The sequence below is a fragment of the Nymphaea colorata genome, chromosome 12, assembly GCF_008831285.2.
Source record: "Nymphaea colorata isolate Beijing-Zhang1983 chromosome 12, ASM883128v2, whole genome shotgun sequence".
NCBI lineage: Eukaryota > Viridiplantae > Streptophyta > Magnoliopsida > Nymphaeales > Nymphaeaceae > Nymphaea > Nymphaea colorata.
In genome coordinates this window covers 8,737,851-8,882,029 of record NC_045149.1, presented here as the reverse complement: position 1 = coordinate 8,882,029, position 144,179 = coordinate 8,737,851, and the positions used below count along the sequence as shown (strand labels likewise).

Genomic DNA, 144,179 nt, shown 5'->3' with positions numbered 1-144,179 from the left:
TATATGCCACAGCTCTGATCTTCTCTAATACCTCAAACAGTCCAATAAACCTCGGACTCAACTTTCCCTTAGTACCAAATCGAAAATTAGTAGGTGAAATCTTCAAAAACATATGAACACCAACCTCAAAAGCTAAAAAGCCAATTCTCTACATCGAACGTCGACATAGCTTTTCTATCTACTCTGAGCAGTCAACAACTTTTTCCTTATCAATTGCACTTGGTTGGTGTAATGTTGCAATACTAAAGGGTTCTCGATCTTGCCATCACCCAATTCATTCCAACAAGCTGGCGATCTGCATGACCTCCCATACAAGGCCTCAAAAGATGTCATCCCAATAATAGAATGGTAACTGTTATTATATGTAAATTTTGTCAATCTCACATCTTTCCCATTTAAGACACATGCATGCAACATGTCCTCCAAGGTCTGAATGGTCCCCTCAGATTGCCCATCAGTTTGGGGGTGGAACGTTGTGCTCAGCTTAAGCTTAATACCCTATGCCTTTTGTAATTGCCCCCAAAACTTAGAGGTAAAACATGGATCTCAATCCGCAATAATAGACTTTGGTACTCTATGCAATCTCACTATCTCGTCAATATATAACTCTGCGAGACTTTCCAAGGATTGACTGATCCTGATCGGCTGGAAATGAGCGGACTTCGTAAGTCTATCAACAATCACCCATATGGAATCATGTTGTCTTTTGGTGTGAGGCAACCCAACTATGAAATCTATCATAATGTCCTCCCATTTCCACACTGGAATATCAATTCTTTGCAACAAGCCTCCTGGCCATTGATGCTCTGCTTTGACCCGCTGGCAAACAAAATACTATGCTACATATTCTGCAATTTCACGCTTCATTCCAAGTCACCAAAAATTTCTTTTCATATATGAAACATCTTTGTACTGCCAGGATGTATGGAAAACTTAGATTTGAGAGCTTCATAAAGCAACTGACGCTTCACCTCTTTATCTCTAGGGACCTACAATCTTTGTCGAAACCACAATAAACCATCTTCCTTTTGATACCAAGAAGAATCTGTCTTCCTACTTTCTTCCATGTTCTTAGCAATATCGGGATCTTGTTTTTGTTTCAATATAAGTTCTTCCATCAAAGGATGTCGTATCACGGCAGTCATCGTTGCTTTGTTCTCATCACAAAGGTGAGGCTGTCATGCTATCACATCTTGCAACAATGTCCAAGAATGAGTCAACATACTGCACATTGTTGCCTTAGCATGTATGCTCAAAGCATCAGCCAACACATTCGTCTTGCCTAGATGATATGATATTGTGAAATCATAATCCTTTAAGTTTTCAATCCATCTTCTTTGTCTCAAATTGAGATCTTTTTTGGGAGAATATGTACTTCAATGACTTGTGGTCTGTAAACACCTCAAAAATTGCACTAGTGTCTCCATATATTCAGTGCAAACATGCCTGCTCCCAACTCCAAATCATGAGTATGATAGTGTTGCTCATGTGCGTTCAACTATATTGATGCATAAGCCACTACACGGCCATGTTGCATCAATACACGACCATAATCGATTTCCGATGCATCGGTGTACACCACAAATCCAGAATGACCCGATGTGAGCGTCAAAATAGGGGCGGTGGTAGGTTTGTCCTTCAAAGATTGGAAACTCTTTTCGCACTCTTCATTCCAAACAAACTTTACTAATTTTCTTAATAGCTTAGTTATGGGAGTAGCAATTTTCGAAAAGACTTGTATAAACCTGCGATAATATCTAGCCAATCTCCAAAAGCTTCTAACCTCAGTTGCATTGCATAGCTTCTTGTAGTCCTGTACAGCCGACACCTTAGCCGGATCAACGAAAATTCCATCCTTCGAGATCACATGACCAAGGAAGTTTACTCTCTTTAGCCAAAATTCACATTTTGAGTACTTGACATATAACTTATGCTTGTGCAAAATACCCAACATACTCCTTAAGTGATCTCTGTGTTCTGCCTCATTATCTGAGTACACCAAAATGTCATCAACAAAACAATAACAAATCGATCCAAGTAGTCTTGGAAAACCCGATTCATGATGTCCATAAACGTTGCGGGAGCATTGGTCAACCCAAAAGGCATGACCCTGAATTCATAGTGTCCATATCTAGTTTGGAAGTCTTAACAACGTCTTCCTCCCGTATCAAAAGTTGATGATAACATGTCCTCAGATCGATCTTGGAGAATACCTTTGCATTCTTGAGTTGATCAAACAAGTCTTCAATCCTAGGAAGCAGATACTTATTGTAGATTGTGACTTGATTCAACATGCGGTCATCTATACTCAAGCGCATGGTTCCAGCTTTCTTTTTAACAAACAATACTGGTGTTCCCCACGGTGACACACTAGGTCGAATGAAGCCTTTATCTAAGAGTTCCTGCAATTGCTTCTTCAGTTCTTCCAACTTTGCCAGTGTCATACGGTATAATGCCTTAGAAATAAGAGTTGTCTCTGGTAACAACTCTATCTTGAATTCAACTTCTTGTGTTGGAAGCAAACTCGATAGCTCTTCCAAGAACACATCGGGATACTCACTCACAATGGCAACATCTTGTAACTTCACCGGCTCAGTCTCATTGGTCAACACGTTGACCAAGAATGCAACATTCTCATTTTCTAACAATCGTTTAGCCTTTAGTGCAGACACCAATATATTATCAGTGTGATTGGCAACCCATGCTTAGAATTCCATTGATTTCATCTTATTAGTCCACAATGGTATCTGTTTCTTTCTACAATCCATGTTGGCATAATGCGTGCATAGTCAATCCATACCCAAAATGACATCAAACCTACTAAAACTTACGAATTACCAACTGTGCACGTAAGTGAAATGGGTGGGTCTCCACGTCCACCGTTTGGCATCACCTTTTAACAAAATACGAACTATAGTTAACTTTGTCACATTCTGAAATCTTAAGGAGCTCAAAGATGCGTTCACCCTCTTCAATCCATTCCTCTGTCTTGATAGGGTTTTGGCGCTCACACTAGTCTGAGCGTACTGTTGCCCTGACGTACTATCATCCAATGAGGTATGCCCATCATAATGGGTTGAACTTATCTCTTTCTGCCTTCGTAGTCGACCCAGCTCGCTTCTTAACCCTACATTGGTACTTCATCTTTACAAAAAAAACCTTCATTATCAAACAAGGTCCATGACTAATCTCTCAAGTAAAATCGCAGAAGTGCATCAGCACAAAATCTCAACACATCAATCACATTATGTATGTATAATTTACCATAAATTAAAACTACAATAACAATTCAATCAAGTATCGCGCACCTGGGCAACACAGCTTCACAAATAGTCTTTAACTCACATTCATAGTGAGATTTTGCCATAGCTCTAATACCAAAGCTGTCACACCCCAACATTTTGACCCTCGAACAATTTTTTTTTTAAACTTAAAGCATTGAAGTTCAACTACACAACAATTCAAGAAGGAGGGAACTATGTCATTCGAAACAATGAGGCAAAATCACTTAGGTAGGACTCAAATATGAGATAATACAATCATAAAAAAACTCATCATCATGTTGTGTCATGGCATAATCACATCCTTTGCCAAGAAGACCCCTCACATAGACCACGACATGTAAAGACCATTCAATGGCCAAGATAACACAATTTCGATTAACATGTACATCAATCACATACACTTCATTCATGTACTTTCTTTTTCATTAGCTTTAGTGAATTAATAGTTCTTGTGCGTGCAAACACAGACACGTGCACACCTTGGGCAGCCTACAACTGAGAGACAACACTCGTGGTGGCCCATAATAATATGGATCCATTCACCCGCTGCAGCAGTAGAGCACTCATTTACGAGTGTTTGAATTCCAAAGAGAGATACTCAGCCTTCCTTAAGACACCCAGGTTGGGAAAGCGGGGGCTCAACGCTCCAAGCACATTACACAACAATATCCTGGGGCCTTGCACCGCCTGCGCTCCGAACAGGTGAGACCAGTGGCGAAGGCAGGACAACTCCCAAACACATAGCCACATAACACTGACCTCTCATCTCTTATTCATTCATTATTACCATTATATTAGCACATTCACAAAATGACTGGCTAGCTCATGAGGTTGGTACACTTCACGAGTGCACCGACACCTCCAATTGCCTCCACACGAGGGCCACACAGATCATTACATTCTTAACTAGCCGTCATACAGTACGAGTACAACTACCCTCCAATTCATTCATTTGCATCATTGCCCACGACTATGCATATGCAACAAATCACAACATTCACATTTATAAAGACTCACATCTTATCAAACACATCTTTCAAAACTTTGCCAAATCCCGAAGAGTAATATCGATCTGTGATAGCTCGTAGTAGTCCTACGCAATTATCATTCTATGGTGCTCTCTAATGCACAATCGGGATCGAGGAGACATTCTACTCGATACCCCAAATCAACTGTCCTAAACAGTTATCAATTCTAGCATGTACATGAAAATGCGTAGCAATTTTCAAAACGAGCTTCTAATACTTTTCCAAAACAAATCTTGTTACATGACAAATCATTCACAAAATGACTAGCTAACTCATGAGGTTGGTTCACTTCACAAGTGGACCCACACCTCTAATTGCCTCCACAAAAGGGCTACACATAACATTAGCAGTCTTAGCTACCCTTCATAACAATATGGGTACAACTACCCTTCAATTTATTCAATTGCATCAATGCCCATTGCAATGCATATGCAACAAATCACAACATTCAATTTCACACACATTAGTCACATCTTTCCGAACCACGAAGAGTAGTCTCGATCCGTTACTGGCTCGTAGTTGTCATAGGAAATTATCTTTTTATAATACTTTCTAATGCATGATTGGGGTCGAGGAGACACTCAACTCGATGCCCCCACCTCATCTGTCCTAAGCAGTTATCAATTCTAGCATGCACATGCAATGCGTAACATTTTCAAAACAAGTTTCTAATAGCTTTTGAAAACAAATCTTATCATATATCAAATCATTTGCATGCATACATACATTCACTCACAAAACAATCATTCAATCACATCACAATCCTAGGATCCCACGATCATAAGAACACACATAAACACAATGGCCCCAGGCAGGGATTTACTTGGAATGCCGCCATACCTGTCGCATGTCCATAAAACGCTCCAAAGTGCCTCGAGCTTCACGTCTAGTTGCTCAAGGTCTACTGAACGTACCCGGTGTACCTGCAAACATACACAATTGGTAAATGACTAAATTCTCTACTGGTTTAGTTCGCAATGCATACTAATATAAAACAAAATCATTGATGCACATGTTATCGCCTCAAGAGGGTGTCGACGGGTAGAGTCGACCTACAAGCCCTCCAATAAGCCTATTCCAAACTTTTTGACATTGCCACCAAACATCAAAACTCAGCAATCAATCCACTGCTAACACATTTCTCATTAGCTTTCTTTAGTTGAGGCGTCTTCCCCGCAATTAAAATTATCAACATACAACGCATATGTACATCAATAGAAGCCTATTTCCCAAGCTTGTTAAAACTGTTCTAAACCTTCTCCACAACAATACAATCTCTACGGTGCTCCCTAAATGCTTCGAAAATCAACTCATCATGCCTATAAGATCATTGTAGACATGGATCATTGTCCCTCCACATGATTCCTAAACCTTCTTCAAAATAGTAACGTCGTTAACAAACATCTTAATTCATCAAATCTTAAATCTAGCATGCTCCATTAATAATTATCCATGCTCCAACAACAAACATACAACAATCTAGGCTCGATTAGGCCTTGATCACCCCAATTTAAGAATCCAAACTGCTATAATGCTTCTGGCAGCCACCTCAAGCGTTCAAACGATCCCCAAACAGCAAAAATCATGCAATGCCACCACCACCAACGCCGTCTAGTCGTTGTTATGAGGGAGAAGAACACGTCTCCAAGCTGACATCCGATCAAACAACGATAATATAGTGAAATAATCAGTGAGGAAGAGTGCTCAGTTGCGGAAAAGGGGAAAGACAATCAGAAAATGGGGAGCGAGCGTGTGGCCAGGAGGAGGGTGCAGGTAGTGTGAGAGGAAGAGGGGCACAATACGGGAGAGGGAGGAAACAGAAAGACCGAGAGTGTGCTCTAATAGATAGATCGTGGGTAAGGAAGTGAGACAACACGAGAGGGAGCGGCTTCTGTTGATGTGTTCAGTGGAGGGAGAGGGAGAGCATGCGGGTAGATTGAACGCTGCAGAGAGGGGAGAGACAGACAGAGAGGGCGATAGCGCGTGAGAGTGGCAAAGGAGAAGAAGGAAGAAAGAAGGGATAGGGAGAGAGAGACCGACGACTTACCTGTGCAACGCTGTTGCCGCCGCCGCCACACTTCCGCCTTCCTCTCCTCACACGGTCGAGCCAAAGGAAAAAGATGAAGTGGAAGACAAGGCGGAAAAAGCCCCCGCGTCGGGCTCCTCATGTAAGTGGATTTGGGTCCGGGTCTGGGCCCGATCCGACCCACCTGAAAATGTCGAACGTTACAACTAATGTTTTACATGTGTCGACAAAAGAGACATTGAGCGACGCGAGCATGACCACATGTCAATAAAACTTTTTTTTTATCGATATTTACAAAATAAACGTCGGTAAAAAAAATTATCACAACAAAATGTTAGTAATAGTGACATGTTTAGCGACGTTTTCAAGTTGGATGTTGGTAAAAACTCAACTTCAAATGACATCATAGGTACATGCATCGGGAAATACTACCTTTCACCAATGTTTTTTTCTAACCGTTGATAGCAGTAATATGTTCATCAATGCTTTTGAACTGAATGTCAATAAAAGATCAATTTCAATGACATGTTGGCAATAAGAGCGAATGAAGGTTACTTTCACCAACGTTTGTTTTGGATGTCGGTAAAAATTAATTTTCATCGACATTTAAAGCCGAATGTCAAGTAGTCTCACTGATGTTTAGCTTTCATAGGTGAATCCATTTTTTTTTTGGTAATGTAATAGCCTAGTAAGTAAAAAATCAGCCAGAGCATTTAAATTGAAATTAGAAATGAAACGGCGGATGAAAAACGAACTATCTTTGGCTTTATTATTTAATTCATGAGCAGGGGAAGGAGGGGAACGACGCCGCGTGTGACCGAGGGAGGAAAGGGAGAGGGAGAGTGATACATGCCTAATTTTGGCACCGTCGAGGACTGCCGAGGGCATGGCCAAGAGCCATGGAGTGGAGCCGACCAGCGGTGTAGGGTATAGCTGGGCACGATGATGATTACCACCTGACAAGCCTACACCCTCTTTATCTTGTGAGGTTAACCTTGGCATGGTTCAGGGTTCGACACTTGTAGACCCCACGAGCATTACTTATGTGGCTGCAGTGGGAGGAGCGGGCGGAGCAGCTAAGGTCAAAAAGGGTGAAGCATGGCTTAGACTGAGTTCAGAGATTGACAGGGACCAGGGCAGTGGACCAGGGCCCAGTTTAGGCCAAACCAAAGCAGAGCGTCGAGACATCAACCAAGCTACGGATCAGCCTAGGGTGAACCTTGGTAAGTTATACTCGGACCCACAAGTCAGGGACACAATGGAGCGGGCAAAACGAGTTTGGATCCATGCCCATTTGCTTTATAGTACTCTTGTCTTAGTGCTTTTTGTATTGTCTCGTTTTGAGACATTTTTAGAATTGATTTGCTTAAGTTCTTGTACCATATTGTGTTAGGAGTAAGTGAACCGAGACGCTCTCTCTTGTATATATTCTCTAGGGCATGAAACCCTAGGGAGACTTTTTGATAATGAAGAATTGAAATTCCATTTTCTCTCTCCTCTCCCCTCGTGGGACTTCTCCTTCTCCTCTTATGTCGTTCACTGAAGGAAACTCGCTCTTGGTCGCGCACGCTCAAGCAGAGACCAGAAATACTTGACTGTTCAAACAGCCATATCTGAAGATCTACCGAGAGTTAGAGGACGAGCCATATTGGAATCGTCTCGACGTCCTCTATAACATACCCAAATTTGTTGGCGTTTGGAGTTCATTTGGGCGGTCAAATCGTACAAGAAACAGAACATCCGCCGCCACCACGTTTCGATCGTTTTCAGCGGCAGGTTCCTGTTCTTTGATCTGGATCTGGTGATTCCCTGAGAGTTTCAGCATGTATAATACGCCGTTGGAATCGTCTTGAGGTCAGCTATCACCTATTCAAATTTCATTAAGATTGGAATCCATTTTGGTATGCAAATCTGCAGCCAAACAGAACTGTATCGTCGCCATCGTTCTGCCGCGACCAGCGGCAGACCTGTCTAATTAATGGTCGTTTTTCGGCGATCCGTCGGCAGTCTGAAAGAGTTCTTGGTACCGTTGGATTTGTCTCGTCCTCGTCTACGACATATTAGATTGGATACCATTTGGCTGATGAAACATTGATGGAAATATGACTGTCTGCAGACCAACCTTGGAGAAGTAGGGCCAATTGCACCAGCGTGGCCAACCGGTGAAAGCAACACCCATTCCGGCAATGAATTAGGTTTTCCAGTGATCTGGTGAAGTTTCCTAAATTGCCCTTGCATAAATGATTATTCATTTTATTTGGATTTGAACGTTTGGCCGATTTTGGTCATTTGTTTGAATTGAGGATGAGCGGGAATCCACTCCAAATCCTAGCTGCCACACTTGCCTCATCTTCACACGGAGCTCAATTTGGAAGGAGCTAAGGTAGCCTTAGCCAATTCCTCATGCCCTTCATCTAGGCCCGACACGTGTCAATCATCATTGGCGTGATCAAAGATGGCAACCAGCAGCTAGTGAATCTGGATGCGTGGGTGTCCAAGTACGTAGAGCTGAATTAGGCAACATCCTAGTGACAATCTAGGAAGGATCGGGTGGAAGGATTAGCCATTCTACAAAGGCAATCCCACCCGCCATCTTTGGAGGAAATAATCTTGGAAAGGAGCCAGCATGGCACATCCTCCCTTGTCATCTCGCCTCTCTCCCAATAAAGTAACCCCTTATCCACGAGATCCCCTCCTAGCCTTTCCTAGAATCTAGTCCATCACCCGCCATAGTAGGAAACCACCTCACCCTCACGTGTTTCCATCTTTGCCACACGGTTCCACCTCCCTTATCCAGCCACACGCTTCACCTTCCATAACCGCTTGACCTCCACGCACTTACCATCTTCCTCGCATGAACCTAACCCAGCTAGACCCACTTGACCTAGCCCACCTAAGGTCAACTTGACCTAGACTTAGCCCCCCTCTTAGACCTTGACCGAACCCACCAACCTAGCCTCACCCGAACCTATTTCACCCGAATCCATTCCAATCCAATCCGACCTAACCTACCTTACCTACCCAACTTAGCCTACCCTCCACCCAAGGTGGACCACCTCTTCTACGAGGCCGAGCAAAGAGTGCATCTAAGTGGGCGCCTTCTTCACAAGGAGCCAACTTCACCTCCTCCATAGCGGCAAGGCGTGCCGCTTATCAAGGTAGATCTCAGCCCCCGAGCAACAGCCATCTTCGGCGGGAGTCTACCTCTTCCTCGGCCAGGAGGGCCGAGCCTCTTCATTGCCCGTTGCTGCAATACCCGAGGTCTGGTTTTCACCTCTGGGTCATCTTGCGGACCAAGGCAATGGCCGTAGCCAGGCTAAAAACAAAGCATGTAATAAAACACCAAATCCACGTAGCTATAGGGGGTTGAGAAGATCACCGGCCAAGCTTAGCCTTGGCCGGTGATCTTCTCAACCCCCTATAGCTACGTGGATTTGGTGTTTTATTACATGCTTTGTTTTTAGCCTGGCTATGGCCATTGCCTTGATCAGCAGTACCTCTAAGGCTCAAGAGCCGAGGACACGGCCGTAGGGGCAGCAGCCTACCTATTAAGATTGGGTGTGGTTTGCACGTTCATTAGGCATGTATGACAGGATGGTTTGGTTGTATGGTTTGTGAATGAGGATTGAGAGTTTCATTTGTATCGCTCGCGCTTTGTACAGCCTTCAAACCCATTCTTTGTAGTAGGGAGTAAACCTCACGGGTTGGGATACACTAGACTTGTACCGCTACCTGGGAGATTTTGCATCGGGGTCCTGTCCAGCCGGGTTTTGAAATTATAAATAATTTGTTTTTGGTTTTGTCTGACGGGCTCTTCCGAGAGATCTTGGGAGAGAATCGACATTCGGCAGAGGGCTTGGACGACGCCGGGTCTTGGTCCTAACAGAGAGGGAGAGGGCGAGATTACAGAAGAGCGCGTGGGTTTATAGCCACGAAACTTGAGGCCATTTGCTATGGAGAGCGCTTTAGAGTTGAAGAAACAACCTCATCTCCACCTAAGACCTGAAAAAAATTAAAGAATGCCTATCATAAGAAAAGATTGCACAACCACTGTGATATAACACCTAATAACAATATATACACATGAAAGTGGCAGATTCCAATGCAAAATGAAGGTTATGCATAAACATGTGAAGCTATTAGCGGATATTTTCTGTTTGGCAGAAGGCGAGATGGCCTCCCATGGATATTTAAGGGGAAAAATTGTCCTCTCTTAGGGGCCGTTTGATGAAAAGTTTCCAAAAACTTATTTCAAGAATTGAAGAAATTGGAACAAAATCCAGATTTCCAAAATCCATTTGTGTTTGCTGGACTTGTTTATGTTCCAAAAAATAAAGTTCTCAGTTTGAGAAGAACAAAAGATGAAAAAAGAGAAACTTTGGACAGCCCAACAATTACTTTTTTTTTTTCATCCCAAGTTTGATGGGCAAGAATTTTTTTTAAAAAAATTTGAACATTATTTCCAATGCTCCAAAAATATCTGGCCGTCAAACTGGCCCTTACAGAAATTCCTTTTTCCATTTCTGGTAGCAACAATTTTGCAAATATGGATAAAGCATAGGCCTGCAGCGACCTACATACAAATTAAGGTGAACCACTTAAGATTCAAAAGTGAACGTCCCAAGTCCTTAAATGATGTACGCAACTCATAGAGTCGATAGGAAGCATAGAATCCATAAATAGTAAACATGCTAATTTGTAGAAATAAAAGGAGAAGCATATCAAAAGCAAAATGAACACATTTAAACAAACATGATCAAGAAGGAGGGTCAACAACAAAAATATAGAATCATATCAAGCATCATCACTCCTCAACAAGCTACGCCCAATTAGGCATGATCGTCATTCAGACATTCACCAATTATAACGTACACCGGAGAACACGGCCCCTTGCTAAAACAAAGTAAGCCAAGTAAAAAACGATCATCGAGCATAAATTTTACATAGCATAATCTTATTTTAGTACAATGCACGAGAAGGGCAAAGTAAGAGAAACCCAAATGATTTATCGATTCACATAACAAGAAGTACATATCACAGAAAGCGAACAACCTAAAGAAAAAGGGGCACGGTGACAAAGAACGAAGCAGCCATCCATGGTAAGAAAAGGCCATCTTCCGCCGATCAAGACTATCAGATCTTTGTAATCTCAAGTTTTAGCCATTCGTCAAGCACAAGCGGAAAAAGAATTTCTGCATGCACCAGAATAGGCAATCCAGGCTTGACCCTGCTCGGTCCATGAAAGACGGCCCAGAGAAAGAGAGAGATTTAGGGTTTTATTTCCTTACCTGGTCTTCCCCCAGGCTTTAGAAGCCACGGACTGTATAAGTTCTGCTGGAGCTTATATAAAGACAACATGCAGTGTCAGCCAAACCGCTACGGCCGGACGCCGAAACTCGTCCGATCAAAGGCTGAAACCGTAATGCAGTTGCAGCCGGCGTATCGTGCCTTCACACGGCAGAGAACAGAGAACGAACAAGCAGTCGGTGCAGGACACCAGCAGTGGCATATGGCTAGTTGCCTACACCAGCTTCCTAAAAGTTTTTTATTTTTAAATAAAAATTTTAAATCTTTACTCTTTTACATATATATATATATATATATATATATATATATATATATATATTAATCAGATTTGAGTTTGTTTAAACAAGTCTAGTAAATTTTTTTGGCTCCACTGAACACCAGAAAGGGTTAAAAATGTTCAAGGGTTTGTATACGTATCTATAAGATTGACGTATCACAAGCAGCAAACGTATCTATAAGATTGACGTATCACAAGCAGCAAGTCATAGCCTCAAATCAATTAAGCGGTAGGTTGAGATCTGCCATATTACGCACAAGAGTTAGTCATTACGGTAAGATCAAGTCATGTTCAACACTCAGCCATGATGCTCAATAGGAAATCATGCTTGTTCCTTAACGGGCTGTATTTTAACCCCCCAACAGTGACTCAAGAGAATAATCCTATATAAAAAATTATCAAAAATTTTATGTGCCTATATGTTATAAAACCAGTTGTTCTGGTTGGTGCCTTTCTTGGAAAGTGAAGTCAGCTCTAAACCAGGTTGGATTCACCTACTGCTCCACGTGTACGACATATGAGGAATATATATATATATATATATATATATATATATATATGGCATCTTGGGAGCCCAGGAGATTTGGGGACACTTATTGGTTGTCTTGTTTTTCTATTTCTAATAAGTTGCTTAATAGTTGACATGCTGAATAGTATATAGAATCGGTTGGTTCTTTCATTTGAGTTGAAAACTCCGTTTCAAACCATGTTTCAAATGAATCGTGATTCAAAGTAGAATTACCCGGTTTACACAAAATCAAGATGAACAATAACATGAGCTTGGACAAGATCAACAATGACATGCGTTTGGACTAATGTGTGTGTATACATATATATATATATATATATATAAAGAGAGAGAGGGAGAGGGGGGGATTGATTTGATGACAGGCAGAAGTCGATTCGCAGCAACAAACCAATCTGCAATGGGGAAGGAAGGTCATGCACTTTAAATTAAACCCTGAATTCATTATTTAAACCCTGAATTCATTAAAGCTTCCATTCATCGGAGAACAAGCAAAGATTATTCAATTGGGCAGCAGAACCCCAATGATCACAAGCTTAAACAACTTAAAACTCTCTTCTCTCTCTCTCAAATGGCGGCCATGAATACAAAGAATATACCAATAACGAGGGTGCCCAATCCAGTACGGTTCGGTGGAGGTTAATTTCTTCTTTAGTTCCCTGTTGGAGCTAGTTTCGGTTGCCATCCTTCTTGCTACACTGCTCCGAGTAGTTTTTGTGGCTTTTGCGTTTCGGAGATGGGGAGTACTTTCTTTCCCTTTCTTATCTCTCTCTCTTTCCATGTATAGTGATTTCATGATTTTTGTGTGCATTTTAGTAACAGTAATTAACTGGAAAGGTAAGGGGGTTGGTGTGATGGTCAAACTACCTTGCCGCTGGTAGACAACAGTTTAAGTTTTGAATGCTCAGGGCATCAACCCCTTGTGTTGAAAAAGAAGGTTGGTTGAAGCGTAGCAAGAACAATACCTCGAGATATCAAAAACAGATCATGTATCATATAAAGACAAGGGGTTGAGTGAGATGGTAAGATGAAATGCTTCTCTTGTTCACCCAAAATTGATTGGAAAGACAAAAAAAACCTTTTGAATTAAGTAATAGTTTAATTGAAAAATGTCCAACCATTCTTCCGTTACATACCATATTATTTTAAAAAATTTGTTCCTCAACCTCTGATCTTATTGTTAATGTTCAACCTATAAGCCAACATTTAATTTTCATGAGAAATGGATACCATCAATTATTTCCTTCTATATGAATGGTAACAGGGCAATTTTTTTAAGTTTTATTCAGCCCGCGTGGTGCCGAGGGTTTCCACAAGCTTTTGGCAGCCTTTGTTCAACCTTAATGTAGCGGAAGCATTCATCAATCTTTTAGAACAACAGACTAACTGAAGAGTACTAAGCACTCGGTACACCATCACCCAGGATTATCCCACAGTAATCCATCAGCAACCCGTGGTAATGAAGTTATATAAGAACCTTGTTATTCTTCCAAGTACCTATCTACCTCCATACGAAATCTAGGTGGGGGAAGACTTCCCTTTGGAGAAAGTCCTCAACTGAAGCCAATTGCTGATTAGATATAATTAAACAAGGCAGCTGACCATTGCCCTACTCTATGGTGAACTTTCACTTGCTCGCCCCCTACATAACTCTACCTGGTTGTGGACGTGACATATGCATACATAAGGAGAATTAGCCCTAACCCACGCGCACCCCCGTACGCAACCGAACACTATGCGTGGGAAACTTACCGACAAACTTGCACATTTCAAAGGGACTGACGACTATGATGCACTTATACGCTTCGTCTTTGCACCGCAGCACTGCGCATTCTAAGTGTATTGTTTTTTGTTTGACTCAATGTACGATTAGATCTCACTTGCTTTCCGAGCAATGCCCAAGCAGCATCTTATCAGGCCAGACATAGTCGGTCCGCAACATGAACAAAAGTTTTCATTTGTTTAATATGCTCTATGTTGTGATACTAATTTCTCATGTACATGAGCAAGAAGCAAAAGTGAACAACTTCAATGATGCCAAGCAATGGGGCTACGGTTGGGTGCGGCCTGGCTGGGGAGGACACTGCCGATACCGCTGTTACCAAGGAAGGTGCTGCTCTGCTGCTGAGTTTGTGCAAGCCACGGCATTCCTCAGAACTGAAAGCTAGTGATGATCTAATTTTCAGTTCTTGATGAGATGAGTTTACGCTTTAAATAAAATTAGTATTAGGCGTGCATGGCCTTGTGCTTCTACTCTGTCACAAAAGTAGGTGCATTTCCTCATTACATATATGATGAAAGGTTTTTCATGATTTTGTTGCTCAATGGTGTGTGTATATATATATATATATATATACACACACACGCACTAACTACCAGGGTTTCTGTGGTGATGTAAACCATCAGTCTTTTATTTTGTCTAAGAAGCAAAAGCAAAGAGTTCTAGTTAGCTTCAAGGGTGTAGTGCAACTGTGGTTTGTATAAGGGCGTATGGTTTATACAATGTAATATATAGATATAACTAATTATCATAAAAATATAATTATGTATACAATATTAAAAATATAAATTATCGGACCAACTCAAGCTGGCACCAAGTTCAGGGTTTGGGCGAGAGTAGAGTCAAGTACTGGGTACCCAGCTCAAGTTTGATGGAGGCTTCAGTTTTTTGGCCATAAAATCAAATACTCTTAGATTCCATAGTGCATGTCTGATTGATATACAGAACTGCCTACTTTATCTGATTTTAAATTTGTAGATATTATAAAAATCTGGGAAAGACTCGAGAAACAAATTTAATATCCCGTATTCTATGAAATAAGATTGAGCCATACTATCCTGGGGTCAAGAGCTGGTTCGAGACATTTTGGTACGTCTTTCTTGTCCTTTTGAACGGTCTGGCAAAGAAAGCAGGAACTTGATACTTATGGATCCAAGTTATTTTAATATTCAGACTCGAATTTAGGTTTAGAAGACCAGCATAGGACAAAACTGGATCCAGTCGTAGCATATCCCACTAGTCCGACCCGTTTATATTCCTAACGGTCGACTGGTTATGCGTCCATTGTCCACCACCAAACCCTCTTTTGGAAATCTCTAAATTCATTCGTAATTTGTAGTTCTCACAATCAACAGACCCACCAAACCAGTTCAATTATAATCGACCTGATTCAGCTGATTTGAGTCCATGGCCTATTCAAGAGTTTAGAGATGTCAATATATCTGATTTGAGTCGGATATCTGGTTGAGACATTCTAAAAAAACCAGATATAGACAGAAATTCAATGTTTAATTTAGCAATCAAATCGGATTTGGATTATGTATATAGATTCAGATTGTGATTGGATATGGTTCTAAACAAATATCATATGTCCAACACCCTTATATTTTGAAAATCAAGCAGATTCAGTTCAAAGATCGGATGCGGATGTCAATTTTAAAAACAGATTCAGATTCAGATTCTGATTCTGATACGACTTTTCTTTGTTTGTTAGTATTCAAATATTCATAAAAAAAACATATAAGTTTAAAAATATATCATACTAGATTTGAATTAGATCCGTCATCGTCCTACAAGTAGGGATGTCAAAGGATCAGATTCGGATCGGATACATCTTCAATCATATCCGCTTTTTCGGATATTCATATATTCGGACTCGGATTCGAATTCAAATTCGAATAAAACAAAGTCATATCCGAATCCGAATTTTGAACCGAATTTTGCAATTTTTCAAGTATTAGATAGAGGATATTTATCTAAAAATGAATCCGACCCGAATCCGTATCTAAATTCGATCCGATATTCATGTATATCAGAATCTGAATCCGAATCCGATCGGATGTCATTTATTAAATCCGAATCCGATCTGATTTTTTAATCAGATATTAAATTTTTATCCATATCTGATTTTTCGGATTGGATCGGTCGGATATCCGATTCAAATCGGATATATTAACATCCCTACTTACAAGACTCACACATACTTTTACAGTGAATCCATAAACCGATTTTTACAACACCGCTCCAACGAGAGTAATGGGACATCAGTATTTCGTTTTGGTTTCACTCAAATCCGAACCGCTTGGGACTAAAGGTGCACGTGTATGGGGCCCACGTCATACAGCCATCCCACACAAAAAGATGCTGCAGGTTTCTTTTCATGCCAATGATTGCTTCCTGTACAACCAAGGGAACATGCTCCAGCTACTTCCACATCAAAGCGAGAAAAGGAATTGGCTGTCAGATTAAAAAGAAATCCAAATCTGATTGCTAATCAGATTCCCGTCTGGCATCCATGTTTAATTGATGATTGGATATGTATATGACTCCGATTTTCAATTGCAATTTTCTAAAGATCAACAAAAGTTTGTGCTAGTCTAAACATAGTCATAAAAAAATGCGTTCTTTTTGAAAAAAAGACGTAAAAAAAACCTGAGAAAATTAAATGTCGTATACACAAAACACGTTTTTTTTTCTGGAAAAAACATTAAAAACGAAAAAAACTCGTTTCTAACACGTGCTTTTTTCGTTATTTTTATTTTTTTCAATTTTCTATTTTTTTTAATGCCAAACAGTTTTTTTTATTTTCTATTGTTTATTTGTTGCAAGTCTACTTATTTTTCATGTTTGTATTATTAGTTCTCACTAATTTTATTTTTACTCATTTTTAGTTTTTTTAATTTTTTAAACATTTACCCTTTTTTTATATATTTTTTGTTTTTATTTCAAGATCACCGTATTGTTTCCGAAAAAAACCTCATCATTTAAAACTACGAAACGTTATTTGTGACTATACTAGTTACTCAATTCATAGTTTTGCTTTAAAAAATTGGGGGTTGAATATGAACATAGATATGATTTTGGTTACGTAAAACCCAATTTAAGTGAATTGGGTAAAGCCTGGATTCGGCCCCGATCAGGACCGTTTACAACCCTCAATTTGGCCTGCACATTCTCACACTAATCTATGGATTTGGATTTAAGAGTGCGTTTGATAGTTTCGGAATTCAAATATGAAATTGATCTGAAATCCCTTTTATGTGGAGTTCATAGAGTAAACAAACACTGGACTTCAGGTATATGTGAAAGTGAGAATTTGAGATCCTCAGGAAAATTGAGGGTGAATGGAGGAGGTCAGGCCTTAAATCTTTAGGTTTGAGAACCTAAGATCATATTGGGTGGGTTTCAGGTCTTAATCTTAAGTTGACAAATGCCTTTTAAAGGAATTCGATTTGGGTTCTTATTGTAATCAAATCTCAACCATTGTGGGTTGGAGGCTTGACACTTGGATTGGGATTAGAGTCCAAACTTAAAAACTCAATTGAAATTTATGTTTTTCCACACATTCAAATTCATATTACATGACAGATTTGGTACGAAAATCTACTGCCAAATTCGAATTTGAAAGCAAATAGAGCAATCAGGTTTCAACAAATTTCAAGTCCAATCAAATTTTGCACACACACACACACGATATGCTTGATTGCCAGATGGAAGTTTATATTTTTTCTATCGCAAAAAGTACATTAATATAGTTTTTGTTTGCCATGGTCTTCAAAGGTATTTAGCAACAGTTTTTGACATTTTTAACTATGAAAAAATTGACAAAAAATCCATCTTGCAATAGAGGAAGCTGACAGATTTTAATCTCTTTTCCTTCCCTATATATATATATATATAAACCACTTAGGTAAGAGTCAAACTCAACCCATTACAATTAATTATTTCAATATAATTTTGCTATCTAACCTTATAAATATGATTGTGATTTGGTGAAAAATATATACTAAGTTAATCATTTTTCATTTTAACAATAATAATAATAATAAACTCATACAACATCAAAATTTTCGTAGTAGAAAGATCATTCTTTTACAAAAATAACTTGAAATTAAACTTTTATTATATTAAATTAGTGTTTTACAGTTTTAAAGTTGACATTATGTTTAAAACATTTTTTAACACATAATATATATATATATATATATATATATAGATATATATATATATATATATCCGAACATGCATTTTCATCGTATTGCCAGAAATGAGGTGGCGATCAGTTACCCCTTCAAATGGATGTGTCAAAGAGAGGAGCTCGTGGGACCCCAACAACCCACCTGATGAAGAAAAAAAAAAAAAGGAGACTTCTTCCCCAGTAGTTTATGGCAAGGACAACCTGTAGTCTGTAATTTCTTAATCTGCAAATTGCAAGGAACCCATACCTACCCACCTAATACCCTTTCTCCCCGACAACCTCTTCATTCATAACCAGACCTCGCCGTCGCCCCAACAAATTCGATCATCAATTTCACAACATTGTGTGAGCGTAGTAAGAATTTCTCTTCCATGATACGAAATCTTAGTTGAATTCGCAACCATATTCTACATTGCTGTTAGAGAATACTGCGTATAAGACTCTGCCGATCTCCAGTAGATGCTGTTATTGCATAATTTTGCTGTTACTGCAAATGGGCGCCGATGGTTGCTGTTCTTCGCTCTAATGCGGTTGCCCTCGTGATGCATCTGTGAGTTGCCGGAAAAATAAAAGGGACTTCTCTTTGCCGGTAAGTTGACTTGCATTGCCTGCCGTCCGGCCGTTTACTCCGGGAATGGTTTCTTTGGAGAATTTATATATGTCTTAGTGGCGTTTTCAAATGGGTAGGAATAGAGTCGGTGTCTCCTTCGACGCTTGCCTTTGGGAGAATCTCATTCCTTTCTTTCCTTCATCTGATTGAATCTTTTGTTTCCTGTTTCTTTTTTATACATAAAGGGAAGAGAAGGGGAGAGGCAGAGAGAGGGATGATGCTACCGCCATGGCTGGAGTCATTGCTATCGACGACATTCTTCACGGGGTGTTCCATCCACGGGGCTTCGGCGAGGAGCGAGTGCAACATGTATTGCCTGGACTGCGCGGGAACAGGGGCCTTCTGCATCTACTGCAGGGAAACGATGCATCCGCACCACAACGTCATTCAGGTCGCCATTTTTAACCTGAAACTCAATTTGGGGAAATAAAGGGAAAACTCTTGGATTAACAGAGTTGGAGGGTACTGGGATGCGTGAAATTCGCAGATCAGGAGGTCTTCGTACCACGACGTGGTGAGGGTGGGGGAGATCCAGCGGTTTCTGGACGTCGGCGGGGTGCAGACGTACGTGATCAACAGCGCGCGGGTGCTCTTCCTCAACGAGAGGCCGCAGCCGAGGGGCGGCGCCGCGGCGGCGGGAAAGGCCGCCGGCGGCCGCGCCTGTGAGGTGTGTGGCAGGAGCCTCCTCGATTCCTCCCGTTTCTGCTCATTAGGTTGCAAGGTACCGACTCCTCTTCCCCCTTTCCCTGATTTGACAGGCTGGCTTACCGGGTCACACTGGCGGTCACGTCATAAGTTAAGTGTTGCGAAAAAAACGGAAATTTTAAAATATATAAAAACATTCAAACTAAAATGAACGTTAAATGTATTTAAAAACAATAGAAAATGTATGGTCTATGACACATGACAACTTTTGTATCAATAATCAAATCAATTTGCACTATCTTATTGGAACAACGGAGAGAAATGGGGAAAAAGGAACAAAGTCCTTTTTATTTGGATGGCTAATTAGTGGGGAAGAGAAATGGAAAGAAAGTTAAGAACCATAATATTTGGGTGTAAAAGAAAGGAAAGGAAAGGAAAAAAAGAATGAAAAAAAAATGATTTTTTAATATAATTTCAAATTCATCAAAGCAAGTGTAAGCTTATTTAAGATCGAAAAATTTAGGCCAATTTTTGTGTCCCTGGCTTAACTTAAACACTAAATGCAAATATCACAATCTTATAAGTCCAATTGTTATAGTTTTTCGTGTTCCTACATGTGACCAAGTTGGATTTTAGACGCCATTGTGAGTTGTTTTCGTTCTGCACATAATCTGATCATATTCTATTTAAAAAAGATGCACCCACTTGTTTTTTGATCTTAATGTACAAGTCTGAATTTTAGCAATTTGAAGACCATTCTTCACCAAACGGAGGATGATCGATGAGTATATCTTACCTGAGACGACACACAAACATGAGTGGTTTTCAAAAGATTTATAAGGAGAGGGATCCTTCTTCAAATCATGTTAATGTTCAATTTTATTTACTGCAAAAGGAGATTCTCTTTTTGAAAAGAAAATTGATGGAAGGGCAACTCAGCAGCCACCATCTAGAGGCCCCTTCTCTCTCTCTCTCTCTCTCTCTCTCTCTCCATATGTTAAAGAGTATTTCACAAGAAAAAACAAAAGAAAGGATATAACAGTTTCAAGATGTTGCAAGGAAACCATTTAAATAAAAATGCAATAAACTGATAACATACAGCTAGTCGGAGAGAAAGAATAGTCTTTTTTAGTCACATTTCCTTTTCAATAAGGGCTTCACTTTATTTTGGCAATTATTATTGTTTTATAACTGGATTTAAAGCTGAATTACATTTAAGGGAATGACAGTAATGCATTTGCTTCATATGAAACTAGAAATAGATCATTGTTAGAGCAGGTTTTGTATTATGAGATTCCTTATATTTAATTGATAACATATGACAAATGATAAGTGACAATGGTTGGCATCTGCTGTTAGTTGATTATGACATTCTGCGGTTGTGCAAAAATTTTTCATATCCAAATTCATGTACAAGATTTTAACTTAATTAGGTCTCTATTTGAAAATTGTTAATCAAATTTCAGCCAGCATGAAAAAAAAAATTGAGTGAGAGTTCTATACCCACAAAATTCATAAAAATTTTACAAAAACGCACTCTCTCTCTCTCTCTCTCTCTCACACACACACACACACACACACACAGAGAGAGAGAGAGAGAGAGAGAGAGAGAGAGAGAGAGAGAGAGCAAGCAACACACACACGCAGGCACATGCAAGCATGCAAGCGCGCATGCAGGTAAAAATAAAGCAAGTGGTCCGCATAGTTGGTGGGTCTGATGAGCCGTCAACCACCACATGAGATCCTGCCCATGCTCGATCGTCATCATCCTCATCACTCTCCCCCTCATCAACCTGAGCAAACAACTCCCCATAAAATTTTGTTCTTCCTGCCAACCTGTGGCTTTCCTGCCGCCTGATTCTTTTTTTTTTTTTCATTTCTTTATTGTCATGTTAGCTAAGAGCCTAAGACAAATCATGAATTTGTTCAGGTTGCTGCCATTAAAAACAACAGAAACCTGCACCTAATTCATGGAGCGGCAGCAGCAGCAGCAGTTGTTGTGGAGAAGGAAGAAGAGAAGAGGCACCTAAAGATGTACAGATCGACCTCGCCTCCTCCAAGAACTACTTCAAATGCAAGGAGAAGGAAAGGCATCCCTCAAAGAGCTCCGATGGGTACTTGAATTTGAAATGAAATTAAGAGACATGTAATTATGATTGCCTTCCTGTGGATATATATTCACTTTGTGCATGTATTCTTTCACATTCAATTGCACATTCAATTGCCTTAAATGAAGTATTATTGGCCCTACGCTATTGTTAATAGTGTGTATGTGGCAAAAATTTGTGTATCCATAGTCAATAGCGGGAGCTTTTCATATGAAGTCTTTAGATTTGGCGCACCTGCCAAAAGACGGCAGATGCCAAAGCTAGCTGACACAGGCAACGGGCGGGAGAATAGCTCTGGGGTTCTACGTCCACTGAGACCGACAAAGTCCCTGCAGCATTTGCCCGAGGGGTTTTCCTCAAATGAACTTGAAAAAAATAAAAAGAAAATAGCTTCACTTGAAATTAGCCCTTCCTCTAGTTGAAGAAAGTTAAGCTCTAGCTCGATACTCAGGTGCATCAATTGGCATTAAGCCCTCTCGCCAATCAAAGAAAGAAGATTCTCTCACACACTACATATATATAAAGAGTTTTTATTATTTTCATTTTTCTTCATTAAAACACCAAACATCATTGTTAAATGCCTTAAATAAACCGTGACCAAACAAAAACCATGGTTAATGCACTTTTTTTGTGATGGGTTTTTCAACAAATAACAAAAATTCATCCCACGTGTAGAGGTAGCCGATTGATTTTAACTTTCTCCCACTCTCTCTCTCTCTCTCTCTCTCTCTCTCTCTCTCTCTATATATATATATATATATATATATATATATATATATATATATATAACGCTGAGTGATTTTGAAAAGACTCATCATTCAATTTGCAACGGCAAATTATTGCCGGATAAATTTAATATTTGTGCTGTTAAAAAAAGTTGTCGTAAATGGTGCATTCACAATGGCAAATTAATGGCCACAGTTTTCAGTGATAAAATCACGACTTTTGACAGGTTTTAGCATCACAAAATTGAAAATCCATCCAGCAATTTATGTTGACTAGCATATTCACACTATATATATATATATTTGCTCTTTTATGTTCCATGTATGTCTGACTACTGGATATTGCTTAATTGGACCAAGAATTGGATTCAGATCTGAATATAAAAAGCACATGTGATCCATATATAAATGTATTCATATGACATTGGAATAAGACATTGATCTAGGCGACATTCAGTAAGTAACCCCATACAATTTTGGTATATCTTATTAGATCTTTTTTTTCCCCAAACCTGTCTGCTTGATTGGAATCAGATTTGGACGAAACCATTTACAATCTTAGAAGGTTTAGTACAAGATCTTTCAAGTCAAAAGGCACAAGTATATTGTACTTTCATTTTGTCTCTTTCGAGAATCTAGCAGAGACTTTCATAATGTCAACTTGCTCAAAAAAAGGAAATCAACAGGTGTACTTACATCAGCCGCCATGAATATTAGTATTTTATTTACAAGCAACTACTTAACTATATCCACAATTCAATCAAATATTGTCAAACAGATGTGATGATTCTAAAAAAAATGTTGTTAAATGTGTTTAAAGCTCTTCTAATTGATCAGATAGACAGATTGCAGTTATCTAACCCAGACTGAATCCAACTGTTGGATATGAATGAAGGCAATGATCAAATGGTAAGTATATTTACTATGGCTTCAGATATTAGCTTTGAGTGTATATATGTGATCTAAACTTTTGTTTGTGTCTTATAATATAACCAAACTATCAAATTCATATAGGAGAACCTTCTTTTTTTGTGGAAATAAGCTATAGCGTGAAAGTAGTCATCGATACAGTTATCACTCCAGCGCCCTCCCCATACCTGGCGAAGGACCGAGCCGTTGGGAAAACTTTTACCGACGGCGTATGATCCATTGGCACGGTTTGAGGGGGTTTCTACCGAAGGTTCAAGCCGTCGGCGGCACCCAAGAATGTTGTAGTGTTTGTTTGAGATAATTTTGTAGTAATAATAATAACAACAACAATTAACTCCAATTAACATGGTTCAGTTTAAGTATTTTTTCTTGACACATGCTTATTTCCAGTCCCAACTTTTCAGTAAAGCTGTCAACACTAGTGCATGGTTCAAACCGTTTCACTATTAGGGCTTAGTGTCACTCCTTCGGTCTGTGCGGCACGGCAAGAACCTAATTGTTATCAAGCAAAGCAAAGAACTGTACAAACTCTAGATACAGGGGAACAGTTAGAGTCCTTTTTTTTAGTGGTTTCATACTTAGTGTATGTTGTTTCATTTCTGCAATATCAAGCAAAATGTAGGATGACCAGTGTAGAGGTAGAAGGACCATGAATGCACAAATTATAATTTGACATACATATCTATCAAAATAATCATAATCCTACAAGTTCCCAATTCAAACTAATAAAATGTTGAAACATCTCCCAATATACCCGTTTTCTCTTTGTACCATTGGTTGCTACAATAGCAATATCATCAACAATTATCAACTTTTGTAGCACTAGACTTTATTCTCACCACACCAAACGTATCAAGGCACTCCAGATTTAGTCTTTTCTGACGAAAATATTGCAAGTCAAATTACTGCCTGTTGAATATGATCTACAATTGGCCGTTGTTTTATAAGCAATGAGCAAAATCTTGACCGACACATGCACATTTTACAACATTGCTATCAACTCAACTGATTTGTGAGAGAGTTTTTCAAATATAATTCGGCCAATTTTTTGTTGTCTAATATATAATTCTGTCATTTTCCCCACCAAAACTCAGCACATCACGTGTTCTCGAGAAGGGCCTTTTGGAGAAAAGGATTAGTAATTAAAGAAAAAGGTCAGATACATCTCTAGTCAACGTAGGTTGAGTTTCCCGGGCCCGGCCCCTTAGCGGGCTGGTCCGGGTGGTCCCGACTAAGCCCGCTGCCCATGCATAAACTCGGGCCAGTTCGGTGCTTAGACTTAAATAAATTAATTTATATATATAATTTTATATTTTAATATTTTATATTAAAATATATATTTTTAAATTTTAACCAGCTTGAGCTTGGGCTCAGGTTTCGAGTACCAAATCGGACCTGGAGGCCCAAGCCCAACTCCTTACTAGGCCAGGCCGATGCTCAGGCCTGTTTAGTAGGGGTGAACAACGAATCGAGCTCGACCAGCTCGACTCCTAAGGAGTTGCACCATTGGTCTTGGTAGTACATCCATGCAGGAAATTAGCGTGCCCCAAGATCCAATTTGTTGCGTTACTATAGCAGTTAAAAATACATTTCTTTTGTGATGGTTTTTTCAACAAATAATAATAATTCATCCCACATCTAGAGATAGCCGGTAGATTTTAATTCTCTCTCTCTCTCTCTCTCTCTCTCTCTCTATATATATATATATATATATATATATATATAGTGTGTGTGTGTGTGTTAAGAGTGGATAAAGGGCGTCAAGTGCATTTGCTCTTTTATGTCCACATATATCTGACTATGGATATTGTTTAATTTGACTAAGAATTGGATTCAAATCTGAAAAGCGCATATGGTCCATATCTAAGCGTATTCATATGACAGTGAAATAAGACATTGATCTACGCGATATTCAGTAAGTAACCCTATACAATTTTGGTATTATCTTATTAGATTTTTTTTTTTTTCAAAACCTGTCTGCTTAATTGGATTCAGATTTGAACGGACTCTGGAGTTGTATCCCAACCATTTATAATCTTAGAAGGTTTAGTACAAAATCTTTCAAGTCAAAAGTCACAAGTATATCGTACTTTCATTTTGTCTCTTTAGAGAATCTAGCAGAGACTTTCGCAATGTCAACTTGCTCAGAAAATGGAAATCGACAGGCGTACTTGCATCAGCCGCCATGAATATTAGTATTTTATTTACAAGCAACTACTTAACTATATCAACAATTCGATCAAATCTTGTCAAACAGATGTGATGATTCTAAAAAAATTGTTTGTATTACTTGCTTCTCTACGTACTTTTGGTACCAATTTTTGTAAATAAAAAAAAAAGAAAAAAAGAAAGGTAAGGCATAATGAGATTTGTAAAAAAAAAAAATCTATTCTAAAACTATGGGTGTTTGGGTGACTTTCTCCTATGATATTTGTTTTGTTTTGTTTTTCAAGATATGTTGTCCCTTCAGTTTAGCCTAATTTATTGCAGGAAATAATCTGATTTGGCGTAGTGGTTGCAACATTTATGTTCAAAATAGAGAATTTTTGCAATAACTTTTTCAAAAAATTACAATATGTGAGAAATTAGATTACTTGCAAGGTCCATCTTTTACCTGAATTGATTAGTCTATCAATTAAGATTGATCTGAGTACTCCTAGTGTATGCATTAGACAGCTTAAGTCAGAGTCATGTAGCCGTCTTTCACGGTCTTTCAAATTTTTTCATATTCAGGTCCACTTAGTTTAGAGAATACAGATTTCAAAGTCGGTATTATGTTGGTTATTTTATGTTTCATTTATATTGCTTAGAGGAAAATTAAAGTGTTTATTAGTCTATTGTAGAGTTCTTGCTCGTGTTGTGGGTTTAAGCTCTAGGTTAGTGCCCTTTGTTTTTGTTCTCATTTTTTGGTGATCGCAGGAGTAGGTGCTTGTTTAGAAATTAAAGGGTGGATGCATCTGGACTTGCCACTTATTGGATTTTGGTTATGAATTGAAAATTTGGTGCATGGTGTTCATTGGTTTTTATCAAAAATATCAATTTAACGAGATTTGACATTAATTCTTGAAGTTAGTAAGCATAGGGTTCAACTTAGTAAATATTGGTTCACTTCTTCATTTCTTGGTGTATTTCCTTTCCTACTTTTTTGGAATTAATTCTTGAATTATTGAGCTTAAAGTGCAAGGAGGGAGAGATTGGACAGGTGGGGGTAGTGTAAAATAGTCTACTTGTTTGATTTTTTGGGTTTGATTGAGTGTTTATTTTTCTTTTTTAGAGCTAGTTTTTTCTTGGGGAATCGTAGCTGATGCTGTCTGTTTTTGATAGAAATTTCACCACATAAAAAAACCATTTTAAAATATAAGACCACCATCAAAATTCTGTTTTCTTGTCTAGAACTTCTTCGATAATTATAAATTTGCCATGCAGTTGATAGCAACAGCTTCCCTTTTCTTAGCTGCAAAATCAGAATTGACTCCTCATCTTCTACACACTATGTTGAAGGCTGCTTTTGAAACTAGCCATAAGCACCACCTTCCATTTTCCTCTTATTTTCTGCATGCTGTGAGCATCTTTGTCCTTTTGGGGCTTTGGCCCTATTGAACTTTACTGGTATAGTATGTCATCACTGCCATCATGATCAGTGACCACGTTAACGATGCTGCAACAGAGATATAGTACGTTGATAAAGGTTTAGGAAAGGGATATAGTGCAGTCAAGAAATGATGCTTGTATGTTGATAAAGGTTTAGCAGAAGGAATAAGTAGTGCAGTTCTCCACCCAATCAGTGACTGCTTGTTGATTTCTGCGTGCTTGTCTTCCACTCATCTGAAGTTAGAATTCAGTAAGAGGAGGTTCCTGCTACTGCAGGGGCGTCTGTTCATCCATGCATATTTTACGATGCATGCTGTTATCTTTTATTATTTCTGTTGTTCCTACACAACTAAGGCTTCTTTGAGAATGTCGTGGAAAACTTGTTTTCAGATTTGTTAAATTATGGCTTATTTCAATCTTATTTGCAGATTTGTTATTGGTCTTGAAATTTTTTATGTTCTTATCGAAATGTTGAATGTTGTTGCTGCAGGTAAGGCCTAGCAGGATCATGAGCTAGAAGATGAACAGTAATATATATATATATATTCCCGAGAATAAGTGCTGAGACTTGATATAGCAATGGTTTTATGTAGAGGTCATATTTTTGTGTAAATCATTTTTCTTGATATCTATGTACTTTAATTAATTCCAGTTGGGATTAGGTGGAAATCAAAGTTGGTGAAATGCGTGACTGCAAAATTGCTCGCCGTGTTCCACTACTTGTTGGATGATCCACAGGAGAAGTTATGGCCGTGGTGACTTCAACAATAGAATTTAAGGATCATCTTTACTTGGGCATTAGCTGACTGGGGTAAAGGGTGCATTTACACACCCTCGTTCGAATCCAGTGGATGATGGGGCACGGTACTTAGTTGACAGTACACCGTTGCCACCACCGACTCCCCTGATCATGAGATGTTATCCAAATTCATATAGTTTAATATGACTCCATGGATTTGATCCAAATTCATATAGTTGGATTCATATAGTTTAATACGAACAATGCTTTCGTATCCTTTCATGTCCTTCTTCATCAGTGAAACCATGATGCTAAGAATAAGTGTTAGTGATATATTTTTATTTCAGAAACCTCCTTTTCAAGGAACGGAAAAGGAGAAAAAGGAAGACAGCTCTTTATGCCTCTAAAATGGCAGATAAATGAAAACGCTCAGAGGCGAGGCCAAGAAACTTCTGATGGTCTTGGCCGCGTCTTCCTACTTTCACCGTATCTTCTCATTTAAGATATCTAAGACACCAACAGGCAGTGCCATCAAGCAACGAAGGATTTTCCTCAATTCATCAAAGGGCATGAAAAAAATTTCATTAGTTTACGGAGAGTCATTAACTCTGGATAGGAACATAGGAAAATGATGCGAGTTCTGTGGCCACTTTCTCAATGAAAACCACTGTTATGGCAGACAAATCAGTAAAAGCTTGTACTTCCAGAACACGATGAAATCCTTCAGTGACGGTATCTTTCAGTTTGCAGAACGAGTGTCCTCCATGAATCTCTTTTAGGCTCAGCCGAGAAAGCACCATCTTTGTGATTTACGTAAAATCTATCCTTTAAACCTTCTTTTGCACATCCTGACTCCTAACTGTAGATTTGTAGTTCCGTCAAGCCTGTAACCTGTTAATGTCTCACATTGCTTAAAAAGCCTTCATAAATATCTGAAATGAGTTTGACATGATGCATGTAGGTGAACTTTGAGCACAAGGAGATTTCAGTACATATATAATTATAAATACATGCATGCATGTACGTCACACAGCAGAGAGCACACGTCTGATACCTTAGTTGCATTAGCATACAAGGTTTGAGGAAAATCCTATAGTCTGCCGTTGACAGTTCTGCACACTAAGGAGCTCGACATCGAGTAGCTAACTGTTTAGAACTGAAGAATGTATAAGGCCCAACCTGAGACCAGCAAAGGCACAAGTCTTAGGCGACTATAGGACAAAGCCTTCTAGAAATGAAAATAGAAGACCAGACCTCTTGATTGAAGGATCACTTAAATACATGTTAAATAGCAGCAATGTCTGGCATTTTCACCATGACGCTTGGAACAGGTTCTATAAGAGGACAAAAACAAGTTCAAATCATTTTGCAGTTTCACAAGACAGGTTTAGGTAGTAAAATCTGACGAGTTTCAGAAAAAGCATGACCTGGAAATGATAGGCAGATTTTGATTACGTTGTGAAATTTCACGAACCATACAGATTTATATATCACACCAGACAAAGCAAATCTGAAAAATGTGTTGGTAAACAATGGGTTGCACGTCCAGAAATGATTCACACGCATCAAAGAAATGGACAGGTGTGGTTGATGGTTATGAATGGATCATATTCAAATTTGGGTCAGATTCATAATTCTTGGAAATGGGCAATGACATATAACAAAAGAATATCAAGCGAAATTAACACTAACACCAAATAAAGACAACAAATTGTTAATGTAGACAGGATATCTGCTGTCAGTCGCCCTCAATCTCAAGCAATTGAAGAAAGTTAAATTGACAGGCAAAATGGAAGCAGAAATCGGGAGTACAGCTTATTGCCTCTTTTCACAAATTCCAGAAGAATATAGCCTTTTAAGGAATGTGGCCCACTGTTTACATACAATAATGTGTGTAACGAAAATAAAGACATTTGAGATGCTTAATGCTGGAGTATGGCACTATGGTGGAACAGATGTAAATTCATGAAAACCAGTGGGAGAAGAAAAGCGTAACTAGAAACATTAAAAAAAAATGTCAAAATTCAAAGAAAACAAGAATCACTGTAGGAGCGAGCTCTTTAGGAATGATTAACCTTCGCTTACCACCAGGCCTCATCTCTTTCAGACCTTCCTCACACCCTGAAATTCATATTTTTATCCACAAAATGACCAAATCAAAGTCATAAGTTACTAATACAAGCATGACGCAGTCACCAACTTAAAGACTCTGGTTTCATCTAACCTGGAACAAGGCATTAGTGCTTAACCGGATCCTGGCAGGAGACCCCTGGGCATAAGTGCTATCAATCCGTCGACCTGATTCATTATAGCCAATGTAATGAAATATCACCTGCCATGTAGAAAATGTTATGATACATTTGTCTCAGCCATCGATCACTGTGATTTGTCCCGCAGATGTTGCAAACTGCAAAGATGAGAATGCATTTATCCTCTACACTACACCAACAAAAATTTACAAAAGCCAAACCAAACAGGGACAAGTTACAATTATTACTGTTGCCATGTCCTAGCCATGGTAGGACATTATTTCTGCACTTGAGTAATAACTCGTCCTCTTTGAACAATATTTCTGAGTCAAGTACAGAATAAATTGGAATCATAGAAATGGACAGCGCTTCCACAAAACTTGACATCAGGCATCACAGGCTCTCCAATAATGGATATGATGGAGAAAAGCACTTTAGTGGCATCTACATGCATATTTGGACATAAACACCCTAGAAAATGAAAATACAGATATGAGATTCATGAAACCATGAAAAAAAGGGAGCTTCATCTCCTCTTACTTTCTTTTGTGTGAAAAATGACATGCATTTGAAATGTGCGGCTATGTTTTTTACCACAAGAGGGATGTAATGTAAATCTTGAAATGAATTCCTCAGCAGGAAAAAGGCACATCTGATCAAATGCAATTTTCAACTCTACTTTAGGAGTAGGAAATCTAGCTTGCTTGCTTCTTTGAGCGTATTCTTCTGTTTGTACGTTCATAACTCATACAAGAATCTTTTCAAGTGTTCTATTGCCTTTCTCTGAATATGTTGTCAAGTGCACTTCATCTTGTGACTTAAATTTCAGCTAATTTTTGCCAAATTTGCTATTTCTGGTTGCCATTAACATGTTTTTGCATTTTATCCATCATGCAAGAGTTACCAAAACCAGGGCGATCAATAATCAACTTCCATTTCTATCAATGCTCAGGCTTATTTCCCTGCCATGTCTTATATAACAAGAAATGCAGTAAATAGGGGAATCACCTTTGGGCAATCACCTTTTCCAGCCACAATGTCCACCCTGAGTCAGTCGTTACATATTGCTCAGGGGTCACAACTTTCACCTGAAATCCTGAACAATCGAACACTTGCAATTGATCAAACAGGTGAGGCATAAAAATGTATAATTACATTTTTAAATAAATTAATATTAAAAGTAAGTTAGTGGGCTGACTGGGACCTACCCAGCACCCAATTTTAGGGCTTGGGCCTGGGCCTGGGACCAAGTCATGGCAGTTGGCCGGGGATGCACCCCTAAATGTCAATCCTATGGTCATTGTTCACTGTGGAAGAAGTAGAAATGCCATCTTCACTCCAAGTAGGGATGTCAATATATCCAATTTGAATTGGATATCCGACTGAACAGATCTGAAAAAATTAGATATGAAAAAAAAAATTATATCAGGTTAAGAAATCGGATCACATTCAGATTTAGGAAATGAGATCCGATAAGATTCGGATATGGATTTAGATCAGATTTTTTTTTAGACAAATATCTTATATCTAATGCCTTTATATTTTGAAAAATTGGCAAAATTCGGTTCAAAATTCAGATTTGGATTCAGATATGAATGTAAAAATTGAATTCTATTGTGAAATCAGATTTTGGGTTCAGATTCGAATAGGACTTTTCTTTATTCTTTATTCGCATTCAAATCCGAATATGTAAATATATATAAAAAAAAAAACAGATATGGTTAGGAGTATATCCGATTCGAATCCAATTCATTCACACCACTAATCCCAAACATAAAAAATACTCTTATCACGAACTTTTCAAGTTGTCGGTTGCCTGGAAGAAGCTTTAATTTCTTAGTTTGGAGGATGAAAGATGTTCAAAGAAGGGGCCTGTAAACGGGCTTTACCGGTGGAAGGTAGCGCTACGTCTGACTGAAGCATCCATAAGAAAAGTATCATAAGCGTCCATACGAGGATGTGGAATTAGAGGGATGAATCAATAACTTGTTGCCTTTCTTAAGCAGTTTCCAAAGTTAACTAGAAATCATCGCCATTTCAGAATGTTTGTGAAAGGACCCAGGTCTTTGAGGGAATAATTTCATCAAAAACTACTTGGACACATCATGCAAACAAGTTTGATTGTGAGGATGGTAGAATCCATATCCTTTATAATGAAGGTTGTCTCCGGTAAAAGCACACGAAGAGGGACTTAGAATCAAATTTGAGTATGGGAAACTGCGACTTTCTAATATCCCGCACTCGAATAATCCAGATATTGTTGACAAAGTTGGAAATATGGGAAATCCAAATTCTATTTATCTACAAGAAAATTTGCATAGGAAAAGCTTCAACCAAAAATATTTTGGAAGATTTGCATGAAGCATGACAGTTAAGCCCAATTTGGTTATGTTCCATGCATGTTAATTACCCTTTGCTTTGTCCATTTTCTGCTGGTGACTTTGAACAAGATGATTGGGGGTCTTATGAGGTGTTCAGCCAAATGTGAAACGAATTGTCCATTAATCGACTCACACCCTCATCACTTTCAAAGAAATTTGAATCTTCTATTAAATTGTAGTTTAACAAATATTTGAAAATATAAAAATTATATAAAAAGTCAGACTTTTTCCTAAGGGGCCGTTTGATGGCTGGAAATATGGAAATGGAAAAAAATTTTCAGAAATAAATTTCTGGAATTGATGAATAGGAAATAAAATTTCATATTTCCAAAACCACCTTGTGTTTGTTATATAGGAATTGTTTTTCTGGAAAAAAAATTCTTGTTTGATGAAAAAAAATTGGAATCGGTGGAAACGAAGGGAAAAGAGGAAGAAGGAAGGGGCAAGAGGTGCTGTGCGTGAAATTGGAATGGAGATGAAAAAAAAATTGGAATCGGTGGAATCTTCCTCTTTCTCATTTCTTCCCTTCTTCCTCTTTCCCCTTCGTTCTTCCTCTTTCCCCTTTCTTCCCTTCTTCCTCTTTCCCCTTCGTTCCGCTCTTCCTCTTTTCCCTTTCTTCCCTTCTTCTTCTTTCCCCTTTCTTCCCTTCTTCTTTCCTCCCTCCTCCTCCTTCCTTCCCTTCTTCCTCCTCCCTCCTTCCCTTCTTCTTTCCTCCCTCCTCCTCCTTCCTTCCCTTCCTTTCTTCTTGTCCTTCCCTTCTTCCTCCCTGTCCATTCTTCCTCCCTGTTCATTCTTCCTCCTTCCTTCAACGATCAAAAAAAAATTTCTGGAAAATTTTTTCCACCCCTCTGTTTGGAAAAATTTTTCCGAAAATATATTTTCGAAATCACCTCCAACAGTCCAAAATTTTTTTCCATGTTTGATGGATTGGAAAAATGTTTAAAAATTTAAAATAAATTCCCTTTGCTACAGTAGATTTCCTGCCCATCAAACGGGCCCTAAAGGATAGAGCTATGTAAAGTCAAATTGTGCAATACACAGCAATATTTCTTTGTAGATTACTTTTATGAACTTCCAAAGATTTATTGTTACCATCAATGAAAGGCAATTTGCATCTTTTTCCCGCTTAAACAAAAACTCAAAAACAATTAATTACAAGAACTAATAGAATCAACATCCTTAAGCATCAATGAACTTATACCCATGGCCACACATTCCACTTATGCTTGGGAACAAAACTGGAACAAGAAGAGAAATTATTCGCGTAATGTCGCCCATTGATGTTCATGGTGTAATAAAGTTATGCTTAATCACTGCCCCTTGCCATGTTCTTCCTGCCCTACTATCCTTTAAAACAAAACCAGCCCAGGTGTATTCAAAAATATATGGCAAATCATGTGTGAGTTGGCTCACAGAGAAGAGATTCTTTCTGAGTTGAGGGACACAAAACACAGGTTTCAAAGAAATTGCTGGGGGACAGTGGCATCTGCAATGGCTGTTATGAGAATAATATTTCTACTTCCAAGGATTACTGAATGATGAATAAGGAATTATGTAGTGTTTGGATGGCACATTGAAAAAAAGGATTTTTTGGTTTTGTAAAAATGATTTTCTTAATGAGTTTTGAAAAACATCATCTTTATGTTTCGGCGTTTAAAAGATTCGGCGGGCAGGCAAAAATTGGTTTTGAGTGAATAACCTTGGGGGCGGCAGCTTTTTCAGTTTCTCATGAAAATAAACCAATTTTTCTAAAACCCTGTTTGCATGGCACCCAAGCAGGTTAAAAAAGCGTTCCCACCAAAACACATTTTTGGGTGTGCACCCAAACACCCCTTAACAAGAGCATGAGGTGCATCTCCATCCCCGATGGGTTTGGTTCATCGGACGAGGCAAGAGCTGGTAGGCAGTCTGCTTCTGTTTCGAGCTCTTGTAACATCAACTCTATGTATTCCACCAAGATGGAAATTGAAGCATAGTAAATGTGCCACCCAGAGACACCAACAGCAGACATATTAGCTTGAAAAGATAGGGGAAATGGTGAAAGCTTTGGCTTTTAAACAAGCTGTAGGATGAAATATTCATCTTGCTCACCTGAAACAGCATGACTTGCATTTTCAAGTTGAGAAACATGATTGAATTGACTGAAGCATTTGCTAGCATCATGATTCTCCTTTATGGAAATATGACAATGATCACCTCATTTAATTTTTTTTTTTCTTTTGATTCTAGAATTGCCATAGTTGTTTTGAGTTTTTGACAACTGCCACATCCATACGAGGCAAAACCACACCCTCTAGATTGAGAGCCATACTCCCATGTTAGGGCCATGGTAATAGTGATAAGCTGACCTGGAGATTGAGTATGGAAGTCATGAATCTTCACTCAACTTCTAAGCTTCAAAGAAGTGAAACAATGTATTGGGGTGAAGCAGTGGCGGAGCCACATATAAGCAGGTGAGGGCAATTGCTCACACCAACTTCACAAAAAATCTTTATTTTCATATTGGTGCTTTAAAAAAAATCGATCATTTATATATAGTGGTAAATCTTAGGATCTAAGGTTTTTTTAATTAGTGTCCCATCAGCCCAAAATTCCTTGCTCCGCCACTGATAAGAAGGTACATTAGGGGTTTGAAAATGAACATGACAACTGGTTCTTAACTTGCATCAAGACCAACTGGTTCCAAATCATCACAGATGGCTTTGAAGTTGTGGACATAATCATTTCTTTTATGCTTTCATAATAGGGGTTAGATGAAAATCCCTATTCATGAGATTCTTCGGCAAAGTTGTTTTTGACGGAGAAGAACGGAAGAATTTCTTCAAATTTCAAAACAATTGGTCTTTCAACAAGGAAAAGAAAGGTGGCCAAACTCTTAGAAATACAATGCAGAAAATGTGGGAAAAAAATTTGTAACTAAAAGCTGCCAAAACGCGAAAGAAAAATGTGAAAAATATGAAAAAAAGGAAAAAAGGAGAAAAAGTTAAGAAAATGTGTGTTTTTTTTTTCATTTTTGAAGTTTAAAAAAATGTGTTTTTTTCCCACATTTTGTTAGGCTAACTAGTTTTTAACATTTTAAATGCATTTTTTTTTTAGTAATACGCATTTTCTGTGGCTATGCTTCGAACAAACAAGAAAACCACTCTCAAATTGGGTGCCAATTATCCAGCTCTGGAGCAGCTGATCAAATCGATGCCAACAAAATTAGTTAGGATACAGAGCTTTCTTAGTCGAGACACAACCAACTCTGCATCTTTCTATGGCTACATTAGTGAGGTGCCTCTTGTATAGTTGCTTCAGTGGTATGTTGAACCAAGTCAAATTTTCCTCCATGTAACTTATCTACCTTCCAAAACCTAATCTCTAAGAACCCAAGGTGGGCTACTGTCATTGCCAATGCTCATCAGTCACGCCTCCACATGACATATACTCTTATGATCATTCACTAATTTCAGCAATGTTATTTTAGTCAAGAAAAATTTGAGAAAATCTCGATAAATTTTTCAAAAATGAAAAAAAACTTAAAAATGAGATAAAATCTAATGAGTGAGAAAGTAATAAGAAGCCATTAGAAAAGATAGATAAACTGACAAAAATAACGTCTTAATGATGATCAGAATGATAATCAATAATTTAATTTAAGTTTAAAGATGAATTCGTGAGGTCACTAACCTTAAAAAGGAAAAACAAAAAAGGAATACAGATGAAAAAAAAAACATGATAAATGTATGTTTCACTTTTTAAGATACATTTTTTTGGGGTTGTTTCCGTTTGTCTTTTTTTCATTAATATCGCGATATTTTTTAAAAAAAATTGTGATACTTGTCGCCAAGATTCTTATTTCAGTATCATAAGTGATGCCTTTGCATCCATGCCCTGCATCAATGCTCCTACTCATAAGCATGACTTTTGCTTGGCCACATGTGTTAATTTGCAGCCACTGTGTCATTAACAATCTATCATGGCCTCTCAATTTGTTTTGAAATTTACATGTAAATTTAAAAAAAAATATTTATTTTATATAAAAATTTTGAAAAATTATATTTGAACTACTATGAAGATTTTGAAACTATAATTCTGCCCCTTTTATAAAATATTTTTGGCTCTGCCCCTTCTAATCAATGGTCGAGCATGACTAGCCACCATTTGGCCAAGGACCATGTTGCCTGGTCTTGTCACATGTGTCTGTCCAATCTTTAGTCCATAATTCGCTTCACCACCTCACCTCCCTCTAACGAGTCTCCGAGTCACTATGGCCCCCTCGGCACAAGGTCTGGCAATGCTTCTTACATAATTGAATGTATGCTGGAACAACAACCTCCTTGTCTTCTTCAATGGAGAGGAATATATTTGAACAATATGGGATGCACCCATCTACGTAGCTCATTAATTCATCTGTTTGGTATTGTGTACCACGCATTAATGTCTTCTCTTATCCTCACTGGCACACACCGTAGTCTGGCACCATCTTGTTGGACCCGGATGTCTTAAACTGTAGTTTTTGTTCGATCCTAATTGTCTTTATAGGATCCAATTCAAACATGTCTTACCGGCTGTCCCAACGCAAATCCATTTGCATTCAAGTCTCAAATCGTCTTAACTGGAGCTTAGCCGGGGTGAACAACAAGCAAGTTCGACTCGTTAAAGCTTGGCTTGTGAACGAGTTTGAGCTTAGTCATTTGCTTAACAAGTCGATCTCGAGTTCATGAGTCGACTCGTTCAAATAATCGAGCTGAGTTCGATCTCAACACGTAACTGCTGAGTCGAACTCAAGCCTTAATCGAGTCGAGCTCGAGCTCAACACTTAACGATAAATATCAATTCTATTCAAGCGAGTTTGTCGAGCCTTAATTGAGTCGCGGTCAAGCTCAACAAGTAACGATGAATATCAATTCTATTCAAACAAACTATTCAAACGAGTTTGTTGAACCTTAATCGAGTCGCGCTCGAGCTCAATAAGTAACAATGAATATCAATTCTATTCAAATGAGTTTGTTAATCGATTCGAGCTCGAGCTACATCCGTCGAGCTATTCTCAAGCTGAGTCGAGCTCGATATTTCATTAGTCGAACTGAGTTCGAGCTGGCGGAACTCAGACTCAACTCGGCTGGTGTTCACTCCTAACCACATGCGAGCATGTGTGAGCAGTTGCCCTCGCAGTCTCAAAAAAACTGCTTATTTGCACAATAGTAGGACCGACCTATGCTAGTGCCTACGTTAATGATTTGTCAACGCTTCGAAGGCTTGTCTAACTAGACCCTTATTTGACAATTTACTTGGAACGAGTGGACCGTTTGTGAGGAAAATTGCAAAAGGTGATACCATTTGTGAAATTTTAACCAAAAGGAAGGTCCAAAAATGATATTTTCCATATCTAAGACGCTGGAAATTTTATCACGTAGTCCAACTCTTCCTAGATATACAGAGAGGGAGAGAGAGAGAGAGAGTGTGTGTGTGAGTGTTTGCAGATCCATGACTTTCGGGATTCGTTTGATGAACGAACCCTTTGCGTAGCTGCCGCTCATGCCTGTACTTAATCTGCTTGTTTAAAATTACATGTGGTACATAATTTGCGTGCTTCTTACTCATTGTCAAGGCAAATATTTCTTGGTAGATAAAATTATTGTTTCAACCAACCAGGGTTTCACGCGGTCATGCTCGAACCGAACCATTTTTGTGTTTTTCAATTTTGAAATAAGTAGACTTTCCAAGTTCTCAATATCAATTATATTGTAATATCCATAAACAATTGTTTCTAAAACATTTGTACTAATATTTTCACTTGGTTACTTTTGGACATTCTAGGCATGTTATTCCTTGTCCAATTGAAATTATGGATGCCATGTGTGAACTTAATTACAAAGTAGCCTTAATTTGTCAATGTATTACAAAACCTATTTTTTCGTCCAATTTCATCATCAAATAGTTCATTAAATTTCCTTCCTTTCTCCTAATATCCTACATATATATGAGATCATATTAGTCATATTGTGGCAATGCCATACAATATTCCTCTCTGGCACCTCTTCTTGTTCATAACTTCGGCCCACATTTATTTGTTAGTAGGGATACAAATGGGTTGGATCGACGCTATCCAACGTTTAAATGAGCTGAATCCGGGTTTGGATTCACTTATCAACATGCTTCGAGGCAGTTGAAGTTTTGGAGCGCAGAACTGATTTGCATTATGCTGTTGAATGGTCGATTCCATGAGAGAATTACGGATGCATATTCTTTGTATATTCTTTTAATTCTTTTGAATATATTGAGGGAGCGATCCTCCCAGCCCATGTGCACCGGATCTCTAAAGGGATGTTCGTTAACAGGAACACTGCATTAGTGTTCGACGAATGTCTCAAGTATTGTGGTAAGTTTATGAAATACTCCAATATTTCTGTGGATTCATCGAATATAGGAGTCCTTAGTGAAGAATTTTTTTTTTCATAAATCATGCCCACGATTTAACAAAAACATGCCCAAATTTGGATTTTTTTAATTGCTTGTTAAAGAGTTTAAAAAGGTGCTTTTGTCCAGCGTCGCAGTAACCTGCATCAATTAAAAATGCTTGTTCGTTCCGGACAACGACTGCGTAGGGGTTAGACCCCCATACTCTTATTTCAACAAAATGGAGTAATATGTACATCAAAAATGGGTCCGCTCAAGACCTCAACTCGTAGTATTCTTCCTTTTAAAGGATCCCACAAGTTGTCATGGTGAATCCATTTCCTATACAATTTGTTGACTCGAATAATTGACAAAAGGTTAGTTGCTTTAGAAAAAGGTCATCCCTTCCAAATAAAAAGCCTATTAAGAAAGCTACTGCTCATCAAAATGTTGCTTGTGATTTCTGTACAACGATCAATGTTGCTGCGTAGGTGATGCTTTCAATCTCCATCATCGGTCAGAAGGTAAATGCGGTATGAGTTATCCTCAATGTTCACTAAGTGCCTGATGCATTCCATTAGAATCTCTGTCTCCCACCATCTAATATGATTCTCAAACCAATGGGTCAAACCAAAATAGAATCATCCAGATGTGTCTTTAATGAGACCAACTACTTTTCTCATGCCACCCTTGCTCCATGAACTAATTCTGATTTCTACTTATCTATCACAATGTGTAACTCCATTGCTCCATAGAATTTCAGAATAGAGCCAATTACGAATTTTAACTATATGAGTCACTTTCCATTGAAAATTCCACAAGTAGTCGCTGTAGTGGGTAGAAGTTGCCAATTAGTAGTTCACCCATGTGCTTGGTGTGGTTGCGAGTCTTACAGATAAACTATATTGCCATATGGAAGCTGTCTTTCGAGCATTTGTCAAGGAGTTTGTCTTTAAAACCATTTCGTCAAGTTGTCAAAATGCTTGTTGTTTTTTTCAAAACCTAAGCATGTTTTATAAAATTTTAGCTATTAATTCTACATAAAGTTGTGGTCCTTCAGGATATCTTTCTCCAAACATTTGATAAAAAGAAAACTGAGAAATACTTAACATTTTTTTTTTCTTTTGGTTTTTTAAATGTATTCGGAGAGCAAAACTAAAGAAGGATACTTAAAGAAGTATTCGATTAAGATTCAGCCTGTTTGTTTAAAGTTTTCGTCCCAGTCGATCTCAATCAAAAGGCCTTTCTATCGTATTCAAGTTGCTTTCTAAGGTACTTCGATGGGTTGTAGCACATTGGGTGGCAAAGTGGTCTACTTCAAAAGGGTTTGAAGATCAAATCTCATGGTCCAATGCACTCATCTTTTTAGGTCCCGACACAAACTTTATGAACCCCAAATATGATGGGGCGATTGCCAATAAAGCTGTAAAGGCAACATTCAAACGATAAAGTACGATAAAGTGGGAAGTTGAGTTAGAGAAAATTAGTTAAAGACGTAAGATAAGTATATCAAAAAAATCATGTGACAAATTTATCTTCAAAGCTTAATAACGGCCAAATAAATAAACATCATTTTATTAATTCCAAACCAAATTGACGGGATTAAACATACGCCCCACGGCAACATTTGGTGAAATTATTATTTTAAATTCACGATATTTTTAAATATCGGCACAATTATTTATGCGTATATATGCATGAGGAAGACATACTTTAGCTAGAGACGTACAACTAAAAACAATAAGAAGCAAACAAATACAAAAGGCCTCGTGGCATGAGGACCCACAAATCCCATTATTCAAAATGACAGATGATCACGACGGTTCATTACTTTTTTTTCTTTCTCAGAATTATTTTTATTAATAAAAATGAATTAATTGATTTTAGATCAAAAACTTTCTCAAACAACTGATCTTTTAGATATTATTAAAAAACGTGTCCTTTATAAAATAATTTAAAATCTCTTTCAGAGTAATAAATAATGCAAAAATAATATTATATCCCATTCTCATCTCATAGGAATCTAGTATAGATAGACATATTGGTGGATTGATAAAAGTTTCCAATTAATCGGTATCCAATTATTTAATAAGTTTTGAAACAACCTTATTCCCTCATATTGTGAGGGGAAAGAAGGAAGGACTTGGCCTTCTACGAGGCAAGCGATATACAAAGTCAAAATATCGTGTCCCTGTGACGTACCTCACGGAACGTCGCTGCGCGAGGCCCGCACATTATGAGGCCTCTAGTTTTATTATTATTATTTTTTTTTTTTGGGGCCCTTCGCCAGGTAGACCGGTAGACAGAAGGCCCATGGCGGACAGAAGCCGGTTGTCCACCGCCCCCGGCTTTTGGGCGGCGGAAGGGAGGCGAAAGAACTGAACAAACATTCTTACCTCCAACGTCCAAAGGCTCCGACCTGCTTCCGCCTCTCCGATTCACATGGCTTCCTCCTCTGCCGGAGATCATGCCGTCAACACCAAAGGTTTGGAAACAGGGTCTGCGTCTCTCCGTTCACCGTCTTCCGATACTTGCCGTCGTTAGATTACCTTCGTATTTCTTTTCCTTGTTTCAGATGCCGTCGAGGTGCTCATTCACTCGCTGGATGACGAATCATCGGTCGTGAGGGAAGCATCCATGGCTGCGCTTTACGAAATTGCCCCTCTGTAAGTTCTTGTCCCCCCCGCCATTCGCGAAGTCTCCGACTTCTGATTTGCTGATAAGGTTCGTGCTTGATTGGGACGTCGCTGTCTCCTTTTCGTTGGTTCGTGGTTGCAGAAACCCCATGCTCGTGCTGGATTGCTGCTCCGTGATTTCCAGAGGAGGGAGAAAAGTAAGTCGCCGCAATGCAAATTCCCGATGGGACGCCCATGCTTAGGAGACTCGGTTTTCTTTCTTTCCTTGTCTCATCATCTTTTTGGCTGTTCTGTTTTTCAGCGTTTCGGAAACATAGCTGGCGTCTTCACTGTAATGGCGCATGCAGTGCGTGCCATCGACAGCAAGGATGTCGATCCCTTTTTCATGTCGAAATTGGTCAAGATCACCTTGGCAGAGATGATCTCTTCTAAGGTGTGACTTTTTTGTTTCTTATCAACTTTTTTTGAATGCTTCTTTACAGGCCTTATGGTTTCTTTCACTTCACCGAAGTCTTGAACTGGTGCATGAATATGGCTGGAAGGACAATGGCAGATCAACAGAATTATTCTTTATTAAATGAATTGGACTGGTTTGTGTTTCTATATATAGTGTACACTCGAACCTAGTACGTTCGTACATGCTGAGAACGAACATCAAGCCTCATTCTCTTAGTATCTGGGATGCACTAACGGACAAAAGTTTCTCAAGGAGTTCAGCAGATCATTCATTTGACCATATACCAAATCTGAGGGAACATTGTTAAGTATGCGTGGGTGACATATTTATCCCGAAGGGGCTCATAATGGTTGATATGAGAGAACATGGGCTTCATTCAGGTTTAGTTTAGAATGAGGGATCTCAAAGCATTGAGAACTTTTTGTAGCACATTAAGATGAAGCTATATTATCCCAGCAAAATTATCACTACATGCAAACCAGTGGATTTACTTTGTGTTATGAGTCTTATGAACAAATTAAAGAAAAACATAGTATCATATGTCGTAGCATGGGAGACGCATTTTCTTGCAAAATAAGCTAACTTGATGTGGACTGCTTGTTTCTTTATGAGATAAATAAGGAATGGGTAAGAAGAACCTAAAAGAAAGGTTGCTGGATCCGAAACTCCAAATGTCAATAGGTATATCTCGATAAGGGAGATTTAGTGACAAAGGCATCAATTAGTTTCTACTTTCCAAATAGCTAGACTTTATGTCTCTACATCAAGGATGATGAAGGACAAAATTTGTAATTTGTCCCTCAAGGGCAAACTATTACTAGATCTTGTCCTCAAATCTCATCCCAGTATTCTCAATATCGTTTCATATTGGTCTGTTGCTGAATTGATATTGTGGGCCTTGTCAGAAAGGTTTTTTATTTCTTATATCGTTTTTAATTGTTTCTTAAATAAGAAACAGGAAATAGTGATATCAACTGACAGCATTGCCCGATATGCCATATTGGTGAACAAACCGATATGCCGAAAGAGAGCAAACCTTAAAAGGGAAACAATGTTGGTTACTGTTTTGTTGTACTCATCTTCTCCTCCCACCCTCAATTACAACATGGAAAAGGATGTGTACACCACCCTTTGGATTCAAATTTACCATAGCATGCCTTCTTTCCCTTCGGGAATCCTTCACAACTTGTATCTGCCCTCTTGCATTGCCTCCTTATCATCTAGGTTTGGGTGACATTAACTGACCAAGTACAGTAATAGTCCTTATAGGCTTATACAACATAAGGATATGTAGTGAGTGCTATTTTCCAGATTAACAGTGATTCTGCTATAGAAATGGGTGTGCGAGGAGCTTCAAAAGATAATTGTTCAACATGCTCATTGTTTAAACTTGAAAGTGAACGCCTATTTCAGGCATTAAAAGAAGCTTAAACTGAAGTTTGGTCCTGAATTGATTGACCTTGAGAACATGACAGGAGATTGAATTCTTCCATATCCATAGAATTTTGTTTGGTGCATGCTCGTAATTTTATTTGTGGATCATCAACTTATTCTGTTTCTGGAAAAACCTATTTACTACTAAATCGTGATACATCTTGATCTTAGCAGGATGTGAATGCTGATTGGCAAAGGGCAGCATCAGGACTGGTTGTTGCTATAGGAATGCATATGCCTGACCTGGTGAGTATTCTTTTACCATTTCTCCATATGTGTTTGTCAATGCTAATAAAATAGTGATCCTTCTCATCAACATATTTCTTTTAAGAAAACTATTCAATGAAATTTCATCATTACCCAATTGGTTGGGTACATTTTTAATTTTCATTCAGCTCAGATGGATAAAGCAAAACCCATCTCATAAGGCAACAACACCGATGCCCTTCTGTAATTTGGTTATTTTTTTGTGTTTAGTATGTGCCTAGCTTTGCTACTGCTAGAATTCTAGCTGTTGGACCTAGCCAACACAGTTATTGGCTGAGAAAATACGACAACGGGAAAGATATATACATACTAAATGCATATACGTGTGTGTGTGTGTGTATACAAAAAAAAAACCATGGCCAAACAACTGACTATCGCCAAATGCACATTTTGTGATGGTTATTTGCGACACAAAATAAAAAAACCATCTGGCCATAAAGGTAGCTGGCTGATTCTAATTCCTCTCTCTCTCTCTCTCTCTCTCTCTCTTTCTCTCGATATATATATATATATATATATATATATATATATATATATATATATATATACACTCCAATTACAAATCTGTCCTGGGTCTTTGGATTTCCAAAAAAAAGAACTTTCTTTGTTTGTAAGGGCCATAATGGGATTCCTTTGACTTTGATATCCTTGGATAATAACACACGTAACTATGTTATATTCGTTTGCCTTAAAGAGCAAGCCAAAGGAAGTGACTTTGCTTTTTCAAAGTCAAATAATGCCATTCAAGTCAAAGTTGCAAGTGCTTTGTACATTGACATGATGAGCTAATGCCATTCAATTCAAATTGATCCATTGGAGTAAGAGAGAAACATCTAGGGAATGAGCAAAGCCCACAAAGCACTCGCAAAGCGTAGGGCTTATATATATATATATATATATATATATATATATATATATATATATATATATATATATATATATATATATATATATATATATCGACATGGGCACACACACACACATAGACTCATAATTTAGCAATTGTTACTTCAAGTAGACTTGGAGAAGTACAATGTCATGGCTGTCTCCTTATGTGATCTTGTTCTCTCTGCTAGATGATGGAAGAAATTTCTGTTCACCTCTCTGGACCGCATTCATCATTGCCTGCAATGGTTCAAACACTCGCAGATTTTGCTTCAACAGGAGGTTACACAATTTCTCTTTTTTAAACATTTCATTGACTTAAGCTTGTTTGAGGATCAAAGCTTTATTCTGAAATTCATGTTGTGCCTTATTGCTTCCACTCAAGCATCACTGTTCATTCCGAGGCTAAAGGGTGTTCTGCTGCGAGTGTTACCTATTCTTGGCAATGTGAAAGACTCCCAAAGGCCGATCTTTGCAAATGGTGTGTACTTATACCTTCTGTTTTGTACAAGTTAGTGAATTATTTAAATTTCAAATAAATCTTGATGTACTATCACTGAACTATCCTTGTTATTGCATTTCCACCTTCCTCTTTTCGAATGTATCTGCATATATGCCATCCTTAGCACATGCTTATGTACATGGACACTCATGAATATGAATGAGCTTGACTTCATTGTATGTCTGTGATATTTTGGAAATATCCTGCTATTATTGCCACTTTCAACCCATCCAATAATACCAGCAAAATATCTTGATATTTTCAAAATATTGCCAAAAAGAAAACACAACATTGTTGTGATGTTATCCCAAACATATTCTCAATATTTTCTCAAGGCTTCAGGCAAATCTCTTTTCCATATTTTTAAGCTTGTTACTTTTTGTTTCTTTATCTTTCAAACCATTATTTTACTTTTTTTTATATTTATGTGAAAAAATTGGAAAAATATTATGTCACACCCCGACCTTTTTAACCCTCAAACTATATATATATATTTTTTTCTAAACATAAGGCATCGAGGTGTGACTACCCAATAATTCAAAAAGACGATGAGCCAAGCAATTCAAAACAATGGGGCGAACTTTCATTGATATAACCATTTTGTTTCATACAAATTCACATCTATGTGCATAACCAAAATGCCCCAAAATCACTAACATTGATGCCTAACAAAAAGAAGACATCAATAAAACCAAAACATGACGCGCCGGCACTACAAACGACAATCCCAAAACCACCCCAGTAGGACGTGAGTGAAGCCATCTGCTCAACCTGTTGCCCCGGGTCCGTCAAAACCTGAAAAGGAAAACAACTGAAGGCTCAGCCTTCGCAGTATGGCAACAAGCCAGGAAAATGCCAAACCCTCTCAAGTAAGGCTCAAATATACAAGCAAACATCAGAACGATCTATCATTATGTCGTGTCAGGACACGACATGCAGAGGCCACTCAATGGCTACAATAACATAATTTCAATCACATGCAAGGCATCATCAACATGTCACTTGCATTCATAAGCACAACAGTCACATGTACAATAATCCTATACATTTCAATCACATACATTTCAGTTTCATTACTATCAGTGAATTTACAGTTCCTGTGGGTGCAAACACAGGCACGTGCACACCGCGGGCGGCCCACAGCCGATAGACAACCCCCGTGGTGGCCCAGAACAGTATGGATCCATCTATCCGCTGCAGCGGTAGAGCACTCATCCATGGATGTGTGAATTCCAAGGAGAGATACTCAGCTTTCCCTAGGACACCCAGGTTGGGAAGGCGGGAGCCTACGCTCCAAGCACATCACACAACAGTACCCTGGGGCCTTGCACTGCCTGCGCTCCGAACAGGCGAGACCAGTGGCGAAAGCGGGACAACTCCCATACACATAGTCACATCCCACTGGCCTCTCATCTCTTATTCTTTCATTCTTATATTTATACTTGCACAAACACATTTAACTGGCTAGCTCCTGAGGTTGGTTCACTTCACGAGTGAACCCACACCTCCAATTGCCTCCACACGAGGGTTACACGTAACCACAACAGTTTTGGCTAGCCGTCATAACAATATGGGTACAACTACCCACTGTGCAAACATTTGCATCATTGCCCGCGGCAATGGGTATTCAATAAACATAACATTTACATTCATCATCATAACAATCACATCTTTGAAAACTTAGCCAAACCACAGAGAGTAGTCTCAATCTGTGGTGGGCTCGTAGCTGTCCTATGCAGTTATCATTCTAGGATGCTTTCTAATGCACAATTGGGGTCGAGGAGACACTCGACTCGATACCCCGCCTCATCTGTCCTAAACAGTTATCAATTCTAGCATGCACATGCAAATGCGTAACATTATCAAAACAATTACTATAAGCCTTTCAAAACAATTCATATTATATATCAATTTATGTACATGCATACCCACATTCATCCACGGAACACTCAATCAATTCACATCACAAATCCTAGGATCCCATGATCCTAGGAACACACATTCATTCACTTGCCCAGGCAGGGATTTGCCTGGAGTGTCGCCATACCTGTGGCGCGTTCACAAGAATCTTCAAAATGCCTCGAGCTTCGAATCCGGTAGCTCAAGGTCGACGGGACGTACCCGGTGTACCTGCAGACACAAACACAAGATAAGATTCCTACTTCATACCTCAACAATTCAAACAAAAACAAAACAAAGTCATTGAGGCACGTGTCATCGCCTCAAGAGGGTGTCGACGGGTAGTGTCGACCCACAAGTTCTCCAAAAGGGTCACTTCTCACTTCTAGCCGTGCCAATAGATGCCAAAACTCAAAGCCATCAATCCGTCTATTACTAACGCCTTTCTCAAAACTCCCTTTTTCTTAAATCAAGGCGTCTACCCCAAAGATACATCCAACTTATGTACGTTATCCCTATTTAACTCCAAGATGCACCCGTTCACAAAAACGCGTGCTACAAGCTCACTAAAACGGTCCTAAATCTTCCCCACAACCTCACAAACTCTACCATGTTTCCCCTAATGCTTCGAAAATTAATCTATAATGCTTAAATGATCATCCAATATGTGAATCTTCGCTTCCCAACATAATCGCAAGCTTTCCCCCAAAAACGAAATCACTAACATGTGTTCCAAATAATCAATTCTAAGCTCTAGCATGCTCAAACAATAATTATACGCGTTCCAAAGAGAAATATATCATAAAATAGGTTCCATTTCGCCTTGCTCACCCCGATTGAAGGTCTAAACTGCTGTAATCCTCCCGGCAGCCACCTCACGCGTCCAAGTGGTCCCCAAACGGCTAAAATCCTCCAATGCCGCCACTACCAAGGCCTTCTCTAAATTGTTGTTACGAGGGGGAGGACAAATCCCCAAGCTGAAAACGGATCCAACAGTGATAGCATAGTGAAAATCAGTGAGAGAAAGTGCTTGATTGGAGAAAATAGAAAACGAGCAGAAAATGGGGAGAGAGCGTGAAGCGTGGACAAAGAGGGAGGTCGAATAGAGGGAGAAAGAGGGAAAAACGGAGGGGGACTGATAGGGGAGAGGGTTCGGTCAAAAGGGGAAAAGAAGGCAGTGAGGGGAGAGGACGGGAGAGAAGAGAGAGACGGTGGAGAGTGAGGGGAGTCGTTCGGTGGAGAGGGGAGACGAGAGACAGTGGGAGAGGGAGGAGGGAAAAGAAAACGGGAAGGAGAAGAAAAGAGAAGAGAGGAAGAGGCAGGGGACGACAGGGTTCACCTCAATGCCGCCGTCGTCGCCGCCGCCGTCGTCGCCGTCGCCCTGAGCACCGGTCGTGGGTAAGGAAGAGACGGTAAGAGGAAAGCGAGGGAGGAGGGACAGCGTCGGGCTCCTCTCGCGTGGGGCTAGGGTCCGGGTCTGGACCCTGACCCGACCCGCTCCGCCCAAACGCCGCGCTTTACATATTATCTCATAAAATTTTCATATTTTCATATTTGTCGAGTTTCAAAGTTTTTGAGGTTCTTTGATGTTTTCCATAGAAAACTTGAAAATAAATCCCAAGGAAAAAATTTCTTGAGAAAAATTTGGTAACCAATGGTTTTCATGTGTTCATGTTAATGAATTCTCCTTCAATTTTCAGTTTGTGAGTTTTAATATCCTGAAACTATCTACTAGTTCTATTTGGAGCATGTGGTAACTTTATCTCTTGTGATTGTAGCATTCAAATGTTGGTGTCAAGCTGCATTGCAGCATGATCATGATTCTTCCTTCGAAGCCTTCCTTGATGCTGATGTTCTGTGAGTGAGAAAGTTCAAAATTGTGTGTTTGACCGAACCTCTTAATCTTCTCCTGTTATCAACCATAATGCTGCTTATTATGTGTTGCAGATCGTTCTTAAATTCCGTGTTTGAGCTCCTTTTGAAGGTTTGGGTTAATTCTCGTGATTTGAAGGTATTCAATAAGGCTTCATATTGTTCTTGGTTATGCTGGCAGTCTGTTTGTACATGTGAGAGAAGTGTTTGTGGTGTTTTATATTCTTGGTGTCAAGGTACACATAAATGATAAAAGTGCCCATTTTTTTTTTTTGGAATATTGACGAGATGAATCTTTAGCATCTAGAAATAAAATAAACTTATAGAATGACAGTGTGACACTATTTGATGATTTGGACAAGCCATGTGGTCATCTATCTAAAGAAGTAGCGAAGATGCACCATATGCCATTTGCTCATGTCTATGTCTTTTATGAGATGACCAGGTAAACACACCTACGATACGATGGATTTGAGGAGATCAATCATGCCTACATTGCTTCTATTTTCTTGGTTGCTGATTTTTTTTTGTTCCTTCCAAATTCTTCTGGGAAATATTCATTTGCACAGTCCTTTTTCTTTCGAGAAGAAGCTTAACTACAAGCTTTGCAAGCTTTATACCTTGGTCATGCCAACTTCTGTGCTGGTATGAGGCATTTCTTTGTATGGATCAATTGGGTGATTCTACAAAGCTTCTTGTCCTATCATTTAAGATTCAGTTACATAGGAAATTTTTTAACTCATGAATTTGATTCAGATTGCCTGATGCTTGACTTGCCAGATGGTTGATTCAGTAAACTGTAAGTGAAACCGAGGTGGGAACTTGAAATGTATAGTGTTATCAAAAGAGAATTGAAATATAAAAATTTTAGAAGTTTTAAAATCACTAAAAGAAGCACACAAGGTTGACAATGAAGCTATTCAAATAACACAAGTGCATATGATATGAGTGCCCATTTTTATAATTAACATGATTTAATTCTTTACAACAAGTATAGTTTAGGTGGATACTCCATTGATGTCATAAAATGCATAACAGAGAAGGCATATCTGCATAAGAGCATACAACAATGTTTAGTTTTCATATTGTTGAAGGCATGTTGTTCTCACATACATGGGCAAATATTTCAGACTAGTGTTCAGAAACTCCTTGTCGCCTGCCAGGCTGGTGTTAGGCAGGACATGTCGTCCCCAGCAGTGAGCTGCCGGAGGCCTTCCACTTCTGCAATTGAGCTGGCTGAGAGAAGGAGCCATGGCCAAGCAGTTGGGGATGGTCGCAGGGCTTCAGAGCACATGGTCGAGGGCTCACAGCATGCATAGTTGATGCAGGCTCAGCAATGGTTGGGGCTGCCGGATGGATCTGGCCGAGAGGGCATTGGCAACGGGGTCAAGGGTGGCTGAGGGCTCCACAGCCTTGGGGTGCAGCCAAGGGGCAATCGTCATTGTGGCCCAACAAGGCTAGTGCTGCAGTGCACCTGGCTCTTCCACATGTGTTAGCTGGTGTAGGGCTGTCAGCCATGGCTGGAAATAATGTTACAAGGTATATTGAGGGTCTGTGGTAGTTAAGGGCTTTGGCAGCAGCTGCAGCCGAGGGTCCTAGTGCAGCTGCCAAAAGATGGGATGCAGCCAGCCAATTGGAAACCTGTGTGTGCTCTAGAGGCTGTGGACAAATATCTTGACTCACCTGAACTCAAGGAAGATAAACTTTTCACAATAAAAAATATAAAAATAAAATCAATAATGAGCTATGTAACTTTGAAATTTGAATTATGCTGTTATTGGCTACTCTGAAATGCGCTGCAAAAATCAATGAAGATCATCACATTTGATTGGTCATTGGTCGATTTGCTCTTGGCAGCTAAACTAGGAACCTTCCTAGTTTGAACACAGCCTGCTTTTGGGTGCAAGATCTGGGGGCGTGCCAGATGGAAGGATGGGTCCTACTATCTGCTGAGATGGCAATAGGGCAGTCCACTCTAGTTGGCTGCTGGGACCCACTGCAACCGTGTCTTCCATATGGCTGCCATGTATGGGCTTAGTGCGTCTGGCGCGAGCTGGCGTGTGGTCTGCAAGAGGATGCATGTGCTGGTGCTTGCTGGACTGCTTTCAGCATGTGCTGGAGTGCACGGAATGGGTGCTGAGCTGAGTGGGGTGCAGGTTGCACTGTTCCAAGAGTCTGCATGGCCAGGCCCAAATGCAAAGTGGGCTCTGCTAAGGGCTGGCCAGAGTTGGGCTCAGGCTCCTGCTGGCTTTGTGCATCCTCCTTTTGCAGGTTGGTTATGGGTTGGACAGTGGTGATCCAGACAAGGTGCCTTGAAGGGCTTGGGCCCTTACTGGAGCCTGCAGCATTGGATCCCTGGTGTAAAGCCTTGTTTAGCACGTCTAGTGCTCAAAAATCATGTGGTTCAGTAATTCAGAATCAATTGCTTATTTAGGCTTGTAACTTGCATGACTTTTTGATGTAGCTGAAGGGTTCACCAGTCATCTATTAGGTCATTAGGGTTGTTTTTTATAATGTTCTTTTGCATTTAAAAGATTTGGGAAAACCTGGATTCTTGGAAAACTATGTACTTGTATTGAATCTGGATTCTTTTACAGGCAGGACTTATCCTCGCAAATTCTTAATGTTGTTGGAATTTAACAGGTCAGGTTAACATCCGTGGAGGCTCTAGGACAGATGGTTGGTCTTGTTAGTCGTAGCCAACTAAAGGCTGGACTGCCCAGGCTAATCCCAACAATATTGGATTTGTAAGAACTAACTTAATTGTACTGTTTATATTGTTTCAGATAGATGATACATTGTGAATTTGTCCTTTTATTCTCCTAAGGTACAAAAAGAATCAAGAAGTTGCTTTCTTAGCTACTTGCAGTCTCCATAATCTTCTGAATGCCACGTTGTTATCAGAAAGTGGTCCTCCTTTACTTGACTTTGAGGTAAGAGCCCTGAATTTTGCCATTCTTCTCTTTATCTGCTGTATAAAGATAAAAAGGATGTGAGCTGTCCGTAGAAATTGCAGAATTGCATTTTGGGCGATCAAGAGGATTTACAACTCATTTTGAAGAATACATCTTTATCTTGACATTCTATGACAAGTCTGTTTACTTACAGTCCTTATGATCTTTGAATGAGAAGTTCACTCTTGGAAGCTGTCTCAAAAGCTGGAAGATAAACACTTTTGTGGCTTGGCTGTTTTTATTGAGAAGCATACAAAGACCTAATAATTATTAATGAGCATTAGCATTTTTAGTAAATAAAATGCACTTTCATACTAAGCATTGGTCCCTATATAGCAAAACATGGTTCACTTATTTTGGTAGATTGAATATTAACTGAAACTTCGATCCATTTTCATGGCCTAGGAAAATGTTCAATGTTTGTGTTTAGGGCATTATTTTAGACAAAGTGAACGTGTAAATACTTTGGTTTCTTGTCATTTTAAGCGGATCTACTATTAGGTAGTTCTTTTATATGGTTACTAGATAACAGCTTTGAATTTGGTATCTTCAGTCTAGGTTTTGGTTTTTCTTTCTATTACCTATAGTAAACCAATCCAGTCCTTAAGAAATCTATATTTATAGTACATTTAGGTAAATAAGTTTTGTATAATTACTCCTGGTGGGCGATAATCTCTGCATAAGGTGACTTCAGGTATATATTGCAATATGTTTTTTTGTTAGTTTAGGATTGAATCAGGTTGATCAGAGTAAATCTTTAATTGTCTATTATAATATACATGCCTGATTCTGGATTAAACAATCCTGATGGACCTTTAAGCACTTTATTGAACCTACATGGAATACACTGAATGATAAGCTAGAGACCTTTTGGCACTGAAAGAAACCCTTATGCAAAAGGAAGAAAAGAAAGCCTAACCAGTTCTTTTGGCACTCTATAAGTGAAAGAAAAATGTGTGAGGGACCTTTTCGTTTTTCTAGAGAGTTATGTGATAAAAAACAATCAGGTGGTGACCATGTAGTTTTTTATTTCTTTTTTTTTTACATAGTAAAGAATGGTGGGGTGGCCCTCTGTTATCCCAAGAATAAAAATAAATCATACAAAAGTATGCAAAGTCTACAACCAAGACTCAAAAAATGGACCCCACTCTCAGATATCCCAATCCAGGGATAAATGTGGCTTCAATCCTGGCTACCTGCTTCTGGCTGCAGAACCTCTCAATCTCTAATTTTACCACTTAATGACACTATTAATGCATATAATGTGGAAAGTTGATAGTTAGTACTGATATTTGGATGTTGGGCTGTCAAAAGCTGATAGACCGAACAAGGAGGTCAATGGAACAGGGAATTAAGGATTTTGCAGGAAAATATTTAAATTGGGATCCTAAGAACCAGGTGATGCTCTCTTGGTTATGATTTTAGACTGAGACTATCAGAATTTGGGTGTTTAAAATTGCCTGATGGGCCGCAAGCAATAATCAGCTTTGACCTTCTAAGAGAAACCTGATTCTTCCATACCCTGTAAAGGAGGTAAAAGTTGGGTATGATGATGTGATAGTCTCAGAAATGAGAGATCAATGAACTGTATATGTAAATCAAACTATGAGGTTTCTCATTCGCTAATAATTTTGTATGCTACGTCTAGCCAAATCCAGATGTATGTAAAAATTTACATGTTAAGATATGGAACTTGATAAGTGATTCTAACTTCTGACAGAAGGGAAGGACGCCATTTGTGAGCTTCCATCCAACTATGAGAACCAATTCCTATTGGCTATTCCATTGCTAACTCTTGGGTTGTTATACTGATAATCACCAAGTGTTTTATTTCATAATGTTCTGACAGCCTAACGGATGTATATGTATCTATTATGATATATGGAAAATATCTGCAGGAACTTATCACTATTTTGCGGACACTTCTTCCTGTTATTTGCATAAACAGCAGGGATGGCTCTGATTTTGCTACCGGTCTGAAGGTATATTTTACTGAAGCACTTCTTCCAATATGGGCTATTTTGTGTTGTCTGTGGAACCAAAACTTGGACATGTTATATATGTGTGATTTGTATGTGTGAGCTGCTATGCCAACCTGTGCTAGAAAACTAGCTAATGTAGAACGTCCTAGGCAGTAGGCATCTTCCACCTCAGGCAGCTTGCTGATTTGGCTTATGAAAAGGGGCCATTGTTTGTGGGTTTCAATGACTAGACATGGTAATATTTCGTCTTCACACGTATTCAGTCGTCTAGTCAGTGCACTCCATATAATCTTCCTTTGATGATTATTAGCTAGCACACATTCTGTATGATTATTTTCTATGTTTTCTTTGTTAGTTAATTTGTTTCAACAATTCCAGACGTCCATGCGTTCATTGTTTCGGCTGTGGATAATGAATTTCACGTGCCTATGTCGTTGTCCTTTCACTTATTTTTTTGCTTCCATTTACATTGCTACATTTGCTTAGTAGGCTATTTGCATCTTTTTGTGTTCCAAGTAATAAAGGTCGTATCAACCCTTGCGCTCTTTTCATCTTTTTGTATTCCAGGCTTGCTCTCTTTTTTTGTTGATAGCATCTATTCTCTCACCTTTCGTTAGTTTCTCTTGCTTTATACCTAATTCAAAATAGCGCTTGTATCAGAGTTATCAGGACTAACGAGGGAGAGCTTTAAGAGTTGTCACAAATCACCATTGAGAGAACTAAATAGTGGTCTGTGTTATATTGTATGTCAGATGCATATGAGGGCAGTTATAAGCTACAATAGGGGTGTAAAGGGTATGGTGCGGGATCTTCTAAAAGGATAAATATGGGGTTTGTGTCTCAATGGATAGACACAAATATAAATAAAGAAGAAAATTATAGTATAATATATGCGTATATCGACATGTGTATGTGTGCCTCTTTCTGCAGCTAATGTGCTTAAAAGCATGTCAAAGATGTTCGATAGCTAACAAAAACATAATACTTGACAAGTATATAGTTATCAGACTTGATGTGGTGAAGAGACTGTACTGTTGGATCATAAGGTCAGTAGTGCAAATTTCAAGTTGAGAGCCAACTAATCTGTACCTAGGAGTGCCACGGTTAGTGTTAGTACATTAAGGGATGGGGTTGTGTCCCTTCCAATAACTCTACTTCGCCAAGTGCCCCTCTCTCTCTCTTACTAAAGCAGCTGAGTCAACAAGTTGACTCAGCGATGACTCAATGAGTTTTTAAATGCTGATGGTGACAACTACTATGGAGATTTTTTGGCTTAGGCAATTGCTAAGGTCATATGGGAGTACATGCAAAGAGCCTGTCTTCTATATTGCTCACAAATCACACATTCATGAGTTCATAGAAAGTATAGAAATGAACTTTGCATGTGCGTCACATGTTTTGGCTTAGGCAATTGCTAGGTCATATGGGAGTACATGCAAAGAGCCTGTCATCTATGTTGCTCACAAGTCACACATTCATGAGTTCGTAGAAAGTATAGAAATGAACTTTGCATGTGTGTGCACGTATATGTATAAACTCAATGCTGCCGTGTGCTAAATAGTTGCTGGATGGTCAAAATCTGAAAATTCGTCGCTAAAGCCACAATAACAAGACTGTCCCACACACATAGTCTGTGGCTAATGCTAATTTGGTGACATTTTTTAGCAACAAATTTTTAAGTTTTAGCCATCCAGGAGTCCGGCACACAGCAGCATTGAACCTCCTATCTCTCTCTCTCTCTCGCTCTCTCTCTCTCTCTCTCTCTCTATATATATATATATATATATATATATGTATATAATTTTCTTCTTGTATTATTCGTTTTTATATCTTTGTATTTATACTCAGTTTTGGTCAAGAATAATCTTTGACCAAGATTAAGCCAGCCATTGGCTAGCCCCAACAACTAGTTTATGAATCAATGTTTCCCTTTTCCTGCATTGGAGCCATTATAATTGCATCTGCACCTGTACATGAAAGCTGAATATCATAGATGAAGATGAAAATGATTTCCGTGAATAATATGCTTGTATTTTTAACTCTTTCTATGCATAGGTTCAAATTAAAATGGTGTTCTAACCATTAAATTGAAACATGATCTACTATGCAGACTTACAATCAAATCCAACATTGCTTTCTGACCGTGGGTCTCGTCTACCCTAATGACCTGTTTGTGTTCCTTCTTAATGTAAGCATTTCTGTTTTGCTAGCAGTGATTTACTTCTTTTCATAATCACTTATTATCACAATTTTCTATAGTTTTATACAGTCTTACTAGTGCATTTCATATAGGTTTGCAAACTGAAGGATGAAGGGCTGATGATAGGGACACTTTGTGTTTTAAAGCATCTCTTGCCCAGGTTCCATTTGATGTCTCTGTGAAAGTTAGGAGGAATTCATTGACTTCTCTTATGATTCTTCATGTTTCATTCTTTCAGGTTGTCTGAGTCATGGCAGGTCAAAAGTCCATCTCTTGTTGAAGCTGTGAAATCGCTTCTAGATGAACAAAGCCTAGGAGTTAGAAAAGCACTTGCTGAGGTTGTAACTGTTTTTTTTTAAAAGCAAATTTTATAATACCTTTTTGTCATACTTGCTGCAATTTGTCTGCAGGGTATGTTGTTAAGTTGTGCAATAAATTTGTAGAACTAAATGAGGTCGTGAACAGTTTGACCACAGATTTACATTTCTTCCTTGTAGTTTCTTGAAACTTCTTCCAAGATAGCCTGTACTCAGTGTACTGATTATCATTCTCTCCAATATTCGTAGTTAATTGTTGTCATGGCTTCACACTGCTATGTTGATGGATCGTGTGGGGAGCTGTTCGTTGAATTTCTTGTACGCCATTCTGCAATAACAGACGAGGAGATAAAGCATTATGACAGCTCTAGGGTGGTCCAGAAGACTGTGCCCTTCCAATACAAAACCCTGGAGGTTGTGCACGAGTTCTAGGCTGTAACTGTGAATCATGAAGTTGGCATTAGACAACTTATCAGAAAATACGTTGCTTAAGCATGTAAACTAAATTTGAACGTTTTATCTCAGGTTAACATTGGAATTGTGAGCCCATCTGAATTGCGAAGTGTCTGTGAAAAGGGGCTACTTTTGTTCGCCATTACTATTCCTGAGATGGAGGTAATATGGAAATGCATTGTCGTCTAAATCTTAATGTGAAGTAGAAAATTTGCCTTTCATGATTGTCCTTTTTGATAATGAAAATTTTCTGGGCAGCCCATCCTTTGGCCTTTCATGTTGAAGCTTATCATTCCAAGGAGGTACTCAGGTGCAGTTGCTACGGTAGGGGAGTTCTTTTTGTAAATGTGCATTTCTTTGACTATATAAAATCTTATAATTGCCTGCTCAAAACAAAATGAATTTTGAGTGTGAGAAAATGGAAATTGAGCGATATCATTTAATTTTGTATGCAATTTCTGCTGTCTCACAGGTATGCAGATGTATAGCTGAATTATGTAGATACAGGTTGTCATATTCTAGTTCACTTTTGCCTGAAAGTCGGCTGTTCGTTGATATTCCAAGTCCTGAGGTAGAAATCTTGCATTGTTTTAATTTTTCAAATTTGTTGCTCATTTGTTCTTTGTGCTTGGTGAGAGGTGTCTACCTTCTTTCTACAAAATGCAGGAACTTTTTGCACGTCTGGTGGTTCTCTTGCATGATCCTCTGGCTAGGGAGCAATTATCTACTCGAATTTTAACGGTTCTACTCTCAACTAAATGCCTGATCTATTGCTGCACACTTCAGTAATAATTGTTTATTATCCTTAGAGGTTTCATTGAGTAAGAAGATTGTGCCCATGCCTTTATAGCATAGCCACAAATATCGTGATATTAACGAGAAAAATAAAGAAAATGATAAAAACTGGAAAATATCGTGATATATTTGAAAACGCTAAAAATGAATTTATCACGATTTTAACGCTATTTTGTCACGACTTTTCCCAATTTATTTATTTATTTTTTTATTTCATTTTCTGTTTTTATTTTTTTCAACCTTTGTTTCATTGTTTTATTTCCTCTTGTTTTAAGTATTTAACATAACCTCCTAAATGCAATACAATACTTATTAATTTTTCATTTTTTGTATTTTTACCTAACATTTTGGTTTTTTATGGTTTTAAAAAACTTTGAGATTTTTCTGAGATTTAAAAAAAAACATACTTTGCCGATAAATACCCGAGAAAACCCTCGCCGATAAAAACCCGAGAACGATATTTGTACCTATGCTTTATAGTCAGAACGGCATTTTGGTCAGTCAAGGCCTAAAAGGAGTAGTTGGTCCAAGTTGATATGATGATTCAAATGTACTGAATACCGGATAATTAAAAATTACAAACCCATTGCTGAAAGCAGCATAAGCTGTTGCTAAAAGTACCATGAGCCCTTGCTACACTACAAATTTCATCATGCTCCTATGATGACTGTTTTTCAACAAGAAATTTTTTAGTCATCCAGGAACATCTGACATCTGGTAGAGTTGAACTCCTATACACGTACACACGTTATTATATAATGTGGACACATACATACATACATATATATATATATATATATATATATATATATATAGAGAGAGAGAGAGAGAGAGAGAGAGAGAGAGAGAGAGAGAGGTGTATAGATTCAACATTACAAAGCCAACCAGAAGTTTGCAAAGTACAGCACCAATACATTACAACCACCAAAACAGGCAGGGCCAGTAGCACTATAAAGAAACATTTGAGGACCGACCCCTAGAAACCCTGCTGCTGTAGACAACAGAAACATCAAGGATGACATCCCAGCACAGCCTATTAACGTTGAGTGAAGCTCCCTGGAATAGAATGTCATTCCTAGTTAGCCAGACTGTCCTCCAAGCTGTAAGAAGCCAACACCTCCATAGGAGACGTGCAGTCTTGCAGCGGCATACCACCTCAGGCCCTATAACAACGTCCCTAATAACTGAATCATTTATGACCACCAACCCCCATGACCCCCAAGTACTTTGGAACAGTTCCTGCATGACTGGGGACTCCCAAAATAAGTGGTTGACATCCTCCTCCGCTAGACGACGCAGCTGACATCGACTAGGGAACTGTAAACCAGTCTGTTTTAGATTATTTTCAGTCTGGATGCTATTCTGAACCCGGTCCCTACAGAACTCCACTGGGGAAAACTTGGACCCCTGGTGGCAGCAAAGATCTATTTATTTGGCGTGTGAAAAACACTAGAGGATATCATCCATTGGAATGTTTATTATGATTCGCGGTTACCAAATGTATCATCCCTATCACTGAACATTCTAAACGCCCTGAGCCATGAGGTCCAAATGTTAGACTTCTCCCCTAACAATTGTATCAGTACCACTGGAGTAGGGCCGATCCAGAAGACGACGGTGCAAAGGACGAGGGCAAGGAGCAGGGCGCGACGTCAGGGAGCAGGTCGACGGCACGGCAGCAAGGGCGACGGCGCGGCAGCAAGGGCGACGACGCCAGTGTCGTAGCCGGCGGAGGTGTCAGCAGCGTCGTCGGACGACGCAGCAGGAAGGTAACGGCGTCGGACACGGCGGCAGCGGCGGAAACAACAACGGTGACAGCAGCGGCGGTGGGTGAAGAAAACTCCACAATCACTAAAAAAGTCTCAATCTCGTCGGCTCTGATACCATGTAGAAACACGAGCACAGAGAAAGAGAATACGAGGAACACGATGTAACGTAGAAAAACCCTCAACAAGAGGAAAAAAACCACGGATGAGGAAGAGCTGGTTGCCCACTAGCCGCCAGACTCTCTCTCTCTCTTAAGATTTCATTAACCATAAGGATTAGGGTTACATGACTTAAGTAATGACCAACAAGGGCTACAAGATGGATCGGGTATGGATTCAGACCCGGTCCCGAGACCCGTCTAACATACTTCAACAGGTTGAAACTTCTAGCGGAATGGAAAGTCATTTCCGACGATTGAGGGGGTCGAACGATGGCCGGCGGCAATGTGTGATGGATCTTCAAGTGGAACAAAAGACTTGATAGGCGAGACTTAAGCTCGTTCTCTATGTACTGTGCCTTTGAGGTGGGGATCTGACAACAAGCAGTCTCATGAACTCATTGTTCGGGCAATGGGTAACCAGGCTCAGGGACCTGAAGGGGAAGGGGGTTAGCCGGCTCACTGTCTGCACCATCCCCCTTAATGCTAATGTCTTGGACCGAGTTCTTCAAAGAGTCCTCCTGTTCAGAGAGAGAGGGAGAGAGAGAGAGAGAGAGAGAGAGAGAAGTATACATACAAGAAATGTACCACATACAAGATACATAATGTATACATTGTACATGTACACAAAAATTATCGATATATAGAAGCATAACATTATAGAAATATTTTTTGTGTATATATGTCTAGATATATATATATATATACTTAAAAATACATGAAATATAATATAAAGCATAAAAACTATACATAGAGTTTTTGCATTTGAGAGCATAAAAATTTTATACACTTTAGAGCATAAGAACTCATCAAAATTTTCTACACTTCAGAGCATAAGAAATAGAAACAACAGAAAATACATAGACTTAGTGGAGACAGTAATATGTACATGCATGTATAAATACATTCATGCTTACATACCTAAGATACATAGGTGAGGTTGGAAAGGTGAAGCACCCATGTTGACATAGGTGCGAGTATGGGCCTGGTCATGGCTGCCTTAAATTTTGTATTTGAGTATTCTTTAGTACTTCTTTTGTAACTTTTGGGTATATTTTAGTACTTTTTAAGTTTTTATTTAGTGGTACGTGTTTATGAATATAAACAATGAATATTATGTGCTTATTTAGCTAAAAACCTTATATATATATATATACACACACACACACACACACACACACACACACACACACATGTACGTACACACACGCACACATATATATATGTAAGGCCGTGACCCCATTGAAAAGTCTCCTCACCTGTACCAGCACCGTACTGGTGCTTGTACTCATGTACCATATAAAAGCCATGTATCTATTATCTAATGCTATTCTTATTTCAGGTTTTATGCTACCTCTCATCTCTTTTCCCCAAAAACGTCTCTTCATTTTGGCAGGATGAGGTACAAATCTTGCACCGCTTATACTAGACAAAGTCTTCCATTTTCTGGAATTATCTGATAATAATTTTCTTCTTTCTTGTTTGCATTGTATCTCCTTAGAAGTTCATGTGTAATAATGAAACCTGCAATTGTCCTTTTCCTTTCATAGGTATACAACTAATTGAGTGTCACATGAGCATTCATGGCCACATGATGTACCCTCTCTCTCTCTCTCTCTCCTATGTGTGTGTGTGTGTGTAATCAATAAATATACATAGAAATATTTAAATATGTAGATGTATATATTTCATTTATCTCCTATGCATGCATTTGCTTTTTTATTTTCAGCTTAATTTTCCTTGAGCAGTCTCTTTATTTTACAGTTTGAAGGAACCCACCTATTGTTAAAATGCACTTCATTTTGGCTAGCTAAATTGTTTTATGTGAAAATTCGTGTGAGCACATTTCTCTAGTGTTTCTTGGTTGATCATTTTAAATTCTGTAATAGGGCGAATGGACGAAAAATCATTTCCAGCATGACAATCACTAGAAAAAACCGTAGGTGAAGATAGTATTGGTAAAAATCGTCATCGACTCAATGCTCAAAGTGTCGGTGTAGGTTTCAATCACTGACGCGCACGACACGTAGGTAAACATTGATTATTACCGACATCTAAGCGCATTGGTAATAATCTGTTTTTCTCGACATCTAAGTAAACGTCGGTAAAACTTTATATTGACAATTGTCTTGGATGTCGGTAACGTTTTTAACCGACGTCCACCAAAAATCATTTTCCACGCGTCGGTAAATCCGTTTTTTTTTTTTGTAGTTAATGGACATGTGTCTGTTACTTCTCTTGAAAAAATAAATTGTATGTGAATTTTGCATCTCATCAATGAGTTAGATGAAGCTTCTAGCCTCTAGGCAATGCAAGAAGGTGTCTATGTTGATATCAAGATGGTGTTTATTTAAACATGAAACATGGCTGCATAATTTAATGGAAAAATCAAGATAAATATGGACATGCATTCCCCTTGTTTTTGAAACTTTCTGTCAAATTCCAACGTTCTTGTGAACATTGTTAATTTTGCAAAATATGCAAGTAGAAAAAAAAAAAAAAAAAAGAAATCTGCATGTCACTTGTCAAGTACCCCAAACGTATCTCACAAGGGTACCTCTATCTGGGTGAGGTACTCGTGTCAACATGGTGTGACACGGGTATGAGCACAACCTTGGACATGGCTCAGACACTAGGGCTGTTCAACGAGTCGAGCTAACTTGAGCTCAACTCAAACTCGCTCGATAAACTTGACTCGAGCTCGACCCGTTTATTAAACGAGTCGAGTTCAACTTGAGAAATGAACTCGAGTATATAAACAAGTCGTGCTTGACTTAAGTGAGCTCGGATTGGTTAAGCTTGAAAATAAAATATATCAAGCAAATTTCATAAAGTTACTGGCACGTGACTTGTAGGAAGAGGTTCAGTGTTCAAGTATCAATGCTTCCACTTTCTTTAAAAACTTATTTTTTTTTAATGAAATGCTCAGCTTGGGTCAAGCCAAAGCTCGACTTGAGTTTAATCGAGCCGAGTTTGAGTTTTTAGAGCTCAAGACGAGTCAAGTTCGATTTAATGTACTTGAACTCGGCTCGAACTCGAGTTCTTCTGAAGACACTCGAGTCGTGTTCCAGCCAAGCCCTTCTCAGCTCGTGAAGAGCCCTATCAGACATAGTCAAACCCGTGTTGAATGTGGTCAATGCACCCTCATGGCCATATGTATCAATTTCTAGACTTGGTCAAAGTTGATTGAGTCCATTTTGTCCACCAATTATTTATTTTTTTGAAAAAAAAAATCGTGTATATACAATGGAAATAAAGAACCCTTAATAGAAGCTGAAGGGCTCTTCATGTTCTCTGTGGTCTGACTGCACCTGTTCAACAGGACTTTCCAGCGAGATTCTGACGACTGGCACTTTATCTGGCAACTTAGTTTTGTTTGTGTAAAATCTTCATTCCCAAATTTTTTGAAAGTGTTACACAACCCTACCCATATTATCACCCATACCCGTGCCTATGTAATATCTCCCAAAACAAAAATTGTCATTTGAACTTGTTTTGGAATATTTTACATCAGTAGGCAATCAAAAAATTGGTTTCTTTTCTTGGTATTGGGAGACACAAAAATGGTTGCCTTCCCGGTTTATCATTTTTGCTCATTCTCTGCATCAAGTAGCTATATTATCTTGGTTAATTACATCACCAAGGATCCATAGTATCACATTTTGCCATTCCCCATGTAGATTCTGAAACATATGCTACGAATTCTCATGGAGTTTTGGTTCATTATAAAACTAGGTGTATAGCATATGAAAATTCTGTAAAGTTCAACATATGCCATGGTTCTGCTGCCCAGTTTCTATCTTTTATAATTTCAGAAGTACATGATTCTGTTTGCCTTTGAATGATAATGGTTGATTGTGAACGTCATGTAAATTTTTAGATACCCAAAATGAAGGCATATGTTAGTGATACGGAGGACCTAAAACAGGATTACTCGTATCAGGAGACCTGGGATAACATGATCATCAATGTAAGTAGGAATTATTAATGTGAATTCACTATTTAGTATATCTTGTTTGAGTAAAAATTTTGTATTTAGTCTTCTTTGCTACTATGTGGACTTTGTTATTTTGATATTGAAATTTACGTATGTGAAACAGATTTTTATGGACTCACTGAAATCTAAGTGTTGACTTTAGTGCTTCATGCTGGCAGTTTCTTGCAGAGACATTAGATGTTATAGCTGACAGTAATTGGACAATCTCATTGGGAAATGCATTTTCAAGTCAATATGTGCTTTACTCTGGTGATGATGAGCATACTTCTCTACTTCATAGGTGTTTACTACTAATCTATCTCTGTTGTTATGCCCTGTTGAGGTTGAAAGTAATTTCTGAAGCTGCTATCCACAATGTTATTTGACTGTGATGGTGACAATGTTAACTTTTGGTTTCTTCATCAGCGATTACCACTCATTTGAAATTGCATATGGCATGGTTAAGACTTAAGATCGTCATACCCAAAGTATCTGCAATGCAAGATAACTGATGTTGAGAGCTTGAAATGATCTTAGTTGGTTCAATGCACTGTGATGGTTATAAAATTGTTTAGCTATACAAGATATAGATAATTATATGCTAAAAGATCTGCCCTACAATCAGTTGATGGTTACTTAGATGGCCTACTTTTACTTCAGAATAGCTATTGCTTTTAGAATGTTGATTGTACCATGCTTGTAAGCTTAATGTCTAGTTATCTAATTATATTGAAGACTGAAGAGTCATTCTTATGGCTCTCCAGAATTGTCTTCATGGAAGATGAGGGAAGTGCTTTTTGTGGTTTTATTTTAATAACCCACACTAAAGAGATGCATGATTAAGCAGTACCTTTCTAATTGAAAGGGTTTTCTTGTAATTATCTGCTTGGGAACTTATGCAAGAGACAATCCTATGATGATGACTTGAGTATGCATACAGATCCCACTCTATATGCTTGGAGATGCAGTTGGAGATGGTAGGAGTAGCAGGAGTGCCTGAGTGTGGGTATCTATCATGTAGACTTCCTTTGTGATAAAATTAATAAAATGAAAACATTTCCATAACTCATGCTCTTTTCATTTACGTGCCCAGGAGTCAAGAAGTGTTGGTCTAACTCAAGAAGCTGTTTTTGCGATATGAAAAAAAGGACTAATTAACTGGGTGTAGAACTATACAGAATGAAGAAGAAAGGAAGACACAGATTTAATGTGGAAAACCACACAAAAAAAAAGGAAAAAACCATAGGTGAGGAATAAGAAAGGTGCCCACTAGCAGCCTCTCCCTGAAATTTTTCATTAAACTCAAAATTAGGGTTAAAGTTTAAACACTCTCTTAAGGGCACGACAATGACTAGCCACTTAAGAGGACAGGCCAGGTCTAGACCCACAACCCATCCAGATACATGCTCTTAACGCTCCCCCTTCAGTTGGGCATACAGATCAAACATGCCCAACTTGCTTATATTCTTCTCAAACTGAGTAGAAGACAAAGATTTTGTCAACACGTGCAACTTGATCATCAGACTTCATGTATGGTAGGATGAGCTCGTTGGAGTCAATTCTCTCACGGATGAAATGTCGATCAATTTCCACATGCTTGGTCCTATCATGTAACATAGAGTTGTTTGCAATGCAAGGTTTATTGCAGATTTATTATTGCAGTACATCTTCATAGGTCCATCAATTTTAATCTTGATATCAGCCATCAATACTTTTAGCCACAATAATTCAGAAACTCCCATAACAACAACATAGTACTCAGCCTCGACACTCGAGCAGGAACAAACATCTTGCCTTTTATTTCTCCATACAACCAAGTTGCCTCCCAAATAAACACAGTAACCAGTGGTAGACCTCCTCGCATCAATGCAGCCTACCCAATCAACATCAATGTATCCCTCAATGTTAAGTTGTTCTTGTCTCACGTATAGAAGGTCCTTACGATGATTCTTCTTCAGATAACACAAGATCCTCTCAACACTCTTCCAATGAGCATCAGGAGGAGCATGCATGGATTCACTTATCACATTCACAACAAAAGTGATGTTGGGTCTAGTGAGTATGAGATAAATTAACTTCTCATAGGCGTTGATATTTCCCTTTAGCTTCATCATCAAGCAGCTTCCCATGCTTGATATTGATCTTACTACTGACATCCATTGGAGTAGGAGATGGTTTGTAGCCAAGTTTGCTAGTCTCTTTTAGCAGGCAAGAGTGTATTTCCTTTTATTTAGGACGAGGCCAGTGCTTGACCTAGCCATTTATAGACCAAAAAAATATCTTAACTTTCCAAGGTCCTTGAGATCAAACTCTGAAGCTAACATCTTTTTCAACCTTGTGTCCTCTTCTTCATCATCTTCTGTAACTATTATGTCATCCACATGAACTTAGAGAAGAGCAACCTTGTCCTCCCTCTGTTTCACAAAGAGTGTGTGGTCTCCTTACCTTGATGATATACATATTTCTTCATCATAAATCTGAGGCACTCAATGCCCGAGGAGAAGACCATACAAAACGTTCTTTAATCTGCAACACTTTTCTGTTCTCTCATAACTTGGGGGCATACTCATATAAATTTTTTCTTTCAAATCACCGTTAAGGAAAACATTCTTCATATCAAGTTGATACATCTGCCACTTCTTTGAAACTACTGGAGCAAGAATCACTTGGACAATCTTCATCTATGCCATACTTCTGACTGAAGCCTTTTGCTATCAGTTGAGCTTTGTATGTCTCGACAAATCCATCAAGTTTCTACTTGATTGTATAAACCCATTTTGATCCCACAAGATGAACATCCTCAATAATATCCACAACCCCACATTCTATCCTTGTCAAGGGCTCTCATTTCTTCTTGCATGGCAAGAATCCATTTTGGATCCACCTACGCCTCAACAACAGCCCTAGGAATAGTAGAAGTAGAAAGAGAGGATATGAAGCCTAAGTCACACGGGTGCGCCAACTATAGTGGCGCACTCGCACCGATGCAGGTGCGGGTGCAGCCCGACTTGGTCAAACCGAATCGAGTGCTGCTGACAGCACCCGTTCTTTTTTTCTGTTGTTTTTTTTTTCATTTTTTTCCTTCTCCTATCTTTTCCTCTTCTTTTTTTCCCTCCTCTCTCTCCCCCCTTATTTTATTTGATAAAACTTTGAATTTTATATTAAAGTAACCTTGATAAAAAAAGCTTAAAAATATAGACAAATAAAATTACTTATATAACAAATAACATATATATATATATATATATATATATATACACATATATATGCTCTCGCCGCACCCGCACCCAATTTTTTTTGGAACTTGCGGCATCCCCCACCGGCACCCGCACCTTGCACACATGTGACATAGTTAATGAAACAGTTGTAATCTCTACTAAGCTTCGAATAAGACACAAAGTTACTAATAAGGTGCATAGTACATGACCTAGTCTCTTTTCTCATGGCAATAGGAAGTTCTTCAGCATTCAAGTCACTTTTGACATCTTCATCATGTTCTTCATGCACTGGACTTGGCTCATCTGGGGATATCTTAGGATTGGAATTAGTGTCTTCATTCTTTTCATCTTCAATAGGGTGCCTCCTGGAGTAAACTTATCTAAATAAATGATCATGTTGCCCTTCAGTCTGCCCTGTAGTACTTTGTGGTTCATTCTCACTCCCATTCTGCTTGGTCACATCAGCTTCTGTATACTGTGCACTCTTATCGTCCAGGAAGTCAATAAACTGAATTTTTTGCATTTGAGAATACTCTTCTTCCTTTCTTTTTGAAATCTTCCCATGAAGTGCATTTTGTCGGAAGTGGAAAATATGCTCTAAGAATGTCACATCCTTGGTCACATAAAAACATTCTGTAGAGGGATCCATCCACTTATACCCTTTTTGTGTAAGAGAGTAACCCAATAATACACCTTTAATGGCCCGAGTATCCAATTTTTTGATATGTAGACTGTGATTATGAATGAACCAAACACAGCCAATGAGCCAAATACACAATGGGGAAGGGATTCCAGCCCACCATTAACATAGAGTAAGGAGTCTGCCCATTTAACACATCGATAGACATATAGTTGATAAGATAAGCACTGGTGAGTACAGCATCACCCTAATATTTCTTGGGCATATGTCGCTAAAATAACATGGCTCAAGCGACATCAAGCAAGTGGCTGTTCTTTCGCTCAGCAACCCCATTTTGAGGTGGGTGTAACTATAGGATGTCTCATGGGAAATTTCCTTTTTTCGAAAGAAGGTTTCAACAGAATGGGAGACACACTCATGAGCATTATTAAATCGAAAGATCTGAACAGGTGCATATAATGTTTCAAATCCTAATATAAAGATAGAAGAGCTTGTTTCCCAATGACTGTTCTGTTGTAACTGCAACAGTTTTAGAACACCAGCTTTTGCACTAGTATAAACTGAAGATCTTTTTCCTCATGCCCCCATCATTATTGCAGGCATTAGTGTGCTTCAAGGGTTGAGGTCAAGTACTAAAGGAGAGTGAGTGTCTAATAATAGTTGAACCATTGTCAGCCTAGATAAAGTCCATTTTGTTGAGACAGGAATGAACAGGGACAGACAAGCTTTAGCTAATGTAATGAGGAGACTATTTTTTTCCAAATCACTAGCTTTATTTATTCTGGAAAGCTTAGTAATTGGTATTTATGGAGTAGGAAGATTTGCCACCCCAAAATCCCCTCCTTCCCCCACAAAACAAAGTACAGAATTTCTATGAATAAGGACGAACCTAGTAAATTTAGGTAGGAAGCAAGATCAACTAGACCACATTTGGTAACCAAACACTCAGTTTGATAAGATGCTACTAATTTCTGCTCAGAAGATCAAAGGGTAACCATAAAGTGAAATGGAAAATCTGTACTGTGATCCAAAGATTGAGATGAATTGATGAGATTGGATTCCAACACATCTAGGCAACTTGTTTCTTCGAGCATGGAGAAATAAAGAAGCCATTGCATCTGCTGGAAATAATAAACCTACTAAAGGCACAAAAATAGAGCATAAGTTGAGATCTGTTATATAATCAGTGCTTCAATATATTTAGATCTTTCTTTACCTAAGTAGCAGGGGTATGAGACTTGCCGAGGCCTACTTGTATCAGTATGTCGTTTTTCTGACACAGGTCCTCCTGGGCAAGTTGGTACATTTTGGATCAGGCCTGGATCAGACCTGATAAAAACAATAACTTTTAAGTTCCATTGTTGAAAAAATATGGAACAACCTAAATGCTCTCTCTTTAATGCATTCATCCCTCTCCTGAGTTGACAGATTCTTTCTCTTTACTCAGCAGCAACACGATGTCCAGTTGCAAATGTAGAGGTGGCAGTTGGTGTTAGACCACAGGTTCCCACCACATGAGAAAATGCAAAAAACAGTTTACCTGCTATGTCACATTGGTGTGGGTGTGGATAGTTGCATGTGCAATGCTTGTCTATATATGTATGCATACAATGCATGTATACACATATAGGAGAATTGAAATCCGCTGGCTGCCAAATGTTGCCGAATGGCAGAAAATTTAAAAACCATGGCTGAAAAAACATTAACTGTATTATCTGGTATATTTCGTCCTCTACTTCTTCCTCCCTCCTCCTCCTCCTTTTTCCTTCTCCTCTCACTTCCTTTTCTTCCTCCACTCTTCCTCTACTGTATCACCAGTTGCTGGAAGGAAGGTCGAGTCACCGAAGATGGTCATTGGAGGGTGACACTGAAGATGTTCGCCAGAGAACCAGAGACGATTGTTGACAAAGGGGGCAGATTGCATTGTAAAGGGTTTTTTCAGTCAAACCCTTCCCTTTAGGGTGATCACATCTAAAAAAAAAATGTAAAAAGAGGACAAGTCTTGTCCTCGACATGGCAATTGGCATGGTCTCGTCCTCACTGTTGATGCGGTCCTGCTGTGTGTCAAAAAAAGGTCAAAGTTGGTCCATTGCTGCTGACCGCACCCAACGCCCGTTGACCACGTCTATTGCTATGTCCAAGCCACATTTGCACCTGCACCTATGTCGTGTCGATGCAGGTGCAACTGCTAATTGAGTCATTGTGACGTAGTTTAGTGGCTGGAGAGAACTTGCTTGATGTACTTTGCAATTAATAGAGGTATAGAGTGGACCAAGAAATATCAATGGTTTGTAGAGGAGCAAGGCTCTTTCTTCTCAATGATAATCATGTTCTATTGTTCCTCAGATATGAGTCTTATATACAGGGGCGCCAAAAAGGTAAAAAATGCCTCATGATGTTAATACACGTAAAACTATTTATAGGTGTTCAACGTTAAAATACACAAAGAACACAAATGTAATGTGGAAAACCCTCGACACAAGGAAAAAACCACGATGTTGGAGATAATTTCGAGGCTCACTAGCTGCCGGTCACTCTCTTTCTTAATTTTCATTAACTGAAAAATTAGGGTTACATGTTACTTAAATATGATACAACAGGACTGCAGGTCGGATAGGGTCTAGAGCTGAAATCAAACATACATAGCATGTCAACAATAGGTGAGAATGAAATTTGATCATTGGACGAAAGAACCTTTCTTTTACATGAGTAATGTGCCCATATTGCATCTTTAACGTGCATGAGTACTTCATTTGAGATTGTACATGTTAATTAATTGAATTTAGATTTTATTTTCTGTGGGGGTCTTGCATGCTGTGATAAATTTTATTGAACACAAAATTCAGATACGTTGCTTTTACGAGCCATTATTTTAATGTTATATTTTGATGCTGATTTTATTACATGAAAATCCTTTTTTCCCTTTTCAATTATTGCTTTCTTCATGTTGCTGTAGATGTCTTGGGATGCTTCTTCAGAAAGTGGAAGACAAATTTTATGTCCGGGGAAAGATTGATTGGATGTATACCCATGCAAATGTTTCAGTAGCAACAAATAGGCTTGGTCTGGCTAAGGGCATGGGACTGGTAGGAACAAAAATCTAACTTTTACTTGTTCAGATGTTGCTTCTGCTGCTGACCAGAATATTCATGTATGTAGGTCGCTGCTTCACATTTAGATACTGTCCTGGAGAAGCTTAAAACCATTCTTGATAATGTTGGGAGCAGCAGGCTTCAAAGGTTTGTGTTTATGTTTTTTTTTCTTTACAGTGTATGCATGTCTTCAGAACAACATAAATAAGTTTGGGACACAAGTACAGCTCTTTCCTTGCTTCAGATTATTTTGAACTGCATTCTTATGGATAGTTTCTGCCTTACCGTAGTTCATGCTCTTTGTCAAAATGCATGTCCTGTGGTGTAATTGAAATTCTTACTTATGGGTGATTTTTAATAATTTGAGAAATGTATGTGTTAGTAATCTTGGAATTTAGTTCTGCTTGTGTTTACTCATTTGTTTATAATTTGTAATGTACAGCTCTTCTTTTGCAGGTTCCTTTCATTCTTTTCTGATAGAACTAAGGCTGAAAATACAGATGATATACATGCTTCTCTGGCATTAATGTATGGATATGCTGCAAGATATGCTCCATCTACAGTTATAGAAGCACGAATTGATGCACTAGTGGTAGGATTGGGCTACTGAGATCTTGGTTACTGAGGTTGTTTTCATTGATCTGTGCCAAGAGATGTTGTAATCATCTGAAGTTATACTTTTGTTTTCTTGAATTATTTTCTTTAATTTGTAAATCGTCACCACAATGTTTGTTACACACTACTTTCTAAACCTGAAAACAGAGCATTCTTTATGCATACGTAAATAGACTGACTTTGATGCTCTTATAGGCCTAGAATGTCTATCCTCTCTTTGAGCATGTCCTTTTCAAATTCTATATTATCACATGGTTGGAAATGTTAGTGACACAGAGCTTTTCAGATGCAAATGGATTGGATCCATTTAGATTTGGACCTTTTTGTCATGAGCTTTTGTGTGTGTCTATATATATATATATATATATATATATATATATATCTGAGATCCATTTGTTTTGGCAGCAGCCCTATTTAAAGGGCATGTTTGTGTATTTTGATGTTAGTGAAGTTGATAAAGAAAACCCTAATTGCTTTCTTTTATTGTTACTCTAGTCTTGTTCCCTACTTTCTTTATTTTCTTTTGCTAAATTTGCTTTCTATTTTCATTCTGTTCATGCCTTCTGTGGGAATTAGAGCAAGGACCTCTGATCACTGCATCAGCTGGGCACCAATGTAATATGCGGTGGCACTCCACGAGATGTGGACACTTCAAAAATAAAGAGGCTTTCTTGATATTTAATGAACTAAACTTCTGTTTTGTCAAGTACTACTATTTATTATTTATTAATTTGTTTCAAGCTTTGGAGTATTGCCCTCTGAGTTTCCTTTTTAAGAGATTAGCAGTTGTCCTTCTAAGCTTCAAGGACTTTGTGATGCATCTGTTTTAGTATGCAATTGCCCATCTTCTTCTCCTGCTACATTTACCTTCTTTCATTCTTTTTCTTATATCTTGTCCCTCTTTCATCTTGTTTTTCCTCTCCTTCCCCCTCTTGCGCTTTTTTTTCCCTTTCACATACTGTTTTTGGTCTGTTTGGACATCACCTAGATGCCTGCCTATATTTCATATAGGCCTATTAGGAGGGGCACCTTCTAGGCCCACCTTGTACTTTTTGACTATTAAGCGTTTGGGGGAAACTTAGAATCTTAGGGTAATAGGAATCATAGGGTTGTTGCTAGATCAAACACTGAAATAGAGTCCAGGTCTACGGCTGCTGGTACTGCCAAAGTCAATTATGTATTGTATAGTTTAATATAATTTTTGACATATATAGTTGAGGTACTTTCATATATGATATTTAGATTAGAGTACGTAATGAATAGAATTAGGTCATGCTGCTGACCAAGGGAAAAGCATGATTGTTCAACACCTTTTTGTTCTTCCTCTTCATACTTCATGATTGGCGATTCTGGTGGACATTACAAAATCTAACACTTTTGTGCCTTGCAACTTTTTCCTTTGCTTTTGGCCATAAGATCTGTAGAAGAGTAGGATCCACAACAGTCATCATGAACACCGTGGGATCTTTATGGCATACTTTGACTTGAACAGACCATCAGAAGATGAAATTTTTACCTAGAGTTGCGTATTAAAACTGCAGGCATTATGTGTTTATTAACACAATGTTTTACATTTTGGACCCCAAGTATCCCTAGTACTTCCTTTCGATTTCGTCACTTCAGTTACCCTGTTCTTTTTCCTCTCTTCTCAACTTTTGTTTGACAAGAAGCATTTATGCCATATATTGTATTGTTTGATTAGTCCTTGCTTGCTATCAGAGTGTTTACTTTAATCAGGTAATGGTGGATGCTGTTCCATTCCTCTGCTCTTTCATGAACTTTGCTTTGATACAATGTTTTCACTCTGTGGATCGATATCAATCAAGCATAAAGCTTGGAGTAGAGAAGCATAGATAAACAAGCGGTCAAGCATGATTCACTTGCCGAACAAATGTTCCATTTTAATAAAGCATTTTCAGGGGTGGTTGAATGAATTGGAATGGAAAGAAAAGATTGTTATTTAAATACAGTGTCCCCTTTACTTGTATTCGTACTGTGTTACTTCATGTCTTCATCATCCTTGTTGCACTTGTTTTTTTGCCCTTGCCTTTGTTCCTGCTTAGAGGAGTGCCTTGTGATTAATTTCAAGTTATTTTGTATGTTTAACTTGCATTTATATAGATCTTTTCCGTCTATGTCATTATTTCATTTTGGTGTGTGTTTTTTTTTTGTTGTTATTTATACATGCTTTCTTGTAGTTTGTTTACTTTGTGGTTTTCATTCATTCTAGGGGACAAACATGCTTTCACGCCTTCTGCATGTTCGACACCCTGATGCAAAGATTGCTGTTATTACTGCAATTGATCTATTAGGTATGCATGTATTTCTTTCATGGAAAGTGCTTTTTGTATGTCACCAGAACTGTTAAACTTTGAGTGCTACAACCTATGATAGGCCTTTATTCATATTATTGCTGGATTCATGTGTAGCATATGTTTTCACTCTGATGGATTTCCTAGTGCCAATGGGCATTAGAAGAGCAAAATAATATAACCCTATTACCTATATGAAATTTGTCATTACCTGCATTGTCAAAATTGCTAGGTGCAGCTTAGGCCGTCAGTTGAGGCTAGAGTCTATGTGAAATTATACTAGACCAAGTGTGTCATCTTGAAACAACCAAAAAAAGGTATACCAATAAAATGCAATATTAATTTTCAAATTTACAAGACAACAATATTTCTCTATGAAGACACCTAACTTATGATGACAAAACAATTGAAATTCATGAAAATGCAGACACATTGTACATTTTATAGCATGATAATACACAGAAAGTTTGAAAGTGTGAACTTAATAAAGTCTAACCAATCAAACCTTAAATTTATAGTGTTGAACAGGGAACACAAAAGGTAACATGGAAACCCTCAACACGAGGAAAAAACCACAATATTAGGAGATGGTTTCGGCGCTCACCAGTTGCCGGTCCCTCTCTCTCTTAATTCTCATTCAACTTCAAATTAGGGTTACACAGGTTATTTAAATAGGACCTGACATGGATTGTCCCTTTAGAATGGGTCAGATCGGGTCCAGAACTGGACCCAGTCATACAAACAGTCAACACTCCCTCAAGTTGGGCATTCAGCTCAAGCATGCCCAACTTGAATACATTTCTCTCAAATGAAGTAGATGGCAAGGCCTTGGTCGGTGCATCAGTTGTTTGATCTTCAAACTTCATGTAGGGTAGGATAAGCTCTTTAACATCAATTCTCTCTTGAATGAAGTGATGGTCAATCTTCAAGTGTTGTTCTATAATGTAACACTGGATTGTTGGCCAAGTTGATTGCAGACTTGTTATCAAAATACATCTTCTTTGGACCCTTAGTTTTGATTCTGATGTCAGCTAATAGCACTTTTAGCCACAACAGCTTAGTGGCTACAACCCTATATTCAACCTCAGCACTGGAGCTGGAGCAAACGTCCTGTCTCTTACTTCTCTACACTACGAGATTTCCTTCCAATTAAATACAGTAACCTGAGGTGGATCTCCTGCTATCCACACATCCTACCCAGTCAACATCTGAATAACTTTCAATCTCAAGGGAGTCTTGCTTAACGTACAAGAGACCCTTGCCAGGAGTCATTTTTAAGTAACATAAAATCCTATCAACTGCATTTAAGTGAACATCTGTGGGTGCATGCTTAAACTGACTCATCACATTCACAACAAAAGTAATTGTTGAAATTAGAAAGTTTGTTTTTAAATGTGGTAGTTATTTGACTATTTAAGAGTTAGGGTTCCTTTCTGTCCTTTTAATATTTTATTTGTCCTTCTCTTGTAACTGCCTCAGCCGTGCCCTAATCTCCCTTTAAGTTGAGATTAGAGCACGAGATCATTTGAACTTTTTCGTCTCTCTCTCTCTCTCTCTCCCTCTCTCGTTCTCCCCTTCTTCATCACGTAACATGGTATCAGAGCCTACGCTGGTGTGATCGACTCAAGTTTGCTGGCGTGATCCTCTCGTGCCTTCCTTGCGGTATTGATTCAGTCTGCTGGCGTGAACCTTCAAGTCTGCTGGCGTGAACCAATCGTCTCAGACTTCTCGTACGTGAGGCGTGAACCTTCAAGTCTGCTGGCGTGAACCAATCGTCTCAGACTTCTAGTACGTGAGCATCTCAAGTTGTTGCTGGCGTGATCGCTGGTTTCCCCTATTTTTCTTCTTGCGTGGAAGAGGACCTGATCTCGCCTATGTGGAAGGCGTGATCAGATCCTCTAGTGGAGTGCATGGACAAGGTTATGGGCTGTTGATGGACGCTGTTGAGAGTATTTGAGTGGAACGTTATGCTGTTAGTGGCTGCGGTGTAAGGTATGATCAGACGTTTTTGGTGACGCAGAACATGTTTTGCTGATTTTTTTTACGAAAGATATGGACGTGCTGTTTAAGAGTTGAGGTTGGGAATAGTAGAAGCAGCGGCAGACCTTGTTTGTAAGGTTTTTCAACAGGCTGTATTCCCTGTTCTTGTCTGGCGTGTTTTTTCAGCAAGCTATTTCCAGCAAGTTGTTATTTTCTGGTGTGTTTTTCAGCAGGCTATTTTCAGCAAGTCACTATTTTCAGCAAGTTATTCCGTGTGCTATTCCCTGTCCGTTTCTGGTGTGGTTTCAGCAGGCTACTTTTATTTGCTGTTTGGGGATGTGAAAGAAACGTGTGCATGTTCCTTTGTTTCGTGTTATTCCTGTTGTCCTCGTGAAGTTGCTGCTTATATACAGTTTATCTTGGTATTCTTATCCTTGCTGTGATTTATTATGGCTGAGAGCCGAAATTCCGAGGGTGGTAACGATCACAAAGGAGGTGGAAATCCCTTCTCCTATGGATCTACAGTTAAATTAGATGGACACAACTATGAACTGTGGTCCAGATCCTTTATGTTGTCAGTTAAAGGTCATCGAAAGAGACACATAATTGAAGAGGATGAGCCTACTAACAAATCAGGGAAGTACATAACCTGGGAAGAGGACGACAGCATGGTAATGTCGTGGATTATGAATAGTGTTCAATCTCAAATTGCTTCTACTATTACGTACTATACTACTGCGAAGGAGATGTGGGAATTTCTTAGACAGACATATTCTCAAGATAAGAATGTGAGTAAAATCCTTCAAGTTGAAGAAGAGTTGCACAATCTCGGACAGGGAAGTCAGGATTTATCTTAATACTTTGCCACAGTTAAAGCCACTTATGAACGTTTGAAATTCTTGCGTCCTCCGTGCAAATCGTGTTATAAGTCACACTTTGAACCTACTATGGTTGCAAAGTTTCTTGCTGGTTTCTCTCCTGAATATGCTGCTGCTAAGGATCAGATGCTCACTGGAAGTGAAATTCCTGACCTCTCTGATGCGTACAACAGACTTAGCCGTCTTGCTATTAGTCTGTCTCAACCAGCTGGTGTGACGCCTGCCTCTGCACTTGCTGTGGGGGGTGGTCGTGGTCATGGCTCCACCTATAGTACAAGAGGAAGAGGTATAGGTCGTGGAACTGGGGGTTGTGGGAGGTTCCAATGCACCTATTGTGGTAAGATTGGTCATCTAGAGGATCGTTGTTGGGATAAACATGGTCGCCCATCCTCTTTGTCACAGGGAAGAAATATGGTCACCAAACAGGGCAAGAGCTCTACTTAGTCGTCTATGGGTTTTGCACAGACTGCCACTCCTACAGTGGAGGACTCTTCGCCTAGTATAGCTCCAGAGACAGTTAGCATTGACAGAGTTGAGTATGAGCAATTTTTGGCACACAAAGCCTCACAGGCTTCAGCTGTTACAGCGGTGACTGATCGAGCCTTCTCAGCGGGTCCTTCCACGTCTGACTCAGGTACTTCGTGGATTATTGATTCAGGAGCATCGAGACATTTCTGCAGCAGACCCGAGTCTTTTACTACTCTGCTTAAATTTCCCCAGCCTCGTCATGTAAAAATTGCAGATGGTAGACTGTCACCCATATTGGGTTCTGGAGATGTGAAACTCTCTAAGTCTATGACTATTCCACATGTGTTATATGCTCCTGAATTTTCATCTCATTTACTCTCGGTTAAACAGTTGACTACTGATTTACACTGTCGTATTATTTTTGACCCTGGTTCATGCTCATTTCAGGACTTGCAAACTGGGAAGACGATTGGTGGCGGCTATGAGAAAGGGGGTGTCTACATCTTGTCGACTCCTATGGGCCTTGCTGCTACCTCTTCTACATTAGAGTCTACAGTCTTCCAGTGGCATCTCCGGCTTGGTCACCCTTCAGCACCCAAGCTCCGTTCTCTCCTTCCTAATCTCTCTGTTCCAGAGTCTTTTCAATGTGAGGCTTGTCAACTGGGCAAGCACACACGTAGTAGTTTTCCTTCGAGTCTTAGTCCTTCCAGTCAAGGGTTATTTGATCTTCTTCATGTTGATGTGTGGGGGCCTAGCAGGGTTGCTAGCCGAAATAAGTTTAGGTACTTTCTTGTCGTTGTTGATGATTATTCTCGAGTCAGTTGGGTATTCCTTTTGAAGGAAAGGTCTGAAGTTATTTGTTCTCAAAAACTTGATTATTGAAATAAAGACTCAATTTAGTTATGTGGTTAAGTGTATCCGCACTGATAATGCTCTTGAGTTCAAATCATCTATCTTAATGACCTTTTATGCTGAAAATGGTATCTCTCCCCAATTCACTTGTCCTCATACCTCACAACAGAATGGAGCTGCTGAACGAAAGCATCGACAACTTCTAACTGTTGCTCGTACCCTCATGCTTCATAATCATGTTCCTGCATACTTATGGGGTGATGCCATACTCATGGCTTGTCACCTGAGCAATCGTTTGCCGTCATCCTCCATTGACTACAAAGTACCTATCAAACTTGTTTATCCCAATCGAAGCTTGTTTTCCGTTGCACCAAAAGTTTTTGGTTGTACCTGTTTTGTACACATTCTTGGGCCTAAACGTGATAAACTTGCTGCTCAAGCCATTAAGTGTGTGTTCATTGGCTATCCTCGAAACCAAAAAGGGTACAAGTGTTTTGAGCCGGCAACTCACAAAGAGTATATCAGTGCGGATGTCACTTTTTTTGAGTCTCAGTCATACTTCTGCCTCAACTGAAGTACCATGTCCTATCCCTTTACCTATTCCTCCTATCCCGTTGCAATCCTTTCCATCTCCTACTCTCACTATGAATAGGTTTCAGGATCCCCCATTGGTCTACACTCGGCGACAGGACTCCTCTCATGGTCAACCATCAGACTCTTCTCAAGATGTAAGCCCCACTGAAGTAAGTATACCTGATGTTGTTCCTTTAGATGACTTGCCTATAGCCCTGCGCAAAGGCAAGAGACAGTGTACCATGCATCCTATCTCTCACTTTGTTTCCACTACTCATCTTGATGATAACTTACAACAGTTTCTGAAGGCTATGACAGTTCATACTGTCCCAACTTGTCATCAACAGGCCTTACTAGATTGTAAATGGCGAACAGCTATGCAAGATGAGATGGATGCTCTCGTACAGCGTGGTACCTGGGAGTAAGTTGATCCACCTAAAGATAGTGACATCGTTGGTTCCAAATGGGTATTTACAGTCAAATATAATTCAGATGGGTCGTTAGAGCGATACAAGGCTCGATTAGTAGCTAAAGTTTACACTCAGACATACGGGGTTGACTTCTTTGAGACGTTCTCTCCAGTGGCACGATTGGGCACTATTCGCCTTATTATTTCTGTTGCAGTACACTCTGATTGGCCTATGTATCAGCTTGATGTGAAGAATGCTTTTTTGTATGGTGATCTTGAGGAGACTGTATATATGCAGCAACCACCAGGGTTCGAAAGACAGGGGGAGTGTAGTAAAGTGTGTCGGTTGAAGAAGGCTATCTATGGACTCAAACAAAGTCCTAGGGCTTGGTTCCACAAATTATCAGAGGTGGTTTCACAATGTGGATTTGAACGATCTCCGTTGGATCATTCCCTATTCATCAAGAAGACCTCCACAGGTATAGTTGTCATGATAGTTTATGTTGATGACATTATCTTGACAGGTGATTGTGGTCGAGAAATATCTGCTACAAAGGTCTTTCTTCAAAAACATTTTGTCACGAAGGATCTTGGTCACTTGAGATATTTTCTTGGGATTGAAGTTGTGGAAAACAAAGAAGGTGTAGCATTGTCTCAAAGGAAGTATGTCCTTGATTTACTGCAGGACACAGGGATGCTAGGGACCAAGCCGACTAATCTCCTTATGAACCCACGTATTCACCTTCATGATGATCAATCAGAACTAGTAGATTCTCGATCTTACAGGTCTCTCATTGGAAAACTACTTTATGTTACTGTAACAAGGCCAGACATAAGCTTTGCTGTTGGAAAATTAAGCCAGTTTATGGAAAAGCCTAGAAAAGTCCACTGGGATGCAGCGATGATGGTATTGAAATACCTAAAATCATCCCTAGGCAGAGGCCTCTTCTTTAAGAAGAGTGAATCTCTTGATGTTGTTGCTTATAGTGATGCTGACTATGCAGGGTCTGTTGATGATAGAAGGTCTACAACTGGCTTCTGTGTCTTTGTTGGGGGTAATCTCATATCATGGAGAAGCAAGAAACAAAATGTAGTCTCTAGATCAAGTGCAGAATCTGAATATAGAGCAATGGCTCAAACGGCGACTGAGATTACGTGGGTTAAATCTATGCTAACGAATATGAGTATTCATGTTCCTCTTCCTATGAAAATGTACTGTGATAACAAGGCGGCCACTTACATTGTAAACAATCCAGTTTTTCATGAAAGAACAAAGCACATTGAGGTGGATTGTCATTATATTCGTGACCTTATAAAAGAAGGTGTGGTGTCCACTGTTCATGTTGCTTCTGAAGACCAAGCAGCAGATATGTTTACTAAAGCTCTTCCAATTGGTGATTTCTCTACATGTTGTAACAAGCTGAGCATGGTTGATATCTATACTCCAGCTTGAGGGGGAGTGTTGAAATTAGAAAGTTTGTTTTTAAATGTGGTTGTTATTTGACTATTTAAGAGTTAGGGTTCCTTTATGTCCTTTTAATATTTTATTTGTCCTTCTCTTGTAACTGCCTCAGCTGTGCCCTAATCTCCCTTTAAGTTGAGATTAGAGCACGAGATCAATTGAACTTTTTCGTCTCTCTCTCTCTCCCTCTCTCGTTCTCCCCTTCTTCATCACGTAACAGTAATATTGGGTCTATTAAGAATGAGATAAATCAATTTCCCAACAAGTTGATATCTTATGTTAAATACTTCTAGGAGTCAGGTAGAGGCTTTCTGAAATATTAGAAAGTTGAAATGGGTCTACTTAATAGTTATCTTATGTTTAGTGGACTAAATTTGTAAATTTGGTAACGCACCGTAATCTCTTTTAGTATGAGATTAGAGTTACGTGAATGCAATCAGAAAGTTTCCTCTCTCTCTCGCCCCTTTCTTCCTCCAATATTCAACATGGTATCAGAGCAACAGACCTAGGGCTGTGCGATCTAGGGTTTCATGCCTAGGGTTCACTCCTCTCATTTCTCCTCTTTCTCCAAACTAGGGTTTCACGCCCAGGGTTCTTGTTGTTTACAAAACATGCAAGTAGATTGGTTGGTGGAAAGGGGATAATCACGTTTAACATGTAGAAACGTGATTAGCACCTTTGTGTTGCTGTTTCTGTCGTTAAGTTGCTGAAAGATGTTGTCGTCGTTAAGTTGCTGAAAGCTGTTGCAGTTGTTAAGCTACTATCGTTGAAGCAGTTTGAGCCAGATCACGTCTTTGAAATGGTGGATCAGATCAGACCTAGCTGCAACATCAGATTTGACTTAGGTGCTGCCATGGAAGATGTTCAGGTGAACGCCTGATCTGTTAGGGCAGTCTGATCTGTTTAGTCGTGTGGTGTGTGGTGGATTCTCACAGGCAAAGGTATGTCGTGTTGGCAGGTTTCAGTTTTTTCCTGCGTCGTTGAAGTGAGCCAGGTTTGACATAGTATAGAGTAGGCATGTTTCTGTTTTTTCTCTGCATCGTTGAAGCGAGACAGTTTTTTCTCTATTGTCAAACCTGTGCTTGTTTGCTGCCTATTATCTACATCTGAAAGTGTTGTCTGCTATCCACGTCAGAAAACAGTTTGCTATTTTTGTGTTTGTGTTCAACTTGCTACACATCATTTGGCTGTGGTCTTCGTGTTCTATTACAATTTTTTCCCATGGCTGACGGTAGTAGGTTAGAAGGGTCTAATGAATACAAGATGGCCAGTAACACCTCCTATAGAACCACAATCAAACTTGATGGTTCAAATTATGAAATCTGGTCTATGGTTTTTATGATGTCTGTGGCTGGTCATCGGAAGAAATATATTCTTGAAGAAGATGAACCTCTTGAGAAAAAAGGGAAATATGCTACTTGGGATTAAGACAATAACATTGTTATGTCATGGATCATGAATGATGTAGAATCCTGTATGGCTCTAACAATTGCATACTACACTAGAGCTAGAGATATGTGGCCTTTCTTGAAGAAGACATATTCACATGCCACCAATGTTATTAAGATTTTACAATTGGAAGAAGAGCTTTGTAACATATGGCAAGGAGATCAATATCTGTCACAATATTTTGCTACATTTCCTGCTGCATATGAACGGTTAAAATCTCTTTGTACACCTTGCAAGTACTGTTATGCATCACATTTTGAAACTGGTATGGTAGCAAAGTTTCTTTTTGGGTTATCTTTACAGTAGTATTCTGTGGCGAAGTCTCAAATTCTCATAGGCAGTGACCTTCCAGACATAGCAAATACTTATAATAGGTTGAGTCATCTCGCAGTCACTTTTACTCAGTCTATGTATGACACACCAGTCTCTGCACTTGTGATGTTAGGAGGATGTGGCCATAGTTCCTTTGTTGGAACTAGGGGAGGTGGTGCAAGACGTGGTAGATTTTAGTGTTCCTAATTGTGGTAAACTAGGGCATTTAGAGTACCGTTGTTGGGACAAGCATCCCCATCTCCGTTCTGTAGGACGTGGTGGAGGGAGAACGAATGCAGGAAAAGGGTCTTCTTCATCTACTGTAACTTCCTCACAGGCTACAGCTTCTATGGTTGAGTCTTCTAACTGTTCTCCTATACCTCCATCATATTCTCTCGACATGTTAGGTGAGGTCAATGCACCTATGGCCATATTTGTCCTTTTCTAGACTCGGTCAAACGTTCTCCCAATACCAGAGAAAAACTCAAACATGAACCTAAGCCCTACCCCTCATGAATCTGAATCCCCAATGCCAACAGGAAAAACTCAAAACCTGCGAATGCTCCATCCCTTGCATCGCGAATTTGAAGAAACTCCTTGTAATAGCAATTACAATATCTTTTTTTTTTCTCTCTTTTAAGAACTACACATACGTAAACAAGGGTGACCAAGCCCATTTTATCCACTAATTAGGTTTTCTTTTAAACCATCATGTATATGTTTTGTAGTGTGTTTACAGATAGCTAGGATCCTAGATTTGGATCCAATTAGGCTTTGGATTTGATTTGTCTATCTAGGATCCTAGATTTGGATCCAATTAGGCTTTGGATTTGATTTGTTTAACAGTGATGTTATTTTGGGTTTGGTTCTTTTTAGTTTTGAACCCAATATCCAATCCAAATCTAAGGGCCAAGCCTCTTAAAAGGCCTCTTTTGTTTTGATTACTGCTAAGGGCTAACTGTTGATTGAAAAACCCTAATTCTCCTTTCGCTATTGAATTTCTTTTCTTTTTCCCATGTTTTCCCTTCTGTTCTTGCTTTTTGGTGCTTTTCCCGTGGGGATTAGAGTGAAGAACTCTAGTCACTGCATCACTTTCATGTTCCAAGGACACATCCATAGCATGTGATATGTTATTGCCACCTTGACGTGATATAGTTTCCTTAATAGCCTCACTGGCCTAACCATTCCTGTTTTAGTGGCCATAACATCTTCTACGTATGTTGTCTTTGTCTAAGGTCCATGTTGCCAGCTAGGGTCTCTATCAGATGGTCTTTCCTATTTTTAGTCTGCCATTCACTTGACCACCTCCCTCTAATGAGTCTTTGCAGCACTATGGCCCTTCTTGAGCAATGTCTGGCAATCTTTCTATCCTGCCTATATAATTGAATATATGTTGGAACAACAGAGAGGAATATATTTGAACAACATGGGATGCACCCATCTACATAGCTCATGAATTCATCCGTTTGGTAAGATATACCATACATTAATGGGTCACACTCCAACTCTTTGACCCTCAAATAACCTTTTTTTTTTTTTGTTAAAACATAAAACGTTGAGGTGCGACGAGACAATGATTCAAAGGGAAATGAGCTATGTAAGTCAAAGATAATGGGGCAAACTTTCCATTATATAATAAATTCAATTCATATAAAATCACTTTATATTTTTCAATAACACATGACAAAAATGCCCCAGAACCACAATATTGATGTCTAACAAAACAAGACATCATGGAGACCAAAACATGACGCGCCGGCACTACAATAGACCCAAAATCTCTCCAGTAGGATGTGAGTTGAGCCATCTGATCAACCTGCTGCCCCGGGTCCGCCAAAACCTGAAAAATGAAACAATAGAAAGTTTAGCTTTCGCAGTATGACAACAAACCAGATAAATCCCTAACCCTCTAAGGTAAGGGTTCAAATCTGAGATATAACAAATACGAAAGCAAAACACTATCATGTCATGATAGGAGCATGCAGTCACATGACTTGTCATGGAAACTCCTCACATATACCACGACATGTAGAGACCACTCAATGGCCATAATTAACACATTTAATAATCACATACGCTTCATTCACATTCTTTTCATTTACAATCATTTCACTACATTAGTTTTAGTGAATTGACAGTTTTTGCGGGTGCAAACACAGACTCTCATTATGAAAAATCAGTAAAAATCAAGAATAATATGTTCTTCATAAAAACACATAGATTCATAAGTCATAAGGTCCATAAGTCTATGAGATACCACATCAAAAAACAAGTTTTAAATGTTATGTATTACATCACAAGATGGTAATGAAATTATGAAAATGTTCAATGTCAATACATATAAAATGAAAGCACTCTTGACTCTCATTCATAATCGTCATCATATTCATTCTTATCCTCATCTCCATCTTCTTCTTCATCTTCATCTTCACGATTTAAAAAAACTCATTTCCTCCCAACGGGAATCAGCCACCCACACAAAAATTCATGGTTTACTTTAATGATTTAATCGATGATTTAATGATGGAAATCGATGATTTCCCTCCACGGCGGCACCGTCTCTAGGTTAAAAATGAAGAATGACCAAGTTTTTATAAGAAAAAATCGAAAAAGGAGGATTCCAGCCCCCCTTTTTTGAAATCAGTCCGTATTGTACGATACAGGGCCCTGTATCGTATGTATCGTACAATAAAAGTACGATACACCCCTATTTACGATACGGGGGTGTATCGTATTGTATTTCCTAAACGATACGTATCATACGTTACGGCCCCATATCGTACAATATGTACAACACTGGTATCGACCCAGAAGGCCCTTCAATCAGTCTCTTCTCAACAAGCAACGCGATACACACATCAACAACAACATATTTGCTAAAACAGTTCTAAACCTTGTCAACCACATCAAATCTCTACCATGGTTCCTAACTGCTTCGAATATTAATCCATCATGCTAAAAAGATAATTATAGACATATATCATCGTCCCTCCAAAATAGTCCTAGACCTTCCCCAAAATAGCAGTGTCGCTAACATGCATTCTAAATCATCCAATCTTGAGTCTAGCATGCTTAAATAATAATTATACATGCACTAACAGAAAATATTAGACAGTTTAGGCTCGATTAGGCCTCACTCACCCCACTCTTAGAGACCAAACTGCTGTAGTGCTCCCGGCAGCCACCTCAAATGCTCGATTGATCCCTAAGCGGCTAAAATTATACAATGTCGTCGCCACCAACGCCTTCAATTCACTGTTATGAGGGAAAGGAAGTGTTCCCCAAACTGCAATTCCAAACCAACAGCTACAAAAGAGTGAGAATGAGTGAAAGAGAGTTCAAGAGGAGGGTTTGCCGTTAGAAGGGGCACTTTGCAAAGTGAAAGGAGGTTCGGCTGAGGGAGATTGAAGTCGAGAGGGAGTACACGAGAGATGTGAGTGAGAGAGGCAGCACACGGGAAGGTGACGGTGATGGACAGCCAAGGAGAGGGGAAACAGAGGGTTCAAGCAAGGGAAAAAGGGCAGGTGTCAGATAGAGAGAGAGAGAGTGCAGAGAGGGAGAGTCTCAGTTGAGGGAGAGGGAAAAACAGTGAGAGTGAGACTGGCTGTAGGAAGAGTGTGAGCATAGAGACGATGAGAGAGGGGGCTGCGCGTGAAAATGACTTGCGGTAGAGAGAGAGAAAGAGTGCGGGCAGAGGAACGAGAGAGTTGCGAAGGAGGGAGACAGTGCAAGAGAGAGGGAGAAGACTCGGGTCAGAGGGGAAAACGAATAGAAAATGGGGAGAGGGAGAGGAGGAGGCAGAAGAGACGGGGAGAGAGTTTGAGCAAAGAGAGCATGGGTAGAAGAGAGGGACTGAACAAAGAACGCTCGGGACAGTGGGGAAGTCAAGACAAAAAACACGAGGAAGAACAGCGATAGAAGGTGAGAAAGAAGAAGAAAACAAAGGAGACAGAGAGGGATCGATAGGGCTCACCTGTGCGCCGCCGCTGCCGCTGTTCTCCTTCATCCCCGCCCTTCACCTCTGATTTTCACTGTGTCCTGCTTCACACCTGCGAGATGAGAGAGCGACGAAGAAGGAGATGAAGAGGAAGACGAGGAAGAAGAACCAGCGTCGGGCTTCCTCTTCGCGTGTGGAGATCGAGTCCGGGTCTGGACCCGTCCAGCTCAACCTGCCCAAAACGGAAAGTTACATTAATGTCTTTCCATTATCCTCACTAACACACACCATAATCATGCTGGCGCCATCTTGTTGGACTTGGATGTCTTAAATTGTAGTTTTTGTTTGATTCTAATTGTCTTTAATAGGACCTATTACCATGTATTTTTGTGTCCCAACTCAAATCCATTTGCATGTCAAGTGTCAATTGTTTGGAGTCCTTGCAGAAGGGGCAGAGCCACATGGCATTGGTGGGGCAGTTTCCCACACAGTCTGACAAAAACGGTTTATTTACACATTAGTGGATCTGACCTATTTGTGTATTTATGCTAGTGCCACTTAGTCATTTACCTTTTTATATGTGATGCCCCTTGAGGGTCTAAATTATTTTGAATGATTGGCCCTCAGACAAAACTTTTTTGGGTCCGCCTCTGCCTTGTGGATATATAAAAAATTGTGGCTCTTTTATGGAACATTTAATGAATTTCCATTTTTCAGGCTTACTTTTGTTTGTATGCTAAAAATAGGACTATGTTTGCAATGTTTTTCTAATAAGCCCTCATGTATTATAAAAATTGACAAATAGGGCACCAAGTTATCTCCTTTAACAGTAGAGACAAAAAACGTTGGCCAATTGCGATTATTTTTTCAATATTACTCTCAATCTCTATTTAAATATAGATTAGTTGGAAATTGCAAAGAGATCCATTTGTTACAAAAAAACAATAAAACAACTCTTAACAAACTAAAATTTCTCTCGACTACCCCAAACTTACAATTATTTTTCTCAACATATATGTTATTTCTCAACAATGTGATTGTGGTTTTTTTTTGCTTTTTATAGTCTTTACTTATCCCTCTTTGACTTGGTTCTTTTTGTGTTCTTCTGTTCCAGTGTATTGTTCTAGTGTTGTATTCATCTGCGCGTCTTTTTTCCCTGTTCTCCTGTATTAAATGAGAATGCTTAGGTTTTCTATGGAATGAAATGAATAATGTATTTTCTTGAATGAAATATTTCTTTTACGCCTGGAACATTTTGAAGTTTGTTTTTTTTTCATCTAGAAGCACGAGAAATTCATTTTTATCCCCTTGTGCCTTCACATAGGTCATGCTGTTATAAGTGCTGCAGAAAGTGGCATATCATTCCCTCTGAAAAAAAGGGACCTAATGCTGGACTATGTACTGGCTTTGATGGGCAGGGATGATCTTGATGCTTCTTTTGACTCCAGTCTTGAACTTCTTCATACCCAGGTAAATTGTTTGACTAAGATCTTTGGCGCTTCTCCTATCTGTAATGTTTTGCACCTCTTGAAATAGCCTGCCTACTGGCATGTGAACAATCATAGAGGGGCTACTATTTATTATTTTCATGCAGACTCTTGCATTAAATGCTTGCACCACCTTGGTTTCACTGGAGCCTAGGCTAACAATGGAGACCCGCAATCGCATTTTAGAGGTACCTATGTGGAACATTTAGATAACTGTACTTTAATAAGTTTTCTTTTGTTAACAATCTTTAGGGAACATTGACAACTTATGTGCATATTTGAATGTGGAATGCAGGCTACACTAGGCTTCTTTGCTTTGCCTAGTGAACCCTCTGATGTAATTGATCCACTAATAAACAGTCTCATTACACTTCTTTGTGCAATTTTACTGACAAGGTATGCCTTTACATGAACTGAATTGAGCTTATTCTGTGTGTCTTTTAAACTGATTATCAATTTCCAGAATGTATATTTTTAGTACAATGGCTTAACGTATGGAGATTGTTAGCTGCTCTTAGCTAATGTCAATTATTTTGTGCTGTCAATATCTAGGTTCTCTTCATTGATCAAATCTTAGTTGTCCTATGAAACCGTAAGTCATGTGGCAGTGTTCTGCCTTAGATATTCTATCATCTTCAAGACGGTTCATGCTTCATACTTCATAGTGGCCTTGCCATGTGCTCAACCTTTTTGATTCAGTGCAAAGAGGCTGAGAATATTTGGTTAGGGCAAGAGATAGAGATGTAAAAAAAAAAATTGAGAAGCAAAAGAAGAAAGTGTTTGAAGCAAAAACTCATGCAATCCCTTGACTTTTTATTAATGTTTGAGAAATAATATTTAGTCTTAAGGAGGTTTTTAGTAAATATTCTTTAAGTCGTGTGTTTGGTTTTGGTTCATTAGGTCCTTTTATATCTTTAATATATTTTTAGAGGACTTAAACTGTAAGTGTGGCTACTGGCTACCGCCCCTTTTTCTAGACCTAATCTTCTATTAAGATGGATTAGGAATAATGCAAGTTAGATTTTTCTCTCCAATACTCACGTTCAACAGGGTATCAGAGCTGTGATTCTAGGTTTACTGTTCCTAGGGTTTCACGCCACCTCTTTCCTCTCTCCATCGTCTTCCTCTTCCTTCAACCTAGGGTTTCACACCTAGGGCTTCTACTGCCTGCTTAGAAGAAGATTAAAGTGTTGGCTGAAAGGGGCTAATCACGTTTATTATGTAGAAATGTGATTAGCTCCTTACGTTGCTGTCAAACTTGTCGAAATGCTGCAAGATCAGAACTAGACATTGGGTAGAAGCAGATATGATGCAATACCTGTTGTTGAGGACATCCTCTCCATATCACGTGCAGATCTAATGCAGAGATACTGTTGAAGGCATCCCATCCATATCATGTCCCTGTATCACATCAGAAACTCGTTGCTGGACCAAATCTGATGCAGAGATACTGTTAAAGTTAAACTAATCTTCCTTTGAACATATGCAAGTAGTACTCTTATAATCTGATATCCTATAGTATTGCAGTGGGTTGAAATCCAGCAATCATATGTGATTTTTTTTTTTTACTGCAATATCTGAAATCTAAAAGCTTTAGCAGTGCAGTGGGGTTATTTTGTTTGTGAAGTTTAGTTTATAATATATACAGATATTATTTCTGACCTTAAATTTCAGCTGGCTGTTCTTGGTTTTTTTTTATAGACAGATTATTGTCATCCCATATAATCTGATCGTGTGAAGGATTAGGCCTCTGTTGTGAGTGAAAATGGCAAAGGAGAAGGGTTCAAGCAGTTCTAGTAAATCTGATTTGGAAGGGGAATACAAGGCTTTCTCAACTCCCTTCTCCTATTGCACTTCCATTAAGTTAGATGGAACTAATTATGAAGTTTGGCATCGGACCTTCATGATGTCAGTGGTTGAACGTCATAAAGATCATATCATAGAGAAGGATGAACCTAAAGAGTGTTAAGTTTGTTCGTATGGGGGATCGGATCTGTTCAGACCCGATCCACTTCTCTTATATCCACACGCCTAAACATACTAGGCGGTGGCATTCTTGTAAATGTTCATATATTTTTGTACATTTTGTTGTAACCTGATTGGGTTAATTTTATAATAGAGATTAAGGAACGCAGGGCTGTATTGGCCGACTGCTTCCTTTCTTCCATTGTCTTCTCTCCTATCCTCTCTTCTCAATCTATCTGATTTTCAGACGGAGAGACGTGATTTTGTGAAGATTCTTACATGGTATCAGAGCCAGGTTGCATCGTCCTTCGGTGAGTGATTTCAGTTTGATGTGATTAGCCCTAATCTGCCCTAAATCCTCTTTTCTGGCGTGGTTATCCCTCATTTCAGTTTCTGCCCTAAAACTTGCGTGATTTGCCCTAATCATTTTGCCCTAATCATTTTGCCCTAATCGATTAGCCCTAATATGTCGCTGCCCTAAATCTTGCCTCACGTCGCCTGTCCTAATCATCTCCTTTTTAGTTATGGATCAGTCGACTCCCTCTCTTCTATCGTCCAGCTTTCTCTCCCAACTTATCTCTCAAAAACTGAATCATAGTAACTATTTGACTTGGAAACGTCAAATTGTCCCATTTATTAAAAGTCATAGACTCTATGGGCATATCGATGGCACCACTCCAGCACTTCCAAAGTATATTGATCGTGAAGTGAAGAAGACCGTAGTGGGAGATCAAGCTGCTGGGGCTTCGCCTGTGAGTGAAATCAGATTTGAATATGAAACTCTTACTGAAAACAATTCTGAATATGAAGTTTGGCTGGCTCACGACCAGTCTCTTGTTGCCTATATTACTTCTACCTTGTCAGAGGAGGTATTAGGAGGCATTGATGATGATTTAACAGCCCTAGAGTTGTGGTCTACCCTTGCCACAGTGTATTCTCAAGTATCGGAAGCACGGTTTCTGCAATTAATAAGCCAATTTCAAGACATCAAGCGTGAGACGCGTACAGTTTTGGAATATTTGAATGAAATTAAAAGTGTAAGTGATCAGCTTGCTGCCATTGGACATCCCATCAACGACAAGGACAAAGTGCAACAAGCTTTGAGTGGACTGGGAACAGATTTTGACATTTTTTACACAGCCTTGGAAGTCCTACCTGTCCTCCCATCTTTTGAAGATCTGAAGGCCAAGCTTTTTCAACACGAAGCTAGTCGTGTTCAGCGACAAAATTTAATTCCTTCCAACAGCCACAATGTACTGATCACAGGGATACATGCACTGCAAGGGAATCGCACTCGTCCTTAGACTTCTCAGACAGGAATGGGAAGAGGGATTCTCCCAACACCACCAGGCATGAATACTACCTCTGCCACATCTAGAAGGGTTCCAACTTGTTTCTATTGCAACAAGAGGGGGCATGTAAAATCAGAATGTTGGCACAACCCTCAGAACAAAAATAGTCAGGTTAGGTGTGAGAACAAGGCAGCAGCAGGGTCAGCTTCATCATCATCTGGCTCAAATCAGACATCAAATGTTTCAGCAGACGTGCAGCAACTTCTCATGACAGCCCTATCTAAGCTCCACTTGAAACAAAACAAGCAAGGAGAGTGGTATGTGGACTCTGGAGCAGCAGCTCATGTTACTGGTGACACAGGTAATCTCTCTAGTGTTTTCCCTTATTTAGATCAAGGCTCAGTTGTCACGGGAGATGGTTCCCATCACACAATATCGCACATTGGAAATGCACAAATATCTATGGGCTCTTCTTCCATTCCATTAAAGAATGTCCTTATTGTCCCAAGTGTCAAGAAAAATATTATCTCAGTGTCTAAACTTATTGATGATACTCACTCCTCTGTTGAATTCACACCATCTTCTGTTTATGTCAAGGATGCTCGAACCAAGAAGACATTTACTGAGGGCACTCGCAAAGGAAATATGTATGTCCTTGAAGAAGCTCCACAGCTGTCAAAACCTCACCCTTCAGATTCATGTTTTCCAAGTTATAGTGAAGTCAATGTCGCAGAGTATAATAAGCCATCCATTTGGCATGGTCAGTTAGCTCATTGTAGTCAGTCTTTTGTTCGAAGTCTTGTTGCAGACAGACTGTTAGATAAGTCCAGTCTAAGTTCAGTTAGTGAGTCCAGCATGTGCTCAAGTTGTCATATCTGTAAGAGCGATGCCCTTCCCTTTCAATTAATCAATAAAAGAGCTTCAGAGGTTTTTGACACCATATATTCTGACGCTTGGGGGCCTGCTTCAATTCCTTCTTCTTTTGGGAGTAGATACTATGTCATTTTTATTGATTCATATTCTCGATATACTTGGATCCATTTCATGGAACACAAATCAGAAGTTTTCCGTTTGTTCACTCAATTTCATGCCTTGGTTCGGAATAAATATTCCAGTAATATTGTGCATTTTCAATGTGATGGTGGTGGTGAATTTATTTCTAATGAATTTACTGAGTACTTACTAGATAATTGGATCACTAGACAAATTTCATGCCCGCATACACGTCAGCAAAACGGAATTGTTGAAAGGAAACATAGGCATATTGTTGAAAGCGCGCTCAGCATGATGCATGAAACAGACTTACCTATGACATTGTGGACCGAGGCTTTTCATACGGCTGTCCATGTTATAAATCGACTGCCATTGGCTTTGCTTGATGGAAAATCACTATTTTTTCTATTACATCAAGAACAACCACATTATGAGGAGTTGCGTGTTTTTGGATGTGTGCGCTATGTGCATGTTGATGTTTCCTTACGAAACAAATTTCAAGATCGTGCTGTTTTGTGCAGATTTATAGGGTATGCAGAAAACTACAAGGGTTGTAGGTGTTATAACCCTAAAATTGGGCGTGTACATATTTCACGGCATGTTTTTTATGAAAGCAGGTTACAGGATTCCAAGGCTACTTCTGTGACACTCCAGGACAAAAATGAGGTTTATGATACTTGACTACATGCTGAAATCTTAAGACAAGGGGCAGAAATGTTGACTGAGCACAAGGAGCAAGCTGTTAATGAGCTCGAGACACTTGTAAGCAGTTCCTCGAACAATACTACTTCCTTGGACAGCATACCTTTATCTTCTCAGCCCAATGATCCACCTATACATAATCGGTTCTCAGGCCTGGTGTTTTCTAGGCGGTCAGTTCCTACTGCAGTTCCACGCCAATCACAACGCGTGCGACATCCTATTGATAGATGGGTGAGCTATAACAATTTTTCTTTGGATTTTCAGCTGTTTATGACAGAAGTCAGCAAAAAGGTGGAACCAAAATTTTATCACCATGCGAGTAAGGAAATGTTGGGTTGAAGCTATGAATGAGGAAATGGCAGCCTTGCATGAGTGTCAGACTTGGCATATTGTCCCTCGTCCTGCTGATAAGAATGTTGTGGGGTCCAAATGGGTTTACAAACTAAAATATAAGTCAGATGGTAGCATTGATCGACATAAAGCACGTCTTGTGGCGCGCGGTTTCACTCAGCAATATGGGGAAGATTATGATGAAACATTCAGTCCGGTCATCAAGATGGGAACAATATGTTTGATTATTTCTCTTGCAGTCTCATATGGATGGCCTCTTTATCAGTTAGATGTCAAAAATGCCTTTCTTCATGGGATTCTTAAGGAAGAGGTATACATGGAGCAACCTCCCGGCTATACTACTCATGATCCTCAAAAATGGGTTTGTAAATTACACAAGTCTCTATATGGGTTGAAGCAAGCTTCTAGATCATGGTTCGATCGGTTTTCTCATCATATACAACAAGTTGGTTTTCTCCGAAGCTCCCTCGATCAGTCCTTGTTTATCTATCATACCGGAGAAGCTACCACTTGGTTACTTATATATGTTGATGATATTGTTATAACTGGGAATTCTTCTTCACATATATCTTATGTTAAAGGCATGTTGAAGCAAGAATTCAAGATGAAGGATCTCGGCGAATTACGGTATTTTTAGGGTGTTGAACTTGATAGGACGAATGATAGATTGACTCTTACACAACACAAGTATACTCTTGATGTTTTGGACAGGGCAGGTATGACTAATTGCAAACCCATAACTACTCCTAGTGTTCTGAACACTAAATTGACTGCCTCTGATGGAACTGCTGCATATTCCAATCCTACATTCTATCGCAGCATTGTTGGTATGTTACAATACCTCACTTTTACTCTTCCAGACATAGTATATGTTGTAAATCAAATCTCTCAGTTTATGCATGCACCCACCGAAGGACATATGGATGCCGCTAAGCGGATCTTACGGTATCGCAAAGCTACTCTTGGCGATGGACTGGTCTACACAAAATGTCCCAACGTTTCTCTTGGACATAGCATATATACATATACTGATGCAGACTGGGCAGGAGATCCTGATGACCGACGATCAGTTTTAGGTTTCTACCTTTTTCTTGATTCTAATCTCATTTGTTGGAGCAGTAAAAAGCAGCGTGCGGTTGCACGATCTAGCACTGAGGCAAAGTATAGAGCAATGGCTGCAGGGACAGCTGAAGGGTCATGGTTACGACATTTGCTTGGAGAGCTCAATCTTCCTATTGTTCAATCATCATTACTATGTGACAAACAAAGTGCGATAAAAATTGCCTTCAACCCCATTTTGCATAATCGTACCAAACACATAGAGATTGATCAACACTTCATTGGTCAGAAGGTTGAAGAAGCCGAGATCTTGCCTACTTATATATCCACCAGTGAACAGATAGCTGATCTCTTTACCAAAGGACTCACAGGGCAGCATTTTTGGGAATTGAAGAACAAGTTGTGCATGATCAAATCTCATGCACAACTTGAGGGGGGCTGTTAAGTTTGTTCATTTGGGGGATCGGGTCTGTTCAGACCCGACCCACTTCTCTTATATCCACACGCCTAAACATACTAGGTGGTGGCATTCTTGTAAATGTTCATATATTTTTGTACATTTTGTTGTAACCTGATTAGGTTAATTTTATAATAGAGATTAAGGAACGCAGGGCTGTATTGGCCGACTGCTCCCTTTCCTCCATTGTCTTCTCTCCTATCCTCTCTTCTCAATCTATTTGATTTTCAGACGGAGAGACGTGATTTTGTGAGGATTCTTACAAAGAGAAGGTGGGATGATATGCTACATGGGCTGAAGATAACAGTATTGTGATGGCATGGATGATGAACGGTGTGCAACAATAGATTGCTAGTGGGATATGCTATTACAAAACTGCTAAACAAATGTGGGACCAACTTCGTAGTACTTGTTCCCAGGAGAAGAATGTTAGCAGAATCTTTCAAACTGAACAAGATATATTCTATCTCCATTAGGGGGACCAAGACTTGGCTCAATTATTTACTTTTGTACAGGCTACATATGAAAGGTTGAATGCCATGTGCCCTCTTTGTGATGCATGTCAAAAAAGCTTATCTCGAGAGAACCATGGTTGCTCGATTCTTGTTCGGCTTATCTACTGAGTATAGTGTAGCAAATGCACAAATGCTTACAGGGGCTGAGATCCATGATTTGGTAGAAGCTTATAACAGGTTCAGTCAACTTGCTCTTTAACTCAACCACCAAATGGTTCTAGTGCCTTTGCTCTTGCTGCATATGGAGGTTGTGGCCGTGGCTCCCCTAACGTTGAGGGAGAGGTGGTGGTTGAGGGAATGGAGGCCATGGAAAGTTACAGTGTACCTTTTGTGGTCGTCTGGGTTATCTAGAGTCCAGATGTTGGAACAAAAATAGGTGTCCCCCATGCCCAAAACATCGGGCACTACTAGAGGAGTCGAGCAATGATTCGGCTACAAAATAAGATAAAAATTCTGAGAAGAAACTTGAAGATCTCATGGTGTCTGATCGAATCAGTGTTGAATAAATCTCATCGTCATGAGACGAATCAAGGAGATTTACACAAAGCTGTTCACGATCCATTTAATTATTGGATTTGGATTTTTTTTTTTTTTTTTTTTTGTTATCAGTGTTTGGATATTGCCTTTTTGTTATGGATCTGATATCCATTTGTTTTGGCAGCAGCCCTATTTAAAGGGCATGTTTCTCTATTTTGAGATTAGTGAAGTTGATTAAGAAAACCTTCATTACTTTTTTTTTTTGTTAATTTGTGCTTTTCCATTACTTTCTTTATTTTCCTTCTTTCAATTTGTGTTCTATTTTCTTCTGATCCATGCCTTCCCTTGGGATTAGAGTGTGGATCTCTAATCACTGCTTCACATGCTCATACAGACAAAAGATCTATGTCACATGGGTATGGGTACTAGTGTGAAGAATTTTAAAAGTTTGGGTTTGGATATAAGATTTTAGCTAAGTACACACATAAATTCATTGTTTATATTCATAACATATTATATTTATTGAATAAAAAGTAACAAAAGATACCCAAAAGATACAAAAATAAATAAAAAATACCTGAAATACAAAATTAAGGCAGCTGTGTCCAGTTCCGCACCAGTCACACGGGTGCTTGACATTTTCAGCCACACCCATTTATCATAGGTTATGCATAGCAATGTTGTAAAAAGCGTATCGTAAGGCGTATCGGTCGGGCTTTAAGATACGCAGTATCGTAACGTATCGTAACCGTATCGTAAATTTTAAAAAAATAATAATAATAAATCAGAATTTTTTTTTTTAAAAAATCGAAAAATTCATAAAAAATCAGAAAAAATTAAAAATAATAAATTCTTCATAGAAAACATGGTTTAGTCTTTTAGATAATGATAGACTTATTATTTTGCTAAATGCTATAAACTTACACGTTCACGGTTCATCATTCATACTTCATAGACATCAAAATTCATAACAATATCATTCTTTTCAATTTTCATCTTTATCTTCATGGTTTAAAAAAAAAAACCATTTCCTCTCAATGGGAATCAGCCACCCATGCACAAATCCATGGTTTAATAGATGATTTCACGGTGACAATCGATGATTTCACAATGGAAATCAATGATTTCCCTCTAAAACGGTACAATCTATAGATTAGAAATGAGGAAGGGGTGGGTTTTTATAAAAAAAAACTCGAAAAAATGGGGTTCAAGTCTCCTTTTTAGAAATCAGCCCGTATCGTACGATACGGGCCGTATCGCACCGTATCGTACGATACGGGGGCCCGTATCGCACGTATCGTACGATACGGGGGCCCGTATCGCACGTATCGTACGATACAAGTACAATACACCCCCATTTGCGATACAGGGGGTGTATCGTATCGTATTTTGCAAACGATACGGCCCCGTATCGTACGATACGTACAACACTGATGCATAGTAAAGATGTCCAAGAGCTGATATGTTTCATGTCAACAGGAGAGTAGTTCTTTCTTTTCCTGGGGCCCACATATTTCTAGCATAGTGGGAAACTGAATATGAGAGATTAGGTGTGAATTGTGTGATTCCAGTTTTATCGTCAATCTTGAATAAAGCAAGAAAAGCTGGGTTCCTGAAAATGCATTTTGCTCACCATCTACTTTCTTTGTGTGTTTCATGAACTAAAAGGAATGAATTGTAGTTTCCTTCCAGCTCAGCAGATTAAGAAAAGATGCATGATAAAAGAGCCCAGAAGGAAAAAAAAATCTGTGGTATTAAGACAACTGTTTCTTTTCCACATGTGGAAGATAGTTGTGAGATTGCAGCCTAGGTTCAACAAGTTACACTGTTCGAAGCTATGGATAGCTGAGGTTTGGAACCTTATTAAATCAGGTGTAGAATTCATGGCTACTCTCTTGTGGAGTATACCTCCAAGAACGTTCTTTTGTCATGTGTGTTTGCATACTTATCTAAAATACGTATCTACAGGTACACGTGTAATGGTGGATATTCAAGTTACCTAAAGGGTTACAAGTAAATGAATTTGATCAAGATTAGCATCATTGATGAAAAAATGTACAATTTTCCTCATTCTTCAAAAAGAAATCTAATTCAATGACATAGTGGAGGGCTATTTTTTCATACAACTAGGTGGGCTGGGTATCTTCTATTCATTTTTTTTTTCATATATTCCAGTTTGCATAGATGAAACTTCTTTTTCTTTCATATATTTTCATATATTTCAGTTTGCATAGGTGAACTTGTTATATGAAATGAATTCTTCAGTCTGCTCAATATTGTAAGAAACTCAACTATGAGAACTACGTGTTGCAATCATGGTTTTCTGTCCTTTCTTTTAAGTCTCTTGAGTATTTATCATTAACATAAATTTTAACTTGGATTCTCATGGGAAAAAGTGAAACTGTTGGGCCACATACTAGTCTAGCATTCATATTTCCCCAATACTGTTAGTGTGCCTAGTGTTAGTCTCCTTTTTCTATAAAAGGGACTGCTTTCCCTGCTTGTACGCTTCCTTTTAGCATTCTTTTGATTTGATATACTATTCATTTGTGCCTTATTGCATCGTTTTCTCTCAGTGCATTTAAGAGGGATGTTTTGGATGTCAGAAATATAGATGTTATCTATATTTTTACAACTAGCACTAGCGTCAAATCTAAGTTGGCAGGGATTTTAACTATATAGTTGGACTAGATTACCTTTTAGCTTGATTACATGATTTCTAGAGAAGATGATGTCTGTTCAGGGCTTTGATTTGGTATCAGTTTTATACTTTTTTTACAATATGAGAATCTTTTAGGCTATTGTCCATACTTTCTCGCTTGATGCTACTGTTATAAACCTGCATAAATCAACTTTTGTAGTCAACACTAACATGATCTTGTTTTTTTGGTGATCCTGTTGAACTTTGTACCATTTCATACATAATGTGAATGGATGACTGCTTTTCCTTTTCATAAATTTTTCCATCTCATCATTTGACAACCCTGGGGACATGTCTGATCCTGGAATACTGGAATAACCTTTCTCTTAATGTTCATGATTACATGGTGCATGGTTCAATGCCTCATTGCAACTTAATTCATCTTGAGTTTTAGTTGTATTGCTTTTATTTTACATTATTAATTAATTGCATAAATATTTAAACCAGTGGTGAGGACGGGAGAAGCAGAGCAGAACAATTGCTTCATATGCTTAGGAGAATTGATCAATATATTTCATCTGATCTTGATCACCTTAGGAGAAGAGGATGTACTGCAGTGTACGAGTTACTTCTTAAATTCCGCTCTGTTTGTTCCAGTGGGTATTGTCCCCTTGGTTGTGCTGGTAGTTGCATACATGGCCACCAATTCATTGCGCAGCCTACACAGAGAAATTCTCTCAATTTTTCATGTAATAGTCTACCTTAGAAACTGAAAGATGCTCCAAGTATTATTTTATGTTGAATACTTCTTGATGTTGAGTATGTAGAATGGTGTTTCTGTTTTATATGCAGCAAAATTTTTGTTGCCTAATCGAGAAGCCTTGAACCTTGGGGAAAGAGTCATTGTTTATCTGCCACGCTGTGCAGACACGAATTCTGAAGTTAGAAAAGTTTCTTCTCAGGTTAGCATGGACTCACCTGTTACTGAACTCATCTCAAGTGCATTGCTTAAAATTAATTTTTCTCTTTTTCAGATACTGGATCTCTTATTCAGCTTGTCTCTCTCTCTTCCTAGACCCTTTGAACCAGAAAGTGATAAGGAGATAGAGATGGCATACAGTGCTTTGGGTTCTCTAGAAGATATTGTTGCTATTCTGAAAAGTGTAAACTTTTCTGCTCAGTTTTCTTACTTATTGATCAACTTAATGTTGATAATGCGAGATTGTAGCTATTCTTAAGAGATCAAGTACTCTACTTAGTTTTCCTACATATTGTTCAATTTGATTTCAGTAATGCATGTTTTACGTTCATATGATTGTATACTTCAAATTTGAAAAATATTTTCTTTCTTCTTGCAGGACGCTTCCATTGATCAGTCAGAGGTGTTGAACAGAATTGTTTCTTCTGTCTGTACACTTCTTACCAAAGATGAAGTGAGGATCTGTTTCTTTTTCATATGATTTGATTATTCAAGATTCTATTTTGCAGATTTGAAATGATCATCTTTCGCAGCTTGTTGCCACCCTTTATGCATGTGTTGGTGCTATCCGAGACAAAATCAGGCAGTCAGCCCTTGGTTCCGTTTATGCTGTTGTAGAGTTTATAACTAGACGTGGAGGTGAATTAACTGAAGCTGATATTTCAAGGTCCATTTCCTAACCCTGGACAAACTTGCCTTTTGTCGTGTTGAAACTATTACTGCTGATTATTTATCCGTCCATTTTGTGATGTTGATGATGGAACAGGATATCCCAGTCTTTGCTTTCTGCCACTCTCTATGTCTCTGACAAGAATTTGCGTCAGGAAGTTCTTTCTGCTGTATCTTTTGTGTTTTGTTAAGTTCAGAATATTAATGCCTAGAATATCAAGCTAGTTTACTTAAGTAGTTCGTTGTTGTGATCTGCTGATTTTCATATATCATGTTTCTTAAACACACAAAAGATCTGCTCCCTTGCTGAGTGTACCATTTCTGGAGTTGTTTTCAATGAAGTACTAACTGCAGCTGAGAGAGATATTATTAGAAAGGATATAACCAGATTACGAGGCAGCTGGCCAGTACAGGATGCATTCTATGTGAGTATTAGTATGAATTTTTGCAAGGATCAGAAAACCTCTTTCCATATGTTCAACCTCCCTAACATTCCTTTTCTTGTTATAGGCTTTCTCACAACATGCAGTTCTTTCTGTTTTGTTTCTGGATCATGTCCTTTCTGTTCTTAATCAACCTGCTGTCAATAGAGACGAGGCTGTCAAGGCAGAAACCATTAGTTCAGATGAAAATCTTGAAAGGGATGGTACATCACAGGCTGCTCTTCTTGCCCTCACAGCTTTTTTCAGGTTTGCTGATTGTAAGCTGTGTTAAGGTCTCTTTCATTTATTTATGAGTTGATTTTCAATTCTTTCCTCCAAATTTGTCTTGCTAGGGGTGGTGGTAAAGCTGGAAAAAGAACTGTGGAATTGAGTTACAGTTCTGTTCTTTGCACACTTATTCTTCAGTTAGGAAGTTGTCGTGGCCTGGCATTGATTGGATATGTGCAGCCACTGAGGTACTTTTTTGTGTGATGACTATTTTTTCATTTTTGTTCCAAAGTGATTCACTTTCATGTATTTCCTCCCACTGCAATGTGCATTTTTGGAGATTATCATTTTTGGGATGTATGTGAAAATGATTTCCCTTTTCTTTTTCCACAGAATGCTGTTGCCTACCTTTCAGTCATTTTGTGAATGTGTTGGTGATCTTGAAATGGGAAAGGTATATTTCAACAATGATGAAAATTCAACAATGATGAGATGTTACTTACTTAATTCTCCTTGTGTGTTTGCAACTAATGCAGCATCCCTGATGAGGGAACTCTCTGTAATAATCCCACCATGAAAGTACTTCAAAAGAATGATATATGCAAGCCCCATCCCTTATTTATATGGTCCGACATTAGAAGTTTTTGGAAGAGAATGATATAATGAGCCGCATTACTAAACTGAATCCTGGTCCATAGCCATTTTTTGGTGTTGAAATAAAGGAAATTGTTAGTAGGTTGGCACTTATTAGATTGGGTAGTTGGGTGGAACTGGATCATTACAATTAAGATTCATTGAATAGTTAAGAACTGTTTTGTGTGATTCATTGACAGCAAATTGTCTTGTACTGCAATCCTTGTACAGATATTGGCCAGGCATGGGGAGGATATTGAAGCTGATAAGTGGATAACGCTTATACATGACCTGGCAAGTTGTGTTGCAATCAAGAGACCTAAAGAAGTAAGTTTATATTGGTCTGTCTCCTTGGCTTGAAGAAGGTTGATAAAGTGCTGTAATGCCTATCATGAACTGCCACAAAGGCATTATGATCTGTCGAGAAGTTCTATTACACTTATGATGGGCCTATGTTATTTTTGCTATTTTATTTTGTTCTTTTGTCTCTTCAATCATGGTCGATATGGTTCATCTGGTGAACTTGTACAGATTCAACCCATATGCGTTGCCTTATGCAAAGCACTTAATCGGAACCAAAAATTTCAGAGAGAAGCCGCGTCTGCAGCATTATCAGAGTTTGTTCGGTATAGGTATGTGGTAATCTAGATATTAACCTCTCCACTAAGTTTAGCTAATTAAGACTTAGCTAAGTTCTTAGAATGTAGGAAATAGGAATTTTAGTATTATATTCTTTTTGCTTGCATGATTCAGTTAGTTCCACCAGAATCTTGTGTATGTTCTTCATGGTCTGTCTCAATCATTAGGTAATTTGTGGAGTAATTACTCATGTCAACCGCTGAAGATTCACTTCTTAGGACCTGGAATATGGATGACATGCTCTTCTTTTGTTAACCTGTTTAATTGATTGGACATGCAAATTTCTGAATTACATGCCTATTGGATTATCAAGCTTTGGAAGACCTTTTGGTCAATAATTCCAAACTTGCTATTTATGTCTCAAAAATGATTTTCCAAATAGCTGTTTTGATAGTAACTACTTTATACTGTCGGTCTTATGTATGATTTGCTTAGCCAGTGGCTGAGTCACGATATGGTTAGGGTGCACAGTTGCCAACCCTAACTTATAGTTTTTCCAGTTGTCCACTTTGACCTATGATTATTGCTGAAAAAAATACCACTTCTCTACCCCTTTACTTTATTGAGTGCCCCTCTCAATTGTTTTTTCTTTTACATTTTGCCTCACAAAGACAAAGAAAAAACTTAAGTTTAATTTATAGTAATGTAAATAATAAATAAATATATGTGCCATGAGATGGACTGTAGAAGTCTTATGTCCCCCTCTTATTTAAGATTTAAAATTCACCAGCAAACCCATGTAAAAATTCTTTTAGATGGTGAGCCTCAGTAATAAATAAATAAGAATGAATGTGATTTTTGACAAAGGTATTATTTTACTTTTGCTAAAAGTACAAAAAGTTAGTACAACTCATTTTACATGTCATTTAATCGTCTTTAAAAAATAAATAAGAATGAATGTCATTTTTGACAAAGGTATTATTTTACTTTTGCTAAAAGTACAAAAAGTTAGTACAACTCATTTTACATGTCATTTTATCGTCTTTAAAAGTTAAAAGAAATTTTACATTCTATATGTTCTTATTATTAGAAAGCAAGAATCATTGTTTTTCAGTTTGGAGAAAAAAGTGAACTTTCAAAAATCTTATTTTAAGGAAAATCTTGGCATGTTAAATTTATATAATATTTTTTAAGAATCATTTTGCAAAAAATTACTAATGATCATATGTTTTAAAATATAAAACTATGAGATTAAGATTATAAAAAATAAATACAACAATTTCCAAACGAAGCCCTTCGTGTTTCTGAAACTTTCACCCATCTATTGAGCGCTGTTTTTACATGGTATTAGAGCTTGGGCTCATTTTTCGTTACTCTTCATCTTCAAAACGAGCCCCTTGGTGTTTTTGAAGCTTTCACTCATCTATTGAAGCTGCTTGGAAGTCATGGAAGCATTTTTTAAAATTGTGGCCTAAGTCACATGGGTAGTACGGGTATGGTTTGGGTACGGGTATGGAGTTATAGGTATGGACACGACAACTTTAAAAAGTGTGGGTTCGGGTGTATGGCAGGAAATATGTATGTATATATGCAAAATAACACAAAGAAATCAAAATGAAAGCAACATTTTAATAAACAAATGATATAAATAAAAACATGATATGTTAATGAACAATAACTCTAAGAATAGAATGAAAAGTAAGGTGGAAAAAAAAAATCAAAGTAAAATTAAGCAGTTTGGATCTAAAGGTACTCAAGTGTGTCCAAGTACCCATTTTGGGTATGGGGTACGGCGACCTTATTGAAGTACCCATGTGACTTAGATTGTGGCTCTTCATCAACTTTTAAAAGTCTCTTCAATTGTGGATATTGCTGATTCATATGGCTGTACATCATGAAACTTCCTTGTCAGTTGGATTCAAGCTTAATGGTTTTGGAAGTTAATTTATGTGGGCAGGAATCTTAAGGTTAGCCGCAAGGAGCCAAATACTTGGCATGGTCATCTTGCTCATTGTAATATGACTTCTCTCGAATAGCTTGTGTGAGATGGTCTTACTTGTTCTTCTTTCTAGTTTAAGTTCTGCACTGATGTTCGAAATTTGCCCAGTTGTTAGTTACATGATAGTCACATTCTTTCATTTAATTAAACTAATCAAAGAGCGTAAAGCCTTTCAAACTCGTCTATTTTAGTATAGAAGGCCTGCACCTAAATGTTCTGGAAGTTAATATTTATGTCATTTTCATTTGTAGTTTTTCCCTACACACTTGAATATATGTTATGAAAATCTGAAGTGTTTGGTTTGTTTTGTGCTTTACATGCCTTTGTCAAAGATCAACTTCTCAAATATTATGCATTTTCTATGCAATGGAGAAGGTGAGTATTTTAATGTCTTTATTGGATTTCTTCAAAATATTGGAGTAAATCATTGTCTTTTCTACATACTCATCAATAAAATGGGGCAGCTGACTGGAACATCAACATATTGTTAAGAGTGCAATGGCTGTGTCACATAGGTATGGGTATGGGTGCCAGTATGAGGTACGATACAGGTAAGGGTGTGGAGCATTTTAAAAAATGCATGGGTACAGGAATACCGCCATGTATATACACGCACTTATATATATGTATGTATAACAAAAAGTAAGATCTTAAATAAACAAAACAATATATTCATGATTCATAACTTATAAATTATGAAGAAGAAGCTAATGGACAAAGTATAAAATAGAATCATGGATGATTATGGGGACATAAGCTCAGTTCTTCTAATATAGAAGGTTCAGGATACGTGGCTGCAGCAGTAGTCACCTATGCTGAACCCTGTTATAAACTTATATTATATAGGAACTCAAAGAAAATATGAGCAAAACAAGTCATATGCATATACATGATGATATGATTAAAAAAAGCGTCAATTTTAAGACAAAATTGTAGTCAGCCAATTTTGAATGAATCCAAAAAAGGAGGGACACCGTCCAGGGTGCATTGACCGCACCCAACACTATCAACATGCCATGTCCGACACTCTACCAGTACCAGTACTTGTGTCGACATGGGTACTCCCCTCAAACAGGGGTGTCTGTATTATACAGTCAATAAGTATGATGCATGGTAATGAATGTCTCATTAATTTATAGAAAGAGACATTTCATACAGCTGTTTGTGCCAATCCTATGAGATGTCAGAGTTTTTTTTTTTTTTTTTATGTTGCAGTATCTTACTTTGAGAACTGACATAGTGTATGTTGTCAATAGAGTGTCCCAATTTATTCACCCATCAAGAGATGGTCATGTGGAGGCAGTGAAATGTATATTAAGATCATAGGCATAATTTTTTTTTTTTTAAAAAAGCACTTATAAAACATGAGAAATAAGTCGTCTTTTTAAAACTTTAAAAACAAAAAACACATGCTTTTCCCATTTTTTCATTTTAAGTGGTTTTTTCACGTTTTTTTAATGCCAAGCTGGTGGTTTTTCTAATTTTATTTGTTGCTTATTTGCTTATTTTTTTATTTTTGTGTTATTAGTTTCCCACATATTTTATTTTTCCTATTTTTTAGGATTTTTAATTTTTAAAAAATTTTGCTGTATTTTTTCCTTTTTTTCAAGCTTGCCGAACTATACCTGAGAAAAATCTTGCCATGAGAGCATTTTTTGTGACACGTACCTGAAAGGAACTATAGGTAATGTGTTTTATTGTAAGAATGACGATGTTGACCCAGGGCATGAACTCATCACTTATATAGACATGGATTGGGTAGGCAATCCAAATGAGAGGAGGTTGGTGACTGGTTAATGTGTATTTATAAGGCAAAAACTTGTATCTTGGAGCAGTCGAAAGCAAAATGTTGTCGCACGATCTAGCAAAGAAGTAGAATTCCATTGGATGGTTACAGGCACAATAGAGGTTACATGGATTAGACATCTGGTTAGTGATATAGTAGAGAAGATTGTTCGGTCGTTACTCTTGTGTGACAATTAAAGTGCTTTAATATTGCTTTCAATCCGATTCAGCATAGCAGGACAAAGCACATTTAAATTGATCAGTATTTTACACATAAAAAAGTTGCAGAGAAGGAGATAGAACCCATCATGTTGGAACTGAAGATCAAGTAGCAAATTTATTTACTAAAGGGCTGACAGGACACTGTTCATGATTCAAGGTCACGTACAACTTGAGGGAGGGTGTTTGAATATGGATCACAACGTCTAGATCCATCAGCCCTAGGTGCTCCTTTTATTTTAATGTTGGCATTTTCAATTATTAATGGCACAATTGATATATTGATGATGTCATGAGATTTATTAGTCCATAGTCTAAACAGATCAAATTAATAAGAGATTAAGGTTAAGGAGGCTTGTGATTGTTGCTGCTACCCTTACCTTTGTGCACCTTCCTTCTCCTCTGTTTTCTTGCAAAACCAAAGGTGCAATGTTTCATCCAATCTGAATGTCAGAAATCTGTTCCTGCTCTAATTGGTGGATTTAATACTTGCTGCTTGCCCACCAGAGCTGCTTTGGAATGCCACTGCTAGAATCTTCTCTCATTGGTAATCTCTTTCACTGGTAAAATGGTATAGGACTCTTTTGCCTCCATTACTGATCGCCAATCGTTGTCTCCACTGCCAGTGAGTAGCAGTGCAATGTCAACCGATTGAGGGCATTGGCACTTTTTTTTTTCATGTTGTTGACATGTTGTATTTGGATCACCTATTTGGGTCTGGATTCGGATCTGTATCTGGACCCGATCCAGTGTGTTATTACTATGGCCGTACTTAAGCTGTGTAAACCCTAATTTTTGGTGTGTGAATGATAATTAAAGAGAGAGAGTGTCTGGCGGCTAGTGGGCACTAGTCCTCCTCACTCGTGGTTTTTTCCCTCTAGTTGAGGGGTTTTCCACGTTACATCTGTGTGTTCATCTTCCTATTTGCTTTTACCGTTTCTACATGGTATCAGAGCCTGTGACTAATTTGTGAAATTTTTTCCGACCGTGAAGTTCCAGCCTTGACCTTTCCATCGCCCGCCGCTGCCCTTGCTCCACTGCCGCCCTGTATTGCCCATCGTCCGCGTGTCCTCAGTCATCGTCAAGCATCTGCCATCGCCTAAGCTCCGCCAGCTCTACCGCTGCTCTCATCCCGTCTGTCGTCATCCGCTGAAGCCTAGCCTGTTTTCTTCTGCCGTTGGTGCTTTTGGGCCGTGCTGGGAGACACTTGCCACTGCCCTGCTTGATGCACAGTTGTTCTTGTTTGCCTGTTGTTTCTTTCTTTGCAGTATTGATTCGTGATCATGGCTGAATCATCCTCTTCCACTGTGAACATTGGTCAGACTGAGGTTGGGGGTGTTTGAACTGAAAATATACCTGTTCAGGTCACCACTATTCGTCTTACCAAAGAAAACTACATGCAATGGTCCGTTGCTATGACCATGGGGATCGCAGGTCGAGGCAGAATTGCGTATATAAACGGGAGGAAGATTGAACCGAATGAGACGAATGTTGCTTGGGACACATGGTTTCTTGAGGACAACCAAGTTAAGACTTGGATTGTCAACTCTGTGTCACCCGAGATTCAACCCCTTATTCTTCGCAAGAAGACTGCGAGGGATATGTGGGTTATACTTGAGCAGATGTATGGCCGGGTGTATCAGTTGATGAAAGATGTCTATTCTCTACGGCAAGGTGAGCACTCTGTTGCAGATTCCTATGCTGCCTTGAAATCTAAGTGAGAGTACCTTGACTACTACTCTGATGACACTTGGGATTGTCCCCAAGATCAGGTGCGTCATTTAACTAAAGAATGGGGGAATAGGGTATTATTGTTTCTAGCAGGGTTGAATGAGGACTTTGAAGGCATAAGGAGTCAAATCCTTAATTCTGACAGACTACCTAGTATTGAAGAGGTTTACTCTCGGGTAGAGGCTGAAGAGCAACAGCGCCTTATTATTACTGGAAAAAAGGGGGATCACATCTCATACAATGAGAGGTCTGCCCTTGTTAGCCGTGGTCCTATAGGAGCTGCCCGACCTCTTCGCAAGTGCACTCACTGCAAGAAGACTGGTCATACGGTGGATTTTTGTTGGGACCTCCATCCAGAAAAGAAGAATAGTCGAGGGAAACCTTTCAGTGAGAAGAAATCTACTTCTGATGTTGCCAACTCTAGTGAAGAGAAAGCCTATATCTTTGCTAAACAAATTCATGATCTTTGTGCTTATCTGAGTCGGATTGATATTGGTCAGGTTGAAGCAGTAGATGATGTAAAAGTCAACCATGCTCTTGCGGTTTCTAGAGAAAAAGGTAATTCTTGTATGGAAGAATGGATTGTTGACAGTGGTGTACCCACCACATGACTGGCAATCCTAAGCTCTTTCATGAGTATAAGCTCTCTTCAGGAAAGGAACGTGTTTCTCTTGCCGATGGTTCTTTTACCTCTGAGGCAGGAAAAGGGAGTCTTTCATTGTTAAACAATTTTTTAGTGCATGGTACCTTACATGTTCCTCATCTTCCCTTGAATCTTCTGTCTGTCAGCAAGATTACAAAGGAGTTGACTTGTGAACTTATATTTTCTGCAAATTGTTGGGTTTTGCAGGACTTGGTGACAAGGAAGAGGATTGGGATTGGGATTGGTTTGGTGTCTGAAGGCCTATATCGACTTCCTATCCGTGTGGCCATAGCTCTTATGATAGCAGTTAGCAGGAAAGAGAAAATTGTCTTCAGTTATTTTTGCATTAGCATGAACGCCTTGGGCATCTCCCTTTTGGGATTTTGAAACAGTTATTTCCTGATTTATGTTATGGTCTGGACATATCAATGTTATCGTGTGATGTTTGTCAGTTTGTTAAACATGTTAGAGCTTCATACCCTATTTCGAACACTCGTGCTAATGAAGTTTTTTCTTTGATTCATTCTGATGTGTGGGGGCCTTCGGGCATGAATACTCGTTGTCGCTTTCAGTATTTTATAACCTTTATAGATGATTACTCAATGAGTACGTTTGTTTATCTATTGAAAGACCGTAATGAAGTGTCTCATGTCATAGAGACCTTCATTCTTTATGTGGAAACCCAGTATGGTAGTTCTGTTAAGACCTTTCGGTCTGATAATGCTCGTGAGTATGTATGTCAAGCTGTTGAAGATTTCTTTCGAAAAAAAGGGGATTGTTCTTGAGACGTCCTACAGTTATACTCCGCAAAATGGAGTAGCTGAGAGGAAAAATCGTCAGTTACTCAATGTCACGAAAAAAGGGGATTGTTGGATATTTTCCTACTCAAAAGGGGTATAAATGTCTTGATCCTACCACCGGTCGAGTTTATGTTACCAAGGATGTCACCTTCTTGGAACATGTCTCTTACTTTTGTGAGAATCCTCTTCAGGGGAAGAAGTCTATGTCAAGGGAATAGTATTCTCCTAGTCAAGAAATTCAATTTACAGATTTTTTAGATTACAAGCGAGAAAATAGTCCACCGGCTATTGAGGTGCTTGAACATGAAAGGAATGAAGAGTGTTCCACTGAGACGAAAGAGGAATGTAACCGTTTGTTTGGGCAGGTGTACTCTAGCCGAAGAGTTCGTACAGACAGGGTGACTGATGGTGAAAATTCTACTCCTAATCCCAATCCTACTTCTTCCCTGGATGACCCAAGTCGTGCTCAAAAGAAACCTGTTGAGGAAGACATTCAAACAGAAACTGTTCAGACAGAAACTGAAAATTAGGAGCTTCCCATTGCCCTGAGAAAGGGTGTCAGGTCATGTACTCAACACCCTATTGCTAACTTTGTGTTATATTCTAGACTGAGTACAGATTACAAATGTTTTGTATCATCTCTTTCGTTGGTTGTGATTCCCAGGACTGTTACAGAGGCTCAGAGTGATCCCAAGTGGACTCATGCTATGCAAGAAGAGATGGAAGCCTTAAGCAGAAATCGGACATGGGAAGTGGTAGAAATTCCTGAAGCGGCTCATCTGGTGGGATCCAAGTGGGTCTACACCATTAAGTACAAACCAGAAGGGAATGTTGAGAGGTACAAAGCTCGCCTGATTGCCAAGGGGTTTAGTTAGAAATATGAGATTGATTACTTGGAGACGTTTTCTCCTGTTGCGAAGATGAAGACTGTTAGAGTTATTATTTCGCTAGCAGTATTGAAGGGGTGGAAAACGTGCCAACTTGACGTTAAGAATGTTTTTCTCAACGGGGATCTTGAAGAAGAGTTGTATATGTGTATGCCCTCAGGATATGAGAAACCGGGAAAATGTTGTAAACTGAAGAAGCCTTTGTATGGGCTCAAACAATCTCCCCGAGCATGGTTTGAACGTCTTAGACTTGTGATGAGAAAACATGGCTACAATCAAGGAAACGGAGATCATACTCTGTTTGTAAAGAAGAAGGAGGGTAAGGTTACTCTTTTGTTTGTCTATGTTGATAATATGATTGTTACAGGTGATGATGAAGATGAGATAACAAGATTAAAAAGTTTAATAGCTGCTGAATTTGATCTCAAGGACCTTGGCAAACTAAGATATTTTCTTGGTATTGAAATTGCTAGATCATGTATGATCTTTGTGCTAAATCAAAGCAAGTATACTCTGGATTTACTGAAGGAGACAGGAAAAACTAGGGTGTAGACCGGCTTCTACTCCTCTGGATGTTGGACACAAACTCAGTATTAAGGATGGAGAACCTCTTTGTGAAGAAGCTAAGGAGAGGTATCAACGTCTGGTTGGAAGATTGATCTACCTCACTCTGACTATGTCACACCCCGACCTTTTTGACACACAAACATTTTTTTTTTCTAACATCCAACATCGAGGTGTGACTACACAATAGTTCAAAAAGGAATGAGCCATACAATTCAAAACAATGGGGCAAGCTTTCCATTATATAGCATTTCAATTCAATTGTACATTTGACAAAAATGCCCCAAAATCACAACATCGATGCCTAATAAAAAACAAGGCATCAGTAAAACCAAAAACCCGACGCGCCGGCACTACAAGAACAAAACAAAACCCAAAACCTCCCCAGTAGGACGTGAGTGTAGCCATCTGCTCAGCCTGCTGCCCCGGGTACACCAAAACCTGAAAAAAGGAAACAACTGAAGGCTTAGCCTTCGCAGTATGGCAACAAGCCAGGAAAAGTCCAAGCCCTCTTAGGTCGGGCTCAGTACACAAACAAACATCAGAACAATCTATCATTATGTCGTGTCAAGACACGACATGCAGACGCCACTCAATGGCTACAATAACATAATTTCAATCACATGCAAGGCATCATCAACATGTCACTTGCATTCATAAGCACAACAGTCACATGCACAACAATCCTATATATTTCAATCACATACATTGCAGTTTCATTACTATCAGTGAATTTACAGTTCCTGTGGGTGCAAACACAGGCACGTGCACACCGCGGGCGGCCCACAGCCGAGAGACAACCCCCGTGGTGGCCCAGAACAGTATGGATCCATCTATCCGCTGCAGCGGTAGAGCACTCATCCATGGATGTGTGAATTCCAAGGAGAGATACTCAGCCTTCCCTAGGACACCCAGGTTGGGAAGGCGGGAGCCTACGCTCCAAGCACATCACACAACAGTACCCTGGGGCCTTGCACCGCCTGCGCTCCGAACAGGCGAGACCAGTGGCGAAAGTGGGACAACTCCCATATACATAGTCACATCCCACTGGCCTCTCATCTCTTATTCTTTCATTCTTATACTTATACTTGCACAAACACATTTAACTAGCTAGCTCCTGAGGTTGGTTCACTTCACGAGTGAACCCACACCTCCAATTGCCTCCACACGAGGGTTACACATAACCACAACAGTTTTGGCTAGCCGTCATAACCATATGGGTACGACTACCCACTGTGCAAACATTTGCATCATTGCCCGCGGCAATGAGTATTCAATAAACATAACATTCACATTCATCATCATAACAATCACATCTTTGAAAACTTAGCCAAACCACAGAAAGTAGTCTCAATCTGTGGTGGGCTCGTAGCTGTCCTATGCAGTTATCATGCTAGAATGCTTTCTAATGCACAATTGGGGTCGAGGAGACACTCGACTCGATACCCCGCCTCATCTGTCCTAAACAGTTATCAATTCTAGCATGCACATGCAATGCGTAACATTATCAAAACAATTACTATAAGCCTTTCAAAACAATTCATATCATATATCAATTTATGTACATGCATACACATATTCATTCACGGAACACTCAATCAATTCATATCACAAATCCTAGGATCCCATGATCCTAGGAACACACATTCATTCACTTGCCCAGGCAGGGATTTGCCTGGAATGTCGCCATACCTGGGGCGCGTTCACAAGAATCTTCCAAAATGCCTCGAGCTTCGAATCCGGTAGCTCAAGGTCGACGGGTTGTACCCGGTGTACCTGTAGACACAAACACAAGATAAGATTCCTACTACTTACCTCAACAATTCAAACAAAAACAAAACAAAATCATTGAGGCACGTGTCATCGCCTCAAGAGGGTGTCGACGGGTAGTGTCGACCCACAAGTTCTCCAATAGGGTCACTTCCCACTCCTAGCCGTGCCAATAGATGCCAAACTCAAAGCCATCAATCCGTCTATCACTAACGCCTTTCTCAAAATTCCCTTTTTCTTAAATCAAGGCGTCTACCCCAAAGATACTTCCAACTTATGTACGTTATCCCTATTTAACTCCAAGATGCACCCGTTCACAAAAACGCGTGCTACAGGCTCACTAAAACGGTCCTAAATCTTCCCCACAACCTCACAAACTCTACCATGTCTCCCCTAATGCTTCGAAAATTAATCTATCATGCTTAAATGATCATCCAAAATATGAATCTTCGCTTCCCAACATAATCGCAAGCTTTCCCCAAAAACGAAAACACTAACATGCGTTCCAAATAATCAATTCAAAGCTCTAGCATGCTCAACCAATAATTATGAGCGTTCCAAAGAGAAATATATCATAAAATAGGTTCAATTTCGCCTTGCTCACCCCGATTGAAGGTCTAAACTGTTGTAATCCTCCCGGCAGCCACCTCACGCGTCCAAGTGGTCCCCAAACGGCTAAAATCCTCCAATGCCGCCACTACCAAGGCCTTCTCTAATTGCTGTTACGAGGGGGAAGACAAATCCCCAAGCTGAAAACGGATCCAACAGTGATAGCACAGTGAAAATCAGTGAGAGAAAGTACTTGATTGGAGAAAAATAGAAAACGAGCAGAAAATGGGGAGAGGGTTCGGTCAAAAGGGGAAAAGAAGGCAGTGAGGGGAGAGGACGGGAGAGAAGAGAGAGAGACGGTGGAGAGTGAGACGAGTGACAGTGGGAGAGGGAGAGTCGTTCGGTGGAGAGGGGAGACGAGAGACGGTGGGAGAGGGAGAAGGGAAAGAAAACGGGAAGGAGAAGAAAAGAGAAGAGAGGAAGAGGCAGGGGACGACAGGGTTCACCTCAACGCCGCCGTCGTCGCCGCCGCCGCCGCCGTCGCCGTCGCCTTCTTCCCTGAGCTCCGGTCGTGGGTAAGGAAGAGACGGTAAGAGGAAAGCGAAGGAGAAGAGAATGCGAGGGAGGAGGGACAGCGTCGGGCTCCTCTCGCGTGGGGCTAGGGTCCGGGTCTGGACCCTGACCCGACCCGCTCCGCCCAAACGCCGCGCGTTACATCCTACCCTCCTAACAAAAAAAATTTCGTCCTCGAAATTAGATCATACCTCACTGCAAAAACAAGTGCGGATATCTCTTCCGCACGTCCTCCTCAGGTTCCCATGTGCTCTCCTTCAATCCATGGTACTGCCATTCCACCTTCACTAAAGGGATTCTCTTTGTGCGAAGCACTTGCTCTCTTCGATCCACAATTCTGATAGGTTTTTCTTCCATTGTCAGATCATCTTGCACCTGAATACCTTGAAAATCAATCACATGTGTCGGATCTGGTACGTACTTTCGAAGCATGGAAACATGAAAAACGTCATGAACATGACTCCAGTCTGGTGGTAGTGCCAATCTATAGGCCACCTCGCCAATCTTCTCTAATATCTCAAAAGGTCCTACGAACCTCGGGCTCAACTTTCCCTTCACACCAAAACGAAAAACACCTCTAGTAGGGGAAATCTTCAAAAACACATGATCACCCACCTCAAAAGTCAATTCTCTACGACGAATGTCGGCATAGCTTTTCTGTCTACTCTGAGCAGTCAACAACTTTTTCCTTATCAATTGCACTTGGTCGGTGTAGTGTTGCAAAACTAAAGGGTTTTCGATTTTTCCATCACCCAATTCGGTCCAACAAGCTGGCGATCTGCACGGCCTTCCATACAAAGCCTCAAAAGGTGCCATCCCAATACTAGAGTGGTAACTGTTATTATATGCAAATTCTGCCAGTTTCACATGTTTGTCCCATTCTCCTTTCCACTCTAAGACACAAGCACGCAACATGTCCTCTAAGGTCTGAATGGTCCTCTCCGATTGCCCATCAGTTTGGGGGTGGAACGCTGTGCTTAGCTTAAGCTTGGTACCCAAAGCCTTCTGCAAATGCCCCCAAAATCTAGAGGTAAAACGTGGATCTCGATCCGAAATGATAGACCTTGGCACACCATGCAATCTCACTATCTCGCCAATATATAACTCTGCGAGACTTTCCAAAGACTGATTAATTCTAATAGACAGAAAATGAGCGGACTTCGTCAGTCGATCAACAATCACCCATATGGCATCATGCTGTCTTCGGGTGTGAGGCAATCCAACTACAAAATCCATTGTAATGTCTTCCCATTTCCACACCGGGATATCGATTCTCTGCAACAAGCCTCCGGGCCGTTGATGCTCTGCTTTTACTTGTTGGCAAACCAAGCACTTTGCCACATATTCTGCAATTTCACGCTTCATTCCAGGCCACCAAAAATTTCTCTTCATATCCTGAAACATCTTTGTACTGCCAGGGTGTATAGAAAACTTAGATTTATGAGCTTCATCAAGCAACCGTCGCTTCACCCCTTCATCTCTAGGGACCCACAATCTATGTCGAAACCACAATGAACCCTCTTCATCTTGATGCCAGAAAGCATCTACCTTCTTACACTCTTCCACGTTCTTAGCAAAATCAGGATCTTCCTTTTGCTTCAATACAAGCTCTTCCATCAAAGGGTGTTGTATCACGGCACTCATCGTTGCTTTGTTCTCGCCACAAAGGTAAGGTTGCCATGCTATCACATCTTGTAACAAATTCCAAGAACATGCTAACATACTATACATCGTTGCCTTAGCTTGCCTGCTCAAAGCATCAGCCACCACATTCGCCTTACCTGGATGATATGATATCGTGAAATCATAATCTTTTAGGTATTCAATCCATCTTCTTTGCCTCAAATTAAGATCACTTTGAGAGAATATATATTTCAAAGACTTGTGATCTGTAAACACTTCAAATGTTGCCCCATAGAGATAATGCCTCCAAATCTTTAGTGCAAACACAACTGCTCCCAACTCCAAATCGTGAGTGGGATAGTGTTGTTCGTGTGTCTTCAACTGCCTTGATGCATAAGCCACCACACGGCCATTTTGCATCAGCACACAACCATAACCGATTCCTGATGCATCTGTGTACAGTACAAAACCCGAATGACCTGATGGAAGCGTCAGAATAGGAGCAGCAGTAAGCTTGTCCTTCAGAGTTTGAAAACTCCTCTCACACTCTTCATTCCAAATAAACTTCACTCCTTTTCTCAATAGCTTAGTCATTGGTGTCGCTATTTTCGAAAAGTCTTGTATGAACCTGCGATAATATCCTGCCAATCCCAAAAAGCTTCTAACCTCGGTTACACTGCATGGCGTCCTCCAGTCCTGCACAGCTGACACCTTAGCCGGATCGACGGATACTCTATCCTTAGAGATTACATGACCCAGAAAGTTTACCTTCTCTAGCCAAAATTCACATTTTGAATACTTGGCATACAACTTATGCTTGCGCAAAAGACCCAATACACTTCTCAAGTGATCTCTATGCTCTGTCACACTCTCTGAGTACACCAAAATATCATCCACAAAAACAATAACAAATCGGTCCAAGAACTCTTGGAAAACCCGATTCATGAGGTCCATGAACGCTGCGGGAGCATTGGTCAACCCAAAAGGCATGACCCTGAATTCATAGTGCCCATATCTGGTTCGAAATGCAGTCTTAGCAACATCTTCCTCCCGTATCAAGAGTTGATGATAACCTGTCCTCAGATCGATCTTGGAGAAAACCTTTGCATCCTTAAGCTGATCAAACAAGTCTTCAATTCTAGGAAGCGGATACTTATTCTTGATGGTGATTTGATTCAACATGCGGTAGTCGATACACAAACGCATTGTCCCATCTTTCTTCTTCACAAACAACACTGGTGCTCCCCATGGTGACACACTAGGTCGGATGAAGCCCTTGTCTAAGAGCTCCTGCAATTGCTTCCTCAATTCTTCTAACTCTGCTGGTGCCATACGATAGGGTGCCTTAGAAATAGGAGCTGTCCCTGGTGACAACTCTATCTTGAACTCCACTTCTCGTGTTGGAGGCAAACTTGACAGTTCCTCCGAAAACACATCAGGGTACTCACTCACAATTGCCACATCCGGTAACCTCACCGGTTCCGGCTCATTGGTCAACACATTGACCAAGAAGGCAACACTTCCATTTTCTATCAATCGTTTAGCTTTCAATGCAGACACCATTATCTTATCAGTTCGACTGGCCTTACGAGCATGGAACTCCACAGGTTGCATTTCATCAGTCAACAACTGTATCTGCTTCTTCCTGCAATCTATATTAGCATAATGTGCATATAACCAATCCATGCCCAAAATCACATCAAATTCGTTAAAACTCATGATCACCAACTGTGCATGTAAGTGATGTTGATGGATCTCCACGTCCACATCAGATAGATACTCACTACACGACTCTTGAGCATGCATAGGGCTAACAACTTTCAGAACATACGGCATCTTCCTAGCAGGCACTTCTAGTGAAGTAGCAAATCGACTAGATATAAATGAATGGGTCGCCCCAGCATCAAACAACACTCTAGCAATATGAGAACCAACAAGTAAAGTACCTTCAACAAGGTCGTGTGCCTGAAGCTCCTCCACGGTAGTAGCATAGACACGTCCAGTCGTCTGTCGTGCGCTAGAAGGACCGGCCTCTGGCTTCTTCAACTCTCTTTCTTTCCTTAAGGGACAATCCTTGATAAAGTGCCCCATCCTTCCACAGTGTAAGCAAGCTCCGATCTCTCGATAGCACGGCTTTCCAGGGTGCACACGCGAACAAGTAGGGCACCTCTGAGAAGTCGGAGTAGCCACTGACCCCTGGGTGGCCTCACTACGGGTTGGCTGGTTCCGTCTGAAAGTTCGATCATCCCGCCTCTCATAAGGCCTTGTCCTGCCTGCAAAGTGGTCCTGGGTTCGTCCACCTTGTGAATGCTGGCTTGCTTTCTTCTGGTGATCCTTCTGTGTCCTCGCCCAGTCTTCTTCTATACATCTTGCCATAGTGACCGCCTCGTCCAAGTCACGAGGTCTGCTCGTCAAAACTTTGGTTCGCAGTCCCTCCCGCAGACCGCGCACAAACTTACCTGCTCTAGCTCCGTCTGTGGTGTAGAAGTGTGGGCAATACGCCTCCAAGTGTCGATATCTTGTAATATATTCCTCCAAGCTCATTTGATTTTGCTGTAGATCAAGAAACTCTTGCATGTTCTTGTCTCTAGCATGCACTGGGTAGTAGGTGTTGAGGAAGGAATCTCTAAACTGCTTCCAAGAAATTGACGGTTGGCCTGCATACCGGATCTCAAGAGTTGATTTCCACCAATCCATGGCATCACCTTTCAGCAGGTAAGTGCCATAGTTCACTTTGTCTTCCTCAGGCATCTTCAGAAGCACAAAGATGCGTTCAACTTCCTCAATCCACTGTTTTGCCTTATCGTGACTGCACCCTCCTGAAAAGATAGGCGGCTGCATCGCCATGAACTGTTGAAACGACACCGCTGATGCCTTCTCCTTAAGTGGCGCAGTGGTGTCTCTGGAAGGAGATGCATTACTCCTCTGGTTACTGACCATGGACTGCACAAGGGAGGTCAGTGTTTGCAACGTGGTCAGCAAAATAGACTGTTGATCCACAGGTGGAGTCTGCCTCAGTGGGGTTTGAGCACCCCCACCCAATTGGGCATACTGGTGCCCTGACGTACTGTCGTCGCGTGGGGTATGCGCATCAGAATGGGCCGGACTAGGCTCTCTCTGTGCCTCTGTGGACGGCCCAGCTCGCTTCTTACCCTTACGATGATATTCCATCTGTACAAACAAGAACCTTAATCTCAAACCCAGTCTATGACTAATCTCACAAATCAAATCACAACGTAGCACGAAGTTCAAAACATAGATCACATTACGTACTTATACGTGAAAAAGCATAACCACAATAACAATCTAATCAAATGAATGCGTACCTGGGCAACACGGCTTCACAAATAGGCTTTAACTCACATCCATAGTGGGGTTTGCCATGGCTCTGATACCAAAACTGTCACACCCCGACCTTTTTGACACACAAACATTTTTTTTTTCTAACATCCAACATCGAGGTGTGACTACACAATAGTTCAAAAAGGAATGAGCCATACAATTCAAAACAATGGGGCAAGCTTTCCATTATATAGCATTTCAATTCAATTGTACATTTGACAAAAATGCCCCAAAATCACAACATCGATGCCTAATAAAAAACAAGGCATCAGTAAAACCAAAAACCCGACGCGCCGGCACTACAAGAACAAAACAAAACCCAAAACCTCCCCAGTAGGACGTGAGTGTAGCCATCTGCTCAGCCTGCTGCCCCGGGTACACCAAAACCTGAAAAAAGGAAACAACTGAAGGCTTAGCCTTCGCAGTATGGCAACAAGCCAGGAAAAGTCCAAGCCCTCTTAGGTCGGGCTCAGTACACAAACAAACATCAGAACAATCTATCATTATGTCGTGTCAAGACACGACATGCAGACGCCACTCAATGGCTACAATAACATAATTTCAATCACATGCAAGGCATCATCAACATGTCACTTGCATTCATAAGCACAACAGTCACATGCACAACAATCCTATATATTTCAATCACATACATTGCAGTTTCATTACTATCAGTGAATTTACAGTTCCTGTGGGTGCAAACACAGGCACGTGCACACCGCGGGCGGCCCACAGCCGAGAGACAACCCCCGTGGTGGCCCAGAACAGTATGGATCCATCTATCCGCTGCAGCGGTAGAGCACTCATCCATGGATGTGTGAATTCCAAGGAGAGATACTCAGCCTTCCCTAGGACACCCAGGTTGGGAAGGCGGGAGCCTACGCTCCAAGCACATCACACAACAGTACCCTGGGGCCTTGCACCGCCTGCGCTCCGAACAGGCGAGACCAGTGGCGAAAGTGGGACAACTCCCATATACATAGTCACATCCCACTGGCCTCTCATCTCTTATTCTTTCATTCTTATACTTATACTTGCACAAACACATTTAACTGGCTAGCTCCTGAGGTTGGTTCACTTCACGAGTGAACCCACACCTCCAATTGCCTCCACACGAGGGTTACACATAACCACAACAGTTTTGGCTAGCCGTCATAACCATATGGGTACGACTACCCACTGTGCAAACATTTGCATCATTGCCCGCGGCAATGAGTATTCAATAAACATAACATTCACATTCATCATCATAACAATCACATCTTTGAAAACTTAGCCAAACCACAGAAAGTAGTCTCAATCTGTGGTGGGCTCGTAGCTGTCCTATGCAGTTATCATGCTAGAATGCTTTCTAATGCACAATTGGGGTCGAGGAGACACTCGACTCGATACCCCGCCTCATCTGTCCTAAACAGTTATCAATTCTAGCATGCACATGCAATGCGTAACATTATCAAAACAATTACTATAAGCCTTTCAAAACAATTCATATCATATATCAATTTATGTACATGCATACACATATTCATTCACGGAACACTCAATCAATTCATATCACAAATCCTAGGATCCCATGATCCTAGGAACACACATTCATTCACTTGCCCAGGCAGGGATTTGCCTGGAATGTCGCCATACCTGGGGCGCGTTCACAAGAATCTTCCAAAATGCCTCGAGCTTCGAATCCGGTAGCTCAAGGTCGACGGGTTGTACCCGGTGTACCTGTAGACACAAACACAAGATAAGATTCCTACTACTTACCTCAACAATTCAAACAAAAACAAAACAAAATCATTGAGGCACGTGTCATCGCCTCAAGAGGGTGTCGACGGGTAGTGTCGACCCACAAGTTCTCCAATAGGGTCACTTCCCACTCCTAGCCGTGCCAATAGATGCCAAACTCAAAGCCATCAATCCGTCTATCACTAACGCCTTTCTCAAAATTCCCTTTTTCTTAAATCAAGGCGTCTACCCCAAAGATACTTCCAACTTATGTACGTTATCCCTATTTAACTCCAAGATGCACCCGTTCACAAAAACGCGTGCTACAGGCTCACTAAAACGGTCCTAAATCTTCCCCACAACCTCACAAACTCTACCATGTCTCCCCTAATGCTTCGAAAATTAATCTATCATGCTTAAATGATCATCCAAAATATGAATCTTCGCTTCCCAACATAATCGCAAGCTTTCCCCAAAAACGAAAACACTAACATGCGTTCCAAATAATCAATTCAAAGCTCTAGCATGCTCAACCAATAATTATGAGCGTTCCAAAGAGAAATATATCATAAAATAGGTTCAATTTCGCCTTGCTCACCCCGATTGAAGGTCTAAACTGTTGTAATCCTCCCGGCAGCCACCTCACGCGTCCAAGTGGTCCCCAAACGGCTAAAATCCTCCAATGCCGCCACTACCAAGGCCTTCTCTAATTGCTGTTACGAGGGGGAAGACAAATCCCCAAGCTGAAAACGGATCCAACAGTGATAGCACAGTGAAAATCAGTGAGAGAAAGTACTTGATTGGAGAAAAATAGAAAACGAGCAGAAAATGGGGAGAGGGTTCGGTCAAAAGGGGAAAAGAAGGCAGTGAGGGGAGAGGACGGGAGAGAAGAGAGAGAGACGGTGGAGAGTGAGACGAGTGACAGTGGGAGAGGGAGAGTCGTTCGGTGGAGAGGGGAGACGAGAGACGGTGGGAGAGGGAGAAGGGAAAGAAAACGGGAAGGAGAAGAAAAGAGAAGAGAGGAAGAGGCAGGGGACGACAGGGTTCACCTCAACGCCGCCGTCGTCGCCGCCGCCGCCGCCGTCGCCGTCGCCTTCTTCCCTGAGCTCCGGTCGTGGGTAAGGAAGAGACGGTAAGAGGAAAGCGAAGGAGAAGAGAATGCGAGGGAGGAGGGACAGCGTCGGGCTCCTCTCGCGTGGGGCTAGGGTCCGGGTCTGGACCCTGACCCGACCCGCTCCGCCCAAACGCCGCGCGTTACAGACTAGATCTGATATCACCTTTGCCGTAAATTTGATGAGTCAATTCATGCACGCTCCTACAGTACTCACTTGAAGGTTGTCGACAGAATCTTGTATTACTTGAAGAGGAATCCTGGCAAGGGGCTTCTATATGTGAAACAAGGGCAGATTGAGATTGAAGGGTATTCAGATGCAGACTGGGCAGGCTTTGTTGATACTAGAAGATCTACTTCAGGGTACTGCATTTACTTGGGGAGAAATCTTGTTGTGTGGAGAAGCAAGAGACAAGATGTTTGTTCCCGCTCAAGTGCAGAGGCTGAATATAGGGCTGCTGCTACTGGAGTGTCAGAATTACTGTGGTTGAGAGTATTACTGACTGATATTGGGATAGAGATTGAAGGACCTATAAAGATGTACTGTGATAACAAGTCTGCAATCAATCTGGCCAACAACCATGTGTTACATGACTGAACAAAGCATGTTGAGATTGACCGTCACTTCATCTGGGAGAGAATTGATGCCGAGAGTTTATTCTACCATATATGAAATCTGAAGACCAAACTGCTGATGTTCTGACTAAACCTTTGCCTGTGACTCAATTTGAGAGAAATGTATCCAAGTTGGGCATGTTTATATGTATGCCCAACTTGAGGGGGAGTGTTGACATATGTTGTATTTGGGTCACCTATCTGAGTTTGGATCCGGATCTGTATCTGGACCCGATCCAGTGTGTTAATACTATGGCCCTACTTAAGCTGTGTGAACCCTAATTTTTGGTGTGTGAATGATAATTAAAGAGAGAGAGTGTCTGGCGGCTAGTGGGCACCAGTCATCCTCACCTGTGGTTTTTTCCCTCTAGTTGAGGGGTTTTCCACGTTACATCTGTGTGTTCATCTTTCTATTTGCTTTTACAGTTTCTACACATGTAAACTTTTATATTTTGGATTGGTTCTCACCTAGACCTGATCCAAAACCATGGCACAAATTTCACCTTAGTTTCAAAAATATCACGGATTCACAATATTAATGAAAAGAATGAAAAAAAAAAGCTGAAAATATGTGTTTTTAAAATAAGGTAAAAATGAATTTATTGTACTCTTTTCATGTATTTACTCCCAAACTGAAGTGAGGGCATTGTTGTCATTAAATAAATTTTGTAGGGTGAAATAAGGCACATTGGTGATTTTCTTTTAAAACGAGTCAATTTGTGTTAAATAGAAAGTCAAGAGGGGCATTTTGAACATGCCATCCCTTTGTAATGGCAAAAAGGGAATTTAAAACTTGTTTAGGGCTTTTCAACCCTGGATTGCTACATGAAAAAGGAGGAGGCTGCAATGTCGCTTGGAAGTCTTCTAAGCACTCCTTTTTTTTTCTTTTTTGTTTCATTTTTTCCCATTTTCTGCCTAGTGGGGAGCCTGTGTTTTCTGGATTTTCTTTTGTAATTTTTATTTCATTGTTTCTTTTCCACATGTTTTAATTTTTTAACTTGTTCATGCTCATTCAAGAGTAAAACCCTGTTAGTCATCACCAATAAGCCATGCCTAAGCTCTTTATAAACAAATTTTTCAGGACAAGAAAGTTGTATTTAACATTCCAAAAACATTGTTACTTAGTAGTTAATCTATGCAAGTGTGCATGTTGTAATTTGTTCTTGTAACTCGAGGGCACCATTGGTTTTGAATTATGCTCCTCTAATATATAATCGATCAGACTAGGTCACACTGATCATATTTGGAAGTGACCTATTGCGGCACCCTTGTTCTCTTCCTCCTATGTTGTGTAGGTCAATTTTGGTTGAACACATATGCACTAACACTGGGTCTTCCACAAGTTTCAAATAGGTCTGTAGGATGCTAGAAGCCAAGTTCTGATACCATGTAAAAATACAGCCAAATGTTACTCAAACAAGTCGCAACAGAAGGCTTGCCCATTTTGTAAGTGCATGTGTAGCATCTCAAGTCCTAGTCAATCATGTTGCAGTGGGATGGTTCTTAAGGTAACAGTTGCATTTCTGAGTGATATGCATGTGATTTTATATCATCTGTTGTACTGATATGTTGATCAACTCTTTTGCGGTAAAAAACAAAAAAAAAAGGCTCTATGATTATCAAGATAAGTTGGTATCATAAAGTATAATAGCCTGTTGTGTATGGACTTTGATAATTATGTGTATATCATGCAGTGATGGATTTGGCTCACTATTGGAGCAGTTAGTGGAAGCAATGTCTTTGCATGCTGCAGACGAGTCACCTATTGTCAGACGACTTTGTTTGAAAGGGCTTGTCCAGGTTAATGAATTCTGTCTTTCCACAATCAGATCTGGTTTCTGTAATTATGATAATTAATTGCAGTTGTTAATTAACTTTCAATGGTGTTCCTCTAATAATGCTATTGGTGATCATATAATGGGTTTTGAATTCTTATGATGCTTCATTAGCCTTTTCCCGAAAATTTTCAATTTGTAACTGGTCTAGCTATTTTGGATTTTCCATTTTCTTATATGCTTAATCTCCAAGACTGAACTGCTTTGTTTGGTGCTTAGTTTGTATTTCCTACCATGATTTTTTTGAGATGAAGGGTTATCTGATAAAAAAATACTTCTTTGAAATCCCCATTGGATTTGACTATTCGTCATTCATGGTAAGTGAAGCTAAAATATTCGTCATTATGAATTATTTAGATTTTTTTACTTGGAGAAAGTTATGCTTATTTCTCTTCTTTCCTTGTCAGTATTGGTTAACTTACTCTGTCGCATTTGTATGTTTCGAAAATATACATTGTTGAGATCAATAAAAAGGGGGAAGCAAAAAGTAGGGGAAAAGGGAAAATAGGGAAAATCAAAATTCTGAGTATGAGTAGCTCCCTTGTATCTGGAGGGAAAGAACTAAAAAGTAAAAACATTACTAATAAGTAACGAAGTGTATTTGAATAATTTCCTTTGTCAATAGTTGTTTCTTATCTGAAAAGAAACTATGCAGTTCCTAGAAAATGCCATGTGTCTTGGAGAAGTTTTTATCTCTCAATGAATTCTGTTAATGGTAATATGACTAATTTAAATTTAGACAAGTCATATTACAGAACTGACTTGCAGGATGCCTTGTGTCAAAATCATAATGTCATTCTAAAAAAATTTATCCTGATGACATTTAATTGAACAGATTCAAGATTTTCTCATGAAATTTTCCGGTATATCCATAGGCTTTCTAAACCAATTGCGCTGATTTTTGTTGAGAACATCACATAGAATGAAGGATTTTGGTATTCAAATACCTGAGCCAGTACACAGAGGTCATGAATTTTTCTTTTGATTTTCAGATTGAAATTTATAAGGGCTTAAAATTATATATTATTAGCTTTTTTGTGTCGCAAAATCTGATTTAGACATTCTATGATACTTTTTGTTTCTATTTCCACATTTGAGGATATTCCATGTTCTTCCTGAAAAATAAGTCATATATGTATAGGGTCCTTGGATTTGGCCATCCATCTACATATAAGCAGACGCATGCATGTCCACATGTGACTTTTCAAGCACTACATTGTACCTGCGAGGACACTGTAATTTCTGTCATTGTACAGCAAACTTGATTATGTACTAACTTTTATTTTCAGCTTGAATATTTTATGATATATTGACATATGACTGATGCTTTCCTTTTTTTTTCATTTGTTAGATTTTTATTTTTTTCTTCCATTACTTTTAGTTATCTAAAGAAATTCCTTAGTTGAAATAATAGTACCTCTTGTGGTAAATGTTACTTGCAAAGCTACAGTTCACTTTATAGAGCTTTTATCTGCTGGTTTGGTCATATTCATCTTTTTCAGCTTTGTCCATGGTTTGTTTTCTCATCCATTTAGCGCTGTTTCTCAAATATGTAGCAGATACCCGGCCTCTATGCACTTCACCATGCAACCCAAGTACTTGAGTTGATTGTTGCGTTACTTGAAGATCCTGATGAATCTGTTGCATTTGCTGCAGTTCAATGTCTACTTGTGGTGGGTGCTGTGCTTTGCTTTCTTTTTTCTGAGTTTTTATTTTTGTTTTTTTTTTATATATTTTGGCTTTCTCAAGTGTATGCCCCTTTTTGATAATATTCTGCTTTGCAGGTTCTTGAATCATCCTCTTTCAATATAGATCCTTTTCTGCTAAATCTTTGTGTACGATTAAGGAATCTTCAAGTAAGTAATTGTTTCATTATACCAGTGCATTGCATATTGTTGAGACCTCTACCATTGGTACATTAGCAGATAGTGTAAGGGACCTGATCTCATCAATATGATAGTTTATGCACTCATTACTAGCAAAATATGTCATGTTGTCTGTTGGCCAAATGTTTTAAATTGTCATGATAAGTTAATTTATCATTGCATATTGGACGAAACTGAAGGTCGTCAATTTCTGATGGCTTTATTTTGGTGCTTGACTGCAAATTGTGAGTGAAATGAAATCTTGTATTCCCTATGTCTCTGGCTTGTAAAGCATGCAAATATGCTCTTATGCTAGGCATATGAGCCTATATTGATTGCTAAGATGATGGTTAGTGTCCTGTACCTGTGCATCGTGATGAGCCATGGTGGCTAGCTAGCCTTATGTCTAGGAATAATCACTTTGATAGTAGGTTAAGAAAGTATGACTATGAACTGCATTTTCTCATCTCTTTGTTATTTGAACAGTGATTTATTGAAGCCCCTTGTGTGTTTGATTTATTTGTTTTTTGGTAAGTGGATTGATGCATGGAACCAAGTTTTTTGGCATCTTTAGTTTAAAGTTCCATGTGTGGCATTCCTATTTTTCCATGGAAGGGATAATGATGGCATATCAAGTCTAAGGAATCTAAAAAAGGTGCAGAGAGATCACATTGCACCTAATTTTTGGATGACCACTGTCCTTTTACAGATAAGGCCTGAAGCACTGCATTACCAATTGATTGCGTGTCTCAGAAAATCATGGAAAAGGAAACATTATCAGGAATAACTGAGCCAACTCGTTGGCCTCGCCGCAGTTTGTTGTTACTGGAGTTGAATAATCTCTAGTGAAGTTAATTTAAAATGTTTGAATTTGAATAAGCAATATCTGATGAGGAGAATTATCTTCTTTTTTTATAGACAAAAGAAAAGGGCATTGGAACTTGTTTACATGACTGTGTGTACTCATCAATCATTGCTCAGTACCGTCCTAAAGAAGCAGTTGAACATAATCAACTGAGGGCATTTAAGTCTTGTAAATTTTTCCTGCTAAGGGGGTTAACACTAGTATGTGATGCTGCAACCCTGTGTACTGTTTTCTTTCACATGAGAGCCTAGTCTTTGTTTCCGATTGTTTGTCTTTTTTTCTTTTGAAAACTAAAATTTCAGAAGCTTTCCTTGGAGATGCAAAATTTGTATTTCTTTCATTTTTTTAATAACTTCATGAATTCTTGCTTTCCCCAATAGAAAAAATTAGCTCTCCGTGTTTGGATGTCCATCTTTGAGTTGGGAGTTTTTTTTTTTTTGGTTTCTTCCTCAACACCCTTGTATGGTTCATGGTTGCACAAAAGCTTGAACATTTATTTGTTTAAAAGCAGTTTCTTTGGTATGTTAACAATCTGGAAAGGTGAAAGAATGACTTTGTACACTTCTTTTCTCTACTGATATTGCTTATAATGTTCCATTGAACACTTGGCAACATTCCTTTTATGCTTCGTAAGCACTTAATTTTCATAAAGTTAAAGCATTTTTTTGAAGCTTCATGGAGGCTATGGGCTAAAATTTTCACGGATTCTTGCACCCATTTTCTACCTGTTGCTTGTTAACTATAATAACTATGTTTCTCATGCTTGAGATATTCATTAATGTGAGGTTTATGATTTCCTATCAAGTAATTTTGATCTCCTCAGGTGACATTTCTGGTTTTTAATGTGCTTTTGGCAGAAAGGGGATGCTAATGGACAACGAGAGTTCCGTGTGGGCTCTTCATCCTCTTTGTCATGCTGAACAGCATTTCTCTCTCAGAACTTCTTCTCAAGAATTTCTGAATCTTATTTTCTTTGTTAAAGCCTCTTCTGAATGTTATCAACTAGTAGTCTTCACTCTTTATGCAATAGTTGACTACTTACGTTCAGCATAAGCACAAAACAGTGTTAGTAAACTGAACTCCTATTAACACTATTATAGTGCACAGGGTCCTTCTCCTGCAAAACTTTATACTACTGTCCTTGAAGGTAATGCTTTCTAATACTTTATGCAGTGCTATTAGCTGCCTTCCACATCCTAGAAATTCATGCTTCCAACAATCTTGGTGAATTGTGAACCTACACTAAGATCATTCTCATGCACCACCCAACTATATTGTATGTGTCGCTGTTCACCTATGCTGCTGTTTTTCTTTTTCTTCTGTTTTTACATGAAATAGATAAATCATGAAATACCAAGGCATTCTACTAATGGTGCTATCTAAATCCTGCCACTGCTGCAGCTTGTTTGAAGCTGCAAAATTGATGCTGCTTCTAATTGGTATTTTGTCTTATTTTGCTTGTGAAGTATGGGTTGGTTTTCTGAAATACTTATCTTCTGAGTGTCATCTTGTGACACATTTTTTAGCTTTTTCCTTATCCTACTGATCTCTTATTTAGAATTTCATGACAGTATGCATCTTTCATTTGATATTTGTTGAAATTTGCGGATGTTTTTCAGTGGCTTCTGTTGCTTCCTTTCATCTGATTCAGTTTCTTTTGGTTCTTCTCAATCAGGTCAACCTTGATGTAAAGATTAGAGCTGCAGCATTTGCAGCTTTTGGTGCACTTAGCAAATTCAGTGTGAGGAATAAACAAAATTTTCTAGAACAGGTATGCAATCATTTCCACAATCACAATTTTCCTTTTGAGAGTCTCAGAATTTTTATTTGACAGAACTACACGTGTGTTTGCTAGGTGCATGCTAGTTTTCCTCGGATTATTCTTCATGTTCATGATGAGGATTCTGGTGTTCGTCAGTCATGCAAGGTTTGCCTAGTTGCCTCTCATTGGCCTGTTCATAATATATGTTTCCAAGGCAAGAAGTTCCTGAAGTTCTTCATAGCCTCCATTTGGCTCGTCACAAAAATAGAAATGAAGAATCCTCATTCCTTTTATTTCAAAAAGTTCACAACTGGACCCTTTCTAAGGGAATAATTGTTGCTACTAACAGAGATCATGCTGACAATTCTTGGAGGACTGGATGGTCATGGGGACTTCAAATTTACATTACAAACTTTTCATTATCCATATTTTGAGGATTCCTCAATTCTGTTTACGTTATTAATGAAAAGTTTCTCTACTCTGCAGAACACTCTTTGGCAGTTACTACCCCTTTTGGAGGTGAATGATTTCTCATTGCTAATAGGTGCACCCTTTAATCTGGACCGCAGGTGGGGAGGCTATCATGTACAGCTTTTTTTTTTTCAGCTGTCCAATGTCTACTTCCTCTTTTGCATCACTTGTACAGATTAGCGTCTTCGACACACTCTTTCTTGTTGCTTCTGTATCCATGAATTCTTTATCCGGTGGTTGCTTTTCAGGAGTGACTATGAGGACTTCATTAGACACATTACAAAGCTGCTACTCCAGCATGTTCCTTCTCGGGCTGATACTTATTTAGCATCTATAGTTCAGGTTTGCTTGTTTCTTGGAACATGACAATTGTTGTTGGGATTTATAGAGGAACGTGTCTCTTTACCATCCAATGCTACTCTTTGACCTTGAACCAGGCTTTTGATGCTCCTTCCTCGGTTATCCAAGCAAATGCCATTTGCTTTGCTGCCTGCTTGATATCACATTTAGAGGACCAACGCTTGTTCTCTTACTATTATGCACAGGTTAACAAAGAAAATTATGTCAACTTTTGGTGGAAGTTCATTCCTTTTCTAACTTACTATTATTTGACTCGAACTCCGCTGCTCTTATATTCAGGTGTTTGGACTGCTAACGGAGAAAATGAGCCAATCACCAGATCCTCTTGTTCGTGCCACCAGATCTTCTGCTTTAAGTACGTTGATAAAGGCTGGTTGTTCAGTTAAATGAGTTATCTGATGTATATGTCGTGTAATATGTGTGTTATTCTTTTGTACATGTATGTTGTATATTACTGTGTCTATATGTTGTATAATAGAGCCATATTAAGTCAATTTGGTGAGATGGGAGCGGTCTGTTGTAAATATCCAGTTGGATGAAATAATGTTTCCATTCTTTTGTTTAACCGTTTCCTCAAATGGCATTTTGACTGCAGCTGTTTTACAGAATAAAACAATCAACCTTTTGTGTCATCCTTTTTCTTCTCATTTCCTGCCAGGGAAGTTGATGGTGTCATGGTTAGGGTTGTACCATGAGTCGAGCTTTAACTAGACTCGAACTTGCTCGGTTAAGCTCGATTCAGATGCAACTCAAGCTTGACTCGTTTAGCTAACTGAAACCTCGAGCTTATAAATGAGATGAGTTCAAGTTACATGAACTTGACTCGAGTAAGCTCGTTTAATCTAGGTGTTTTTTTTTTTTTGGTAAATTCCATACTTAAAACCAGTAACGAGATCAAGTCAATCATGGAGTTGGTAAACAAGCTTAAATGAGTCAAGCTTGGGTTGAGGCTCCGCCTATCGTGTTTAGTTTGAGCTGACCTTGTATTACTTGACTTAAGCCGACCTACTGCTTGACTCAAGCTGAGCACGCTGCAAGTTGAGTTGAGTCAAGCTAAGGGAGTTTGAGCTCGACTCAGCTTGTGTACAGCCTTATCACGGTCATTTATTAAATCTTACATCTATCGTGTTTTTCCATTCCAAAAATGAAAAATGTGGTTTGTCTCACTTTCCTGTTTTCTTTTTAACTTGACCAGGACAACGTTGCTAGGGTTGCCGCTGTCATAAGTTTTCCCGTCTTATCCGGTCCCAATAAGGGGGATGCCGGGAGCTTGGCCACCCTCATTTTTATTAACAATCAAATGATATTTACAGCAAAAACAGCTATCCGCTTGTTGGGCATCGGAAAAAAAAGGGAGAAAAAAAACCAGGCAGACAGCACACTGCTTCTAACAAGAAGAAAAAAAAAAAAAAGACTTTTTACATAAAAAATCGTGGGGTGACCAGTGACCAGTCAAAAACTCTAGTTTAGCATGGATCGTTTCTCTCTGCACGTCTTTCGAAGGATCTTTCTGCTTCCACCGATAGCGAGAGGTCCAGAATCTTTAGCCTATCGCTGGTGTCTCTAATCATGGTCCGTCTAAGCGATTGGTGTCCTTGTACCATTCCTCTCTCAACCTTTTTTTGCACCCTGCGTTGTTTGAAGCGTTCGCAGCATATCATTCTCCCTTCTCATTCGCAGTCATCCATCCAAAGGATCAATCTCCACTTTTCCTACTTCAGAAAGGTGCCTGTTCTCGTTTCTGTCTTACCAAACTGCTGCCACTAGCTTCTCACTTCTGAGCTTCCGGATCACTATCTGCATAACGGTGCTACTGAATCCTGCTTTGGGTTTCTGTTAATGGAGACCTCCATTAATGCCTTCTCGCCTTACTTGGAAAGTCAACTGTGCTGAGGTGTCATCTGATAGTGTTGCAAAAGGGAAAGCATGGATATGCAAGTTGAAGTATAACTGTCATCTTGAGGCATCACAAACAAACTTAGTACCCAAAGGGATAGGGGGTAGGGTGAGGGTTTCGGCTCTTTTGTTAGGCAGTAAGATGAAACACTCATCCTAAAGCATCGCAAAAGCATCATCCTAAGACACCGCAAGCAAATTTAGTACATTAATAGATAGGGGTTGGGTGAGTGTTTCGGCTCTTTTGTTAGGCAATACGATGAAATACACTTCCTGCTCACCCAACACAACACTAGATCTGGAAAGATGCTGCATAATCATCTAAGTTAGAATGATAGTATGCGCTACTTGGTTTCTCCAAGTGATAACGTGGAAGGTGGTGCACCAAAACCTTTAAAGCCAATTGGGTCTGATCTAACTCCATGCAGGCATCCTGCCAATGAGCCTTATTCCTTGTAAACCAACTTACTATCCAGCTCTACATTCTCTGGTTGAATGCTTCCCTTCCCCTGGTCCACATAAGTGGTATCTATTAACCAAAGGGATGCGGTGTCTTTGCTGTCTATCCATCGTTAACAGCCTTTGACTACAAGTTGCAAAAAGAAACCAGCTAACATGAGCAAGCGCATCATGGTTCCATATCCAACAGCTTCATCTTTTTTCACCTGCTTACTCTAGCTGTCCAAATCTCCATCCTCTTTAGTTTCTTAAGATCTGGAGTTTTCGCTGCAAGAACATTTTTTTTGCGGGACTACTGAGTTGATCTTAATCTCCACTATTGCATTGCCAATTGGCGGCATTTGAACTCCCATTCATTCTAGCCACTTCTATAACCTTCATTTCAAGTTGACCTATTATTCCACCATAATCCTCTCCACCTATTTTACTTATCAAAATTTCTTTTGTTAAAAACAATTCATAGCTTGACCAATTTTCCATTTTCATGCTTCCACTTTACCTTGTTTTCTATTATAATCCAAACCCTCCCAAGGCTCCAAGTTCCCTTCCACTGTTCCTTTAGCATCCAGTAGCTCTTACCATAAACAAGTATCGACTTTTTACCCACTAAGCAAAGAGAGAGGCATTGCTGAAAGTTGCGCACAACCTGCTAGCAAGTGCTGCAATCAGGAGCGGAGGCAGAAATTTTTTGTTGCATGAGTCAAACTATAGTTTCAAAATTTTAACAGGGGCCGAAATAAAAATTTTCAAATTTTTTATATATATTAAACTAAATATTTTCAATTTACATATAATATTTTAAAGTTTTTAAAATTTGAGAGGGAGGCAAGGCCCCTGCCAACCCCACCTTCCCTCCGCCCCTGGCTGCATTAGATTCCTCCACCGGTCTCAGTCTAGTTCTACCCTAATGGTTCTACCCTCATTCATAGGCCTACATTTCTTCTTCCTGTCAACCATAATTTTCAATAGTTTCACAAATAAATACAAAAAATAGACTATACATAAGTTAAATGGCAAGACATTTGCTTAAAAAAAAAATAATCCTTATGGCAGAATATGTTTTCCTTTCTCTTTTTTGAAGGCATTGTTTAAGTTTTTTGTCGAGCTTCTAAACTTACAAATTGATTTATAGGGCCAATTGAACTTCCAGCTGTATTAATCGAAGGAGAAGTAAAACCACCACTCATTACCCCTTCAATAAGATCTTTATTTCGAGCAGTTCGATATTATCTTTCTCTTATTCATTTTTACCTATCTTTGTTTGCAGGTACTTCTAAAAAAATTGTACCGTGTGACAACGTATGTTGATATGGTTTCACACCTTTGTGAGTTTCAATTAAATGTTTCCCGATTCTTGTTATACCACCTTTAACAATTTGCTTGCAATTGCATCTCAAATTTTCCATTTTATCTTTATATGTAGGGTCTTCTTCCGTCCAATTACATACATTCAATTCAAAGCCCAACTAGTGATGGAAATAGCTTAGCATGTCTCACTTAGTTATTGTACATTCATACTATCACCAAATGTTGGAACCCAATAATTGGACATAGTTGAATTAAATAAAAACATATGCATACCAGATGATATTTGTATTTATGCACAATACAAATGGACCATGATGAATCCATGGGCAAGGTTCCATCCATTAGACCCAAGACAAAAATGGGTTTGCATTGGTTGCAAAGTTAAATAGTGTGAAGATAAGAGATTTGGGGATCCTCCTCCCAAGGAAATGATTACATAATTTATTTCAAAACAGGCACTTCTCATTCAACACAAGCTAATGAATGCTGGTCTTTTATGGATTCAAGTTTAATTTGCTTTATGACAATGTGAAGCGAGGATTGGCTACTAAATGAGATCAACGAACCAAATGTCTGTGTGCATGTGTGTTGCCTTTCATACATGGTTCAATTATGAATTTGCACAAACTCATGCTTGGCCGATAATTTCTCACTACTATAGCATTGAAGAATGTAGAATTAATTAGCAAATAATAAAAAATAAATAAATAACTAGAAATAACACCACATTAGTAATTAAAGGTTGTTGATCAACAAAAGTTTATGTTAAACAAAAAGAAAAAAAAAGAGCGGCAATAACAAAACAATCACAAAGACTGATAGGCCTTTTGGCAGATTTTGGATCCAGATACCAGAATCATAGTTGGGTCGAGAGTGAAAGAAGTATTGGCAGAAGTTGCCGGTTTTGGGGGATTTTGGACCCGGTTTGGATTGTACTTTGAGACTAATAGGCCTTTTTGCGGATTTTGGACCCAATTGAATTGTACTTTTAGGAAGTCGTTTTATGGCGTTGGAACGCCTCAGAACGGAACGTTCCATTTTCGAAAATCCCTATCAAAGGCCGTCCGGAAACCCTCGGAACTTCCCGGACCGGACGCTCGGGTGAGGGCTCGCGTCTTCCTCTCCCGCTCGAAACTTCTCTCTCCCTCTCGTCGTCTCTCCGTCTGCTCGTCTCTCCATCCGCTCTCTTCCTCCTTCTCTATCTTTCTCTTTCTCGCGCCTGTGCCCTTGCTTCTCCTCATATCCGTCTGATGCTCACCGCAATCTTCTGGTGCAGGGAACAACAATATTGCTGCCGATTCATCTCGATCCTCCATCGTTCGGGGCTCATATCTAGGTAACTCTTACCTCTTGTTGTGCATTCCTCTCTCTCTCTCTCTCTCTCTCTCTCTCTCTCTGAGAAGGAAACGACCTGTGGTTTATGGCCTTCTTTTGGCCGTAACGTAGGTTTGAGTTGTGACCTTCCCTCTACGCAAACCTCTGGCCAGTGAGGGTCATATTTGGCCTTCTATGCTGTAAATCCGGGGCTTTCATGCGTTTTATTTTTATTTTTATTATTATTATTTTTTGGCAGGTTCTGTTCTAGTGCAGCTGGTTTGTAGCTTCCGCACATTTTACCAAGGCGTCCAATTTTTCAAGGTACCATTCAGGTCTCAATGTTGATGATTTACTTTAATACAGTCCGACATAAAATTTTGTTCCTCACTTGGTGCTGCTATCAGGCTAAACCAAGAGAAATGATTGGCATGAGAAATTTATGAAGGTTGTACAGCATTTCAAAAAATGTGGTTCACTTGTTTATGATCTTTGGCACAGACTCGCTTTCTTACAGCCAATCTCTGTTTAGGAGGCCATCTTGGTAGAAATAACTGTTTTCCTCCTCCATAGGAAGTACCCGGGTTTGTTTCCCTTTGCCTCAGACTTTCTTAATAACTCAGAAGTAATCTATTTTGCTTTACTCTGCTCACTCTTGACGTTATGCCATGGAACTCTCCATTGTAAAACTGAACCAAGGTAATGTCTGCAGGAACTAGTTTATCAACTTTTGCACATAGGAGATCCGAGATATCCGTAGGGCTATGGGGAAAAATGTAAAATTGCCTTACAAAATGATGAAAGTTTATGAAAGGGAACCCTGAAAATGGCAGCAAAATGCGCATGCAATCGACACATAATGTAAATATACCGAAGACAAAAAGTAGAATAAGAAAAGAAGATTGATTATTCCATAACTAGTTAGGCACATATACTTGTATTTTTCATTTCCTTTCGGTGTTTTACATATGTATTTGCTTCTTTCCTCTCTCTCTCTTATTCCCTATTCCTTTTAACTTATCTCGTAGATGCATGTTCATTATGCACATACATTAATTTCTAACTTATTTAGAGTACCTTCATATTTTGTAAACATTTTTATGTATTGGGATTTTCGGGAGTTGGTTTGTAAACAAACTTACATCATCGCAAGATTTTACCTTGCTGAGGCAGCCAATATACAACGTAGCTCAATCTCTGCAACCATGAGTCCAATAATGTGGTTTAAGACAAAAATAGCAAGTGAAGGTCAATTGATGGGATAGCAGGGCCAGATTCCCTACGGGTTATTTTTCCCATAAAACAAAATCTTGAAGTCAGACAGGAAGAAGTCAGTGCCACTTGGCTCTTAAACACATCTGAAGGGTTGGCATCAGTTTAAAGATGAAATGGAGAAAACGTATAAGGCAGAGAAGACTGAAGGAAGACAGGAATCCAGCAGGATCAAAGTAACAATGGTATAATGTAAGTTCCATGTTCAGGATGTGAAATAGCAACTTAGCATCTCAGGATATCACTTGACTATAAAAAAGAAGAATCTGTATGTTGAAAGTTACCAGTAGGGCCACATTTCATGTTACTGAAGAATCAATATCAAATGTGGCCAGAACATAGTAGTACATGGGATTGCCAAAAAAGTCAATAGGAAACCTATTTGAAGAGTATGCTCATGACCACATTAAGTTGGAAAGATGAACTTTATGTTCTTTACTTTTCCTCCTTCCATTTACCTTAGAATAATATATAAGAAACAGGCAATCTCATAATGGGCATATCCCAGAAATAGGTTGTCACAGACAGTTCATGGGAAGAATCCTAGGCTGCTAACAATCAGAAAGTCACAACAAAACCAAAACGATCACATTTTCAATAAATTGTTCAAGATCGACCTATGCATATCCAAAGGAACTAGTATTCTGGGTCCAATTAAAAAACTGAAGAGCTACTAGCACTAACTTATTATTAAGTTAGTGATTCTGGTGCCAATCTTAGAAGGATTGCAATGTCCTCTATCAATGAAAGATTTATTGAAAGATCCAAAACCTTCATTTTTGAGTTCTTGCAATGTCAGTAATTACATACAGCTACTTACAGAAGATTTCAGAAAGAGCCCAACATTAGGCTTACAACAGATGAGCCCTTGGAAACGCAAGGAAACAAAGCCAACTGAACATTTTGGTGTCTTTTACAAGCCTCTTCTAGCCCTCTCTCTCTCTCTCTCATTGTGTTTGTAATTGGTAGTGACTGATCTTATAATTGAATCTTGGGTCCCTCAACAAGGTAATCCTCTATCCTAATCATCCTTTCGTTCTTCTTCAAGTGTTTTGTTTTGTTACCATGTTCATGTAATCTCCTCCTATATTGTCATCCACTTCAGTGCACTTGATATGGGAGTCCCAACGAAAGTCACTAATCCCTTTGCACATAGTGAAATCAAGCTTCACACACATTAATTTATTCTTAAACTTATCTTTATGTCTTGACAGACAAATGGTAAATTTATCTGACATTTTATTCTCTCTGATTTTTTATTCTCGATAATTGTGTAAGGTCGGCCTTCAAACCCTGACCCCCCATTTTGATTTCATAGCTAGCATTTGCGCTTGCTCTAGTAGATATTGAACTGGATAATCAACTTAGTTATCAATCAGAAGTCAAAACCAAGTTTTCACTTTCTTCATATTGGTTACCACTACCAGACACCTGTCAATACTCTATGTCTATAGGTACCAAACAACAAAACATATACTAATGCAGGGAAATCATATAGCTCTACTATAATGGAAATTTACAGTAAGTGTATTTGTATGTGTGTGTGTGCATGGTCTATCAGAGAGAGGGAGAGGGAGAGGGAGAGAGAGCTGACACCCAACTGCTTTCCCCTGACAATGAATAAGAAAAACATGTTGACATGTTAAAGGAGAAGGCCATGGAAGTAGACATTCAAATAAAACATGTTGACAAGATAGTATGTTGAATTTTTGTAAGATATTGAAAATATTGACTTAAAAAAGAAAACAAATGTGGTACATGCAAACTGTGTCTCTATGCATGTATCATAACCATACATTTATAGCACAAAGGGCTAGAACATCCGAGGCAAGATTGCCCTAGGTAAATTAGATAGGAATATGGGTTTAATAGTATCCAAGCTACTATTACAACCTTTGGATGACACATCTTGCAATGTAGGAGACACAATGGTCTCGAATATGTAGATACATCATAGAACAAGGACTGAAATTCTAGTAGTTGCCATCAAGCGACCCAAGTTGAAGCAAGCACCGAAATCAAAGCCACACAAGCAATTGAAGGTAGCCATTTTCAAACCCTAATTAGTTCAGCTGGATGGGCAACTTCCAATTGCCAGCAGTTTTTCAATAAGCCATGGGGATCGAAGCATAACAGGAAAGTGTGATGGATAATCTCAAAAAGTTTAACAGAACATGTCCTAGATTGTCTAATGCTTTGGAGAAGTTATTCCCAATACGGACATATTAAAGGTTATCTAAAGCTTTGAAGAAGCTACCCCCATCGAAACCTACTCTTCAGAACAATACCATCCCTGATTTTTCATTTCCCATGCAGACCTACTCTTGAGAACAATACCACCTCTGATTTGTCACTACCCTGGAAACCTAGTATTTAAAACAACACTCCTCCCCTCAATGCCCCATGGTGAATTTAATATTTGTACCCACCTTTGTGTCATTATATAGAAGGAAAGGTTGAACTTGATTGGAAAACAACAGTCTTTTAAGTTATGACTGCAATTTATCATATTCAAATTTTAGCATGTAACTTGAATTCAGCGAAGAGCCTACTATTAGCTGCTCATTAGATGCATTATTCAGAGTTCTTGGCGTGAATTTCCCTTTGGCAAATGAATGGAAAATAATAAGGCAAAATTTGGTGGCTTTACTCCATATGAGAATGACCGAGTGAGAAGGATTTTACAAACGAAAGAAAAAAGAATCAAAGGCAAAATGTTCATGTCCTTCCTAGTTGCCTTTATCTTTCTTATTGGCCATTCTGTTCTGTATACAGGTTTTGCCATGGCTTAGAGTATTTTTGTGTTGTTGAACAACCACAAGGCCTTCGTATTCCTACAACTGGTGGTGTAAGAGTTGCCTTTCTGAGTTTCGCATAGCTCTATAGTTAGTATTTATCAATCAAAATAATCGCAGATTTATAAGGACCAATCCGCTACTGCAAAGAGGGTTTAACACAGACGCACATTCTTCCTTTAAAGCTGATCAACATTTTAAGCCCATTTCGGTATGTTCAACAAAGCAGTTGACACATTATCCAGATTGATCGATCTAATGGGTTGGTATGGTGATCTTCAAAAAACCGATTATTAGACACTTAAGTAGGGTTTCATGTCTGGGTTTCCCTCATAGAAAGTTTGAAATGCTGCTTTTCGGATATATCAGATACAGTTACAACAGCAAAATCATGAAAAAAGAACTCATGGAAAAGAGAAAAAAATCATGGAAAGACCTCAAAAGAGATTACAAAACCATGGACTCACACCCATTAAAATCTAACCCTCTAACACTTGAGGAAAAGCGAGACTCTCCTTATCCAGCACGCTGAAACCACAGGGATGCATGGTAGGAAATAAGAAAAATGGGGATAAGAAGAAGAAGAATAAACAGAGAAGAGTTAGAAAATGAAAAGTAAAAGAGAGGACGGAAGGTGGAATGTCCAATACAACATAGGGAAAATAAAATACAAACGGGAAAAGAAGAAGAAGAAGAAAGGTACCATAGGTGGACTGGTGGAGAGAGTGAGTTTGTTGAATGAGGCCTTATATTGCTGCTAAGGAGTCTGCTAAGGCTTAGTTGGAAGAGAACCTTCTTCTTCCTCACACGCAAAGAAAGAAATTGCAACACAGCACGCTATATACCTGCGGCAAGGCGTGTTCTGCCAAACGCTGGCAGCAGACTACCTCGGATAACACTTCTCTACAATACAATTTGATTTGACTGTGATGGTTCAGGCTGCTTTGAATCAACTCCTAGCAGTAATACCAAATCCGAAAGTTCGGAGGGGAAAAAAAGGAAAAAGCATGAGATTTTTATTTTGCAGGCCTACTTTGGTTGATAGTTTTAACTTGAAAAAAAAAACGTTTACTGCACCTTTTAATATTTTTTCATATCACTAAATTATATTTTACTTTTGAATGGTATATTAAAAATTGATAATAAGAAAATGACAAGAATGTAAATTAGTGATAATATGAAAAAGAATGGCAACTAATGTTTCTTAAAAAAAAAAGTATGTCTTTTAGCTTAGCTGGTGGGTTTGTAACATGTCTTTAGTTTGATTCTTGTACGTGCTACTTATTTATGCTTTAAATCAGTAATTGTGCATTAGAAGGTGTATTGTAAACTATGCAGGTCTCGAAGCAGCCTTGAAGCCTGGAAACAAAGGAAAGAGTGGACTCACCATACTAAAGACTTATAAACTAGTCCTTTTTCTTACATTAAAAGTAACAAAAACTATAATCTCCAAAAAAGCCTACAAAACTGATTTAGAAAAGGGCAGCACTCACAAAAAGAACTTTTTCTACCTCGAGGGGTATAGTGTAGCTGGTCAACCCTTGCAACAGGGAGCAGAGGTGTTTTTAGTGCCCCGTAGTTTCTCTCGCTTGTCTCGAACAAAAAGAACCCTTTTTAGTACATTGTTAAATAAATGTGCATTTTACTGCTGCCTTCATCTCATCCCCAGTCACGTGCCAGTATTTCTTACAAGAATTGTTCCCAGAACCATCTGGTCATGGGGCTACAACATTCTTCATCCTAAACATGGTTTTCTCCACATTCTTCATCCTAAACAAGTATTTTGCATGTCTACATGTGGCTTATTTTGTCTTATAGTAGGCATATAACTTTTCATGATGCAGCTGTACTTTAATAGAAAGAAATACAGGAATGCAACAAGATGAAAACACTTTTAAAGAATTTCTGGATATATTTGCTTAGCCTAATGTCAGAAGCAAAAGGAAAAGTGTTCTTAATCATGTATATATACAAATGATAATTAGATCAGCATTCGAAAAACCTTTCACACAATCTATGCCATTCATGTCATGGGGCAACGGGTACTCATTCATATCTATGCAGATAACTAAACAGAAATGCCAACAAATCAAGAGCTTTCAAGTACAATCCCAGAAAGTACAGGAAAATTTGAGAAACAAAAACAATTGGATTAGATTGGTTTTTCACAATAAGAAACAAAGATGTTGATCAGAATTGCTTCAAGTTTGAAGACTCTAAATTTTGATACAAGTCCAAGTCCATAGTGGGTCATAAATATTGCATGAAAAGCTTGCTAGATTAATGTTGATCTTCAAATGGGACCTCCTTATATGTTGGAAGATGAATATAAGACCTACGTATTCATTGGCCTATAACCAAAGTGAGATGCTCTTTGTGCTGATTCTTAAACTTTGTTGAAATATGGTGTAATGATATACAATTGTACAGTAGCTTATACAAAAGATGTTTTATATGACATTTGAGTCATGTGACCATGGAAATTTGTTTGATTCATGTTATTGATTGTATTGGTTCTTGTATGCTTGATTCTTATTCTTGTCTGTTAATATATGTAAATGTTAATTTTTGTGTTACAATATGAAAATATTTTAGTTCTTGCAACATACTTTGCAGTAATTATTTTATTTTTCAACCTGCAGTTTTGTAGCCATGACACCAGAGGAGGAAGTTGTGTTACAAGTATCATTGATGTTGCTCACTTTACTCTTGCGAAAAAAATTAGTGCGTGACAAGATTGTTCATCCACAGAAAAGTGCTGTTCGTCCCAATAAAAACGTTATTCGTCCACAAAAAAGCATTGTTCATCCACATAGGAGCATTGCTCATCCATACAAAAATGCTGGTGAAAAGTTTGTTTACAATGTAATCCATGGTCCTCCAAAAAACTGTTTGAATTTATTACGTATGGACAAAGACATATACGTTGCTCTGTGCAATGCACTTAAAAATAGGAATCTATTGCATGATGCTCGTGACATATCTGTGGAAGAACAAGTTGCCATATTTCTTTACTCGGTGGGACATAATAAGCGGAATCGAGCTTCTCAAGACACATTTCAACATTCAGGTCAGACCATCAGCAAGTATTTTAATGTCGTATTACGTACAATTTGTCATCTTGGAAAAGATTATATTTGTCGGCTAAACAATGATACACCAGCTAAGATTCAAAACGATCCTCGTTTTTATCCATATTTCAAGGTAACATTGTATTTTTTTATTTGTTTATAGGTTATCAAAATAAAAAAAATTTCTGTCTTACAATCATGCAAATGGTTGAATATGTAATAGGATTGTTTAGGAGTCATTGATAGCACTCATGTTCCTGTGTGGGTGCCTACATCAACACATGGACGGTTTCGAAACCGAAAGGGCGTTCTTTCTCAAAATGTCATGGCTGTAGTTGGATTTGATATGCGTTTCCATTATGTAATGGCTGGTTGGGAGGGTAGTGCTGAGGATTCAAGAGTATTATATAGTGCACTTGATGACAACGTTGATCCACTTCAAATTCCTGAAGGTATAAATTGAGTTTGAAAGTACTTTTGTTTATTTGGTGTAACTAATGTAATATAGAACTGATATTATCTTATTAATAATATATATTCTGCAGGAAAATATTATCTTGCTGATGGAGATTATCCAAGTATTGTTGGATTGATAACTCCATATTGTGGGCATCAATATCATATGTCAGAATTGAATGCATCAGGCTCTCAACCAATTACAACTGCAGAAGAGCTATTTAATAATCGACATTTCTCTTTAAGGGCAACTGTAGAACGTGTATTTGGATTGCTTAGAAGTCGATTTCCTATATTGAAAAGCCAAGTAGAGTATCCTTTCTCCACACAAGTTCAAATTGTGTTAGCAACATGTGTGTTGCACAATTTTATACTTGATCACAATCCAAATGCAACACAATTTGATGTTGAAGATGGTGCATCATATGATGTTGATACTAGCTCAGAGATAGACAATGAACATGAGTTTAAAGTACAAGTAGTTAAACGTGGAAGCAATGATTCACTGAGAGCAACCATAGCAGCTCAAATGTTTGAAGATTTTAACAACAGTAAGTAGACTTCATTATCTTGATACTTGCATTAATATTTGCTGTACACAATGATTCCTTGTTCAAGTATTTTACTATGTTCTAATATAATCAATTTTTTTTCATAGGATGTAGAAGATGATGCCTCGTTAGAAGTATTACATTGTATTTGAAGTTAGAAAAAGAGGCTTTTTGCTAGCTTACAGCACCCTCAACTTTGAGTCTCCAGATATAATGCTGTTGTCTACAAGTTCTACACTAGGACTGAAGCAATTCAGGCACATTTGAAAGAGGATCTGAACCTGGAGAAGTTGGTTCTACAACACCATAAAGACATGCTTGTGAGGAACAGCAATGAATGTGTCTATGGTCATTTGGCCATGTACTTCATTTTGTGTTTTTGGTCAAGATCTTGTAGCTACACACTTCCATTGGGTCTGTGCTTGAAGAATGGACACAGTATCCAAGCAACCTGATCTGTTTTCTTTCTTTTTCTCTTTTTGGTTAACATGTTGATTTTGATACAGTTGCACTAAAAGTGGCTTTGTTTTTGCTATATGTTCACAAACAAGTTTATTCATTTGAGGTTGTGACTTCTGGTGTTTGGGGATTGCGATGCTGTTGGAAATGAAGATGTAATGCAGGTTTGTGGGAGGAGGTTTTATTTATAATGGCAGGTTTATGAGCAAAGGTATTACACGAGGCTTGTTTCTGAGTAGGTTTATAACGTCTTTTTAATTTGATTCTTGCAACATTTATTTTAAGTAAGTTTGTATCTGCTACTGAGCAGGTTTAACATGTAATTGAACATGTTCGTAGTGTCGGTTATTGAGCAGTTCTGCCATTGAGCTCATTCACGACCTGTATTATTGAGGATGCATCTATTGGTCCGTTTATAACATCTTTAATTCAGCATGTTTTAATGAGAAGCCAGTCTGATCTCACGTCCTTTTCTCTTTTTCTAGTTTGTGTTGGTTCCTCTTTTTCCTTTGTTACAAAGATGAATGTACTTCTAGGTAGAGGTACACTGCAGGATTATTTTAATTTGATGGCTTATTGAAGTTGGTATGATTGGTTTGCTTGCAGTATTCTCTTGGTATGCGTGCTATCTGCTTTGGGTTTAAATAAACACTTGTATGTTGTCCATCTGGTGTAATTACAAGGAATATGTACAGGTGTGCTAGAATAATGTGGTACACTCAAAATATGCTGTTTAATAGAAACCAGGATGGATGTGATTTTCTTTTCTCGAAATTGATTTGTCATACTTCTCTATATAGCACTAAAACAAGATTAGTATTTTCTCATTTGGTCTTAGATTTTGGTGATGAAAAGTTGCACATTTGTTTCCAAAGGAAATAAAGTAGGAATTCGTTCCTTTGGAAAAAGTAAGAGATCTTGTGTATGCTTAGTCATACCATTATCAACAGTGCCCAAGTTTTGAAATCTGTATTTCAAGTTAACATATGAACGGTCTAGATGTCAGGAAAGTACCTTGTGTTCTTCCTATTTCGAAGTCATTCTTTGAGTATCAATTGTCTGTTGTATCCTTTACTAATTCATTGCTGGCTATATGGATCTACTGCCTCCGGGATCCAACTTTAGATGATAGCAAGTTCTCCTGCTAATACACAGACATACACAGCATGAAGGCAGAACTTTCAGAAGTTGTACCGATATCTAGCAGTTCAGACCAATATTATCATTGCCATATCCAATCGTGTATCGGTCGGGCTGACCTATACGCCGGATCGTAAAAATTAATTTTTTAATTTGTAAAAAATATTAAAAATTTATAAAAAATCAGAAAATTCTAAAAAAATCCGAAAAAACTAGTAAAAATCAGAAAAATTCAAGAAAAATGTATTTAAAGGAACATTCATCATTCATGTATATGAAGTATGAACTATGAAGTATGCATATGAACAAGACATTCCAAAATAAGAAATCAAACATTCAAAAAACAAAATAACATACTAAGCAACCTAAGAGTATTCGATTACATCACAATTCATAAGTTCAGAAGTCAAAACTCAAAACATATTGACATAGTTTTCAAAACTCAAAACAAAAAGCATCGTCAATCGTCGTGTGCATCATCATCTTCATTGTTCATCATCATCTTCATTTTCTTCATTAACTGCTTCTTCTATCCTCTCTGTTGCAAATGGAATGTCACCAACATTCCATTGCTCTCCCCCTAGCCTCTCCTTCATCAATAATCTCTGCTGCTCCTTCAACGTTCAAAAAATCAAGATCGTCCTCATCAAGTACTGCGGATGGTTCTTCTTCAACCCAAGAATATAATATATCAAAATGGTCAATGAAGATAGGATCATATTGATTGTGATGCTTCCTCGTAGATGTTGTTTCTAGTTGCCTAACAAGAGAAAAATTTAACAAATTGTTAGAAATTAAAATATATATTAAAATTTGCTATTTTGTATAACAAATGTTTACCTTTGTCTCAACTTCATATTATAACGAACGTAAACAAGGTCATTCAACCTTTTATGTTCCAACCTATTCCTCTTCTTACTGTGGATGTGTTGAAATACATTCCAATTTCTTTCACATCCAGTTGCACTACATGGCTGAGGATTCTAATTGCAAGCTTCCTTAATTCTGGGCAATCAGGCCCAAACCTTTCCCACCACAAATCTAATAACAAATGGAAAGTAAAAATGTTGTCAGAATAAATATGTGAGAAGGTAGAATAAAAGCTAAACAACAACAAAAAAGTATAAAGTCTCTTTCCAATACTTGGACGCATAGTTGTCCTGCATCGAACTGCTGTGTCTCTCGCCATGGTACCAGAAGCCGTATCATATTTGTTGATCGACGGATAGCGTCTTGTTCTTTACTATCACTTACTAATACATCAATACAATCCAACATGCCATACTCGACCTCTCTGTCCTTCTTAAAAGTGAGAAGATATCTAATAGTAGGATTTAGGTAATAGGCTGCTGCATGAAGTGGGCGATGAAGTTGTCCAGA

The 144,179-nt window shown here is 39.0% G+C and overlaps 4 protein-coding genes across 9 annotated transcripts; 3 read left to right on the top strand and 1 right to left on the bottom strand.

Moving 5' to 3' along the window:
• The first annotated feature begins 18,549 nt into the window (after positions 1-18,549).
• Positions 18,550-21,916, top strand: LOC116266040 (protein RGF1 INDUCIBLE TRANSCRIPTION FACTOR 1-like). Of its 2 annotated transcripts, XM_031647108.2 has the most exons (4): positions 18,550-19,015; positions 19,222-19,427; positions 19,524-19,757; positions 21,612-21,916. In XM_031647108.2, the coding sequence occupies exons 2-4, from the start codon at positions 19,251-19,253 to the stop codon at positions 21,801-21,803; spliced, it is 603 nt and encodes a 200-aa protein (XP_031502968.1). In that variant the 5' UTR covers positions 18,550-19,015; positions 19,222-19,250; the 3' UTR covers positions 21,804-21,916. The 2 variants fall into 2 exon arrangements, with proteins under 2 accessions (XP_031502968.1, XP_031502967.1); XM_031647107.2 differs by having other exon boundaries at positions 18,550-19,427.
• A 6,922-nt stretch (positions 21,917-28,838) lies between these two features.
• On the bottom strand, positions 28,839-32,449 carry LOC116265239 (peptidyl-prolyl cis-trans isomerase FKBP20-2, chloroplastic-like). Its single transcript, XM_031645799.1, is given in 7 exon segments — positions 28,839-28,917; positions 28,919-28,953; positions 29,819-29,898; positions 30,001-30,117; positions 31,031-31,066; positions 31,069-31,119; positions 32,434-32,449. Coding segments are annotated over 7 exon segments (414 nt in total).
• Positions 32,450-41,079: 8,630 nt separating this feature from the next.
• On the top strand, positions 41,080-128,710 carry LOC116265166 (protein SHOOT GRAVITROPISM 6). 3 transcript variants are annotated; one of them, XM_031645698.2, is made up of 51 exons: positions 41,080-41,273; positions 41,364-41,454; positions 41,567-41,621; positions 41,726-41,857; positions 43,490-43,561; positions 44,659-44,749; positions 44,853-44,948; positions 48,647-48,725; positions 48,816-48,879; positions 51,384-51,487; positions 51,568-51,673; positions 53,593-53,676; positions 55,787-55,864; positions 55,969-56,036; positions 56,115-56,214; positions 56,443-56,607; positions 56,719-56,808; positions 56,905-56,970; positions 57,119-57,217; positions 57,313-57,387; positions 60,708-60,767; positions 63,246-63,335; positions 63,521-63,642; positions 70,156-70,285; positions 70,359-70,438; positions 70,748-70,883; positions 73,137-73,218; positions 86,863-87,008; positions 87,133-87,213; positions 87,321-87,421; positions 97,985-98,226; positions 98,330-98,439; positions 98,512-98,640; positions 98,836-98,910; positions 98,990-99,123; positions 99,223-99,295; positions 99,419-99,550; positions 99,636-99,814; positions 99,901-100,023; positions 100,169-100,229; positions 100,640-100,735; positions 100,940-101,040; positions 122,615-122,720; positions 124,315-124,428; positions 124,540-124,611; positions 127,161-127,256; positions 127,341-127,412; positions 127,734-127,816; positions 127,967-128,060; positions 128,156-128,263; positions 128,358-128,710. In XM_031645698.2, exons 1-51 carry the CDS (start codon positions 41,231-41,233, stop codon positions 128,466-128,468), a joined length of 5,097 nt encoding a protein of 1,698 aa, XP_031501558.1. In that variant the 5' UTR covers positions 41,080-41,230; the 3' UTR covers positions 128,469-128,710. The 3 variants fall into 3 exon arrangements, 2 of the variants coding, with proteins under 2 accessions (XP_031501558.1, XP_031501557.1); XM_031645697.2 differs by having other exon boundaries at positions 43,487-43,561; XR_007575082.1 differs by lacking the exon at positions 128,358-128,710 and having other exon boundaries at positions 43,487-43,561; positions 127,734-127,832; positions 128,156-128,173.
• Positions 128,711-132,727: 4,017 nt separating this feature from the next.
• Positions 132,728-141,759, top strand: LOC116266228 (uncharacterized). 3 transcript variants are annotated; one of them, XM_031647353.2, is made up of 7 exons: positions 132,728-132,842; positions 133,018-133,077; positions 133,315-133,379; positions 139,765-140,326; positions 140,417-140,645; positions 140,739-141,200; positions 141,308-141,759. In XM_031647353.2, the coding sequence occupies exons 4-7, from the start codon at positions 139,775-139,777 to the stop codon at positions 141,319-141,321; spliced, it is 1,257 nt and encodes a 418-aa protein (XP_031503213.1). In that variant the 5' UTR covers positions 132,728-132,842; positions 133,018-133,077; positions 133,315-133,379; positions 139,765-139,774; the 3' UTR covers positions 141,322-141,759. The 3 variants fall into 3 exon arrangements, with proteins under 3 accessions (XP_031503213.1, XP_031503215.1, XP_049936973.1); XM_050081016.1 differs by lacking the exon at positions 132,728-132,842 and adding an exon at positions 132,873-132,891; XM_031647355.2 differs by lacking the exon at positions 132,728-132,842 and having other exon boundaries at positions 132,849-133,077.
• The last annotated feature ends 2,420 nt before the right edge of the window (positions 141,760-144,179 follow it).

Bases quoted from the DNA above. Each gene is read 5' to 3' on its own strand.
- LOC116265166 (XM_031645697.2), top strand. From the start codon at position 41,231: ATGGCTTCCTCCTCTGCCGGAGATCATGCCGTCAACACCAAAG. The intron at 41,274-41,363 runs GTTTGGAAACAG...TCCTTGTTTCAG, and splicing joins TCATGCCGTCAACACCAAAG to ATGCCGTCGAGGTGCTCATT. The intron at 63,643-70,155 runs GTGTTTACTACT...ATGTTGCTGTAG, and splicing joins CATACTTCTCTACTTCATAG to ATGTCTTGGGATGCTTCTTC.
- LOC116266040 (XM_031647108.2), top strand. From the start codon at position 19,251: ATGATGCTACCGCCATGGCTGGAGTCATTGCTATCGACGACATTCTTC. The intron at 19,428-19,523 runs GTCGCCATTTTT...TGAAATTCGCAG, and splicing joins CGCACCACAACGTCATTCAG to ATCAGGAGGTCTTCGTACCA. The intron at 19,758-21,611 runs GTACCGACTCCT...GAATTTGTTCAG, and splicing joins TCTGCTCATTAGGTTGCAAG to GTTGCTGCCATTAAAAACAA.
- LOC116266228 (XM_031647353.2), top strand. From the start codon at position 139,775: ATGACACCAGAGGAGGAAGTTGTGTTACAAGTATCATTGATGTTGCTC. The intron at 140,327-140,416 runs GTAACATTGTAT...AATATGTAATAG, and splicing joins GTTTTTATCCATATTTCAAG to GATTGTTTAGGAGTCATTGA. The intron at 140,646-140,738 runs GTATAAATTGAG...TATATTCTGCAG, and splicing joins TCCACTTCAAATTCCTGAAG to GAAAATATTATCTTGCTGAT.